The following is a 144,179-nucleotide window of genomic DNA, read 5'->3' as shown; positions in this document are numbered from 1 at the left end:
TAGCTCCTCTTGTTATAAAACCTCCTGTATGTTACTGTCACTATTACAAAAAATTAGCAATGCAGACACTTCCCATCTCCCCAGTTACCTCCAGACACCCATCATCCCCCCTTCCCCTTTTCTCTGGAGACACCTGTAGCACCAAAAGTTTATAGACTATAACTAACCTTAAGCTACTATGCGCTCATCAGTTCCTCACTCTTCTGCTCTGGGTATCTTCTACTAGAGTCCCAGCTTTGTAAAACAGACAGCGCTGTGGTGTCACTGATGTTTAGAGGTGCGGGAATCCCCGGGCATCTCATCACTGCAACTGCATTGCAGTCAATGGCTGTATAGTCCCAGCTAACTCTCTTGCAGCAGCTGCAGGGACCATCTAGGGTTCTCACCACCTACTGTACATCACTGTGTTGGGTCAGTCTGACATGGCCCCATTAGGCACAGGGCATTCAATCATTCAGGGCACTCAGAGGATAGAGTAGTACGGCTGCCTATCATCACAGGATGAGGAAAATACAGAGTGTGCAGTGCCTGCAAGTAGCAAACAAAAAGTCACAGAAATGACTGGTTAGGCACTGGCACCGGTGCCCCCCTCTCCTGCATCAGTGTAGCAGGGGAAGGTAGCATGGAGCAAAGACCAGGGGGCGTTATGGAGCAGAGTAGAGGCAGCAGTAGGGATGGCTATCGGTATGTCTTCCATCAATGGTTGCCATTGATGGATAACTAGGGAGGAACCATTGATAGTATGAAAGCAAGCAATGTCATACCATCAATAGTTTCTACAATTAAATGCTTGCCGAATCCTCTGTATTTCTCAACCAGGATACAGAGACCATGCCCGAAAGGCCCCACCTTGCCCGACTTTGAATAAGACAGTGAGCGGGGCTGCAGTGCTGATTGACATCTGAGTCTGTCCTGTCAGCACACACAGCTAGAGGAGGGCAGGTGAGGGAGGCAGTGGCAGGCAAGCGGCGGGCCCACCCATCCTGACAGCACTTATTACAACACTTAAGGTGCCCACACACTAGGCAATATTTTACACGATCAGCCCAATTCCAATGCATGGGGATGACAGATCGTGTAAAATATGTCCTAATCATGAGTCTCTACTCATGATTACGATGCCAATGCGCGTACCTGCTGGTCGTACATCGCATCTTCAGATCTTGCCTGCTGCAGGCAAGATCTGAAAATCTCAGTCATGATGCACTGGAATATTATAGGATGCTCGATAGATCGTAGGTCAATTTGGATAGTTTTTAACACCAAATCGTGCCCACGACTGCAGGGGGATAAATCGGACACAATATCGGATTGTGACCTGAATGCCTAGTGAGTGGGCACCTTTACTGTAGGCTTTTGGAAATACAGTGCGCTGCGCAGAGGACTGGGAACCAGCTCAGCAGCACTGGGCTACTACTGGCTGACTGACAGCCTTGTAGCCCTGCACAGCAGCTGCAGCACTCTGTCTTGTCAGCCCACCTCTTGAGCTGCCTGTGGGATGCAGGGAATTGTTAGCCTCAGGATAATGGAAAACTTGGTATGACAGCCCATTAGGCTAGAGCTAAAGTGGAGCTTAGTCAGTTAAAATGTGCTGATTATTGTGGGCAGGACAATCCATGCTGCACCAGCTAGCTGATGTAATTGGCAATTGGACTATGTTAGGTTAGGTGAGTTGATATACTTAATGCACCCATGAGTTGCTGTTCATCACATACTTCACAGGATACATCCCAAACAGCTTTATCTCCCAATCATTCTAACTGATCCAAACTATTTCACAGAACCCCTGAAGATGGTTTGTGGAATCCTAAGATTCCAGGAAGCCTGGTTCGGAATCACTGCAATTGCAGTTCAATTGGCTGATGCAGAATGAGTAGTACACCAGTTTGGGGATGCAGTCATAATGCCGGGAGGACGGGATGTACGGGATATACCGACGCCCGAATCCTGATGCACGGCAATATGCTGACGCAGATATCCCGAAGGTTAACAGGATACCGATGTCGGCAGCCCGAACCTCTGGAATTCTGATTGTCTGGACGGGTAAGTAACTGGCTCTCTCCCCGGGGAAGGGGGGGGGTTAGGTTTGCCTTCATAACTTACATGAATACATAACTTACATGAATACGGCCTGTGAAAGCTCACAAAGAGGTGAGCTCACATCTGATACTATTGTTGCATTTCGTCTGCAGAGATGGAGCAGTGGAGGGAAGGTGTATACAAATGCAGAGATGGAGCAGTAAGGGCATGTTTGGCCAAATCCTGCTCATACAGACCTTTCAGTTGCCACAATTCCACAATGTGGTTAATTGATAAAATGTTTCTCCTGGCGGCTCTGCAAATGCTGTCCTGCACCCGTTTATACTGTAATTGGCTGTGGTGACAGGAAGTCGCTCTTTACTTTCCTCCCAACCCGCAACATAAATCTATTTAAATGCTTATCTTTAAATACATCTTCATAATAGAAATAGAATCTGTGGAATCTGTATACTTTAATCTTTTCTCAGTAGTGATGGGAACTTTAGATAAGAAGGCCTAGTATGTCCATTACACATATCAGGAACAGAGTTTGCCTGTGACGAATACAGCACCGTCGCAAATGGCCTAAATTAGCACAAAAGGCAAATCCAGCTCTGATAATCTTTATAATTATGATACACACTTTGGATATATAATTTGTTCATGAAGCAAGAGAAAAGCAAAACCACTTGTAGGGTAATTAAAGTCCATGGTGAAATCTGTCTGTTTTGAAGACAGCAAGTACTACAATATAGGACACAGTTCCATGAAGAGACATCAGAAAAACAAGTGGTGACTAAGAACCTCCACAAGCTGAAGTCTAATTAATAACATTATTTTGGCTGCTTTATCCATTGCATGTTGCTATTAACTTTATAAGTATATATGTGGGATAATTATATTTGTGCCAAAGTTGCATTATTATATAAGTAGTTAGCATTAAGCTATAACATTATTAGGGGTGTGCACCGGCCACTTTTCGTGTTTTGTGTTTTGGTTTTGGATCTGGATCTTTATTCGTGTTTTGGATCTGGATTGGTTTTGCCAAAACCACCCCTCCGTGTTTTGGGTTCTGGGTTTTGTGTTTTGGATCTGTATTTTTTTGAAAAAAAGCATAAAAACAGCTAAAATCACAGAATTTGTAGATTTTTCTGCTCCTATGCTATTATTAACCTCAATAACCTTAATTTCCACTCATTTCCAGTCTATTCTGAACACCTCACACCTCACAATAGTGTTTTTATGTCCAAAAGGTTGCACCGAGGTAGCTGGATGACTATGCTAAGCGACACGAGTGGGCGGCACAAACACGTAACCCATCTAGGAGTGATACTGCAGTGGCAGACAGGATGGCAGTTTGAAAAACTAGGCCCCAAACTGTACATAATGCAAAGAAAAAAAAGAGGTGCAAGATGGAATTGTCCTTGGGCCCTCCCACCCACCCTTATGTTGTATAAACAGGACATGCACACTTTAACAAACCAAACACTGCAGTAGCAGACAGGATGGCAGTTTGAAAAGCTAGGCCCCAAACAGTACATAATGCCCTCCCACCCACCCTTATGTTGTATAAACAGGACATGCACACTTTAACAAACCAAACATTTCAGCGCCAGGGTCTGCCACACGACTGTGGCTGAAATGATTGGTTCGTTTGGGCCCCCACAAAACAAGCTGGCAATTAATCTGTCCATGCACAAACTGGCTCTACGGAGGCAAGATGTCGTCCTCATCCTCCTCATCCACCGATTCCTCACCCTCTTCAGTGTTGTGTACATCCTCATCCTCACAGAGTATTAACTCGTCCCCACTGGAATCCACCACCACAGGTCCCTCTGTACGTTCTGGAGGCTGGTCTCCCTGGAAGAGTTGATAATTCATTTTTATGAACATCATCTTCTCCACATTTTGTGGAAGCAACCTCCTACGCCTTTTGCTGACAAGGTTCCCGGCTGCACTAAACACTCTTTCGGAGTACACACTGGAGGGGGGGGCAACTCAGGTAAAATAGAGCCAGTTTGTACAGGGGCCTCCAAATTGCCTCTTTTTCCTGCCAGTACAGGTATGGACTGTCTGACATGCCTACTTGGATGCTGTCACCGATTTAATCCTCCACCATTCTGTCAATGGTGACAGTATCATATGCAGTGACAGTAGACATGTCAGAAATTGTTGCCAGGTCCTTCAGTCCGGACCAGATGTCCGAACTTGGTCCTGCCTGCCCTGCATCACCGCCAGCGGGTTGCTTAGGATACCTACGTTTTTTCCTGGCAGCCCCAGTTGCGGGAGAAAATGAAGAAGGAGCTGTTGACGTGTCACGTTCCGCTTCAGCTGACAGTGTGTTCACCAGCAGGTCTTTGCACCTCTGCAGGCTTGTGTCGGCCGGAAAGAAAGACACCACATAGGCTTTAAACCTAGGATCGAGCACGGTGGCCAAAATGTAGTGGTCTGATTTCAACAGATTGACCACCCTGGAATCCTGGCAAAGCGAATGAAGGGCTTCATCCACAAGTCCCACATGCCGAGCGGAATCGCTCCGTCTTAGCTCCTCCTTCACTTTCTCCAGCTGCTTCTGCAAAAGCCTGATGAGGGGAATGACCTGACTCAAGCTGGCAGTGTCTGAACTGACTTCACGTGTGGCAAGTTCGAAGGGCTGGAGAACCTTGCACAACACGGAAATCATTCTCCACTGCGCTTGAGTCAGGTGCATACCCACTCCTTTGCCTATGTCATAGGTGGATGTATAGGCTTGAATGGCCTTTTGCTGCTCCTCCATCCTCTGAAGCATATAGAGGGTTGAGTTCCACCGCGTCACAACCTATTGCTTCAGGTGTTGGTGGGGCAGGTTCAAAAGTGTTTGCATGCAGTCGCTGAATGGCAAAAGTGGGCAGAAATTTTTTCGAGCCACCCAAAGCGTCTTCTGCATGCCCCTGTCACTTTTCAGAAAATTCTTCACCACCAAGTTTATTGTGTGAGCAAAACATGGGACGTGCTGGAATTTGCCCAGATGTAATGCCCGCACAATATTGGTGGCGTTGTCAGATATCACTAATCCCCAGGAGAGTCTAAGTGGGGTAAGCTACTGGGCGATGATTTCCCTCAGTTTCTCTAAGAGGTTGTTGGCGGTGTGCCTCTTACTGAAACCGGTGATACACAGCATAGCCTGCCTTGGAACGAGCTGGCGTTTCTGAGATGCTGCTACTGGTGACGCTGCTGCTGTTGCTGCGTAAGATGATACATCTACCCAGTGGGCTGTCACAGTCATATAGTCTTTAGTCTGCCCTGTTCCACTTGTCCACATGTCCGTGGTTAAGTGGACATTGGGTACAACGGCATTTTTCAGGACACTGAGGACACTTTTTCTGACGTTTCTGTACAGTCTCGGTATCGCCTGCCTAGTGAAGTGGAATCTAGATTTGGAACCGGGGACACACTACCTCCATCAATTGTCTAAATCCCACTGCACTAATGGCGTATACCGGACGCACGTCTAACACCAACATAGCAGTCAAGGCCTCAGTTATACATTTTGCTTCAGGATGACTGCTGTCGTACTTCATCCTCCTCGCTAAGGACTGTTGGAGGGTCAATTGTTTAGTAAAAGTAGTGGTGTTCCTACTTCCTCTCTGGGATTATGAACGACTCCCAGCAGCAGCAACAGCAGCAGCGGCAGCAGGAGGCGTAGCAATGCAGGATCCTCTGGAGGAATCCCGGATAGGGGAGTCAGTCATGCCAGTGACATGGCCTGCAGGACTACTTCCGATCCTGACTAAGGAGGAAATTGACGAGGAGGGAGTTGACAGTGTGGTTTGCAGGCGCTTGGATACAACAGGACAACAGGATTTAGGTGTCCCTGGACTGCTTACGGTCTTAGCCAAAGTTTCTGAACTTGACAGTAACTTTTTATGAACGCGCTGCAGGTGCCGTATAAGGGAGGATGTTCCTAGGTGGTTAACGTCCCTACCACTACTTATTCCACCTTTACATATGGTACATATGGCAAGACAGTTGTTGTCCGGATTTGGATAGAAATATTGCCAGACCAAAGAGGTGGAATGTTTGGTCTTCTGCCCAGGCATGTCCGTGATGGGCTTTTTCATCCCACAGACAACAACTGTCTCCCCCGGAGCCTGAATTAAACAAACCACATCACCATCAGAATCCTCCTCTCCAACTTCCTCCTCAGCGCCAGCTACACCAGTATCCTCATCCTGTTGTACTTCAACAGTGACATCTTCAATTTGCATATCAGCAAGTGGACTGTGGGTGCTCCTTTCAGCACTTGCAGGGGGCGTGCAAATGGTGGAAAGAGCCACCTCTTCCCGTCCAGTGCTGGGAAGGTCAGGCATCGCAACCACCACCACATTTGGACTCTCCTTGGGGATTTGTGATATCTTCTTAGAACGCACAGTTCTTCGCTGTGCTTTTGCCAGCTTAACTCATTTGATTTTTTTAGTGGGAGGAGGGCTTCCATCGTCATGTGAAGCTGAACCACTAGTCATGAACATAGGGAAAGACCTTAGCCATTCCTTGCCACTCCGTGTCGTAAATGGCATATTGGCAAGTTTATGTTTCTCTTCAGATGATTTAAATGTTTTTTTCAAGGTCATTTTCCTGAACTTTGTCATTTGGGATTGTATGTGCCCTCTACTATGACATTGGGCATCGGCCTTGGCAGACGACGTTGATGGCATGTTATCGTCTATGTCATGACTAGTGGCAGCAGCTTCAGCACTAGGAGGAAGTGGTTCTTGATCTTTCCCTATTTTATTTTTATCGGAGAAAGTTTGGTCCTCCATTTATGTTATATTGATATATACGTGCGGCTAAGGCGCACACAAATACAGAAAATATTTTTTTATTTTTGTTGGAGACTAGTGCACTTTGTGGGTTACACCACCCTTTAAGAAATCAGCCAGCCAGCCCTTTACTTATGGGACACAGGCGCACGCTTGGCGCTGCTCCTTTGTTTGATGCACGTGCAGCCACAGTGCACACAATTCACAAACACAGAATTTTTTTTTTTATTTTGTTTGGACTGCCCTTTGGGGGTTACAGCAGCCTTTAGTGGTCAATCCAGCTGGCCTTTTACTTATGGGACACCGGCGCACGCTTGGCGCTGCTCCTTCGTTGATGCACGTGCAGCCACAGTGCACACAATTCACAAACACAGAAAAATATATTTTTTTATTTTGTTTGGAGTGCCCTTTGGGGGTTACAGCACCCTTTAACGGACAAGCCAGATGGTCTTTTACTTATGGGACATCGGCGCACGCTTGGCGCTGCTCCTTCGTTGATGCACGTGCAGCCACAGTGCACACAATTCACAAACACAGAAAAATATATTTTTTTATTTTGTTTGGAGTGCCCTTTTGGGGTTACAGCACCCTTTAATGGACAAGCCAGCCGGCCTTTTACTTATGGGACACAGGCGCACGCTTGGTGCTGCTCCTTCGTTGATGCACGTGCAGCTACTGTGCACACAATTCACAAACACAGAAAAATATATTTTTTTATTTTGTTTGGAGTGCCCTTTGGAGGTTACAGTACCCTTTAATGGACAAGCCAGCCGGCCTTTTACTTATGGGACACAGGCGCACGCTTGGCACTACTTTGTTGATGCACGTGCGGCTACTGCGCACACAATTCACAAACAGAAAATATTTTTTTATTTTGTTTGGAGTGTACTTTGGGGGTTACAGCACCCTTTAACGGACAAGCCAGCCGGCCCTTTACTTATGACACAGGCGCATGCTTGGCACTACTTTGTTGATGCACGTGCGGCTACTGCGCACACAATTCACAAACACAGAAAATATTTTTTCATTTTGTTTGGAGTATACTTTGGGGGTTACAGCACCCTTTAACGGACAAGCCATCCGGCCCTTTACTTATGACACAGGCGCACGCTTGGCACTACTTTGTTGATGCACGTGCGGCTACTGCGCACACAATTCACAAACAAAAAAATATATTTTTTTATTTTGTTTGGAGTGCCCTTTGGGGGTTACAGCACCCTTTAACAGACAAGCCAACCGGCCTTTTACTTATGGGACACTGGCGCACGCTTGGCACTACTTTGTTGATGCACGTGCGGCTACTGCGCACACAATTCACAAACACAGAAAATATTTTTTTATTTTGTTTGGAGTGTACTTTGGGGGTTACAGCACCCCTTAACGGACAAGCCAGCCGGCCCTTTACTTATGACACAGGTGCACGCTTGGCACTACTTTGTTGATGCACGTGCGGCTACTGCGTACACAATTCACAAACACAGAAAATATTTTTTTATTTTGTTTGGAGTGTACTTTGGGGGTTACAGCACCCTTTAATGGACAAGCCAGCTGGCCCTTTACTTATGACACAGGCGCACGCTTGGCACTACTTTGTTGATGCACGTGCGGGTACTGCGCACACAATTCACAAACAAAAAAATATATTTTTTTATTTTGTTTGGAGTGCCCTTTGGGGGTTACAGCACCCTTTAATGGACAAGCCAACCGGCCTTTTACTTATGGGACACAGGCGCACGCTTGGCACTACTTTGTTGATGCAAGTGCGGCTACTGCGCACACAATTCACAAACACAAAAAAATATATTTTTTATTTTGTTTGGAGTGCCCTTTTGGGGGTTACAGCACCCTTTAGCTGTCAATCCAGCCGGCCCTTTATTTATGGGACACAGGCGCACGCTTGGCACTACTTTGTTGATGCACGTGCGGCTACTGCGCACACAATTCACAAACAGAAAATATTTTTTTATTTTGTTTGGAGTGTACTTTGGGGGTTACAGCACCCTTTAACGGACCAGCCAGCCGGCCCTTTACTTATGACACAGGCGAACGCTTGGCACTACTTTGTTGATGCACGTGCGGCTACTGCGCACACAATTCACAAACACAGAAAATATTTTTTTATTTTCTTTGGAGTGTACTTTGGGGGTTACAGCACCCTTTAGCGGTCAATCCAGCCGTCCCTTTACTTATGACACAGGCGCACGCTTGGCACTACTTTGTTGATGCACGTGCGGCTACTGCGCACACAATTCACAACCAAAAAAATATATTTTTTTATTTTGTTTGGAGTGCCCTTTGGGGGTTACAGCACCCTTTAACAGACAAGCCAACCGGCCTTTTACTTATGGGACACAGGTGCACGCTTGGCACTACTTTGTTGATGCAAGTGCGGCTACTGCGCACACAATTCACAAACACAGAAAATATTTTTTATTTTGTTTGGAGTGTACTTTGGGGGTTACAGCACCCTTTAACGAACAAGCCAGCCGGCCTTTTACTTATGACACAGGCGCACGCTTGGCACTACTTTGTTGATGCACATGCAGCTACTGCGCACACAATTCACAAACACAGAAAATATTTTTTTATTTTCTTTGGAGTGTACTTTGGGGGTTACAGAACCCTTTAACGGACAAGCCAGCCGGCCTTTTACTTATGACACAGGCGCACGCTTGGCACTACTTTGTTGATGCACGTGCGGCTACTGCGTACACAATTCACAAACACAGAAAATATTTTTTTATTTTGTTTGGAGTGTACTTTGGGGGTTACAGCACCCTTTAACAGACAAGCCAGCCGGCCTTTTACTTATGGGACACAGGCGCACGCTTGGCGCTGCTCCTTTGTTGATGCACTTGCAGCCACAGTGCACACTATTCACAAACACAGAAAAAATATTTTTTTTTTTAGCACTTGGGGAGAGCACCCCTGACGGACCGAGCACCCCCTGGACAACACTACAGCACCCCTTTAGGACTGGGACACTGCACAGGACTTTGGAGTGGACACAGCCCCTATGGACAACTGACTGCACAACACAGTCCAGCCTGCCCCTTTGGACTTTGAAGTAGTGGACACAGCCGCTATGGACAACAGCAGCACAGCACAGCACAACACTACACTGCACTACACTACACTACACTACAACACTACACTACACTACACTACACAGCCCAGCCAGCCCTAACTCCCACCCTCCCTCTTCACTGTTCACAGCCGAGTGAGAAAATGGCACCGACGCGGGTACCTTATATAGGGTCCAAAACCCGCGAGACCCGGAAGGCGGGATGATGACGTTTTGCCTCGATTTCAGATTCGAGTCAGGCGGGAGAAGTCGAGCCTGACTCATATCGGCCTCGGATCGGGGGGGCTCGGGGGGGTTCGGATTTCAGAAATCCGAACCCGCTCACCCCTAATCATTATATTACACAAGTAGTTAGCAATAAACTTTAACATTATATTATACAAGTAGTTAGCAATAAGCTATAACATTATATTATACAAGTAGTTAGCAATAAGCTATAACATTATATCATACAAGTAGTTAACAATAAGCTATAACATTATATTATACAAGTAGTTAGCAATAAGCTTTAACATTATATTATACAAGTAGTTAACAATAAGCTTTAACATTATATTATACAAGTAGTTAGCAATAAGCTATAACATTATATTATACAAGTAGTTAGCATTAAGCTATAACATTATATCATACAAGTAGTTAACAATAAGCTATAACATTATATTATACAAGTAGTTAGCAATAAGCTATAACATTATATTATACAAGTAGTTAGCAATAAGCTATAACATTATATCATACAAGTAGTTAACAATAAGCTATAACATTATATTATACAAGTAGTTAGCAATAAGCTATAACATTATATTATACAAGTAGTTAGCAATAAGCTATAACATTATATTATACAAGTAGTTAGCATTAAGCTATAACATTATATCATACAAGTAGTTAACAATAAGCTATAACATTATATTATACAAGTAGTTAGCAATAAGCTATAACATTATATTATACAAGTAGTTAGCAATAAGCTATAACATTATATTATACAAGTAGTTAGCATTAAGCTATAACATTATATCATACAAGTAGTTAACAATAAGCTTTAACATTATATTATACAAGTAGTTAGCAATAAGCTATAACATTATATTATACAAGTAGTTAGCAATAAGCTTTAACATTATATTATACAAGTAGTTAGCATTAAGCTATAACATTATATTATACAAGTAGTTAACAATAAGCTATAACATTATATTATACAAGTAGTTAGCATTAAGCTATAACATTATATTATACAAGTAGTTAGCAATAAGCTTTAATATTATATTATACAAGTAGTTACTGTAGCAATACGATATAACATTATATTATACAAGTAGTTAGCATTAAGCTATAACATTATATCATACAAGTAGTTAACAATAAGCTTTAACATTATATTATACAAGTAGTTAGCAATAAGCTATAACATTATATTATACAAGTAGTTAGCAATAAGCTTTAACATTATATTATACAAGTAGTTAGCAATAAGCTTTAACATTATATTATACAAGTAGTTAGCATTAAGCTATAACATTATATTATACAAGTAGTTAACAATAAGCTATAACATTATATTATACAAGTAGTTAGCATTAAGCTATAACATTATATTATACAAGTAGTTAGCAATAAGCTTTAATATTATATTATACAAGTAGTTACTGTAGCAATACGATATAACATTATATTATACAAGTACTGTAGTTAGCATTAAGCTTTAACATTATATTATATAAGTAGTTAGCAATAAGCTATAACATTATATTATACAAGTAGTTAGCATTAAGCTATAACATTATATCATACAAGTAGTTAGAATTAAGCTACAACATTATATTATACAAGTAGTTAGCATTAGGCTATAACATTATATTATACAAGTAGTTAGCAATAAGCTATAACATTATATTATACAAGTAGTTATCAATAAGCTATAACATTATATGGGTCTCTCAGTAAAGATGACGATAAATGAGTCAGGCGTATGACTTATATGTAAACCCTGCATCTCCTTCCCCCCACACACACACCCCAGCCGCGACCACGTGTTTATACATTGGGCCTAATTCAGATTTGTACACAAAAAGGGTCTTGTGAGATCGCTCGCAGTGGCCCATTTGTGACGCTGACCGTTTTTCAAAACGGGGGCATGTCATCCCCATTTTAGTGGGCGTGCCGAGGCCAGGGTCTGTGTCTTCTGACGCAGATTTCCTGTTCCCAATTGAACAGTTCAGGCAGTTATTCTGAGTAACCTGAAGCTTACTCAGATGGCTGTGACCATTGCGACAAATGGTCTCCATGGTGATCCGATGCTGCGTCTTCAGATGCAGCACTTGTACAGTATCTGTGATGCTGGCTGGATGCCTCAGATGCCTCGGGCTGCATTAACATATTTTAGCTTATAGCGCACAGCTCTGAATTGGGCCCATTGTCCAGTGCAGTCACTCCCCATCCTCCTGCCCTGAAGGGAAACTTTATTGGCAATACCAAAAAATGTACCCACCTAGGCCTTTGAGATCCTCTCTATCCCATCATTCTCTGTACTCAGTTGCAGATGATAATGTATGGGTTACACCTAAAACATCATCACCTGCAACTGTGATCATCTCAAGATTGCAATTAATGTGACTCCATTACATTTACAGTTATTGGTCAACATATGATGTCAGGTAGTGGTGTGGGAGGGGTAGGGAAAATGAAAAGGGGATGCAGTCAGGAAGCCGACAGTAAAATCCCGACTGCCGGCTACCCGACTGTCCCGGCAGGGGTCTAACGACAGGCGTCGAGATTTCAACGCCTATCATTTTACCTACTCCGGGAGTGCGACACCCGGCATACCAATCGAAGGTAAGCCGGGCGCGGACAGCCATGGGGGGTTAGGTTAGGGGCTCCAGCGGGGGACTTAGGGTTAGGCACCCCCCCTGGGAGACTTAGGTTTAGGCTGTGGGGAAGGGGGGTTAGGTTTAGGCACTTACAGGGGGGTTAGGGTTAGGCACTTGGGGGGAGGTTAGGGTTAGGCACCCCTAAGGGAGGGTTAGGGATAGGGAGGGGGGTTAGGTTAGTAAATAGTTAACATACTTAACTGTTGGGATCTTCACTAACGGTCTTCCAGCGTCAGCATTTGAACCGGCGGACATGCGTCCGGCAGTATTTCACACCGTTTTCCATGAAAAGTTATATCAGGAACCACCAGGTATCTTCCCTAATGAGTCCCTCCATAATCCTCTTTCCTATGAGGACAGCTGATGTGAGCAGTGTTGGTCGGCATCGCCAATATCTCCTGATTTCTAACCTTGTTAGATAGGGGTGATATTCCTTAAACAGGAGAAATAGCTATGGCCCATTTTTGCAAGATTTAAGGACAGAATTACATAGAAAAATAGGCACTTTAAATGTTGTTATCTGTGCAGAACTTATGGTGCTACATAAATGTTAATAGCAATAAGGACAACCACAATCTATAAAAGTACCTTTAAAACATTTACAGATTTGAGCTTTGTATGAGCTGTACAAATACATATTTCAAGTATTTGGGATGCAGAATAAAATGTCATTGTTATCTGTACACAAAATAAGCTATTGCAACATAAATTTGCTTTTTACATGCTTATGTCTTATCTGTTTTTATGTAAAACAAAATAATTCAATAAAAGATTTGGAATGTTCACAAAACACTTGAAATTAAAAAAATGATGGGTGTTAAATGTCAAGGTTTTGCATGTATTCTAAAATCAGTTCTCATTATACAGATTATATGAATTAATTTAACATTTCAATACGTCCATGTTCTCAAATCTTAGTTTCCATGGTAACAATATTGTACCTCGTTTACCTGTCCATGCAGCTATCATTGAAATGAAGGACTTTTTATGACATTTTTATAACATTTTTTGGGGGGGAAATTTTATAAGCAGGGATTAAAAGGCAGAATCCACCAAAATTGTCAAGAACTATAAATTGCCCATTTGTTGGTCTAACCTTCAGTAAAATGTGCCATGCCTCACTGAAGAGCGGATTAAAAGAAATTTTCCTATTTTATTTTGTGTTTCCTGAGTATATACTATGGATTTCTGAATTTTGTTTATGTACTGTATGTTTTTAATGTATGTATAAAGTACAAATCATGTATTTAATCAATGATGAAGCTCTTCAGAGAATCTAAAGGGCGAATTTACTGAATGGCCAGTTTGAAAAACTGCAGGATTTTATGTGCTTTAAGGGCGATGTTGAATTCTGCTGATCAACTAAGGGCCACCTGATTCAGAGATGGATGCTAATGGGGATATGCAAATGCTAATCTCAGCCTTCTGTTTGTCCTGGACGGTGCGATGGAGTGTATGAGCACTAAGACACTTACTTTCAGGCTCCGAGATCTGTGCAATTGCCAGGAAGTTTGTATACACTCCAACATGGAAGCAACATCGGTCGCACCATTTGTGGTAGCCTAGGGCCTTCTGTAACCACTCTCCTCAAATTCAACTCAACATGGCCTCTGAAGCTGTGGATTTGCGATTGGGAACACAGCAGGGTTCCCAGACACGCCTGTGACACTGCCAAAACACACCCATGAAAAGGTGCCTTTTTGCGATCACTTTAGGCCCCCTTCTTGTCTCCACCCTGAAATGGGCAGGGATCGCAAACTCTTGTTCACGCAGAAGCAAAAAATCACTGAAATGCGTTCATTGTCGACATTGCATCCATCTCTGAATCAGGCCTAAGTTCGAAACTGCTAGAAAACCCCCATTTAGATTGAAAATCAATGTCCTAAATCAATTTTTTAAATATAAGCCACCAGAATTAATAAGGGTGGGGCTGCAACACTGCTGCAAGAATGCTGCTGGTGGGACTTTTTGTCTAACAAGCTAGACAAATCCCTTGTACAGCCTCTATGCAGCAATGTTCTTTGTTCTTTTATTTAAAATTATAATTAAGAAATAAAATGATGCTAGGTACCCCCAAAACATGTGTAGACCAGCACTAGCGCTTGAAGCCTAGCCTGGTAGTAGCAAAATTGGAAGAATGAAAAGTTTTTAGAAAGCAGTGCGCTCCTGCACTTTCTCCTCACTGTACATACATGCTGGGCACTAGGACCTAGAGTCTGCAGGGAGGTCCATCCTCCAACATAATGTGCTCCTGCCAGTGGCTTCATGAAGGGGATGCGGGCCGTACCTGGGTGTCCCCCTCGGAGGGGGTGACACCAGAATGCCAGCTCCTTTGCAGTAGGGGTGTGCACCGGCCACTTTTCGTGTTTTGTGTTTTGGTTTTGGATCTGGATCTTTCTTTGTGTTTTGGATCTGGACTGGTTTTGCCAAAACCACCCTTCCGTGTTTTGGGTTCTGGGTTTTGTGTTTTGGATCTGTATTTTTTTGAAAAAAGCATAAAAACTGCTAAAATCACAGAATTTGTGGGTTTTTCTGCACCTATGCTATTATTAACCTCAATAACCTTAATTTCCACTCATTTCCAGTCTATTCTGAACACCTCACACCTCATAATAGTGTTTTTATGTCCAAAAGGTTACACCGAGGTAGCTGGATGACTATGCTAAGCGACACGAGTGGGCGGCACAAACACGTGGCCCATCTAGGAGTGACACTGCTGTGGCAGACAGGATGGCAGTGTGAAAAACTAGGCCCCAAACAGTACATAATGCAAAGAAAAAAAAGAGGTGCAAGATGGAATTGTCCTTGGGCCCTTCCACCCACCCTTATATTGTAAGCTTTCCCCACTAGACATCTAAGATATGTCCACACCTGCTCATTAGTCCTTACAGGGCTTTTAACATTTTATATATGTTTTTATATTAGGGGTGTGCACAGGCCACTTTTCGTGTTTTGTGTTTTGGTTTTGGATCTGGATCTTTCTTCGTGTTTTGGATCTGGATTGGTTTTGGAAAAAAGCATAAACACAGCTAATATCACAGAATTTGTGTTTTTAACCTCAATAACACAAACACCTGACACTGCAGTAGCAGACAGGATGGCAGTTTGAAAAGCTAGGCCCCAAACAGTACATAATGCCCTCCCACCCACCCTTATGTTGTATAAACAGGACATGCACACTTTAACAAACCAAACATTTCAGCGCCAGGGTCTGCCACACGACTGTGGCTGAAATGATTGGTTCGTTTGGGCCCCCACAAAACAAGCTGGCAATTAATCTGTCCCACCACAAACTGGCTCTACGGAGGCAAGATGTCGTCCTCATCCTTCTCATCCACCGATTCCTCACCCTCTTCAGTGTTGTGTACATCCTCATCCTCACAGAGTATTAATTTGTCCCCGCTGGAATTCACCACCACAGGTCCCTCTGTACATTCTGGAGGCTGGTCTCCCTGGAAGAGTTGATAATTCATTTTTATGAACATCATCTTCTCCACATTTTGTGGAAGCAACCTCCTACCCCTTTCGCTGACAAGGTTCCCGGCTGCACTAAACACTCTTTCAGAATACACACTGGAGGGGGGGAAACTCAGGTAAAATAGAGCCAGTTTGTACAGGGGCCTCCAAATTGCCTCTTTTTCCTGCCAGTACAGGTACGGACTGTCTGACATGCCTACTTGGATGCTGTCACCGATGTAATCCTCCACCATTCTGTCAATGGTGACAGTATCATATGCAGTGACAGTAGACTTGTCAGAAATTGTTGCCAGGTCCTTCTGTCCGGACCACATGTCCAAACTTGGTCCTGCCTGCCCTGCATCACCGCCAGTGGGTTGCTTAGGATACCTAAGTTTTTTTCCTGGCAGCCCCAGTTGCGGGAGAAAATGAAGAAGGAGCTGTTGACGTGTCACGTTCCACTTCAGCTGATAGTGTTTTAACCAGCAGGTCTTTGCACCTCTGCAGGCTTGTGTCGGCTGGAAAGAGAGACACCACATAGGCTTTAAACCTAGGATCGAGCACGGTGTCCAAAATGTAGTGGTCTGATTTCAACAGATTGACCACCCTGGAATCCTGGCAAAGCGAATGAAGGGCTTCATCCACAAGTCCCACATGCCGAGCAGAATCTTTCCGTCTTAGCTCCTCCTTCACTTTGTCTAGCTGCTTCTGCAAAAGCCTGATAAGGGGAATGACCTGACTCAAGCTGGCAGTGTCTGAACTGACTTCACGTGTGGCAAGTTCGAAGGGCTGGAGAACCTTGCACAACACGGAAATCATTCTCCACTGCACTTGAGTCAGGTGCCTACCCCCCTTTGCCTATGTCATAGGTGAATGTATAGGCTTGAATGGCCTTTTGCTGCTCCTCCATCCTCTGAAGCATATAGAGGGTTGAGTTCCACCGCGTCACAACCTCGTGCTTCAGGTGATGGTGGAGCAGGTTCAAAAGTGTTTGCCGGCACTCCAGTCTTTGGCCCGCAGTCGCTGAATGGCGAAAGTGGCCAGAAATTTTTCGGGCCACTCAAAACGTCTTCTGCATGCCCCTGTCACTTTTCAGAAAATTCTGCACCACCAAGTTTATTGTGTGAGCAAAACATGGGACGTGCTGGAATTTGCCCAGATGTAATGCCCGCACAATATTGGTGGCGTTGTCAGATATCACAAATCCCCAGAAGAGTCTAAGTGGGGTAAGCCACTGGGCGATGATTTCCCTCAGTTTCTCTAAGAGGTTGTCGGCGGTGTGCCTCTTACTGAAACCAGTGATACACAGCGTAGCCTGCCTTGGAACGAGCTAACGTTTCTGAGATGCTGCTACTGGTGATGCTGCTGTTGTTGCTGCATAAGGTGATACATCTACCCAGTGGGCTATCACCATCATATAGTCCTTAGTCTGCCCTGTTCCACTTGTCCACATGTCCGTGGTTAAGTGGACATTGGGTACAACCACATTTTTCGGACACTGAGGACACTTTTTCTGACGTTTCTGTGCAGTCTCGGTATCGCCTGCCTAGTGAAGTGGAATCTAGATAGGATTTGGAACAGGGGACACACTACCTCCATCAATTGTCTAAATCCCACTGCACTAATGGCGGATACCGGATGCACGTCTAACACCAACATAGCAGTCAAGGCCTCAGTTATACGTTTTGCTTTAGGATGACTGCTGTCATACTTCATCCTCCTCGCTAAGGACTGTTGGAGGGTCAATTGTTTAGTAAAAGTAGTGGTGTTCCTACTTCCTCTCTGGGATGATGAACGACTCCCAGCAGCAGCAACAGCAGCAGCGGCAGCAGTAGGCGTAGCAATGCAGGATCCTCTGCAGGAATCCCGGAGAGGAGAGTCAGTCATGCCAGTGACATGGCCTGCAGGACTACTTCCGATCATGACTAAGGAGGAAATTGATGAGGAGGGAGTTGACGGTGTGGTTTGCAGGCGCTTGGATACAACAGGACAACAGGATTTAGGTGTCCCTGGACTGCTTACGGTCTTAGTCAAAGTTTCTGAACTTGACAGTAACTTTTTATGAACGCGCTGCAGGTGCCGTATAAGCGAGGATGTCCTAGGTGGTTAATGTCCCTACCCCTACTTATATCACCTTTACATATGGTACATATGGCAAGACAGTTGTTGTCCGGATTTGGATAGAAATATTGCCAGACCAGAGAGGTGGAATGTTTGGTCTTCTGCCCAGGCATGACCGTGATGGGCTTTTTCATCCCACGGACAACAACTGTCTCCCCCAGAGCCTGATTTAAACAAACCACATCACCATCAGAATCCTCCTCGCCAACTTCCTCCTCAGCGCCAGCTACACCAGTATCCTCATCCGGTTGTACTTCAACAGTGACGTCTTCAATTTGCATATCAGCAAGTGGACTGTGGGTGCTCCTTTCAGCACTTGCAGGGGGCATGCAAATGGTGGAAAGAGACACCTCTTCCCGTCCAGTGCTGGGAAGGTCAAGCATCGCAACCGCCACCACACATGGACTCTCCTTGGGGATTTGCGATATCTTCTTAGAACGCACAGTTCTTCGCTGTGCTTTTGCCAGCTTAACTCGTTTGATTTTTTTAGTGGGAGGAGGGCTTCCATCGTCATGTGAAGCTGAACCACTAGTCATGAACATAGGGAAAGACCTTAGCCGTTCCTTGCCACTCTGTGTCGTAAATGGCATATTGGCAAGTTTATGTTTCTCCTCAGATGATTTAAATGTTTTTTTAAGGTAATTTTCCTGAACTTTGTCATTTGGGATTGTATGTGCCCTCTACTATGACAATGGGCATCAGCCTTGGCAGATGACGTTGATGGCATGTTATCGTCTATATCATGACTAGTGGCAGCAGCTTCAGCACTAGGAGGAAATGGTTCTTGATCTTTCCCTATTTTATTTTTATCGGAGAGAGTTTGGTCCTCCATTTATGTTATATTGATATATACGTGCGGCTAAGGCGCACACAAACACAGAAAATAATTTTTTATTTTTGTTGGAGACTAGTGCACCTTGTGGGTTACACCACCCTTTAAGAAATGAGCCAGCCGGCTCTTTACTTATGGGACACAGGCGCATGCTTGGCACTGCTCCTTTGTTGATGCACGTGCAGCTACAGTGCACACAGGGCCTGATTCAGAGCCAGACGCTCTGACCAGCTCGCTCTGAATCAGGGCCCTCCTACCTAAAATTGGAGTGGCCTCCTGGCTGCTCGCATAGCTGTGGGTAACCACCCACAGCTTATGCGAGCGGCCACAAAGATGGTCGCGATGGTCAAGACTATCGCGACTATCGGGCTTGCGACGAGATCCTGTGGTAGGGTCTCGCTGCCGCAAGCCCAGGAGTGCTTTTGGCTCTATCAGAGCCAAAAGCACTCCCACTGACATCACTATTGAAGTCAGTGGGGCACGACCCAGATGGTAGGCGTTCCCATGGGAACGCCTCCGTCTGGGCAGCAATGCCCCGGCACGCCCACCAAAGGGGGCGTGCTGTCACTCACCATCGACAGCATGCCCCCTTTGATGCGAGACCCATAGCGACGGCTGGCCGTCGCTATGCGAGTCTCGCGCATGTGCACGACGGAGCTCCCTCCGTCATGCGCATGCGCACTAGGGCACCATTGAACCACTTGCGAGCGCTCAGCGCTCGCGAGCGGGTCTGAATCAGGCCCACAATTCACAAAGACAGAAAAAAAGAAGAATTTTTTATTCTTTGTGGAGCGCACTTTGAGGGTTACACCACCCTTTAACAGACAGATGCACGCTTGGCGCTGCTGCTTTGAGGATGCACGTACAGTGCAGACAATTCACAAACACAGAAGAAAATGTTTTATTTTTGTTGGAGTGCACTTTGGGGGTTACACCACCTTTTAACAGATAGACGCATGCTTGGCGCTGCCGCTTTGAGGATGCACGTACAGTGCACACAATTCACAAACACAGAAGAAAATGTTTTATTTTTGTTGGAGTGCACTTTGGGGGTTACACCACCCTTTAACAGACAGACGCACGCTTGTCACTACTGCTTTGAGGATGCAGGTGCAGCTACAGCCCACACAATTCACAAAGACAGAAAAAAAAGGAGAATTTTTTATTTTTTGTGGAGTGCACTTTGAGGGTTACACCACCCATTAACGGACAAGCCAGCCAGCCCTTTACTTATGGGACACAGGCATACGCTTGGCGCTGCTCCTTTGTTGATGCACATGCAGCCACAGTGCACACAATTCACAAACACAGAAAATATTTTTTTATTTGGTTTGGAGTGCACTTTGAGGGTTACAGCACCTTTTAACGGTCAAGCCAGCCAGCCCTTTACTTATGACACAGGCGCACGCTTGGCACTACTTTGTTGATGCACGTGCGGCTACTGCGCACACAATTCACAAACACAGAAAAAATATTAATTTTTTTGCACTTGGGGGAGCACCCCAGATGGACAGAGCACTCCCTGGACAACACTACAGCACTCCTTTAGGACTGGGACACTGCACAGGACTTTGGAGTGGACACAGCCCCTATGGACAACTGACTGCACAACACAGTACAGCCAGCCCCTATGGACTTTGGAGGAGTGGACACAGCCCCTATGGACAACAGCAGCACAGCACAACACAGCCAGCCCCTATGGACTTTGGAGGAGTGGACGCAGCTCCTATGGACAACAGCAGCACAGCACAACACAGCCAGCCCCTATGGACTTTGGAGGAGTGGAGACAGCCCCTATGGACAACAGCAGCACAGCGCAGCACAGCACAACACTACACTGCACTACACTACACTACACAGCCCAGCCAGCCCTAACTCCCACCCTCCCTCTTCACTGTCCACAGCCGAGTGAGAAAATGGTGCTGACGCGGGTACCTTATATAGAATCCGAGACCCGGGAGGCAGGATGATGACGTTTTGCCTCGATTTCAGATCTGAGTCAGGCGGGAAAAGTCGAGCCTGACTCGGATTGGCCTCGAATCGGGGGGGCTCAGATTTCAGAAATCCAAACCCTTTGCAGTGACAGGAGCTGAGTGCTGCAGTGTGACATTCTCCTGCAGCACCTGGCTTCTGTCAGACAGGAGCCGACAGGGTTATTGGGATCCCCTGCAAGACCATGCCCCTTTATTTAGGTCACATCCCTTTTTCAGCTAGGCACACCGGGAGTATCCAGAGTGTGCACCAGGTGTCACCAGACCTGGTACATGTTACTGCAGCCATCTTAGTACTGTGTGTGAGTGACATAGTGTGGAGACAGAAGTATCCTGCTTAAATCCATGGGGCAAATTTATTAAGATTTGTGTTGGTCTCGATTTGATTAGTTTTTAAACATGGATAGGTACGATCAAAATAGGGAGTTTAAAAAGAGAATCGTGAATTTACCTAGCTCCCGTGTTTGTCATGATCGTGTTTTCCGATGGTGTATTTGATCTTTCCTGCCCATATTTAATCCCTGTGTTTACTACTCGTGTTTCCCTCCTGAACAAGCAGCCTGCACATACTGTATCAGTGAGATATGTGAAGGCTACTTGTGTGTTTTTATTGTGAATAAGGGATAATTAAAAAAAAATGACATAGGGTCTTCTGTAAAAAGAGTATCCAGCCCCGGGCACCCCAGCCATTCCTGGTTCCTAAAAATATGAAGAAAAAAATATGTAGGGTTCCCCTGTATTTTAGGAACCAGCACTGGGCTTCTGAGCCAGTCCTAGTTTTAAAAACAGTGGAAAATAATTGCGTAGGGTTCCTGCTATTTTTAAAACCAGCACCGGGCTCAAATTTGGCCAGAGTGTAATGCCACAGCCAGGGGACCCTTTCACCAGGTCTTCCTGGTCAAAGCATTTTCACCCCAAGCCAGTCAATCCAAGCAGGGAATCTCAGTGGTGGTGGGGATGCCCCCAATAAAAGGGTGTATTCTCATCTATTTGTATTTTCAGCTGCATTTTAACTGTGATTTCACCCCAAAGATACAGGAAATACTCCCAATTTTGCAATAGTAAATTCCTGTGTTTGAAAACTTACTCAACACTCTCGTACAGCCACACTTGGACCAACATGATTCTTAGTAAATTTACCACCATGTGAGAGACTCCAGTGTATACCTGCATAAACCTTATCCTGCACCCTGCACCACTACCTGAAAACAGCATATACTTACCAGATGGTGAGCTGTATATGACCCTGTTCTGTTCTAGCTTTGCTCCATTACCAGTGTACATGTAACAGTGTGTACCGATGCATAACTCCACTGGTTAAGTAACTGGGCTGTTCATAGTTTGAGTCGTCTGCTGGTGTGTGCTTATATAACTCTGCAGTATCAACACCTGCACACACATAACTTCCAACAAAATGTGAGGTCCCATCCCAAAATGCTGCAATCAGCACGAGGGCTTTACTAGCCAAGGTGACACACTGTGTGGGGTCCCCTCAACATAGTTCCAACCAGCCCTGGGTCTCAAAGTCCTTCATCTTATAGCAATTATGCCTGATCCACCTAAATTGCCCTCCCGGGATGTTTTTTAACCAGGACTGTTGATGATTGCTTGTGGCATCTAAATAACTATTACAATCTGTGGGTTTTATGTAGTTTTTGTTCTATTTTCCCTTTGTCTATAAAAATTGTCAGGTCCAAGAAATTTATGCTACTACTGCTGATCTCAATGGTAAGCTCCAAACTATCTGTGTTATCATTAATCTGTTGTATGAAGGATTGTAGCTCTTTTTGGGCACCTTTCCAGATAATGATTATATCGTCTATATATCTTGCCCATAGTTTTAGGTTCCTATCGTATTTGTTATTGCTCCATATATGCTCTTTCTCCCATTGTGTCAGGAAAAGATTGGCATATGCCGATGCAAATTTGGATCCCATCGCTGTCCCCTTGCATTGCAAAAAAACCCTAAAAATAACTATGGGTTAAAATAAAGCTAATAGCCTCCATAAGAAAATCAATCTGTTCTTGTTCCAAGTTTGAATCTTTCTCCATCTTCGTTCTTACATTTCTACATCCGTTCATATTGCCAATGCATGTATTTAATAACTTAATGTCGCACGTGGCTAGAAGGAAATCTTCCCATTTGATGTTTTTGAGCATTTTCAAAATATGCATTGTGTCCCTTATGTAACCAGATTGCTTTACTATGACTGGTTGTAAACATGTATCAACATACCCCGATAAGTTAGATGGTCTTCCTGGGGGATTATGTATGTCCTTATGTATTTTGGGCAGGTGGTAGTAGAATGGGATGATTGGGTACCCTTGTTGTAGATAGTTGAATTCTTGTTTAATAAGGATTCCTTTCTCCAGGCATTCTTTAAGCAATAAGGTTAGTTCTTTCATGTGATCTTTTGTCAGATAATTTTTCAGTACTACAGAAGTGGTTTCATCCTGTAATTGTTTGTGGGCTTCCTCATCATATAGTGTCCTGTCCATGATGACGATTCCTCCACCTTTTTTGGCCGGTTTGATCACTATTTCCTTATTGTTCTTCAGAGATTTCAGGGTTGCTTGTTCTTTTTTCGTTATATTCCATTTATTCTTTTCTATCTTTCCGTTCATTCTCTCTAAGTCTTTTTCCACTAGTTTCAGAAATTGTTTGATTTGTGGTCCCTCTAGGCCTTGCTGGTAGAATGATGATCTCTCTCATAATTCTGTGTGGATAGATTTTTCTTTTATTTTGTTTTTTGTTATTGGTAGGATATCTTTTCCTTTATCTTTTTTCTTGAAAAATGTTTTGAGTGTTAATTTTCTTATGAATTTGTGGAGGTCAATGAATGTGTTAAATCTCTCAATCTGATTGCTGGGGCAAATTTGAGACCTTTTCTCAGAAGTTCTGTTTCTGCTTCATTAAGCTCATATTTGCTTATGTTGAATATGCCTTCTGGTGTCTTTTCTTTTTTTGTTGCTGTTCCTTTTGTTTAATTCCTCCACGCTCCCCTCGCTTGTAGTGGAACTTCTTGTTCTCATTTTTCTCTTCCCTTTGTCTCCTATGTTGTGTCTTCATTTTGGAATGGTGCCTGTGTGCAAAGGTAGGTCGTTCTTGCTGTAAATCATTTCTAAAAAAGCATCCATATAATCATCAGCATCCTCTCCTTCATCCTCCAGACCTCCATGGAGATTCAAGATGTTTTCTTTGTTGTTAATCTATTCATCAATAAACGAGCTGAGATATTCAGTTCTTCTTCGTGGTCTCTTTTTCCATGGTTAAAACTATCAATGAGGTCTTGTTTTTTAGGGTATTCAGTTTCCTTAATAGTTCTCCCGTTGTCGTTCTTATCTCTTGTAGTTCTGTCTTTCCTTACTTTCTCTACTGCTCTGGAGTTCACCTGTTTTTCTCTCTTGAGGGTTATACACAGTTATACCTCTTGTCCCTCTCCATTGTTCTTTCTTTTTTTTCTCCTTATACATATTTAATTTATTATTATTATTTTTTTTTAATCCAAATTAGCATATCATGATATCATGTTTTTAACATATATTTAATATTAATGCCTATATAGTCCCTACACTTGTGATATATGTTTGTAATTGTATTGTCCTACATGTACAACACTTTGCTGTAAGGGTGGAAAACTAAGCTACACAGTGGCTTCATTTGGGCAGAAGTGACAGTGCCCATAGACCCAGTAGTCCTCCCTTATGCATTGCCCCCAGAAGTAGTCCCCCCTATACACTGCCCCCAGTAGTAGCCCACCCCTATTCAGTGCCACCAGTAGTTGTCCTATGCATTGCCCCCAGTGTCCCCATGAAGCGCCCCCCCCCTATGCAGTGCCCCTTACACACACAGGTATAAAAAAAAAAAACACAACTTACCTGAATCCTTGATCCTGACGCGACCGCCGCTGTCTGCTCCGGCTCCTCTTCTCCTGCAGTATGGGAAAGACGTCAGCATCATGATGTCACTCCCATCATCACCCGGAGGGAGCCGGAAGATGGAGCTCATAAGTGAGCTCCAGCCGGCTCCCTCCATTGAAGCAGCAGCCAATGAGAGTCTGTGTGACTCTCATCGGCTGCTGTAACATACACACAGCTGCCGGCGGCGGCTGTATGTTTGTCACTGTGTAGTGTCGCTGCGCTCACTGCACGGTCTACACTACACTAGCGGTGGGGACACTAGCAGCGGGTGAAGCCACTGGCTGCACCGCTGCTAGTGGGGGCCCCTCTGTGTGTGGGGGCCCAGGGATGACCGCCCATGTCGCCCCCCCCCCTTAATCTGGCTCTGGCCCTATTCATGTAACTCCACACTATGGGTTCTGTTTTGGATAGCAGGTCAGCAGTGTAACATAATCATATATGGGAGAGTTTCTAAATCTCCGCTATTATAGTCCAGGTTTTAAGGATTTTCATGCTTAAGTCCAGATGGTAAAACCAAATTGACTGATGTACTAATTAAGTCACATGTGCTCAACCATGGATATCCTTAAAATCTGGACTGTAATGGAGTTTGGGAAACTGATATATTGAACAATTATAGAGCTGACACAGACCAATTAACCTCCTACCATACTGCAATATAATTAGCATAATGTTACTACTATGAGGCAAGATAACACAATACTACTGCATCAGTGTTAATCTATAATTCTACAAGCAAATATATTTCTAATGATAAAAGCTGCATTAGCAAATACTGTAGTTCAGAATATATTAATATCTTTCAGTTTTGGAAAGCTCAGCAAGACTGGAAGCTGATTCACACTTATGCCATTTATATAGCTAGACTTAAAGTGCAAAATTTACTAAGCGGCGGGTACTAAACCCCCGGCGGTTTGACGGCGGTTTCTAAACCCCAGGGGTTTGGTGGTGTTTTGGCGGCGGTTTCTAAATGACAGCCCTGTTCTATTCTATTCTAAAATTTGTTTTGCTGGCGGTTTTGCAGTGGTTTTGGCCTTAGTAAATCTGCGGAATGCAAAACCGCCGCAAAACCTCCACCAAACCGCCGGGGTTTAGAACCTGCCGCTTAGAAAATTTTGCCCACAGAGTCAAAACAATAGTATACAGAGCATATTAACACAATCTCAGTGGTGCCACAAGCAATTTCAGAAAATTTAATTTGTCCTATTTTGCCTTATCTGTAAAGCAAACTATTTTAAACACCTATGTCTTGTAGGTGAGATGTGTTTTGTGTATACAATGCCAAATTTCAAACTGGGATGCTATTAAATACCTTTACAACTGAGTAAGACAGGTAGCTGGCAAATCCATTCAAATTCAAGAATTGTGTCTTTTTAAAAAAATCCATCTATTGTTAGTAATTGTGAAAATGACAAGATTATTCAAGCAACTACGCAGAATATTTTAAGTTTTTTTGTAAAAAGCAAGTCTTGAATGTGTTTAATTGATTTGAAGATGCAGCTGTGTTAGGAACAATTGGTATGCAGAGGAAATTAGGTGGTTCTCTATCTTTTTTAACACACAATAGTCCCTATAAGACAAGTGTCTACAACCAGCAATTTCTAGCACAAAAGTTCTCTTTAATTGGTAATTCCAGAATTGCTTGTTACACTGTTTCACTTTTAATATTCGACCAAAAGGGACTCTTTTGAGTTTCAAGTGATAATTATGTTGTACAAGCGCTTGTAATTTATATGCAAATTGAATTATGTTTGAATTATATTTCAGCTATGGTGGAAAAAACTAATTTCAATAGATTATTAGACGGCAAAGAAAGAAGGTTTGAATGAAAATATGTATTAGTCTTTCCTATTATTTTTATAGAAATTAACTTATATAATTGTAATTACTTCTCAGTCAAAACAAGCAGAATTAGTTTTATTCAGATAACCGCAACGCACATGGTTTGAGCTGTAAAATATTTCTCTAGTGTATTGTATCTTTTTCTACGTAATGATAAAAAGGTTAACTTCATCCTGGAGTAACTGACTCCATATTTATATGTAGTGTAGCTGGATAATTGTTAAATGTTACATTACAAAGTTAATGTGGTTGTAATGCTGCATAATTAAATGAAATGAAAGCAGATTGACACCAGTTAGTTAACATCACAAGATGCTAATTCTGAAATAGCGTTTTATTGTACAAGAGGGATCTTTTGTTTTTAGAATGATATACTGTAGTAGTACATGTTGCAGGTTTGGGTGAAATGGAATACATGAATTGTAATACAGGATTGCAGGATGTCTTTAGAAACAGTGCAAATTATTTAATTATACGCAGGCAGGCCTAGATACTATATACCCCTACCCTCACTTAACTACATTGTTCCCTCACCACTGTACACTGTGAAGGCTCTCAACTTGCACATTCTTCAGCTCCCTGGGTCCACAAGGCTGCCCTTCTCTGGCGATGTTCCGCCCACGCTTTCTTACCTTGTGTGGAGTGTTGGAAGGGTGGCATCTGCACCAGCAAGAGAGTTGTGTTGTATTAGGCTGTTACATATTAGATTAGCAGTCGGTTACAGCAAGGAAGCTGTAACTGGTTCAGCCCAGAGAGCAAGGCGAGGGGGCAAAACAGTTGCTTTCTCAGTGGCACCTGTCTCCAGCTTGTGGGGTGCCTGCCTGCGTCCAGAGGCCAGAAGCTGGTGCCAGTTCCCTGCTCTGTAGGAGTGATGCTATAAAATCAAGATTCAGAATCAGGGCTGATGCAGAGCTAGATGCCCTTTTTTGTACTGCGCAATATCTAAAGGTGGGTGCACATTAGGCGACCCCCGGATGCAAAACCCGATGGTGCCGATGAGTGACATATCAGGCCGCCAATATGTCGTTCACCGGCACCATTGAGCTTGCCAGCGTCGACACCTGGCTCGCTTCGCCGTCCATACATGCTGGGAGGCGGGGCCTCAATGTGCCAAATATGTCGGGCCAACCCGTGGGATCGGATGACATATCGTCTAGTGTGTACCCGGCATTACTCTTCAATCCATATGTAAATTCAGTTGCATTCTGTGCCTATGACTCCTTATGCTTAAAGAATGCTATAAATGTTATTATCCAAGTGTGGGACAAGTAGAGCAAGGAGTGTTCATGCAAAGGCAGCTTATATAGGCCAACACGAATATGCACCAGTCAGAGGGCATACTTGTTGGGGCTCGAACTCTAGAGCAAAATATGCACTTATGATTATGATGATGATAACCATCGGCAGCTGCTCCTGATTGTCTGAGTGTGTATTGAATCCTCCTACTGAATTTACTATCATTAGCACTTTTATTTTGTATCCAAATTTAATTGTATTTTCCATCTTAAATGTAACTTTAATATTTATTAATGACTGTCCAGAAACAGACTGTGTAATATACTTTACGCTTCATTAAAGCACTATATTGTGCACAATTTGGGTACTGCAACTTGAGCTTTTACTACAAACACTGACATCTCCTTGTGTAAATATACAATTTTTATCTACTATGGTAAAACTGTCACCTACTCTATGCTACTCCTGTGCAGACAGCCATTTACCAAATAGAGGAGGTCATTTACAAGACTCACAAGATGACCACCACAAATTGTCCTGATGTTTTACCCACCATACAGATGTTTCCTCACTTACTGGTTGTCCATGAGCTTATGGCACAATACACCCAGCATGACTGACACTCTCTGAGGGGTGCAGGGTACCATACTTTTCTTTCATTTATACATCTTAATCGCTTCCCAGTACAACGAAAAGCTGCTCACAGTGCACCAGAGTCCCAGGACTGCGACTTCAATGGCACAGGAATTGGTTTTACACTAGGGATGTGCAGGCTCGGATAGGTTTGAGTTTGCACGCCGAGTTCAATCCGAACTCGGTGTGCAAACTCGAACATATCCGAGCCTGCACATCCCTATTTTACACACGTACTAAAGTCACAGATAAAGCACAATGGAACTTGGGTGAGATAGTAGAGTGCTCAGCGGGCAAATGTATTTAGCCTCCAAAAGCCTCACATACATCACAATAAATCAGAGGAAAACCTTCTACCCATCACTACAAATTATTCTGCTGATTGGTATATTTCCCAGGGGATCCATATTGTCCAAGTACAGCCTAGAGGTATTCATCATTAGGCATTCTTCCATTAATAACACCTTATTTATTACCTTTCAACTGGATGGAATTGGTCCTTACCTTACTCACCTCTGTGCACTTTTTTAATAGTTCTGTGAGGCTCACCATCAGGAGATTAGAGGGGCTACATGTGTATGAGGCATATACAAGTCAGGGTGGGAGTCCTCCTTCCACCGATGATCCTGACCCAGGCCTCCCATGGGGCAGAGACATGCTGCCTAGATGGCGTGCCAATGACCCCTGCAGCATTTAAAAAGCACACTGATATTTGCAACAGGGCATGGCAACACCCACACACACTTGACCACACCCCCAAAGTACCAGCCTCCATCAGCCTTCTCAGTTCACTAATTAAATATCCCATTTGTATGGCACAGTGTCATGAAGACATAAGAAGAAAACTACTCTTTTACCGAGTGATGCGCACAATATTCTTGGTGAGCAGAGGACAATTCAAGTTCTTAAAAATCAGGAAATAGAGCATAAGACCTAGGTCGCCCTGGGTAGAGCTTTAGTTGCTTATCACTTTGTTTTACATTTTATGTTTTTATGACTGTATGATAGGGTATATATATTATTTGCATGTAAGAATAATAATGTTTTTATTCAAGATAGATTTAGTTGTATATTCAATTGAGTTTTTCTCCTACTTTAAAGAAAAATAAACAGTTCAGATTCCATTGGAAAAGTAACAGTAATAAGATTGTAAATGAGTAATGACTTGCATGGGGAAACACAGCAAGCCTCTTCACTGACAAAGGGCCTGATTCAGACCCGTTCGCTATCTGCGTACGCTCGCTGGATGCGTATGCAAATTTGTCAAAGTGACGCCACTGGAAGCGATCGCTCGCCAAGGCATAAGCACGCCCACCATGTCTTAGCGAGCGGCCACTTTGTGTATGCGTACGTCCAATCGCACAGGCAGAGCCACCCACCAGCAACACTTCATCTCCAGGAAGTGTATTAAAACATTGGTACTTCGAGCACCATCGGATGCGAACACAGTGCTTGAGGTAGCTTTACCCTACCGCAAGCATTGCGAGGAAATCAGTCTAAAAAAAGGCACGTGACGTGTACTATGACACTGCCTGTTAATTATGCACGCCTCTAAAACGCCGTTGAAACACTCAGGCATGCCTGTGTTCTATTCTCCAACCCCCCGCTATTAGTGTCCTGCCCCTGTAACCACCCACAAATGGCCTCTCCTGTCACTCATTACCCCGGGCTGCCATTGCTGGGCGAGTGAGAGGGATGTGATCGCAGTGTGTAGTTCGCGCACGAGCAGAACGAAGCGTGTGCATGCACGTACGCAGAACATCAGGCCGCTTGCGAGCGCACAGCACAAGCGGCTCTGAATCAGGCCCAAAGATCACTTATTTTGCTGGAAAAATGGGTTTTCTAATGTTAGTAAAATGACCCCTACGTCTGAATTATGTGCGTTTGGCACTCATTAAACTATACAAAAAATGCAAAAATTACAGCTTGTTCCCTGATTATAATTAGAACACCTTTATTTTTGTTGCCAGAGAAACTGTCATTTTAAATATAGACTGTAGTTAAACAAAGAAAAACATAAGATCATCAATATATTTGCATAGGCACAAATACTGCCAACAAAGTACTGATATTCATCCGTTTACTACTTAAATCTTTGCTGAATATTCATTAGTAAAAGACAAATAAAAGTTGCTAATTAGACTTTCCAAAAGTAATTGTAAAAAAAAAATCGATATGTGCACAAAAATGACCCTTCCGATGTAACTCTTGGAGGCTGTCCATGGCTGTGAGCGCGGTCTGAATACCAACTGTTGTATTGACAGGAAAAGGCTCACAAAAACAAAAACGCTCCACATTTTTTCATTCTAATTTCTGTTATATTGTCTGCTTAATTAACTTGGATTGTATAGTATATGGTCGGGGGTGCCGAGAGGGGGGGGGGGGCGGGTACTGATTACCCAGGCCTGGGCATGACAGGTGGCCCGGGACGCAGCACACCACTAGCCTTTTTTCCTTTTTTTTAAATTACGCCAATGTTTACTACACCTCCGCGGGCAGCTGCTGGCTGGAGGCAGTCGGAAGGGGGGCTCTCGGTCAAAGCAATGAGGTGACCGCACAGTTAGTGTCCAGCATTTTGCACTGCAGACACTGGACTGCAGCCGACGAGTACCACACCGCAGCGGAGCCAATAGTCTTGCGAGATGATGACATCATCATCTCGCAAGATTCTCTCTCTCTCTCTCTCTCTTCAGCAGGCCACGTGTGATGGATGGGAACTGGGAGGGACATCAGAAAGTCAGCCTGGGTGACCATTGGCGGGTACAGTGAGGCAGTACGAACTCTCTGTATGACTGATAGAAGAGCCAAGCGCACGGCACCACTGACCTCTGTGTTCCTGTAACTGTGAGTCTGTGTGAAAGACTAGGATGTCTCTGACACTGTGGTGCTGCTGACAGCTGTACATTTGCAATTTCTGTAAAGTTAATGTAACAATATAATGCACTTGCAATCATTAGTATATATATTATGTTTTTGTTTTTATTTTTTTGTTTTTATATTTTCCATATATATATATATATATATATATATATACTCCAAAAGAGAACATAGGAACTCAAGACACATCGTAAATGCAAAAAGCAAGGTGTATTGAAAACAACGTTTCGGGGCACCAGCCCCTTCGTCAGGACACACTGTAGAGAAAATAAACAAACAGTGTACACTTACCCACATAAATACCCACCAGCACTCAGGTCAGCCAGCCACCGCCACGCGCCGCCTGCAGCCCACGCCGATCACAGCCACTTCCAGGTTCCGCCTACCATTGTCACATGACCACCGTTCAGCTTGCGGCTCAAGCACACATCCGGCTTGCGGTCCAACACCAAGTGACACGTCCGTCATGAGGGGCAGTCAGCAGCAGTGGGCAGCAGCACAGCTAACAGGTGCAAGCACTCAAGTCAGCCATCCACCGCCACACGCCGCCAGCGGCCCACGCCGATCACAGCCACTTCCGGGTTCCGCCTACCATAGTCACCTAGCAACCGCTCAGCTTGCAGCTCAAGCATACATCCGGCTTGCGGTCCAACACGAAGTGATGTGTCCGTCATGAGGAGCAGTCAACAACAACGGGCAGCAGCACAGCTAACAGGTGCCTGCAAACAAAATAATATTAATGTAAACAACAAAATATATAAACATACAATACAAAAATAAAGATTATAGAAAACAAAAAACATTACTTATACAAGAAAAAACATTACATATACAAGAAAAAATTATGTTAGAACAAAAAGAATTACATTAGGCTGTTCCAATTAATTTTTTAATTGGTTAAATTCTTATGAACTCTACCAGGTGCTGCAGTAAATTGAGTAACTGCATTGTCAAGTAATCGATTGAAAGTTCTAAGTGATGAATTATTAGATACAGGGTCAAACTTGATGAAGAACTTTTCCTCAAAAATTGATCCACCACAGATGTGCAATTAATAAAGCTATACATTTCATAGGTTTTAGTCTCAGAGTTAGTTGCAATATAGGTTGTTTTATTCATTGTATGATTACAGGTCAGACACCTATTTCCACAACATTTGAAAAAAACCTTTTTTAGCCAGGATATATTATTGGTTCTTTCTTTTTGGATGTCTATAGGTTTTAAAAAACTTGGCGCTAATAATTTTTTTTTAAGTGATCTATTTTTCTTAAAGATAAAAATAGGTATTTCTGGAATCAAATCACTTAATATGTGATCTTGTCGTAAGATATTGTAATTTTTCCATACGATATTCTTAATTTCAAAGAAATGATTATTATAAGTGGAAATAAATGCTACTTCCCTTTCTCCAAGTTTGTCTTTGGTGTTTTATTTTTTGTTGTTATTAGTTTTTGTTCTAGAAGACCCTTCCTATTTATGGTTTTGACTTATTCAAATGCTTTTCTTCTGTTTTTATATATCTGTAAGGGTGTGACTACCCCTTTATTTGTAGCTACTTAAAAACCAGCACATCTCAGCGCCCACTTTATATCACTTGGTAATTGCATTACTACAGTAACACATAGTCCATTGTGGGCAGCAGTGATGAGCTGTTTTTCAAATTTTGAAGAAAGACTTGAGAGGAGGCAGACCTATTTGTCTAAATGGGACCTACCTATAGGAGAGAATAGAAATGAAATGACCTGTGAGCTAAAGGAGGAGTTCTATAAATTAGAGGACTTATTAAAATCTGAATTAAAACACTGGTTAGATAGTACAAATTTACAAAAATATTTAGACAAAAAGATTATCCCTAGAGGCTTAAGATTACTCAAACCCTCAATTTTTCAGAATGATAACAAGTACCAGAAAGAATGGGAAAGCATCCTAGACAAATGCTTCCTGGCACTAATAGAACTAGTGATTACTTATAGATCTAATAAGGTATAAACACTAGAAAAGGAGATTGAGGTATTAAAAACTAAATTAGAACCTTGGAGCCACACAAGAGAATTTAAGGAAAGAGATCAATTGGTTACGGATAGGGTTACTAGATTAGAACAAACACTAATTGACACAAAATGCAAAAATGCAAAAAATTCCAATGCGATATGGGTGACTATAGAGATGGGAAGGTTAGAACCTATAGAAACAAGAGCAATACTAAACCATCTAATTATATAAGAAAATAATGAAATTGGGAACAGGAAAATCGAGAATTTCAGTATCAAACTCATTCTCTTAGACCAAAATTCCATCCAATTGATAGGAGGCATCATGCGAGGAGACAGAGAGTCCTCTCTGATCATCCCACACCAACATTCCTCAGGAATGAATCTAGAAGGGAAAAGGGAAAAGAGAACTGATGAATATGAAAGGGAAATATATAGAGAAACCAGACTGAGTGCAAGACCGAAAATAAAACCCTCCATAAATGAAAAATCTGGAACCAGCCCTTCAAAGGTTTTTTTAGAACAGCGAATAAAGAGAAACCACAGAGACCAGGTAACATCCATAACCTGGCCATCAGGGACCCCCAAAAGAAGAAGGGATCTAAGAGGAAAAGGTGGTAGAAAACAGAGGTATCTAAAAATGAAACAAGGAGAGAAGGTTGACCTTTCGAATGCCATCTTTAATTTATCAACTAAACATCTGTCTAAAAATGAAGTTTCACTGTTAAGCAAAGGCCTAAAGTTTTCTCCATCCGCAACACCCAATATATTCGACCAATTCGTCGAATTTAATCGTTTTGTAAGGAAATTATGTAGAAAAAAGTATTTTGCTAAACAACATCTAATCAAAAAGGTAGATGAAGCTTCACCAATAATATTGGATCAGAGCGATGTTCCAGCTATTAATGCCCTTAATGAATTATGGGAGGAAAATAACCATGAATCAATAGGCGAGACACAAAAACTCTTTCACATAAACAAACATGATGGGAAATTTAGACTGAAGTCTGAATATTACCCCATAAAATCTAAAGGCACAAACATAGAACATTTCGATAAAACAACCTTAGATGATTTCCAGAAAATGTGTATGAAAATTGATACTCATCGATCTCAGAAAAAAAAAAACAATCTTAAGAAATGGGAAAGGAAAGCAATTAAAATTCTTATGAAAGACACCTCCATAATTATAAAGGAGGCTGATAAGGGGGGGTGCTCGTTATACAAGACAGAAGTGAACACATTAAGGAAGCCAGAAGGCACCTGGAAGATATCTTGTTTTATGAGAAACTACCCAGTGACCATACTAATCAATTTTCACTACCCTACTTGAGAGAGCCATGAGTGATGGAGTCATTTCCAAGGAGGAGCTTCAATTTATTTTTCCCACTCACCCCTCACTCCCTATTTATTATCATTTGCCCAAAATACACAAATATCTCACTTCATTCCCTGGGCGACCTATTATTTGGGGTATTAATTCTTTGTCTTCCAATTTATAATTTTATGTGGATTCTTTTTTACAGTCACAGGTGTGCACTTTGAAATCACACATTAAAGATACTACTCACTTTTTACAATTAATTCAAGATATTGAATGGAAGAAGTCCTTTGGTTTCCTAACCATAGATGTACAGAGTTTGTACTCAAATATCCCCCATGAGTTGGGAATAATGGCCATTTCCACCAGATTAAATAATAATAATGATCTTACAGGAAGTACATAGGACATTCATCCTACAATCCACTAAATATATTCTAGATCACAATTATTTTCTATTTCTTGACACATTTTATTTACAGGTGATGGGCATGGCCATGGGGACTAGGTTTGTGCCGAGTTATGCCAATCTCTACATGGGAGAGGTGGAGGAACATCTAGTGTGGAATGGTGACTTTTGCGCGAACTTGGTCCTCTATGGCCATTATATTGATGATTTATTTTTTATTTGGGATGGGGATCACCAATCTGCACTTGAATTTGTTGACTTTCTCAATCTTAATCAGTAGAATCTTAAATTCACTCACATGTTTCATGAAAACCGAACCAACTTCCTGGATCTGACCCTTGAAGTCAAAAATGGTAAAATTCATATGTCCAACTACTCTAAAGAGGTAGGCAGAGATGCCTATTTACACTATACCAGTGCACATTATCCTCCGTGGAAGAGGAATATCCCTAAGGGCCAACTACTCCGTCTGAGACGCAATTGCTCAGAAACTGAGATTTTTGAAAAACAGGCTAATGATATGATGAACTCTTTCCAAAAGCGAGGATATCCCGATAATATCATAAAGAAAGCATTTGAAGAAGTCAAAACCATAAATAGGAAGGGTCTTCGAGAACAAAAACTAATAACAACAAAAAAACAAAACACCAAAGACAAACTTGGAGAAAGGGAAGTACCATTTATTTCCACTTATAATAATAATTTCTTTGAAATTAAGAATATCGTATGGAAAAATTATAATATCTTACTACAAGATCACATATTAAGTGATTTGATTCCAGAAATACCTATTTTTATCTTTAAGAAAAATAGATCACTAAAAACCATATTAGCACCAAGTTTTTTAAAACCTATAGACATCCAAAAATAAAGAACCAATAGTATATCCTGGCTACAACCAAAACCAAAAGGTTTTTTCAAATGTGGCGGAAATAGATGTCGGACCTGTAATCATACAATGAATAAAACAACCTCTATTGCAACTAACTCTGAGACTAAAACCTATGAAATTAATAGCTTTATTAATTGCAAGACGAGATTTGTTATATATATATATATATATATATATATATGCTTGCATGTGACTGTAACCTTAAATACATCGGTAGAACTACTAGAATGCTTAGAACTAGATTCCTAGAACACCATAGAAATATCAGTAAGGTACAGTCGCACAGTGTGTCAAGACATTTCTATGACCACCATAATGAACACCCTAGTAGCTTAAACTAGTAGGAATCGAGTATATCCCACTCACAAAAAGAGGAGGATACAGATATAGGAATCTGTGTAAACAAGAAGTGTTCTGGATGTATCAAATGAATTCTATGTATCCAGAAAGACTCAATGAAGCAGTGGAACTAAATATGGTTATCTAGATAGCAGACATCTTAGGTTCACTCACATATAGAGACTGGTTCCCTATAGACTATTAACTTCACTGACCCTCTATGGTTCCCTATTCTTGTATATTTTTTTCCCTATTGTATTTTTCCTTATTGATTTTTCTTGTATTTTTTTTCTTTTTATTTCTTATATGGAACATATTACTACAATCTTATCCACATCTATTTAAACCACATACAAATTATCCTTAGTCTTGTCACTATCTTCAACTCTGAGAAATATCACTGTAGGTTTTAATAATTAATAATATATATATAGAGTAGATGGTGTGAATTACTATTGATGTGACTAGAAGTGGATGTAGTCAAGTTAGACATATTTATGTTTATATATATGTAATTCTGTGAAAATGAATATAAGATACTGTCATCTCCTTGACGGCGAAAATGCAAGTAGATCTAATGATTGGACGATCTTTACATAGAAAGCTAAATGTCTTAACTCCCAAAATGTGCACTACATTTCCCATAATCCATAGTCCCAACATCAAGCCAATTAGGGATAAGTATGATGAACCCATGTGACCAGAACTCCAGGATGTGTTCCCTTGACTACCTATACACAGAGTTGAATGAAACGAATTGCGCTCATGTGATTGGCAACACCTGGTCACATGGGCATGTTAAGGTGAATGGGATCACATGTTATTGACATGTGTTCGCGTACCAGTTAACTCTAGGATGCGTTCCCTTGACTACCTATACACAGAGGTGAATGAAATGAATTGCGCTCATGTGATCAGCAACATCTGGTCACATGGGCACTGTAAGGTGAACGGGATGACGTGTTTTTGACATGTGTTCGCGCACCAATGAATACGGGATATTGTCTTCTAGGATTATAAAGTATGACATATAGCCCATCCCGGAGTCACGTGACTTATTCAGTACATCACGTGACTGGTAAGAGACCTACGGAAAAATATGGTAAATATTACCCTAATGTTTCAAAATTTTCTCTTATTAATGAATACATTTAGATATACACTTAGGTCTGTCTCCTAAGTACTTTTAATGTGTTTTTATTATTACATAAGTACATTTGATGGATGATTGTTTACATGTGTTAATGAGCAACACTAATCAGAGGGTATTTAAAAACCCCCAAGGAGACTCTACTACCACCTTTGAAAAAGCTACCACTTGTAGACAGCGAAATGCATCAGGTGACCCAGCCTTTGCCCTCAAGCAACTTTGGAACTTGTCTCATACAAGCCTGGACCAACTTCCTGGACTCTTAATTTGGATCTACCAACTTTGGGACTCTCTTTCCTTGTTCCTGCACTGGACTTGTGCACCGTGTCATCTGAGGATTCCAAGCACTGCATGAGGACACTATGCTATACGGAGCATTCCTCTATTGGTAAACAGGACTTGGTAATTATACATACCCATTGGAACATTCCATTATCTAAATGAGAGCGGAGCTCTCTGCAATTTGACTAATGTTCATGTACATTTGGGAGTATTTATAGGAACAGGCTCTAATATCACGAGGGAGAGGCATTAGTTTGCTCATATTGTTTTTATGCAATTGTTGAATATTTTATGCATTTACCAATGTATTATTTATTATTAAATATACTTATTCTGAATATTGAATATTGGTTATTATCATCCATTACAGCGCTACATTGTTTTTCTTCTCAGATGTTTATGCTTACTACAGTCCATTAAATATTGTAAAGCTTCCTGTTAGCTTTAAGGGTTGGGTATGGGATGCCAGCGCTTGGGATCTCGGTGGTCAGAATCCTGATGCCGGCATCTCGACAGGGTTAGGATACCAACACCTGTCAGTCAGTATCCTAACCCTCCCCCTCTTCCTAACCCGCCCTTCCTGGTGCCTAAACCTAACCTCCCCTTCCCCACACCTTAAACCTAACCCTCTCCCTAGTGCCTGACCCTAACCCCTAAACCTAGCCATCCCCCTGACGCCGCTACTTACCTTCAGGATGCTGGTGGTCATGATGCCGGCACCAGGATTCTGACAGGTGTCAGGTTTCCGGCGCCGTCATTCTTAGCGCAGGAATCCTCTTGGTTGGTATTATGACTGCATCCCAGTTTTAATGATGTACAGTATTTACAGGCCCTGTCCTCCCAGGTATCAAGGTGAGAACTTCATTTCAGGCAACACCATAACTAAGGGCTCATCTCACCTGTTAGGGGGAAATTTACTAAGCATCAGGTTTGAAATACTGGCAATTTTACTACAGAAATCAGACTTTAGGATTGATAGAACGTAAAAAGAAAAACAGATGTATATATGGTGCACATGCAAAATAATAAAATATAACTTTTATTTACTCAAATTAAAATACATTCAGGGATTTAAAATAGCAAAATATTAAGATACAGTAGTCGTATTATAGAAAGTGCTAAAAAGGTTACACATGTGTAAATAAAAATTCTATCTGCCTGTATTGTGTCTTCTTATTTCAAATACAAGTATTGTGTCCTTAAATCATGAAGATCTTATTGTAGTAAGTTCAAAGTGGATTAAGAGCAATTTATTATAATAATTTTGTGCATACAAGTCAGTTGGTTGTTCGTATTATATTGAGCAGGACGTATTAATAATTCTAGAACGTGAAAAGACCATTGATGTTTTTACCATTACGAGTATAGAAAAAAATAGATGGTTGTGATGAACAAGATAGATAAAAAAAACATGCTGTTTGAGCTATCTGCCCTATCAGAAGGAAAGAAATTACAATATACTTATAATGAGTGAATTATTTTGTATTGAATAGGGAGGCAGGTAACATTGATATTTCTCTTATGGGAGAAACACTATTTATTAATTTGAAAATTATTGTTTAGTTGTATTAAGAGAGTAATATAATTTATTCATTATAAAAAGTGAAAATATTAATTAATTGATAATTGCTGTTTTTAATGTGTACCATTTATTATTTTATAGCTGTATAAATGGTACTCACATCATAAAATAAGAAATGTTGCTCCATTACAAAAACATTTATAAATACCAATTAACAATTAATTTTGTCCCTTTAATATAATTAAAAAATAATAATGCTTTCTTAATAATATGAAACAATAATTTCCCATAATCTATTAATAATATATTATTTCCCTCATAAGAGAATTATAAATGTTACAGTAAATGTCTACTTATTCAATACTTAATGATTGCCTTCATTAAGGGGCTCATGCATCAAGGATATATTTAAATGAAAACAGCACTTTACACATTTGTGCCAATTTATTTTTCATAATATGCATTAAAGTGTTTATGCATTAATTATAGCAAATACATTCCACACACAGTTTTAAACTTTATATAAGCAAACAATGCAATTGAATTTTTTTTCAAATGAATCAACTCACAAAAGTATTTTCATATTCTTGAATTTGAATATACTTGAATTTGTTCTCCACATTCTTTGATGGTGAGTTATATACATTTTCAAAAAAACACATGGGGGAAACCTATTTTGACTCATCTCTCCCTGAGTCTCTGTGTTTCTCATCCTATCCCAGCACAAATCTTGATGGCACCAGAAGACTGAATAGATTTTCTCCACTTGTCAAAACATCTGATAATATAAAAATCTAAACACTATCCTCATTACCAACTTCAATGTCCATTGTAACATGATACCTTGATATCTTTAATTTATTATTTTTCATATCCAGGTGCATCAATAAAATGAATTACATTTGTTTCCCAAATAACCATATAAAATTTAAGTTTGAAGTACAAGTCAGTCCATTTTCATGCAGTTTGTTTATTATTGGCTGCAGTTGGTGCTGTAAAATAATAAATAAAATCGTTTTGTTTATTACATTTTAATCAACATTGCTCCAGATAGTTTTCATGGTCTTGTGCTGAGGCCATTTTTTTTTTATTTCTACTTAATGCAGGAACATACACTTTTTGAATTGTAACTTTCATGCATTCAGGTGAAGAGGCCTGTATTATCACGATTATATGTGATTAAAAGTGACCATTTTCATATGAAACATGCAATTATTAATTAATCTTACCCTATAAGTGTATTGTGATTCCTCTCCCTCTGTTTGGCCATATAGATGCAATGGTTTTACCGCAATTTTATGGGTGTTTTTCATGTTATTTTGACCAAAATTGCCATAGAACTGCTGCAAATCTACTGCAAAACCTTTATAAAACAGATGGACATTGACTGGGACTTACAGTACAAACTCTATCAAAAATCAGTATGATTGCGATGAGCAAATTGACCATTTCTCCACCTTTGCCATTAGGAATCGGTATGATTTACAGCCGGATGCTTGTCCGGCGGTTGGAATCCCGACAGCGGGTGCCCGACATGGGTGAAAATCCCGATTGTCCCCAGGTAAGTATTCACTAACCTAACCTCCCCCCCTAACCCTCCTTAGGGGTGCCTAACCCTAACCTTCCCCCCAGTGCCTACTAACCCTAATCCCCCCTCTAAATACCTAAACCTAACCCCCCCTTCCCCACCGCCTAAACCTAAGTCCCTCAGGGGGGTGCCTAACCCTAAGTCCCCTCTGGGGATGCCTATCCATAACCCTCCCTTGCCCTAGCCTAACCCTAACCTCCCGGGGGGTGCCTAACCCTAACCTCCCAGGTGGTGCCTAACCCTAAGTCCCCCACGGGAGTCCTAAACCCAACCCCACCCCCCCGCGGCTGTCCGTGCTCGGCGCCCTGCATCACTTCAATCGGGATGCCGGGCACCGGTCTCCCGGAATCAGTAAAATGACAGGCATCTAGATTTAGATGCCTGTCATTTAACCCTCACCGGAATAAAGCAGTCCTGAAGCCGGCTGTCGGGATTACGTCCGCCGGCTTCCCGACTGCATACCTTACATGGTGTAGTTAATGATATAATGGCAGGTATTCAGTCGGGAAGCCAGCGGATGTAATTCCGATGGCTGATTTGTCCTACGGAAAATCATACCGATTGTATGTAGTCGGGAAGCCAGCAGATGTAATCCCGATGGCCGGCTTCCCAACTGCTTTATCCCGGCAAGTGTTAAATGACAGGCGTCTAAATCTAGACACCTGTCATTTTACCGATGCCGGGAGACCGGCGCCCGGCATCCCGATCGAAGTGATGCCGGGCGCCGAGCGTGGTCAGCTGCTGGGGGGGACGGTTAGGTTTAGGGCTTCCGGGGGGCACTTTGGGTTAGGCACCCCCCTGGAGGTTAGGGTAAGGCTAGGGGGAGGGAGGGTTAGGGTTAGGCACACCCGGGGGGGACTTTAGGTTTAGGTGATGGGGAAGGGGGGGTTAGGTTTAGGCACTTAGAGAGGGGATTAGGGTTAGGCAATGGGGGGAAGGTTAGGGTTAGGCACCCCTAAAGAGGGTTAGGGTTAGGGTTAGGGGGGGAGGTTAGGTTAGTGAATACTTACCTGGGGACAATCAGGATTTTCACCCATGTTGGGCAGCCACTGTCGATTGTATGCCGTCGGGAAGCCGGCGGACGGAATCCCAAACGGCTGGCTTCCTGACTGCTTTATCCCAGCAAGGGTTAAATGACAGGTGTCTAAATCTAGACACCTGTCATTTTACCAATGCCGGGAGACCGGAACCGGCATCCCGATCGAAGTGATGCCGGGCACCGAGCGTGGACAGCCGCAGGGGGGAGAGGGTTAGGTTTAGGGCTCCCGAGGGGGACTTAGGGTTAGGCACCCCCCCGGAGGTTAGGGTTAGGCTAGGGGGAGGGAGGGTTAGGGTTAGGCACCCCCGGGGTGGACTTAGGGTTAGGCACCCCCCCGGGGGACTCAGGTTTAAGCGGCGGGGAAGGGGGGTTTAGGGTTATGCACTTAGAGGGGGGATTAGGGTAAGGCACTGGGGGGAAGGTTAGGGATAGGCACCGCTAAGGAGGGTTATGGGGGGAGGATAGGTTGGGATTTTCACCCATGTCGGGCAGCCACTGTCGGGATTCCAACCATAAATCATACCGATTCCCTCTCTAATAACTGATTGCAGGAAGAAGCACAGTTGCAGAGAAAGGAAAGTTTCTCCTTGTAATGTCCCTACTCTTTAACGGTGACTTATGTCATCTGGTTTTTATGCAATTAGTTGTTACTCTTTGAAGCAAGGCATCACTTGTCTGAGAATTCTTGGGGACTGAGATAGACCTTTATTTATGGTATCTCTTATCAAGGCTTAAGATACAGTATTGAAATTTACCTGAGTGTAATAGCATTAAACTAGGGGCTCTGTGTTGGGTCTTTAATGCTATGGAGAGAACCAAAGTCCTTCTAAAGGTGACCATCAAAGGTTGTGACTACATTACATACCGGAACTCTGCTATATAAAGAATATTGTGGGTTTCCCAGTGTGGGGACGTCTACCAAAGTACTCACCTTAATAAGGTACATTATTTAGTAAAATAATTTTTTTCAAGTGGAAAACCTCTCATATGCATTTAAATGTTATGGGGCTCAACATAGGTTGTTTCTGAAAATAAATCAATAATAAGTGACAGGGCTACCCAAGTTAGTTGCTTGTTACCTGACTTTACATAGATTTTTTTTCTACCACATCTAGTGAAATCTACTGTTTTCCATTTTAGTAAATATTTTCTGCAAGTAATACTGGGATGATTCTCCATGTGATGGTTGTAAAGGAAACAACCTAGGATGCCATAAAATCTATATAAAGATGTGCTTAATTTATTAAGGAAATTCTCTTGATAGGTAGTGGAAACACCTTTAACAAATGAACTGAAAGACATACAGATGTGTCCCTTAATATAAACAGACAGAAGTTAAAGAGGAGCTAATGTTTTACTGAAGATTAAGAGCATGGGCATGCCAGGTGGGCTTATCAGCCATCACTTTCAATTTCTATGTAAATGTATATTTCGACTTAAGGAGGTAGCAATTATAAAAGTTAGAGAAATGGGTTGTATTTCTTCCAGCAAGACGCGTACCACGCTGTGCTCTAGAGCATTTCATTTCATTTCACTGTGAATTTCCCGCTATCTATTTTCTAAGTTATAGAAGATTCCAAACCCATCAAAATATGTCAGAGAAGGTCAGGAGGGAAATGGAAGGTGCTTAGCATACAAAGAGGGCCGAGTGGACAGACCTGTGAGCTACAGTAACTTGTGTACACATGTTATAAAATATGTCAGTATGTGAAATGTGTCCTTTTGAAGGCTCTCTCAGTGTGACTTGTCATAAGCACGATCGTAAAAATCTAAGGGGGAGATTTATCAAAGCTTGAAGAGAGATAAAGTGGAGAGAAATAAAGTGCCATCCAATCAGTTCCTGACAATGACAGGAGCTGATTGGTTTGTACTTTATCTTTCCCCACATTATTTCTCTCCAAGCTTGGATAAATCTCCCCCCAAGTTTTTACTTTGTGTTTTAGCCGCTAACAATTAATAATTAAATGAGCTTAAACTCTCAAGATAACAATAAAGGACAATTCCATTCCTCAATATAATTTTCTGGCAACTCTCCCTTGCCCATAGGACCAATTTTGTTTTAGTGAGTGACGTATCTCATAGGTTATGATACTGCCTGGTCAGCTGATGGGAGTCTTTAGTGAGTAGCAGGTACTATACCCCCTCCCCCGCACTGGAGAGGAGAGCAAACAGAACAGAGAATATATTACAGAAAAGAAAGAAGAAATTACATTAACTATGATCTAAGCAAGTTCATATACAGTATTTATATATTACAATGATTCTAGGTAGATTATTATTTTTATAAAATCACCCCATGGTAGAACTACTGTGGATGTCTCATCACTGCGTTTCATCTATTAATATCACAGTGAAGACAACACAGGCTCCACATACATAATAGAAGAATGGTGGCAGAGGGAGGATGGACTGCATTGTTGGCTCCGCCCAGAAAGCCCAGAAAGCATAGGGCCAAAGACGTAGTGTTTTTCCCTGAAAAATACCCTTTCAGAGATCACTATAGTGCCAGCACTGCATCCCTGCTTTCTGCCATTTTCACATCTTCTGTTGCCCGACTGAAGTGATCACTTGTTCCTTGACAGCATTTAAAGTGGAAGAAGTGGTGCAGTGTTGGTAAGCAGCAGTAGCACCCATATAGCAGTTGAGAGATTATTGGTCGACTGCGAATGCGTCACAATCACACTGCACATGCACCAAGGTACCTTTGCGATGATGCTCGCAGTTAGGATCACTTTGCAAAGCCAGGGACCATTTTGGGGAGGTAATGGAGAGTGGTGGTAAAAAACGCAGACGTGTTCCGGCCATTTTCAGAGCACACCGTATTCAGACAAAGTGCATTAGCGCATGCAGGGAGAGGAGTGGCTTCTGAGTACCTAGAAACCCCCCCCGACAGACCGATATCCTGCTACACTGGCTGCAGTGGGGGTGGAGCCAATATAGCAAGCCCGTCCCCAATATATCCACAAATTGCTGCATTAAGTTGCGAGGGGGAGGGTCCTGATGATGTGAGGTGCCATCCTCATTAGCAACAAAGTGTAAGTATGTATATGTAAAGTTCTAGTGTATATATATATATGTGTTAGTATGTGTATGAATTTGTTAGTCTGTAAGTATGTGTTCATGTGTGTATATGTGTATGTATATGTTTGTGTGTATATATGTGTATGTATGTATTAGTGTGTGTATATATGTGCATGAATGTGTTAGTCTGTATGTATGGGTTTGTGTGAATATATATGTGTTATTGTGTATATGTATTAGTGTGTGTATACCGTATATGTGTATGGTAGTGTGTATATTTCCAATTGTAAAGCGCAACGGAATATGCTGCGCTATAAAAGAAACTGTTAATAAATAAATAAATATATGTGTATGTAAAATATGTGTTAGCGTGTGTATACTGTATTTATGTTAGTGTGTATGTTTTATATAATACATATATCCTAGCAAGAAACAGCGGCCGTGGTCATTTTGATATTTCACTTATCATATTAAAACCACATCGGAAGTCTCCGACTGCCACTGTTTCTTGCTAAGATATCGATTACACTTTCAGAGGGCACTGGAGCACAGATCATCATTTAAGCGGAGTAGCGGTATGTTTGGCTCATATATATATATATATATATGTCTGGCAATATCCCAGCACTGGCCCTTGTAGAAATATTAAATAGCATTGGTGCCTTCCTAAGAGCAAGGTTGCTCCAATGCATAGCCCAAAGAGAAACTGGCGACACTCGGCGTCTTATAAAAAGGGTTATTTAATCCAACGGCGTTTCGGGCAAGGATACCTTGATAACAGGCGTATGCCCGAAATGCTGTTGAACGAAATAACCTTTTTTTATAAACCGTTAGTGGCACCAGTTTTCTTTGGTCTCTCTCTCTCTCTCTCTCTCTCTCTCTCTCTCTATATATTTATAAATATAATCATAAAAAATTAATGCTTGCGTCCTTCTTCTTTTCCACCTTCAAGGTGCTCACTCATAAGGCTAATAAAAATGATGTAGCCATCGATAAAGATCCAAATCAAGAGGGCACACTTTTCAAAACAATATTTGAAAAAACGATTTATTTTAATATTTTTAAAGGCTAGACATCTTCATCACCACCCAGTGTAAAATAAGTTTAACTCCTGGCACATGTTGGTATTGTGCCAATAAGACAGCACCAATGCAGATAAATAATCCTCCAGCAAAATAACATGGTGTTGACACCATATGTTAACTAAACAGCCAATGCATTAGTATGCAATCCATAGTTCTTATTCAGTCAGTCACTTATACTTATTCAGTCTGCCGACCTGGGTCCCCTTGGTATTGGGCCGTTAGAGACAAGCAGCACATCAGCTCCACATTCAGCATCTGAAGTAAACTAAAAGTTACTTAACCCAAAGGCATCCTATATGTGCTCCACGAGGCAATCAAAAACACACCTGTGTGTATTCATCGAGCACCCAGTGTGCGTTCCAGTCAAACTGCGCCAGAGATCCCGCATTCCGGGTACCTAAAATGATGTCATGCACTTCATCAGAGCGTTCTATTGGTGCCACTTCCGGGACTGCTGTTCAATCCGCGCATGCGCACACGCCAGAGCTCAATGTGCCAACCTGACACATGCAGATGAGTACACAGTTCCGTACTGGCTGCATTTCAAACAGTCAACAGGAGTACCACAGGTCAAAAGTTTTAAGCTTGAAGGATTGCCATATCCTAGAACACATATCCTTGGGGAAAGCCAATTGTCAATTGTGTGGTCACATACCAAGGGCACCCCAGCTGGTTGAGTGCCGTGGATTAAGTCTGTTGCTAGGTAGTTTTATATTGTTACAGTATGTTTTTGCTACTGATGACTTTTAGCCTATAGCAATGTTGCTAGGTATGGTTTAAATGGGTATATAAATATGGGGTTTACCCAGCAGTCTCCCCCTTTTTTTTCCAATTTGGAAGGCTGAGTACTCTGTGTCATTCTGAGCTTACCTCAGAATAGTTTATACTTTGAAGTGTTGTATTTGTCATAAAAACCTAATTTTTATCTTTTGTTCTATATTTTGCTGGTGTTTCCTATCACTTTCTGTTTCTTTATTCCTTTTCTTGCCTCAAAATTCTCTGTCTCTTCCACCCCTTTTTCCCTGCATCCTTTTTCACCCCCTTTTTTAATTTTTCTTTGCTTTGTTTCCCCCCTTCCACCCCTGTTTTGTCTTCTGCTGCTTTAATCCCCCCTCACAATGCCCCATTCTAAAATACCTGCACCCCCATCCCGCCATTTGGCCAAAGCTTGAGGAGACAGGGTCAGCGTGTAGAGCTGGCCTAATCCTCCAAGCAGCCAGTGTGTCAGGGGTCTGCGGCTCCTGTGGGCCACCACCTCTCCTGTCCTCTGTCTGCTGAGCTGCAGGCTGCCATACGATATTGTGGCCCGCGGTCCCTCATGGGTCATGTGACTCCGGCCCAGAGCCCATGTCCTTAGCTCCTCCGGCTGTGAGTGGGGACCAGCAGCTCCCTGCGGATGAAGTTAGCATCCACCATTATGCCCCCTACTCCTCCTGTTCCACAGATGGTGACCACCATTTTAGAGTCGGCTTCTGCCATTTAGAATCAGAATGTTAGTTAGGCACAGCAGCAATGAACAGGTGCCAATGACATCTGCAGTGGTCCAGCCTGCGCTGGATCAGGGGTCCAGCAGCAGGGAATAGGACCCTGCTCCATATGGTGTTGGTGAGTATGTGCACTTAATGGATGAATTGTTGTCATCTGTATCTTCTTCTTATAGTGACAGCAGCTCTTCATGTGCAAAGGTTAAGTGAGAAGCAGACTAAGGGCATTAATATTAGCAGAAGTTTATGAAAAAGTCAAACAAAATTTGCAAAGGGATAAGGTGTATTGTGCTAGCACACCATTTATAAGAGATTTGAGAAAAAAGGGCAGGTAAAAAAATTGTAGGGGTAAATATGTAGGTATTTTTGTTCTAAAGGAGGAGGCAAAGAAAGATTTCTGTAAGTCTAAGAAGCTGGGTGGTATTGGGGAGAAGGTATTTAGGTGTTCTAATAATTGGTTGAAAGGTATCTTAGTTTTTACTGCATGTTATCTACCTAGAAATGCACCTTGAGGAACATCAAAATGTTATAAAATATATTTATTTGATACATGACATGTCCAAAGGTCATGTTTGGAGGGATTATGACAAAAAGTTTAGTCGCAAACAGGAAGGTAGAAAGATTATTCCTCTTGGGCTGAAGGACGTAGAAATATGTTTATAGGAAACTCAGCAGGCCAAGGTTACACAAGAGGGGGTACTAGGCAGGAGAAAAGCGAGAGTCTAAGAGTGAGGATTAATAAAGCTAACTCACTGAATAACTTAAAAGAGCTTGAAAAATGGTTTGGTTGGTATCCTTTGTGGGATGAGGCCCAATTTCTTTTAGAGGGTTTTACAGTTGGTTTTTGTTATTTACCGATCAGTGATTCATTAAAGGTTGTGTCAGCCAGGACCCTCCGTTCAGCTAGGGAGTTTCCTGAAATTGTTACAGAAGGTAGCAGCTGAGGTTAGTTTAGGACTCATGTGCGGCCTTTTGCTGCAGCCCCCCCTTCCAGATTTGTTTCCCCACTGGGTATCGTACCTAAAAAAGTGCACGGTAAATATAGATAAATACAGCATCTTTCTTACCCGCACAGGCATTGGTAAATTATGCTATCTCAGAATTTTTCTGCAGCGTCCGTTATCAATCCTTTGACGATACATTGGACCTGGTGCGAGGATTCGGTAAGGAAGCATTAATGGCAAAGATGGATATCGAAACAACCTTTCAACTCCTATCTTTGAACCCGGAATCCATTGAATACATGTTTTAAATTGCATGGGCAGTCTTAAGTAGATAAATGCTTGCCCATAGGTTGCTCTATTTCATGTGGCTATTTCGAAAAATGTAGTTCCTTTTTACATTGGTGCATCCAGGCTGGCACTAGTCATGCTGGTATAACGCATTATTTGGATGACTTTTAGTTTATAGGCCCTGCGGATCATAGTGTTTGTGTGAAAATCCTATTTTCAGCTCAATCATTGTTCATAATTTAGGAGTGCCTGTTGCGCAGGACAAAATGGAAGGTACAGATGAAGTTCAGAAGCTTTAGGACTTGATTCAGTTCTGTTTGGCTTCAGGGAAAGTTAGGTTGTGGGTTATCCAATCTCTACTAGGTTCTTTTAATTTCGCCTGTCACATTAATCCGATAAAGCAAGATTTTTTACGTAAATTGGAATGTTCTACAGCCGAATTTAATAAACCCCATTACCATGTGCATCTGTCCAAAGAGATCTCTAAATTTGGGCATCATTTCTAAAGAATTTTAATATAGAGAGGATTTGGCTTACCAAGCCAATGCCGAATGCAACATTATAGCTGTTTACGAATACGGTTTTGGACCTATTTTGACAGGGATTTGTGTGTGGGATCATTGCCGATTGGGTGGCGATAACCTCCTATTGTTGGAAATATTTCCAATAATAGTGGCACTTGAATTATAGGTTGACAAATTGTCTAATCAGAATATTATAATCTGGTGCGGTAATTTGGGTGTTATACACACAATTAACAATCACCGTTCCTCCTCCCCTGGCTTTTGAGGTATTTAGTTTTAAAGTGTTTAGAGACAAATATATGTTTTAAAGCTAAACATGTGCCGGGGGTTGATGCTTTGCCGCGTTTTAATTTTGCAAAATTCCGTGCTCTAGCTCCCAAAACTAATTCAGAAGGATTCATTTGTCCTTCTTATGCCTGGCATATTATTTATCAGGCACAGAAGATCTTGCACAGAAATCATTGGCCCCGGCGAGGCTGAGAGTTTATACTGCAGCTTGGTATAACTGGGAATAATTTTTAGCTTGTTTTAATCAGGAGGGTAAGTTACTGGATCAATGTTTGTTGGATTTTGTTTGGGGGCATTATGAATGCGGCAGATCCAAGGCTCCTATGTCAGCAACCTTTGCAGGCATATCCTTCTTTTCCAAATTGTATAGTCGCTATGATCACACAAAATTGATTGTTCTCACAAGGCCCTCAAGGGATGGGCTAAGGAATCATATTCCAGCCTGGACTACAGGAAACTAGTAGATCTAAAGCTGTTGCAAGACCTTTTTTCTGTAATATACAGTGTTGCCTCCTCTGATTATGAAACCCAACTTTTTACAGTGGCTTTTTCATTTGCATTTTTTGGGGCTTTTCAGGTGAACGAGTATGTGGCTGCCAATATGGGGTCAGCATCAATGGGTTTGCTTGCACAATATGTCCTCATTAGAGAGAGTGAGGTCTTTATATGAAAGCCAGTGTTCTATAACGGACCAGTTAGAAAAGGGGCAGTGGTGTGAGTGGAGGGTCCAATGCAATTGAACAAAATCTTCTCAGTTAAGATATCCTCTGTTTATTCTACCTTGAAGCCTCAGGGTAGCAGCCATTGGGTAGTTCATGCAGATTCTCCCCCAATAAATAAGTTCCAGTTCGCAGCAGTCTTTAAGCGTTGTTTGGTCCACTTAGGTTTAAAGGTTGAAGATTATGGCAATCTTTCTTTTAGAATATGTGCTGCTACATGAGCTGTGGCTGCTGATCTCTCTACATTAGACATTCAGAGGGTTGGTAGATGGAAGTCATCGGCATATAAGGATATATTCACTGCAATAAGCTTTAGTTTTACACTTCCTGTGTTAACCCAAAAACGTTGTATACCTGACAGTTTTTTAATGATTAGCATTCAAAAACTGAGGGTGTCAACGGATTTTTAATTTTTCCTCCAAGTGGGCCTTCTATCACAAATCTTTTCTCCTTCACTTGGGTTGTGTTTTCTTTCCACCCCTTATAGTGGCTACTTTTTTCTTACCCCTATTCCTGTTATGGTTGACTTTAGGGTTTACCTGCTGTTATAGCTCAAGATTTTTTCAACAAGAATAGTGTGGTCTGTGGGCCCGGCAACAACGGATCAAAATAATATTGATTGATATTGAAATTACAATCAAGCTTTCTTAAATTGTTTCCAAAAGATAGAAAAAATTAATCAACTCAACGAAACAAAGCTTTACATTAAAGACTCTATAGAGAAAATATTGTATTAATGTAATGTACCCATTAAAAACTGAAAGTACATAAACTATATACATCAGATTTACATTACAGTTTGTGTCTTAAAGCTGATATTCTGTCAGCTGTCAGTTTGTTAAAAAAAATGTTGGTGCAACCTATTGATAAAATTAAAATCGTATTAGGAGATCATTTTCGAGGGGGGCCCTGAGATTTCTTCTGCCTAGAGGCCTCCACAGGGTTTAATCCGGCGCTGCGGATATCGTTCTTTTGAGGAACGGGTAGCCGGCTGTGCGGCGGTATGCTCTGAGATAGTGCCACGTGTGGTGTGGTGAGGGCCCAGGTACAATGTGACTATGAATAAAGTCTGAAAGAAAATGTGGTGGCAGGCTTGGTTCTTTAGTTACCCTAGCAGTGGCAGAAAGGCGCCGCAGATCAGCGGCCACATGTGGTGCAAGAGGTCACTGTGGGGCACTTACACCTTTGAAGTAAGGCCAGGGGTCCTACTTCACGCTTCTTTGCATGGGTTCTGTTTGTGCCTGTGCAAGGGGAGGTGGGTCCTTTGCAGCACAGTTGCATCTTCGGGAGGGGTGTTTTAGTCGTCACTTACCTTGTGTATGTTTAATTTGGCTGGAGCTGATCCTGTAGCGTTCTTCTTTGCCACCTCTCGGAAATATAATTTGGTCATAATTAATAAAAACTGTGACTTTTAATCCAAGCAGTTGTTATCTGTGTGGTTATTTCTTTTAGAGTTACAGTATAAGGGTTATTCTCTCTAATGGTTAATTCCAATAATGATTGGATGCCTTAAATATATATGTGTGTTTAAAAAATATATGTGTAAGGGAAACCCCCCCTAGAAAATCCTACGTTTGCCCCTGAAGCGGTTCCGACGTATCAGTTCAGGCGACCAATCTGCATGACCATTAGGCTACTCAGATGATCGATTATCGAATTATCTTTATCGGCGGCTGTGTATTTGTACACACTTGCTTTGACCAGCAAAGCCGTCGGTGGGCGTCTCAATACATTTCCAGCCTGCTACAGCATTAGCATATTTTCGCACAGCAGCAGCTGTATGCGGGATAGCAGCTGCGAATACATTAGTGTACATCTCTGAATCAGGCCCAGAGTCACACATACAAAGTTGTAGAGAGGCAAATACAAATGAAGGGAGCAGATGAATAGAGAGACACGAGACGAGATGTGGCAGAATGATGCTTACTTTGGGACAATGGATGAAGTAGGATGGGAGTAAACTGTACTTGTTCTTTTCTCGATCCTTGCAGAAATGACCATTACCCATCCAAGTAAGGGGTGAGTACAATGGGAAGTGGAAAACTCTCAATTACAGAAAGTTCATGGTTATACTAGATAATTCAGTGGAGATCTTGGTGTCTTCCACTGAAGAAAAACTACTTTAATGGAGGAGGAACAATATTCACTTAAAGGTAACATAGGGTTATTGTGAAGAGCAGAATAAATTGATTCCTTCAATGATTTTATTGTACTATACACCATATATTGTCAGTATCTGGACTCTGGTATATTAAAAAATATATTATTATTGTAATATCAATATCTGGTCTCATCTTATGCTTATTATCAGCAGGAGGAGGAGGAGGGGTGCTGTGCGCCTTATGGCTGAGTGGAGAAGGGGTAGATGAGAGGACTCTTGCCTCTCGAAATGCACAGTGCACTTGTCTGCCCTCCTGACTTATTACACTGGGCCAAGGATTGCACTCCACCTACTGCAAACCGAGTGGACGCTCACTCCCTCTACATTGAAATAGACAGTGGGTGACCAATTGTGCAGAAGAATTGGGGAGGTCCCAGCGGGCATAAGCAAAATATTTATTTTAGTCTGTAAAATGTTATCTTCAATATTTTTGGAAGTGGTACAGTATTGGTGGTGCACCATGTTATAAGCTGTTCACGTACTCTCAAACACGCCTGTTCATCTGTATTAAATATGCAAGAAAATAGCACTTCAAATGCGCAAAATTCGCACATAATATTACCAAGAAAGTAGCATAATATTAGGGGGAAAATAGAATCATATTAGGGGAATCAGTCTGTTTATTAAATAGACACAATTAAACTGATTAGTAAGACTGATTTGTTTTAAGTTTAACCAAGTATACCTGAAACGCTAAAAATTACAAAGAAAAACATTATTTTATTTCAGAACATAAAGTGTTCCTAAATGTTGTAATTACTAATTATTGAATACTAGTGAATCTTTAACATTTAACACTTTTATATACTACTGTAGTTATAGTAGATATAATAGAAATCCTAAAACACAAACATTCTGCCTGTTGAACGCTGGGAAGAAAGTTATTACTATCATTTGTAATGTAATGACATTACATCACTGTCATTTATGTAATAATGCTATAATCATATCACAATTTATTCTTTAGCTGTCTGAGGAACTGGAATACCATTCTGGCAGAATGTTGTACTCATTTCAAGCTAATTCCTAACAACTATATTATACAGTTAGTTGAAATAATTGCAGTATATTACAAAATAATTTTCTTCACTGCTTTCAGGTAAGGGAGTTTTGATTAACACTTTTAAAACATATTTTAATTTAGCACTCAATACATTATAGGACTAGGGGTGAGCGGGTTCGGATTTCTGAAATCTGAACCCCCCCGATCCGAGGCAGATCCGAGTCAGGCTCGAGTTTTCCCGCCTGACTCAGATCTGAAATCGAAGCAAAACGTCATCATCCCGCCTTCCGAGTCTCGCGGGTTTTGGAACCTATATAAGGTACCCGCGTCGGCGCCATTTTCTCACTCGGCTGTGGACAGTGAAGAGGGAGGGTGGGAGTTAGGGCTGGCTGGGCTGTGTAGTGTAGTGTAGTGTAGTGGAGAGTAGTGTTGTGCTGTGCTGTGCTGCGCTGTGCTGCTGTTGTCCACTACTTCAAAGTCCATAGGGGCTGGCTGTGTTGTGCTGTGCTGCGGTTGTTAATAGGGGCTGTGTCCACTACTTCAAAGTCCATAGGGGCTGGCTGGACTGTGTTGTGCAGTCAGTTCTCCATAGGGGATGTGTCCACTCCAAAGTCCCGTGCAGTGTCCCAGTCCTAAAGAGGGTGCTGTAGTGTTGTCCAGGGGGTGCTCTGTCCATCAGGGGTGCTCCCCCCAAGTGCTAAAAAAATAATATTTTTTGTGTGTTTGTGAATTGTGTGCGCAGTAGCCGCACGTGCATCAACAAAGTAGTGCCAAGCGTGCGCCTGTGTCATAAGTAAAGGGCCGGCTGGCTTGACCGTTAAAGGGTGCTGTAACCCCCAAAGTACACTCCAGTCCAAACCAAAAAAAAAATTATTTTCTGTGTTTGTGAATTGTGTGAGCAGTAGCCGCACGTGCATCAACAAAGTAGTGCCAAGCGTGCGCCTGTGTCATAAGTAAAGGGCCAGCTGGCTTGACCGTTAAAGGGTGCTGTAACCCCCAAAGTACACTCCAGTCCAAACCAAAAAAAAAATTATTTTCTGTGTTTGTGAATTGTGTGCGCAGTAGCCACACGTGCATCAACAAAGTAGTGCCAAGCGTGCGCCTGTGTCATAAGTAAAGGGCCGGCTGGCTTGACCGTTAAAGGGTGCTGTAACCCCCAAAGTACACTCCAGTCCAAACCAAAAAAAAATATTTTCTGTGTTTGTGAATTGTGTGCGCAGTAGCCACACGTGCATCAACAAAGTAGTGCCAAGCGTGCGCCTGTGTCATAAGTAAAGGGCCGGCTGGCTTGACTGTTAAAGGGTGCTGTAACCCCCAAAGTACACTCCAGTCCAAACCAAAAAAAAAAATATTTTCTGTGTTTGTGAATTGTGTGCGCAGTAGCCGCACGTGCATCAACAAAGTAGTGCCAAGCGTGCGCCTGTGTCATAAGTAAAGGGCCAGCTGGCTTGACCGTTAAAGGGTGCTGTAACCCCCAAAGTACACTCCAGTCCAAACCAAAAAAAAAATTATTTTCTGTGTTTGTGAATTGTGTGCACAGTAGCCGCACGTGCATCAACAAAGTAGTGCCAAGCGTGCGCCTGTGTCATAAGTAAAGGGCCGGCTGGCTTGACCGTTAAAGGGTGCTGTAACCCCCAAAGTACACTCCAGTTCAAACCAAAAAAATAATATTTTTTGTGTGTTTGTGAATTGTGTGCGCAGTAGCCGCACGTGCATCAACAAAGTAGTGCCAAGCGTGCGCCTGTGTCATAAGTAAAGGGCCGGCTGGCTTGACCGTTAAAGGGTGCTGTAACCCCCAAAGTACACTCCAGTCCAAACCAAAAAAAAAATATTTTCTGTGTTTGTGAATTGTGTGCGCAGTAGCCACACGTGCATCAACAAAGTAGTGCCAAGCGTGCGCCTGTGTCATAAGTAAAGGGCCGGCTGGCTTGACCGTTAAAGGGTGCTGTAACCCCCAAAGTACACTCCAGTCCAAACCAAAAAAAAAATTATTTTCTGTGTTTGTGAATTGTGTGCGCAGTAGCCGCACGTGCATCAACAAAGTAGTGCCAAGCGTGCGCCTGTGTCATAAGTAAAGGGCCGGCTGGCTTGACCGTTAAAGGGTGCTGTAACCCCCAAAGTACACTCCAGTCCAAACCAAAAAAAAAATTATTTTCTGTGTTTGTGAATTGTGTGCACAGTAGCCGCACGTGCATCAACAAAGTAGTGCCAAGCGTGCGCCTGTGTCATAAGTAAAGGGCCGGCTGGCTTGACCGTTAAAGGGTGCTGTAACCCCCAAAGTACACTCCAGTTCAAACCAAAAAAATAATATTTTTTGTGTGTTTGTGAATTGTGTGCGCAGTAGCCGCACGTGCATCAACAAAGTAGTGCCAAGCGTGCGCCTGTGTCATAAGTAAAGGGCCGGCTGGCTTGACCATTAAAGGGTGCTGTAACCCCCAAAGTACACTCCAGTCCAAACCAAAAAGAAAATTATTTTCTGTGTTTGTGAATTGAGTGCGCAGTAGCCGCACGTGCATCAACAAAGGAGCAGCGCCAAGCGTGCGCCTGTGTCCCATAAGTAAAGAGCCGGCTGGCTCATTTCTTAAAGGCTGGTGTAACCCACAAAGTGCACTACTCTCCAGCAAAAATAAAGAAATATTTTATGTGTTTAGCCGCACATATATATCAAATCGATATAACATAAATGGAGGACCAAACTTTCTCCGATAAAAATAAAATAGAGAAAGATCAAGAACCACTTCCTCCTAGTGCTGAAGCTGCTGCCACTAGTCATGACATAGACGATAACATGCCATCAACGTCGTCTGCCAAGGCCGATGCCAAATGTCATAATAGAGGGCACATACAATCCCAAATGACAAAGTTCAGGAAAATGACCTTGAAAAAAACATTTAAATCAGCTGAAGAGAAACGTAAACTTGCCAATATGCCATTTACGACACGGAGTGGCAAGGAACGGCTAAGGTCGATCCCTAGTATGTTCATGACTAGTGGTTCAGCTTCACATGACGATGGAAGCCCTCCTCCCACTAAAAAAATCAAAAGAGTTAAGCTGGCAAAAGCACAGCGAAGAACTGTGCTTTCTAAGAAGATATCACAAATCCCCAAGGAGAGTCCAATTGTGGTGGTGGTTGCGATGCCTGACCTTCCCAGCACTGGACGGGAAGAGGTGGCTCTTTCCACCATTTGCACGCCCCCTGCAAGTGCTGAAAGGCGCACCCACAGTCCACTTGCTGATATGCAAATTGAAGATGTCACTGTTGAAGTACAACAGGATGAGGATACTGGTGTAGCTGGCGCTGAGGAGGAAGTTGGCGAGGAGGATTCTGATGGTGATGTGGTTTGTTTAAATCAGGCTCCGGGGGAGACAGTTGTTGTCCGTGGGATGAAAAAGCCCATCACGGTCATGCCTGGGCAGAAGACCAAACATTCCACCTCTTTGGTCTGGCAATATTTCTATCCAAATCTGGACAACAACTGTCTTGCCATATGTACCTTATGTAAAGGTGGAATAAGTAGGGGTAGGGACGTTAACCACCTAGGAACATCCTCCCTTATACGGCACCTGCAGCGCATTCATAATAAGTTACTGTCAAGTTCAGAAACTTTGGCTAAGACCGTAAGCAGTCCAGGGACACCTAAATCCCGTTGTCCTGTTGTATCCAAGCGCCTGCAAACCACACCGTCAACTCCCTCCCCGTCAATTTCCTCCTTAGTCAGGATCGGAAGTAGTCCTGCAGGCCATGTCACTGGCATGACTGACTCTCCTATCCCGGATTCCTCCGGAGGATCCTGCATTGCTACGCCTCCTGCTGCCGCTGCTGCTGTTGCTGCTGCTGGGAGTTGTTCATCATCCCAGAGAGGAAGTAGGAACACCACTACTTTTACTAAACAATTGACCCTCCAACAGTCCTTAGCGAGGAGGATGAAGTACGACAGCAGTCATCCTGAAGCAAAACGTATAACTGAGGCCTTGACTGCTATGTTGGTGTTAGACGTGCATCCGGTATCCGCCATTAGTGCAGTGGGATTTAGACAATTGATGGAGGTGGTGTGTCCCCGGTTCCAAATCCCGTCTAGATTCCACTTCACTAGGCAGGCGATACCGAGACTGTACAGAAACGTCAGAAAAAGTGTCCTCAGTGTCCTGAAAAATGCCATTGTACCCAATGTCCACTTAACCACGGACATGTGGACAAGTGGAACAGGGCAGACTAAGGACTATATGACTGTGACAGCCCACTGGGTAGATGTATCACCTTACGCAGCAACAGCAGCAGCGTCACCAGTCGCAGCATCTCAGAAACGCCAGCTCGTTCCAAGGCAGGCTACGCTGTGTATCACCAGTTTCAGTAAGAGGCACACCGCCGACAACCTCTTTGCCAGGATTCCAGGGTGGTCAATCTGTTGAAATCAGACCACTACATTTTGGCCACCGTGCTCAATCCTAGGTTTAAAGCCTATGTGGTGTCTCTCTTTCCAGCCGACACAAGCCTGCAGAGGTGCAAAGACCTGCTGGTGAACACACTGTCAGCTGAAGCGGAACGTGACACGTCAACAGCTCCTTCTTCATTTTCTCCCGCAACTGGGGCTGCCAGGAAAAAACTTAGGTATCCTAAGCAACCCGCTGGCGGTGATGCAGGGCAGGCAGGACCAAGTTTGGACATCTGGTCCGGACTGAAGGACCTGGCAACAATTTCTGACATGTCTAATGTCACTGCATATGATACTGTCACCATTGACAGAATGGTGGAGGATTACATCGGTGACAGCATCCAAGTAGGCATGTCAGACAGTCCATACCTGTACTGGCAGGAAAAACAGGCAATTTGGAGGCCCCTGTACAAACTGGCTCTATTTTACCTGAGTTGCCCCCCCTCCAGTGTGTACTCCGAAAGAGTGTTTAGTGCAGCCAGGAACCTTGTCAGCGAAAGGCGTAGGAGGTTGCTTCCACAGAATGTGGAGAAGATGATGTTCATCAAAATGAATTATCAGCTCTTCCAGGGAGACCAGCCTCCAGAAGGTACAGAGGGACCTGTGGTGGTGGATTCAAGTGGGGATGAGTTAATACTTTGTGAGGATGAGGATGTACACACTGAAGAGGGTGAGGAATCGGTGGATGAGGAGGATGAGGATGACATCTTGCCTCCGTAGAGCCAGTTTGTGCAGGGACACATAAATTGCCAGCTTGTTTTGTGGGGGCCCAAACGAACCAATCACTTCAGCCACAGTTGTGTGGCAGACCCTGGCGCTGAAATGATTGGTTTGTTAAAGTGTGCATGTCCTGTTTATACAACATAAGGGTGGGTGGGAGGGCACAAGGACAATTCCATCTTGCACCTCTTTTTTTCTTTGCATTATGTACAGTTTGGGGCCTAGTTTTTCAAACTGCCATCCTGTCTGCCACTGCAGTATCACGCCTAGATGGGTCACGTGTTTGTGCCGCCCACTCGTGTCGCTTAGCATAGTCATCCAGCTACCTCGGTGCAACCTTTTGGACATAAAAACACTATTGTGAGGTGTGAGGTGTTCAGAATAGACTGGAAATGAGTGGAAATTAAGGTTATTGAGGTTAATAATAGCATAGGAGCAGAAAAACCTACAAATTCTGTGATTTTAGCTGTTTTTATGCTTTTTTTAAAAAAAATACAGATCCAAAACACAAAACCCAGAACCCAAAACACGGAAGGGTGGTTTTGGCAAAACCAATCCAGATCCAAAACACGAAGAAAGATCCAGATCCAAAACCAAAACACAAAACACGAAAAGTGGCCGGTGCACACCCCTATATAGGACAAGTGTAACCTCAATTCCAAAATCAAGTAAAGATATAATGAGCAACAATGACCCTTTAAAATTTAAATATCAAACTTTCCCTGAAATGGATGGTAACAGTTTTTATATAAAAACTAGCTGTTGACCGCAGCTTCACCCACAATGAAATCACCAAAATTTTTTTTATTTGAGGTGTTATAGTTGTATTGCTTTCCATAGGGGCCCTGTCACGAAAGTGTCCCACGTGACCAGTTGCACTATATACCCACCACTCACACCAATGTCACTGTGTGCCCAGTGCACAGACTGCTATTGATGATGTCAATAAAATGTGTTTTTTGTTATTGCTCAGCTTTAACTTGACAGATCGAGATGAAACAAAGTGCAGGTTATTTCTAGGAAACAGAAGGTGTGGTGGACCACGCTTGCCGTACTCTGGAGGGTTTGGTGGTGTAAAAGGAGGGGAGGGGTCAGTGTGGGGAGAGTTGGCTTGGGGGATTGGGGAGTGGGGTTGGGGAAACGGGTTGGGGATGGAAAAGAGGTGATGTGTGATGGATGGTTGTGTGTATGTGGGGGGGAGAGGTGGGGGACAGAGTGCTGCACTGTCCACAGAAGTACCCAATCTTGCGTAGAATTAGAATGAAAGGGGATAGGTGGTGATTATGATGTGAGTGGGCTTTTGGGTATCCTACTGCCCATGTGTTGGGTGGGGGGGTGATGCGATTGTAGTATATATGGATGGTGGGTGATTGGACTGGTGGGTATGATGTTATGGTCATGTGTTGGTGTGCAAATGGAAGGTAGCTAGACATTCAGTCACATAGAAGGGTGTATATGGAATGTGGCTAGGTATTGGGTACTGAGCTGTTTGCTAGGCAGATGGTGGTTGGGGGGAGGGGTGGTGTGGGGTTGGAGGTTCTCCTGTCAGTAAATTTGCTTGCTGCTGGGTATTAATGTTCTTGCAGACATGAGGTAGTGTGTACGGGAGAGCTAAACTTGGCGATTATAGACTTGATTTCGTTATCTATATTTAGTCCTTTTGGTGTGAGCATTTGAAGATTGATGATCTATCTTAGTTCTTCCTTATTCAGAATTTTGGTGTGGTCTCCCCCTCTCCAATTTTTCTCTATGTGTTTAATCCCTATGAAATATATTCTAAGGGGTAAATTTACTAAGGATCGTGTTTGGGCGACATTATACTCGAACAGATTCCCACAAACACACGTGAGTTTTCCCAAACCAAACTCGCAAATTTACCAAGAAGTGAGTTTTACAAATTCGTGTTTTTCAATGGTGAAAGCAAACGTGTTTTGTCGTGTGAGTTTTAGGCAAAACACATGTGAGAATGGATGTGTTTATAAAACCTGTTTGAGAATGGTTATATTTATAAAACATGTGTGAGAATGGTTGTGTTTATAAAACATGTGTGAGAATGGATGTGTTTATAAAACACGTGTGAGAATGGTTGGTTGTGTTTATAAAACTTGTTTGAGAATGGTTATGTTTATAAACATGTGTGAGAATGGATGTGTTTATAAAACATGTGTGAGAATGGATGTGTTTGTAAAACAAGTGTGAGAATGGATGTGTTTATAAACCACGTGTGAGAATGGTTGTGTTTATAAAACCTGTTTGAGAATGGGTATGTTTATAAAACTTGTGGGAGAATGGTTGTTTATAAAACCTGTTTGAGAAGGAACTGGTATGAAATACCGCCGGCCGCATGGTTCGATTCCCGTCAGCGGTAGCCCGACAGGAGCAGAGTGCGACGCAGCGGAAGCCCGACAGCACTGGAATCCCGATTGTGGGTAGGTAAGTATCTGCTAACCTAACCTAACCCCCCTAACCCTAACCCTCCTTAGGGGTGCCTAACCCTAACTTCCCCCCCAAATGCCTAACCCTAATCCCCCCTCTAAGTGCCTAACCCTAACCACCCCCTTCCCCGCTGCCTAAACCTAAGTCCCCCGGGGGGTGCCTAACCCTAAGTCCCCCCCCGGGGGTGCCTAACCCTAACCCTCCCTCCCCCTAGCCTAACCCTAACTCTCCCGGGGGGTTGCCTAACCCTAAGTCCCCCCGGGAGCCCTAAACCTAAGCCTCCCCCCCGCGGCTGTCCGCTCGCGGAGCCCGGCATCACTACGATCGTGATGCCGGGCGCCGGTCTCCCGGCGTCGGAGAAATGCGGGTGTCTACATCTAGACGCCCGGCATTTCACCCTTGCCGGGATAAGACAGTCGGGAAGCCGGCTGCCGGTATTTAGGCAGTCGGCTTCCCGATTGCCTCCCGTTTGAGAATGGTTATGTTTATAAAACTTGTGTGAGAATGGATGTGTTTATAAAACATATGTGAGAATGGATGTGTTTATAAAACATGTGTGAGAATGGTTATGTTTATAAAACATGTATGAGAATGGATGTGTTTATAAAACATATGTGAGAATGGATGTGTTTATAAAACATGTGTGAGAATGGTTATGTTTATAAAACATGTGTGAGAATGGATGTGTTTATAAAACACGTGTGAGAATGGTTGTGTTTATAAAACATGTGTGAGAATGGATGTGTTTATAAAACGTGTGAGAATGGTTGTGTTTATAAAACACAGGAGAATGCATGCATCATCCTATAAACATGTTCTGATTGAAGCTGTCACATCATATCCACACTGTCTAAGTATATAAAAACACCACAAACAGCCCAACTTTTTGAGAGTTTTGTTGGTTGGATGTTGCAAAGGGACAGTGAGTGTGTTTAGTGGTGTAGGAGAGTTTTTGGCTACTGGAATAGATTGCTGCTTGGAATGTGGAAATTTTTTTGTGCTTATTTATTGTCTTGTCATATATCTGTTTGTCACATTTTTCTATTTTTCTTGATTGTGTTTTTTTATGTTGTCCTGGCAGTATGTTTTGTGTGTTTGGCATGTGTGTGGGTAGTAGGAGAGGAGGTTTGTGTTTGTTTGTCTTTTTTTTTCTGTGTGTTTTGCGTTTGTATAGGGATGGGGAAAGGAATATGTCCAGAGCAGAGGAGAGGCAGGGAGAGAGTGAGGTGGAGGTGGTTGCATCTCAAGAGGCCCTATAGAGCAGTACATGCAACAGTGATGAGGCGCCCAGGCAGAGGGGCAAGACCAAGATGGGGCGCAATGTGAATTTTTCTGTGGAGTAGAACATGGTCCTTGTGCAGGAGGTCATGTAATCCCACGACGTGCTGTTTGGACGAAAGGCTGCCAGCAGATTGACCCGCGTCAAGAATGCCATATCACTCAAGACATTAGGTATGCCCCTCAATGCTAAAAAAAAATCTGCCCTGACTGCATTCCACTGTGACTCCTGGCTAAGGAAGCGGATGCAGGTATCCATTAGTGGCTGAAATGCCGCCATTACCAGAGTTACTGTATGTACCATGAGAATGTTGACTGGGATATCACGAGAACTCTACTGGTCACAGACTGAAAATTACCAGTAGCCAGAGACAGAGTGGGAACGTGCATCGGCCAATGCGTTCAGGTTCAAACATAATCCAAAAAAATGTGCCCTGAGCAGTCTTTGTGATACCTGCATTGCCTTAATTTCTGCTCAGTTTATTTCTCCTTGGTCCTTCCAGCCTGGTGGTAGAGCCTTTAAATCCCAGCCACATGCATTGAATACCAATGGTAGTATATATTGCCATTTTTGCTTCAGGCAAATCAATGCAGCTGATTTAGCACCTTTAATAGGCGTCATCATTGTTTTCCCACTAATTGCAACTTTAAACTACTGTGAACACAAGCAAACACAGCCAAACCTCACACAAACACTCACCTCAGGAGGTCATCTATTTGCAAAGTCTATTTTGTTGAGAGTTTGGTAATATCTCATGCGAGTTTCAAAACTCGATTTTTGGTAAATTTGCGTGTTGTATTACTTTCTATTAGGGGTGTGCACAGGCCACTTTTCGTGTTTTGTGTTTTGGTTTTGGATCTGGATCTTTCTTCGTGTTTTGGATCTGGATTGGTTTTGCCAAAACCACCCTTCCGTGTTTTGGGTTTTGTGTTTTGGATCAGTATTATTTTGGAAAAAAGCATAAACACAGCTAAAATCACAGAATTTGTGGGTTTTTTGGTTCCTATGCTATTATTAACCTCAATAACATTAATTTCCACTCATTTCCAGTCTATTCTGAACACCTCACAATATTGTTTTTAGGCCAAAAGGTTGCACTGAGGTAGCTGGATGACTATGCTAAGCGACACAAGTGGGCGGCACAAACACCTGACACTGCAGTAGAAGACAGGATGGCAGTTTGAAAAGCTAGGCCCCAAACAGTACATAATGCAAAGAAAAAAAGAGGTGCAAGATGGAATTATCCTTGGGCCCTCCCACCCACCCTTATGTTGTATAAACAGGACATGCACACTTTAACAAACCAATAATTTCAGCGCCAGGGTCTACCACATGACTGTGGCTGAAATTATTGGTTCGTTTGGGCCCCCACAAAACAAGCTGCCAATGAATCTATCCCTACACAAACTGGCTCTACGGAGGCAAGATGCCGTCCTCATCCTCCTCATCCACCAATTCCTCACCCTCTTCAGTGTTGTGTACATCCTCATAGAGTATTAATTCATCCCCGCTGGAATCCACCACCACAGGTCCTTCTGTACTTTCTGGAAGCTGGTCAACCTGGAAGAATTGATAATTAATTTTGATGAACATCATCTTCTCCACATTTTGTGGAAGCAAAGTTCTACGACTTTCGCTGACAAGGTTCCTGGCTGCACTAAAAACTCTTTCGGAGTACACACTGGAGGGGGGGCAACTTAGGTAAAATAGAGCCAGTTTGTACAGGGGCCTCCAAATTGCCTCTTTTTCCTGCCAGTACAGGTACGGACTATCTGACATGCCTACTTGGATGCTGTCACTGACGTAATCCTCCACAATTCTGTCATATGCAGTGACAGTAGACATGTCAGAAATTGTTGGCAGGTCCATCAGTCCAGACCAGATGTCCAAACTTGGTCCTGCCTGCCCTGCATCACCACCAGCAGGTTGCTTAAAATATCTAAATTGTTTCCTGGCAGCCCCAGTTGCAGGAGAAATTGAAGAAGGAACTGTTGATGTGTCGCATTCCGCTTCAGCTGACAGTGTTTTCACCAGCAGGTCTTTGCACCTCTGCAGGCTTGTGTCTGCTGGAAAGAGAGACACCGTCGCCACACTTGGACTCTCCTTGGGGATTTGTGATATCTTCTTAGGATGCACAGTTCTTTGCTGTGCTTTTGCCAGCTTAACTTGTTTCATTTTTCTAGTGGGGGGAGGACTTCCATCGTCATGTGAAGCTGAACCACTAGTCATGAACATAAGGAAGGACCTTAGCCGTTCCTTGCCACTCCATGTCATAAATGGTATATTGGCAAGTTTACGTTTCTCCTCAAATGATTTAAATTTATTTTTTAAGAACGTTATTTTTTAAGGACATTTTCCTGAACGTTGGCATATGGGATTTTATATGCCCTCTACTATGACATTGGGCATCGGCCTTGGCAGACAATGTTGATGACTAGTGGCAGCAGCTTCAGCACTCGGAGGAAGTGTTTCTTGATCTTTCCCAATTTTATTTTTATCGGACAAATTTTTGTCCTCCATTTATGTGATATTGATACGTGCGGCTAAGGTGCACACAAACACATAATTTTTTTTTCCATATATTTTTCTCGCACTTTGGGTGTTATACCACCCTTCAACAGATGAGCCAGCCGGCCCTTGACTTATGACACAGGCGCACGCTTGGCGCTGCTACTTTGTTGATGCACGTGCGGCTAAGGCGCACACAAGTCACAAACACAGAAATTTTTTTTATTTTTATTTTTTTACGGCATTTTGGAGGTTATACCACCCTTCAACAGATGAGCCAGCCGGCCCTTGACTTATGACACAGGCGCAAGCTTAGCGCTGCTACTTTGTTGATGCACGTGCAGCTAAGGTGCGCCGCACACAAGTCACAAACACAGAAAAATATTTTTTTTTTTTCCAGCACTTTGGGGGTTACACCACACTTCAACAGACGAGCCAGCCAGCCCTTGACTTATGACACAGGCGCATGCTTGGCGCTGCTACTTTGTTGATGCACGTGCGGCTAAGGTGCACGCAAGTCACACAGAAAAAGATTTTTTTTTTTCGGAGCACTTTGGGGCTTCACCACCCTTCAACAGACCAGCCGGCCCTTGACTTATGACACAGGTGAACGCTTGGCGCTGCTACTTTGTTGATGCACGTGCGGCTCATGTGCACCACACAAACAGAAAAAAAAAACATTTTTGCACTTGGGGGGAGCACCCCTGATGGACAGAGCACCCCCTGGACAACACTACAGCACCCCTTTAGGACTACAACCTTTATGGGACAACAGCATTGCACAACACAGCCCAGCCAGCCCCTATGGACTTTGGACACTGCCCCTATGGATAACAGCAGCATCAGCACAGCAAACCCCCACACTCCCTCTTCACTGTCCACAGCCGGAGTGAAAAATGGCGCAGACGCGGGGACCTTTTATAGAATCCAAAACCTGTGAGAATCCAACAGCGGGATGATGACGTTTTGCCTCGATTTCAGATCCGAGCCAGGCGGGAAAACCAGAGCCGGACTCAGGAGGGTTCGGATTTCAGAAATCCAAACCCGCTCATCCCTACTTTCTATGGAAAGTACTTGCGAGTTTGGGCGATGGTGTATTTGGTCGTGTTTTGTAAACTCATGTGAGTTTTGATGTCTGTTTCCTGGAGAGTTCACATGTGTTTGCCCTTAGTAAATTTGCGATAATGAAAAACAGGCAAAACTCACATGAGATTGTAAACTCGCCCAAACACAATACTTAGTAAATTTACCCCTAGGAGTTTCCACTACAAAATGATGCAGTTTTCACAAAAATTGGTTCAGTGGCTTTTGCGCCAACTTGGAACAAACACAACATTCTTATTATAAAGGCACGGTCGTGCCCTTTTATTAAGGCTAAATTGAATAAACTGAATTTACCCATAGAGAATTCTGGAGAGGGGACATGGTGTTTAAGAGGCTACACCTCAAAAGCTATTGGACATACTGAGCTGAAATTTGGCATGGATGGGTAAAGCTGTTGCTTGGTGCTGCATGCCAAATTTCAGAGCAGAAAAATAAAAAATTAGTAATTGGGAGTTATCCAAATTTCCAACTGTCAGTTTTTTCTGCCACTTTCAGTTAGGACCACTGTTCTGCTGTAGTCTATAGGGGATTTTGTTTTATTAGGTAGCTCTTTTTCCAGTGCTTTTGGGGTTCAGGCAATTGAGAAAGTTACAGTTTTTAAACTATTACCTCACAAATGCCCCATTATATAGTTAGGGAGCTTCAACTTGTTGCAAAGTCTAAGTAGGTGCCTCCAGCAGGGGGTGTACTGTGGCTTCACTTGGGTGCACAATTATGGCTATCCTTTGCGGGCGTTAGTGGCGGAGGGAACCTGTGAAGGTAACGGGCATTAGCAGCAGCTGGACCCGGCAAAGGTAGCGGGCATTAGTGGTGGCAGGGATCCAGCTTAGGTGCGGGCATTAGCGGCAGCAGCAGGACCCGTTAGTGGTGCGGATGTTGGCAGAGGGACCCGATGGTGGTGTTGTGTTGGCAGCAGGCCTGGATCCGAGAGGATCCAGTCCCTGCCAGCAGTGGCGTAACTAGGGTATTTGGAGCACAGGGCAAATTTGAAAAGGGAGCCCCCCCCAACATCCCGAGATGTGGGGAAAATGGGCGTGGTCACTTAAAAATGGGGCGTGTCAACATGACACACCCCTTTATTTTCATGCTGAACATTCCTATCCATATGCACCTTAACCCCAGTAGTACCCCTTATACAGTACCCCCAGTATGCAGTTGTGGTCCCTCTTATGCAGGCCCATAGTAGTGCCCCTTATACAGTATCCCCAGTAGTGGTCCCCCTTATACAGCCCCCAAATAGTTCCCCTTACTCAGTACCCCCAGTAGTGGCCTCCCCAAATGCAGTGCCCCACGTAGTGTTCCCCCTTATGCAGTGCCCCCAGTAGCAGTCCCCACAATGCAGTGCGCCCAGTAGCGGTATCCTTATGCAGTGCCCTTTATATGGTGCCCCCAGTAGTAGTCCCCCCCTATGCAGTGCCCTTTATATAGTGCCCCCAGCAGTAGTCCCCCCCACATGCAGTTTTCCCAGTAGTGGTCCCCTTATGCAGGCACCCTGTAGTGATCCCCCATATCCAGTGCCCCCTGTAGTGGCCCTTCCTATTATTGCCCCCAGTAGTGGTCCCCCGAGTGCAGTGCCTCTAGTAGTAGGCCCCTTTTATAATGCCCCCAGTGGTAGTTCCTCCCCAAGTAGTAGTCCCCAGTAGAGTAGCCCCCCCAGTAGAGGTCCTCCCAATGGCACCCCCAGTAGTAGCCACCCCTCCCCAGTAGAGGTCCCCCCAGTAGTAGCCACCCCCCTTCCCCGTTGTGCAGATAGGTTAAAAAAAAAAATATATATATATATATACATAAAAATATACTTACCTGAATCTCTGCTCCTGCTCGCAACGCCGCTCCCGCCCGGGCTGGCGCGCTCAGCATTATGGGACAGACGTCATGACGTTATGACGTCAGTCCCATTACCCACTGCAGGAGCCGGACAGAAGTCCGGCTCTTGCAGTGGGTGCTGCAGCAGTCAATGAGAGTCTATCTGACTCTCATTGGCTGCTGTTTAACACACGCATCGCCGCCAGCGCTGGCGGCGATGCGTGTGTTATGCACAGCCTGAGCCCGCCTCATAGCGCTATTGGGCAAGCGCTCACGGGGAGGGAACGGGCTCAGGTATGAAGCACAGGACCGGCGCCGGTCCAACGGCACCCAGGGCACGCACCCCGCTCGCCCTGCCCTAGTTACGCCACTGCCTGCCAGTCAATCTGCAGAATTCGGCAGCAATGCCCATTTCAAAAATGTCATCTCAGCGCCATTTTTGAAATTCAAAGATAGCTGCCACGAGCCAATTACATCTTGCGAAGTTATCACAAAGATCGGCAGCAGTGCCCATTTAAAAAATGGCGCCATCTTATTGTAGCCTGCTATGGGGACAGTCATTTTCTGTCAGCACCTTGTGCAGCCGCAGCCTGTCAATCTTTCACTTGTTGTACAGGAACAAGTACACAGAGCGGCGGGGGAGGGAGCAGGAGGATCCGAGCCATTAATGGCACCTAGCTCGCACCCGATGGTTTTGGTTCTGGATTAATCTTCGTGTATTGAATTTGCAAAACCACCCTCAAGTGTTTTGGTTTTGGTTCTGTTTTTTTTTTTTAATTGATAAAGTTTTTTGAAACAGCTAAATCTGAATTCCGAACCATGGTAAGATCAGAACCGTGACTTGGATTTGTCCGGATTTATGAAATTAGTGTTTATTCATATTTCTGGTGAACTGAACCGCACATCTCTACTCAAAATAATAGTTGTATAACTCTGGTTTACAGCACAGGTTCACAAACTCAATCCTCAGGACCCCAAACAGTGCATGTTTTCCATGTCTCCTCACAGAATCATAAGTGAAATAATTAGCTCCACCTGTGGATATTTTAAAATATGTCAGTGAGTAATGGCTACACCATACTTGCCTACTTTTGAAAACTAGTTTCAGGGAGATTTTAGAATGTGGTATGTGGTGCGCTGTTAACGGGGCATGTCATGCTCTGCTCAAAGGATGTGTCTAACTCCCCCTGTGGGCGTATCTATTGACACTCAGGGTGTTTCCTGCAGTGAGCCAGGAGTCTCCCGCAGGATAGGTAAGTATGCTCCTTACCGATAGTGCCCAGAAGGCGCACAACCCCCATACCCATACAGTGCTCAGCAAACACCCTCATACCCATAATGTTCAGTATACACCCTCCCATACTTACACTCAGCATACACCACCCATACCCATACAGTAATCACCATGCATCCTTCCATACCAACACAGTGACCAGCATGCACCCCCTCCATACCCACACAGTGCTCAGTATACACACCCCATACCAACACAGTGCCCAGTATATACCCCCACATATACCATACAGTGCTCAGAATACATACCCATACAGTGCCCAGCATGCACACCCCATACCCACACTGACACAGTACCCATCATACAACCCCATACAGTGATCAACATACACCCCTTATACCCACAAACTCAAAGTGCCCAGCATACAGCCCCCTACCCATACAGTACCACCATGCACCCCCCACATACATAGTGCCAGACACACACACATACAGTACAGTAATACATAACTATTCTATACATGTAGCACAGCCACACAGCATCTGTTATGGCCCTGTATCCAGCAGCAGAGAGCAGGGATAACTAGAGGAGAGGGTAAATACTGCCCTCACTGCAGAAGGGTGGCAGCCATGTTGCTGAAGCTCTACAATTCCAGACACCTCTTTCATATGCTCTCCCCCTGGTGGCTGCCGGCTGCAATTACAGCTAGAGAAGTTGCTCTACAATTGCAGACAGCAGAGGAATGCAGGGGATTTCATTAAGTTTCCGGGGCATCGGGAGACTGTGCCTTGATCCTGGAGTCTCCCGCCGGAATCGGGAGGATAGGCTGGTATGGACTACACCTGTGCACATGCTGGGTGACCTGGAAAAAGTGACCTGTGTGGTGTCCTGAGGACTGAGTTTGAGAACCTCTGGTTTACAGGTACTAGATTTCTTCTTGAACTTTAGATTGTGGGTCTGATGACAACAAACAATATACTTATGGGGCAAGGGACAAATGTGAGAACGAATGTACAGCCTGCATGCAACAGTCTGCTAAGTGTAAAACACAGATGCTAGGCTTCAGCATATAACTTTTGCACCTGCCCTCAGCACTTCTTTCAGTTTATTTTAAGACATAGTTTATTGAAGTTACCATAAAATAAAATGTGCATCTCACTCTATGTTTCCACTAGAATTTAGCTGAATAATGAGCCAGTTAAATATCTATCTGTATCCCAGAACTGTGTTTGAGACTATATAAGTAGGAATGGTATTGCTGCAGCTTATTCATATCAAACAGAAAACTCCAGTGAGACATAACTGTTTACAATAAAACAAAACAACTCACCTGCCTAGATTTGTATTTTCTTAATGCTCACAAACTGTACAGAAATGGCGAAAACTAAAATAATAAAAACTGTAAAAATAAACAAGATGCATCCATTAACATAGCACTGAAAGCTATAAAACAGCAAAGTCGCTATTTCTGTGGCGTTGTGGAGGACTGAGAAGACATCATTACCTAGGCATTTCTTTGCAGAAAAGAGTTATTATAAAATATTTTAAATATAACTGGTGCCCCAGGTCTTTATATGATTTAAAATAACATTTTACGGCCTAATTTGGCTATTAGCCCACATTAAATATGTCTGTGGACTGTGTAGCAGGTTATTTTGTGGTTAAACTCATAATAATAATTTGCAAGTATTGCAGCAGCCACAGCAATGCCTGGAGGAAGCCAAGTACTATAGCAAAAGAACAAAAAATTAGAACAATGACACTTTACCACCCATGGTGACAAAACTGTGAACAGCACAGATGTTCCACTACCAAACATGTTTAAATAGAATCTCTTTTATGGTATTAGTGAGCAATCCTTTCAAGCCTGGATAGCTTATTGTGGTTGAGCACAATTAAAAAATGATCATTGGTTTGAAAACATCTGTGGGCATTAAGTAAGTTTTTGTAACTATTCTTTTTTACTCTATAAAAGTGGCTTATGACATGACATGGACATATACAGTCGGGTCCATAAATATTGGGACATTGACAGAATTTTCAGATTTTGGCCTCTATTCACCACCACAATGGTTTTGAAATGAACCAAACAAGATGTGCTTTAACTGCAGACTTTCAGATTTAATTTGAGGGTAATTACATCCAAATCAGGTGAACGGTGTAGGAATTACAACAGTTTCAATATGTGCCTCCCACTTTTTAAGGGGCCAAAAGTAATGGGACTATCAACTCAAAAGCTATTTCATGGACAGGTGTGGGCTATTCCCTCGTTATTTCATTATCAATTAAGCAGGTAAAAGGTCTGGAGTTGATTCTAGGTGTGACATTTGCATTTGGAATCAGTTGCTGTCAACTGTCAATATGAGATCCAAAGAGCTGTCACTATCAGTGAAGCAAGCCATCATTAGGCTGAAAAATCAAAACAAACACATCAGAGAGATAGCAAAAACTTTAGGTGTGGCCAAATCAACTGTTTGGAACATTCTTAAAAAGAAAGAATGCACTGGAGAGCTCAGCAACACCAAAAGACCCAGAAGACCACGGAAAACAACTGTGGTGGATGACAGAAGAATTATTTCCCTGGTGAAGAAAAACCCCTTCACAACAGTTGGCCAAATCAAGAACACTCTCCAGGAGGTAGATGTATATGTGTCAAAGTCAACAATCAAGAGAAGACTTCACAAGAGTGAATATAGAGGGTTCACCACAAGATGCAAACCATTGGTGAGCCACAAAAACAGGAAGACCAGATTAGAGTTTGCCAAACAACATCTAAAAAAGCCATTACAGTTCTGGAACAACATCCTATTGACAGATGAGACAAAGATCAACTTGTACCAGAGTGATGGGAAGAGAAGAGAAGGAAAGGAACTGCTCATGATCCAAAACATACCACCTCATCAGTGAAGCATGGTGGTGGTAGTGTCATGGCGTGGGCATGTATTGCTGCCAATGGAACTGGTTCCCTTGTATTTATTGATGATGTGACTGCTAACAAAAGCAGCAGAATGAATTCTGAAGTGTTTCGGGCAATATTATATGCTCATATTCAGTAAAATGCTTCAGAACTCATTGGACGGCGCTTCACAGTGCAGATGGACAATGACCCGAAGCATACTGCAAAAGCAACCAAAGAGTTTTTTAAGGCTAAAAAGTGGAATGTTATGCAATGGCCAAGTCAATCCCCTGACCTGAATCCGATTGAGCATGCATTTCACCTGATGAAGACAAAACTGAAGGGAAAATGCCCCAAGAACAAGCAGGAACTGAAGACATTTGCAGTAGAGGCCCGGAAGAGCATCACCAGGGATGAAACCCAGCATCTGGTGATGTCTATGCATTCCAGACTTCAGGCTGTAATTGCCTGCAAAGGATTGCAACAAAGTATTAAAAAGTGAAAGTCAGATTTAGGATTGTTTAGTTTGTCCCATTACTTTTGGCCCCTTAAAAAGTGGGAGGCACATATAGAAACCGTTGTAATTCCTACACCGTTCACCTGATTTGGATGTAATTACCCTCAAATTAAATCTGAAAGTCTGCAGTTAAATCACATCTTGTTTGTTTCATTTCAAAGCCATTGTGGTTGTGAATAGAGGACAAAATATGAAAATTCTGTCAATGTCCCAATATTTATGGACCTGAATGTATAATAGTTTCATTATCTCAATCTGACAGGGATAATTTAGCTGAGCCTATATAACAAAATTTTATGCTACAGACTGGAAAAGAATGTGCACTATAATTGATATTATTATGCACATTTATTTATACAGCCGCTGGATACTCGGCAGTGCTTTACCGTTGGGAACAAATCCAGTAAAAATACAAGACTGGGTATTACAGACAGACTAAGATGTGATAAGATAAGTCACACAGCAATGTTGGTTTCGGGGGGTCAACGCTTTTCCGAGAATACAAGGTGAATAAATGTAATTTTTGCATGTACAGGTGTGGTAAATACAATGGAATCGGTATGATTTACCCCTGGCCGGCGATTCAAATCCCGACAGTGGCAGCCCGACAAGGATGAAAATCCCGATCGTCCCAGGTAAGTATTCACTAACCTATTATACCCCCTAACTCTAACCCTCCCTTAGGGGTACCTAACCCTAACCTTCCCCCCCAGTGCCTAACCCTAATCCCCCCTCTAAGTGCCTAAACCTAACCGCCCATCCCCGCTGCCTAAACCCTAAGACCCCCCCGGGGGTGCCTAATCCTAACCCTTCCTCCCCCTAGTCTAACCCTAACCTCTCGGGGGGGTGCCTAACCCTAAGTCCCCCCAGGAGCCCTAAACCTAACCCTCCCCCCCCACGGCTGTCCGCGCCCGGCGCCCGGCATCACTTCGACCGGGATGCCGGGCGCCAGTCTCCCGGCATCGGTAAAATGACAGGCGTCTAGATTTAGACGCTTGTCATTTAACCCTCGCCGGGATTAAGCAGTCAGGAAGCCGGCTGTTGGGATTAGGTCCGCCGGCTTCCCGACTGCATACCAATACAATAGCCTAGGAAGTTTAACAAGATGGCTCCAGAATACGATGACCTTGCCTAAGGTGAATTAATAGTAATCATATCATTAACTATCTTAAACAGATGAATTTCTATGGAGTGTTGGTTCTTCAAATGCTAGCATGCTATAATATTAAACCAAAATTAGCCCACAGCTACCGTCCAGAGGTGTAGGAAGAGCCCTAATACTATCAGCATGGTGTTGGTTTCTCCTAGCGTTGGGCCCTATCCATCTAAGGAATACAGACCCTTGTTGACTGGCACTGTGGCATCAGGGGCAATATAACTCCCAATAGGCTGCGGGGGGGAGGGTTAGGTTTAGGCTACGGGGGGGTTAGGTTTAGTGGTAGGGTTAGGATACTTACCTGCAGGTGTCGGTATCCTAACCCAGTAGGAGTGCCTGTGTCAGGATTCTGACCACCAGGATTCTGAGCGCGTGGCATCCCATACCCTGCCCATTAGAGGTGTGTGGTTTTAACTTTGACAAATCTGACAGAATCGAATTTGGGTTACTGTGTCTGACCAACTAAGCAAAATGTAATTATCCTGAAAATCTTGGCTTTCACTTGTTTGGATGGCATATCAACTGCTCCTTCCTGCTCTCAACTGCCATTTTACATTAGCAAGCATGGGAGGATGGCTAGGTGCATGGATACAGTCCAGCAAATGAGAATGACAGGCAGGGTGAGATAGGTAGAGTGACACACAGAGACAGGTAGTGTCAGACAGAGGCAGAGTGAGACAAGCAAGGTGAGAAAGAGACGTGGTGAGAGAAGCTGAGAAATCAATGTGTTGTGTACTAGACTGATTGCCCAAAAAACAGGCTGCTTGTCTTTATAACTGTTTTATAGTTGATTAATCCACACAAAAACATTTTTTAATTCTCCTAGATTGTTGTGAGAGGGACAGTATCATCACTTTTCTGATAGCACAAGGCTACTGTGGGTGTGTGACTGTATGTCTTGTAACACCTCATCCACATGCATGTGTCATCCAGACTGTGCCCGTGGAGGCTGGGAGCCAATAGCTAACAGCTTCCAGAGTGTTCGGCAACTCTCCAGTGTGACAAGAAAAGAGACAGTCATGCCTCAAAACACCATACAACTGGGGGTGATACTTGAGGCCATGTCCCCTTTTTTGAACGCGCTGAAGATGTCCAGTGATGGGGGGAGATAGGGCGAGTAAGTGCACTTGGTGACACCAACCCTAATGACGCTACTGACAACAAATATATTGCGTAGACATACTCAGGGAATCGCTGTATTTTTTATGATTATTTTGTACACCTTCTTATGCACCATGCTTGGCAGAAAGAGATCTCTGATATACAACTTCTATAGTGTTGAGCTTCCGATTATAACTCTATTCCTATTCTATTAAATATTATTTATTAATTGAGTATTATAAATATGAATATATTAGTATTGTATTCTCACTCTGTTGCACTGCTGTCTGCTGCAGACTAAAGCTGGGTACACACTTCGCAAAAAACTGCAGAACCAATAAACGTTCTGAAAGAATATTGTAGGTTTTGAAATAAATTGTGGGGCAGCAGCCTAAGTGAACCCTGGGTCCACTCACCACTGGGGACCAAAGCAAGGTTTGGGTGTCTCTTTGGGCACCAATACCTGATCAACTGAGCGATTATCAGATTATTGCGCATCCTGTCTACAGGGAGCTATTGTTAGCTCATTCTGGGTCTGGTTAGTACCACTCTCAATGCCAATGTACAGGTAGTTGAGCAATTAATTGCTAGTGGGGAAATACCTAAAAACTTCTAAGGCACATGTGTTACACAGAGTCTACGCACAAAGGCGCAGTTGCAATTGAGATGCACAGTATCAGGAATGTCTTGGAAAAGTGATGGGTATTCCAGGGTGGTGACTGGGAGGTGGCTTGGTGCACGCACGGAGATGGTCCATCTTATGGGTATGTCATGGGAGTGACACGGACGTGTCGGTGGAATCGGTTGCGCACGGCTGTTTCACTGCTCACATAGGTGGACATACCCAGATGGGTATGTCTAGGTGCAAGTTTCGACTGGACTTCCGATGGTGCCTTTAAAGATGCATCAATCAGTGTTTCAGAGCCTACATACCCTCGCAGTGGATATCCTAGTCCTTGCACATTCAGGCTTACGGTTGTACACCAGGGAAGGAATTTGAAGAGGCATTTGCCATATAGTCGCAGACGGTAAAACAATAGATGCAGCTGTGTCTCCATCCACCTCTTAATACACACCTGTGTGCTTTCTTCAAGGGGATATCAGGATATTCAAGCAGGACTAAAATTATGACCTCAAGACCATTGCAGAAGCATATGAAGCCATTTGTCGGTGAATGCTTCTGCATATACACCTATGCAACTATCTGGCCAAGCACACAATATCAACTGATTGACCTGATGATTGCATAGGCATATACCCAGCATAATGTATTGGTTACACTTTGGCACAATGTGCTGCTGAATATTTGTCCATCTCCCTGTAAAGTTAGACACACTTTTAGGGGCTGATTCAGCATAAGACGGAATTGCAAAGTTACCCCCAGGCAGCTTTGCAATTCCATCCTTGCAAATATGCAAATGCAGCAGGAGGTGTATGACACCGGCTGCTGCATTAGTGATTCCAGCACTGCGACTGAGGTCGCAGGGTTGGATCACCATCATGACCATTGGTTTTTGATGGTTGCGATGATGGATGGCGCTGGGCCTCTGGCCAGCTGAGTAGATGTAAGCTAACTCAGGCTGGCTGGCTTGTGAGGCAAGAACACAGTGTCCGTCGACGCAGTCCCTGGCCTTGCCACTCCCAGAAAATGGGGCAAACACCAGCCGCCCCCGCCCCTTAAATGCCTCTGCCTTCCAATCAGACAGGCATCGAAGGGGCTGCTTGCGATTACGCAGAATCCTGCGCACGCTCAGATTCCCAGATAATCGTGTCAACCCCTTAGTCCTCTGAGGCATCTCGCACAAGTACAAAGAGGAGACATGCACATCAAGCAAGCTCCATAGATGGAATCCACTGTGCAAAATAAGTGTAAGGTTTTGAAAAAAAAAATTGAAACACGTCTTGTGTCTCCTGGCACTCATTAGCTTAGTTAGCTTCAGGTAACAATTTGTAACAATCAAGGAATATATCATTATTTTCTGTACGATAATTAACTGCAGGAAGCTATTAATTAGCATTAAGGAGTCTTTAGTATTGCAATATTGTTAGGAAAGTACTTAATTGCCACTAGTAAGGTGTTCAGTGTTAGGAAGTCATTCATTTTCTTTAAGGGGTTGCCATTCACTACCACAGTGAGCAGCAGTATATAAGCTTATTATTTGTTTGCTGGCATTTATGTCACCATGAGGGTTATTGTCACTCATTGATTATTTTCTAACACTGTGGATTTTAGCTTAAAATGCTCAAAATGTCGAAAATTAGCTATAAGTCAGCTTTCACGTGATTTGAAACACATTTATAATACATATCACTTATATATATGGTATATACACACACACACAATTTAAAAACACATTATTGTATGCACGTTACATTTATAAACCATCCATAAATGGCATTATATGAACCTTAGATTGTAAACTCCATTAGGGCAGAGGCAAAAAGGTCGATACTTTTGCAGTTGAGTAATTATCTGTAAACTGCGCTTGCGTCTAAATCGCACCTCTCATGCATCAAGATACATTACCGTAGCCGATCGCTGCGACTACTTACTTGCAGTTTGATTGACAGTCAGGTGGCATTTGGGGGAGGAAACGGGGAGTGGTGACAAAGAGCACAGGTGTGTCGCCAGGCATGTCACATGCTGCGTCTGCGATCCCGTATGCAGTTGACGTGGCTCAGATGCTGCATCTTTGTATGCAGATGCTTGGAATTGTGAAGCTGCAGGTGGGCATCTCAATACACTCATCAGCGTCTACGACATTTGCATATTTTTGCACAGTAGCTGCGTCCAAATTCTCAGCTGCAGTGGCATTAGTGTCCATCTCTGATTCAGGTGCAATGTGTTTGTATAAAGTGATGTAATATATTTTGACACTGTATAAACAGGCACTTATTAAGACTTTGGGGTTGATGCAGACTGAGCGCTATGTCAGCCGGCATGGTGTATTTTACATTTAATTTCCACTGCGCATGCTCATATGGCTAACGCATGCGCCAATGCAGAGTGGCGTACATTATGTACATTATACATCAGCCTTTTCAACTAGAGAGGTGGAACTGGTGTGGGAAAGAGTTTTCCCACACTGGCCGAATACAGTAATGGTGTACTCATGCAAATACGGGCCATGCATACCTGCTGTTACCCATTTATATGCTCAGTAGAAGGTATAACATTTCCTACAGCTCTAAACTGGTGCAAATACTGTACAACATGACGATGATTAACGACAACATGATCTCATCGAGACTCAATGGACGATTTCCAAATCACCGCCACAGCTGACAACTTTGCTTCAATAAGCTCATGCATATAAGCTAATTCAGCGATCGCTTGGTTGTGGTAGTTTCGGCGGCGGCAGAAGCATTCTTAGAGGTATGTATGTTTTTTCCTTTGTATACACACATTTGCACAATCATGTGTCACACTAGCTTCCCTTTGAGTAAGTATTACCTTACACATATGCTCAGTTTTGCTCCTTTGTTATGAAAAATATATATGGGGCTGAATTAACAGAGCATCGATTTTGCAAAACCACCAATTTTTATTGTTTTTTCTTGCGGTTTTGAAAAACCCAAATTTAATGAAGGCAAAACTGCCAACCAACTGCCAGAAAACCTTCAGTTTAGAAGATGCCACTAAACACATTGCCATCTTTATTTTTTTACATCTGAAGAATACAGTAGAAACCATAAAATGTATGAAGTGGCAGTTTTACCACCCACCGCAAAAGCAGTGAAACTATTCAGGTGGTTGTAACAGATGAAAGAACGCAAAAAGAATGCTGTTTAATCTATTTGGCCAATCAGAAGATGATGCATCACTATGTATTCAAAAGGAGAACAAATAATATTAATAATTATCTCATGGGGCAATTTTATTTTATTAAATTACTAATTAATGCTCAGTTTTTTTTTTACTAATTAATGCTCAGTTTTTTTTAGAGGGCAATATTTTTTTATAAATTATATTAAAAGGGCAATAATTGTTAATTGGTGTTAAATAGTGTTTTTATGGTGGGGCAATATTTATTATTTTTTTACGACTAAATAATTGGTGCCCTCAATACAAAACAAGAAATGTTGCCCGATCATAAAAATAAATTTTGAACACAAATTAACAATGACTTTATATTGCCCTTTAAAATAATTGATAAATAATATTGCTTGTTTTGCCAGACAGATGTAACAATATTCATCATAACTAGCCTGATAAGGATAATAATATTGAAAGTACAGTAGCATATATATCCCTTGTAAGGTTTTAGTAGTAAAGGTACACATGCAGGGCTGTGACTAGGGGTGTGTGACTGATGCTGCCATACAGAGCGCAGGACTCTGTGGGTGGCACCGTTGCTACCATATGGCCCTTGCTGCTGGCTAGCAGGGTGCCTGGAATAGCACCCTGCAGCCAGGATCACTGCTGCGGTGCTACTGGAGCATCTTTTAGACACTCCTCCAGACAGGCCCCCTGCAGTCTGTGCGGCTTCATAATGCTCTAGTCCGTGTTGCATTTACAGCCTCGACCCCTTAGCACTTGACGTTATTATGTCACGCGGACACATTTAAGCCCTATTACTGATCTGTACACAAGTGTTTTTTGGGTGTAAATGGGGCAGGTAACCTTGGACAGTATAAAAATAGAAGCAAAATCCCCCAGCAGACTGCAATGGGCCAGCAAAAGCGACTTACATCTGTTATGATAATAGCAATGCAGAGATCTCTGTTACACATATTTGCAAATAGCAAATGTGTCGTGGCTACCAGCCAAGACAAGGCGTCTCTGCTCTGGTGGCCCTACACTACGGGATAATAGCCTTGGACAATATACTGAAGAAGTTACGTGAGGCAATGTTAATATACTGTACACATATATATATGTGTGCTAGTTTAATATAATACCCCTTTTCAACCAAAATTCCGGGTCTGACCCGGAGTTGGAAGAGGCCCTGATTCAGAGCCGGACGCTCTGACAGAGCGCTCGCTCTGAATCAGGGCCGTCCCTGCTCCTTTTTGGAGCAGCCTCCTGGCCGCTTGCATAGCTGTAGGTGACCACCCACAGCTATAGCGAGCGGCCAAAAAGATGGTCGCGATGGTCAAGACCATCTCCCTTATATCATATTGATGTCTTGAATACTTATAAACTTTAGGCAATACCTTCAAGTTAAAACATGATTAAAATAAAAACAGACCTATACTATCAAAACTGATAGAATTAAATGCATAAAAAAGAAACAATTTTTTTTTCATAATTAGGATTTAGAGAGATTAATATGAAAGGGGAAAACCATGTTTTAAGCTTGTAACGGACACAGTGGTGTAGAGGTAGTGTCAAGGTTTATGATGATTAAACTGCGGGATTGTAATCCCGTTAGAGCTACTGTATATGTAAATTCTTTTTTATGCATTTTAATTCTATTAGTTTTGATAGTAGAGGTCTGTTTTTCTTTCTTTTGTACCAAGAGCATACTGTCTCATTAAGAGGGAAAGACAGAGCAAACACCAAACATGTGACTAGTATACAAAGCAGACCCCAATAATGTTGACTATTATATAAATCAGACCCAAATCTTAGTGACTAGTAATGAAGGCAGACCCCCAATGATGGTGGTAGTATACCAAGCAGATCGGAACTCTAGTTTGGTAGTGCCCCCACATACAGGCCCCAGTCCAAACCCTACCATTTAATGTTCCTACCCATCATCTTTCATGCAGCTATGTGCTGGAACACAGTTCTATCACCATACGCTGTTATGGCTGATAGAATACTAGATGCTCTTGCTAGAAACATATCTTCAATATGTATAATTAAGTTACTGCTATAATCATCAGATCTTGGATACTTACATATTTAGCTCACCTGAAGGCGATTGTTTCCCTTAAGGTTCATATTATGCAAATACAGCATTCTAAAATTGTACTATTAGTCTGTGGGCATGCATATGCAGAAGATGTAATATGTCACGGCATTCCATTTTCTAACTGTCTCAAGGGCTTGTCACTCTACTGCTTTATCTTTCATGATATGAAAAGAGCCAATATCCAGTTCTAACATTCTCTCTTAAAACATGTATTTCTAATTTTATTACTTGTTAAGCAACTCATCTAACTGTTCATACTGGTCTAAAGGAATCATGCTGTAAAATGTAATAATTTAATTTAGCATTAGAGAAACATTTTTTGACTCCCACTGAAAAATCAGGGATATCAGGTCAATCAAACTGAATTAAAGAGAAAAGAAAATGTCTAATCTATAAGCATCACATATCTACAGTTTGATAACAAGCGATTAATGCCCCTCTGACACACATTCTTCTTGGATATGTCTAGGTGAAAACATCTGTGGGTGCTGTGACTGTGTACATATGAAGCAGTGATAGGCCCTTTCTCTGGCTTATATCAGCTTCTCCCAATCTACCAAGAGGTAAATCAGGTAAAAATCACTGATTCCTCCTGCGGTATCTCTCTTCTTGCCTCTTAATGTGTTCTTCTTATACCAATATGGAAATAGCAGACAATGGTGGTTGATATTTGCAGAAATAGGGAGAGACTTTACTTGATGCCTGTAGAGCCTACTATTATGCATATGTGTGGCTGCTCGCCATACATGTGCTATTTACTGTAACTTCTTGCTTGCAGCACTGGCAATACTGTTCCATGGCACTTATGAGCCAGGGCACGGTAAATTGTAGCCAGACCTATATCTGGCGGTTCAAATTCCGTCGCCACAAGCCCAGCACCAGTGAAGATCCCGACTGTACTAAAGGTAATTACTAACTGAGCTAACCCCCCCTAACCCCACCTAACACCTCCCTCCCTAGTGCCTAACCCTAACCCCCTCTAAGTGCCTAAACCTAACCACCCCTTCCCCGCTGCCTAACCCTAACCCTCCTGGGGCGGTGCCTATCCCTAACCTCCCCGTGGGGGTGCCTAACCCTAACCCCCCTTCCCCTAGCCTAACTTTAAACCTCCAGGGGGAGGGGTGCCTAACCCTAACTCCCCCCCAGGAGCTCCTAACCTAACCCTCCCCCTTGCAGCTGTCCGCGCCCGGCGCCCACCTTACCGTTGATCGGTGTGCTGGTCGTCGGGCTCCTGGCATAGGTAAAATGGCAGGCATCGGGATCTCGATGCCTGTCATTAGACCCCTGCCAGGATTAGACAGTCGAGAAGCCAGCGGTCAGCATTTCAACCGTCGGCATTTCTGACTGCATCCCCATTTATGTATTGCTGCAGTATGCAGCAATACAAAATCATTGTTACTCAAGTTCTTAGTGACTATTAGCAGTTTCAGTAGCAGTGCAGACTACTGTGATCTCAAGTTTGCACTGCATTTGCTACTTATTACTTTAAAACAGTACTGCAGCATTGCCTGCCTGATCTAACTTTAGATTTTATCTTTAACATGTTATACCCCCAAGTTGCTAGCATTTCTTCACGCTACTATTCATTCCTATTACCAGCTGAGTTTTCCACATCTCTATTTACTACCAGGACTGCTACATTTGAATGGTATGGATTTAATAACTTTGGGACATTATAACGCACTTTAGACCAAATATATTAAGGTCTTTTGAATTTATGCCAGAGTTCCACTTAAGGGACTGCAGAAATCTATCAATAATTTCTTATGCACCCACATTTTTATCCATGTTTTGAAATTTTTGCTTATTTTAATAAATTCACAGATTTATCATTATGTGCAGTATTTCTTATACAACCAGTATCCTTGCGCTGTTCTTCACCATAATTTGTTTCCTACACTGCTGCAAAACACAAGCCTGAGTCTTTGCTGTCACTGCGCAGCTGTGGAAAGTTGAAGCCACGGTGAAAGGACCCGCTTGTGGAGTGAGGTAAGTATAATTTGGGTGAACAGTGTGCTGTATGGGACACCCCACCCAGGGGCCAGTGAGCACTGCATACCCTGAACCCATTATAAATACGCCTATGGGCTAAATTTAGTGAGAGCTACTCGAGGACATTTAGATAGGTTTATGGGCTATGCATACATAGAGCTCCATCTGTTTGCAGCAAGATCTCTTGCACCAAAGATGAGTTGTTGTGAGAGCACGCTGATAATGATGATGGCTAGAAATCCAAGCATATGGACATGGCCAGTGCATAGGTGCTTATAACTCAGCATCCAGGCAAAGTTCCACATATGTAAGGCACAGTCTCATACTGTAGCAGTATAAAAGAATATACAGTAACACATCTATGAAACATGGTGGCACAGCAGTGGCAGACAGGATAACAATTTAATAAACTATATGACCATATAGAATGTTTTTATTAATCAAGAACTAATAGCCTAAAAGTAATAGACTAATAGAAAATTCAAAATACAGTAAATTACCAAATCACAGGCCTCATGCCAATAAAAATTGATGAAATTCGAAAGTGATATTTAATTTTTTAGTTAATAGCAAACTTATCCAACCAGCAAATCACAGGCCTCAGGCCAATAGAAATTGATAATTGTAGAAAGTAGAAACTGACAATTAATGAATAAGTTAATAACAAACTTCTCTAACCAGCAAATCACAGGTCCAATCAAATCAAAGATAGTCTCATTACCAGAGGGCGCCTATAATTAATCCCATAAATTTGATTTGTCTTAGATAATCTGCTGACTTCTTTATTTTCCATAATAGTTTATATGTATTCATACTGTTGTTATTCATATTCATTGTCTTCATGCAGTCAAAAGTACAGTAATAATAATATAAGCTGTTTGTAAAACAAACACAATCTTGACAAAGCCTATAATGAAAGGTGGTGCACGATGGAATTGTCCTTGGCTCCTCCCACCCTTATGTTGTATATTAAAAAGGACTTGCACAATTTAGCAAACAAAGCACTTCAGCAACAGGGACTGCCACTTTTGTGGATGTAGTGCTTGGATTGTTTAGGCCCTCACAAAAGTAAACATCTTGCTGGTTTGGTTAAACCAAGCTACCAATGGCCTTAATGCTAAATCATCAACACAGTTAGAAGATGTCATCAATACCCTCATCATTGTTGTTAATATCATCACAGAATATTAGCTCTTCCCCACTAGAAACCTTTCATTACAGTTTCTGGGCCTGATTCAGCATTGATCGCAACTGCAATCACAGCTGCATAATTGCAATCAATGAATCTGTGAGAATATGCTAATGTCTGCCACAGCTCAGCCAGCATAGAGTTGCCCACTACTGCTTTCTCCCATCCGTAATACCTCACAGTCCTGTGTATCGGGGCCGGCTCGAGGCATGTTCGACCAGTGTGGTCGAACAGGGGTGTCACCCCATAGAGGGCACACCCCTCCCAACATCCCGATTTCAGCAGGACAGTCCCACTTTTTGGGCACTGTCCCGCTGTTCCACCCATGGGCCAAAGTGTCCAGTGGGTGGTCGGGAGTTTGGGCACACCGGAGGTGCCGGACCCCGGAGAAGCTGTATGAATGCTGCGCACATGTGCGCAGCATCCATTCACTGCTGGGAGAGGACTGGGGGAAGCCCAGCTGGTGATGGAGTGCTGGGCTCACCCCCAGCTTGACGTTATATGGAAGGCGTGCCATGCAGGCATACCCCCAAATACCATAATTTAGGGGGTGTGGTCTATGTTAATTAGGCCACATCCCTTTTCCAGTCACACGTGGCTTCACCGAATTCACACAAAATATGCCTACATCTCGGTCAGCACAAGGCGAGCTGGTCCTGCTGCGTATACATCAGTAGCATCAGAAAACATTGGCTCCTCATGCACAACTACAGCAGGTCTGACCATATGCAGAAACTGCAAGTCTCATTGCATGCAGTGAGTACTGAAGCTGCGTAGGCAATCACAGTGGCTAATGTATGCATGCCCATGCAGCAGCGTTCAAATGGACAGGCACGCTTGTGTTTCTCCAACCACTCCCCCATCACCACCCCCAAAACGGTCATGGCCTATCACTCACTCTGCAATGGATTCCACAGTGCATCCATAATCACAGTGTGATCACCGCACACGTGCAGTAGGGTGCACATGCATGCGTGGTACACAACAATCAGCCGATCTGCGTATGTGGTTGCATTTGCGATCCATGCTGAAGCAGGCCCTCTGTTTGCTGTAAATGGTGGCAAAGTTCTTCCACATAGAATTTGTAGTTCATTTTAATGAACTTGTTTTTCCTTTTTTTGTGGAAGTAGCCTTCAACATCAATCACTCACAAGGTTCCCGGATGTGCTAAACACTCTTTGAGAGTACACAGTGGAGGGTTGGCAGCTTAAGTACACCATAGCTAGTGTGTACAAGGTGCTCCAAATTATGTACATTATCATTAAAGTAATCCTCCACCATTCTATTAATGCCTATTGTTTAAGATTGAGTCATGGTAGAGTGTCAATATATGTAGGTAATTATTTTAAGTCTGACCAGATGTCATAATCTTTCACACTGGTGCACTGAGTCACCAATGAAGCTCTTGGAATAGGTCAGTTTTATCCTGATAGCAGCATTTGCAGGATAAACTGAAGCAGGAGACATTGTTGTGTAATGTGCCACTTGAGCTACAATTTGCTTGCAAGGAGTTCTTTGAATCTCTTAAGATCTGTGTCAGTTGTAATGAAAGACTTTACATAGGACTTAAACCTAGGATCAAGCATGGTTGCCAAAATGTAGTGATACAATTGTAAGATGTTGCAACCTTTTGGTCCTGGCAAAGCATAAAAAGTACTTCATATACAAGTCCAACATACTTAGCGGAATCACTTCGTTTAATCTAATCCTTCATCTCCTGTAGCTGGTTTTCCAGTAATTAAATTAAGATTAAGACCTGACTCAGGCTGGCAGTGTCTGAACTCCATTCACAGGTTACCATTTCAAATGGTTTTAGTAGCTTGCATAAAACCAAGTGTATTCTCCAGTGTGCTGCAGTAAGCTGGTAACCATTGAGAATGGAGTGTGCTACTGTGCAGACTCCATTTTGGTTCCTGAGTGGAAAGCCTTCCCTCAGGAACCAACATGGAGTCTGTGCAGTAGCACACATTCCCTTACAAAGATGACTGCTAACCTAGTTAGTGCATATGCATGGAGCCATCTTGCCCCTATGTAAGAGACAATGTGACATGGTGGGAGATGGATATCTACTACATAGCTCTAGAGTGACCCAATGTATCACATGCAATAATGCTGTTTCAGCATCCTGCACCACTATCACATATCTGGCTGGTGAGCAGTACATCACCCCAACTCCTCTCAAACTCCACTCCATCTACCAGTGTGCAACAGTGACTATGGCTATACACCACATTCTATGTGAACAAACCACTCCACTGGTTAAGCCACAAGAGCTGTTCATTGTGCAGGGGGCATTCCGCTGGTGTGTACATAACTCTGCCATACCACCTGTACACACATTTCCAACAGATTATAGACCCAGGCACACTAGTATAAAGTATACAGGCCCAAAGTACCAAAACTCCCAGATTACCCAAGAACCAAACAAACACCATGTTAGGCACATGTGCAGTGCAGAGGAAAACACAGAATATTTCCAGTGTAGTATAGCAGCAGTGAAGCTGATTTAAGTACAGAAGCTGCAGAGCTATGCCTGTAAGAAGCATAAATATAGAAGTGACACTAATTATGGGGTTTACCAAGCTAAAAGTTGCAGAAAATTATACAACATGGGAGTTTCTATGGAAATGCAACTGAAGCGTGTTTGTGGAAGGTCATCATAGACCGCAGTGCAGATACAAACCATGATGATGTTGAAAGAGACATGGGTACCATAGGTTTAAGTGCAGAGCAATACATGTATTCTATTATACATTGGAAAATGTCAGCAAAGGACATGTGAGCAGCAATGCAGACAGCGTACCAAGTTAGAGGTCTTATGAGAAGAATAAATTTAAGAAGTGTAATGTATAACACAAAGTTATGTATATACGGCAGTATGAGTGATTACAGTATAATGACAAGTTAATGTCAGTTTCTCAGCAGTTAATGTCTGTTAGAGTGCAAGTAGATGTTGGAGAGATTGATACAACAATGTTGCAGAACTTGATGCCAGAATGACTTCCTAATGAAGTTAACCACATACACAGTCAGAGAAAAGTTACTGCAGTTCCAAGAACACATACCATGTGAGTAAAGTGTTGAGACTACTGCACTGCACACAAAAAGTTAGAAATTTAGAAAATGTAAGTTCAAGTGTTACCACTGTCACAAGATAGGTCACAAAGCATTTGAGTGCAAGCAGAGAAATGTGAATCATATGCAAAGGGAAAAGCAATGATAAAGATCAGCCCTGAGTGTCACAGACAACTACAGAAATGAGTGCTGGTATATTGATTCAGCAATAAGTCACCCATTATTTTAGCAATACGTTTCGCTCTACTCTTACCAATAACTAGAAGTAAACACTCAGAGGCATATATGGATTTAAAGAGGTTGCAGCTGAAATTTATTGAATTGAATTAGAATTGTAATTGAAAGCTCAGTGGCAGCAAAAGCGGTGCTCCTGGGCCACAGCCCTCTAGGAAAACTAACATAAATAAAGAGGGCGGATCCCCGCCCTAGCATAAACTGGCCTGAAATGGTACCACTTCCCTCTAATTGGTACAGCCTTGACCCCTCCTTAAGATGATGGCCTAGTCCTCCCTTTAGGAGAATGACTAACTTGCCACTATCAAGAGGAAAATGCCATTCAGGCACTCTTAACGCCATAATAGCCACCTAGGAGCACTGCTTACCATTAAAAGCTAAGCCAAAATCAGCCGAGCCCCACCACCCTTCAATAGAAATTAGCGCAAGCTTCAAGGACACCGAAAAGGTCCTTAATGAACCATTCCATCCCCATACCCGTGAGGTGCACTCCATCTGGCCTGTAAAAACTCTCCTCTTCAAAACGTTAATGTGGATGCTTAATCACACCCCCCCCCCAGTCTTGGTAACAAACTTGGATACTGCTGCATTGACCTTTCTTCTCAACCTATCTAAGACTACACCCCCATGAGACCCTCTCCAAAACCGTCTTGGCACCATCTCTGACCACACTAAAACCACACTTGGCCACCTCTCCATGATTGTCTGCCAATCGTTTCTAATTGCATGAATGAGCTCAATGCCTTTGCAAGTACCCAGATCGTTACCTCCCAAATGAACCACCACCCAATCTGGGGTCCCAAATCTAGCTTCCGCCGACCATAACTCATTTAAGAGGCCGGACCATCTCATTTCCCCTAAATCCTAACCACTGCACCTTTCCTATACCCAATGATTTACGGGCCTGAAATGCTAAAGGATCCTTGCTAGCCCAGTAAATGTATGAGTGACCTATGAACCACACCTGACAATTAAATAGGGATGTGCAGGCTCGGTTCTACTCTGTTCCGTTCGGTTCTTTTTACCGGATCTTATTGGGTTTCAGCTGTCACGAGTTTTGGATAGCCAATAAGATTCGGTAAAAAGAACCGAACGGAACCGAGTAGAACCGAGCCTGCACATCCCTACAATTAAACATTCCGGGAGTACCTGCAAGAAGGTTTAATCCCAATAGAATCAGTAAACAATATCAAACGACCTAGCCAATGAAAGGAATAACTAGTTGGGTGACCCATCTTGAGGGGGAAAAACAGCAAACCTCTGTGAGGATAAATCTGAAACCCCCCCAAGCTCCATAGCAGTAGCAGGCATAAGGCCTCTGGGTTTTCCAACAAACTCGCTGGGAGCACAGTTAATCATGCAGCTTATCCCCCCGCATATAAGTTTTATACACAGCAGATTTCCATAGACCCAATTGTTTCAAAGAATCTACAGAAGCCCCTGCAGCTGCTGTGCATGTCGCTGCTCCAATTGTAAACGAGTGCGTTCCAAACTGATCTAAAGGCAAGTCTAACGCAATGAAACAATTTTGAAAAACTTTTGCAAACTAAAATTTAGACAGCGGGGTGCGGTCAGCGTGAATTAGCCATTGCACGCCCCTGGAGGGGCGCACGCCGCCAAAGCGCTCAGCCCAACTAACTGGATTCAGGGTGGGATCCTCATGCGCTGGAATAGAAACCCATTTTCCCTTAGCTAACTGGTCCATCTTGGATTGTGTATGCAGACTAAAATCAGGTCCTTTTTAACCACAACATTGCTAAGAAGCAGACCTGCTAATATAGAGGTCTTATTCATCGCCACTAACTCCCCAATTCTAAAAGCACTGAAATAGGCTAACAAAAAAGCTAAACTAAAAAGAATGGCCTCGTGGTGGCCTGACGTGACTCCTGAAACTGCTGTTATAAGCTCCCATAAAAGAGATGGATCGATAGGCCTTCTAACCTGCCAATCTTTCCACGCTGCTGAATAAGTCCTCAGCATACTAGGGTCCAGCGACATCAATGCAAGTCCTTTGATGCCGGCTCGACAATCTGCCAGACATGCAAAGGGCACGATAAGCCAAACATACTAGCGCCTGGGGCGAGAGACTTAAATCTATCCCACTGAAAATGAGACAGAGAGCTCCAGTAGTAGCATGCTCGCGGTTAAACCGTGTCTTATCCACGATTCGGGCCAAGGCTCTGCGCACCATTCGCCTTCCAAGAATGCACCAAATCCTAACGTACCCGACGCATCAGTAAATAACTGAAGCTCGTAATTATCCACCGTTGTTGGAAGTCATATTCTTACCCCGTTAAATTCCCACAGGAAAATAAGCCACACTCGAAGGTCCTCCCGCATGTCTTGGGATATGCAAAGTAAGTGGTGAGATTTTGCCACCCCAGCTGTGGAACGCTCTAAACGACGACAAAAAACCCTGCCCGTAGGTATTACCCTGCAAGCAAAATTCAAAAGGCCTAGAAGAGATTGCATTTGTTTGAGTGAAACCTTTTTCGCCAGCACAAAAACTCCCAAAAGTTCCCTTAACTTCCTAACCTTCTCTAATGGTAACCGGCAGGGACCTAGTACTGTATCGATCTCAATCCCGTGGTAGGATAAATGAGTGGTCGGGCCCTCCATTTTATCCCTAGCTATAGGAACCCCAAGTATGGTAAATAATGCCTGCAATGAAAATAATAATTCCACGCGAACTGCACTTCGCTCTGGGCCTACAAGCAAAAAATCATCCAGGTAGTGTTCGACACCTCTCTGACCCGCACAAAAAAGCACAGGAGATAGAACAGCCCATTGGGAGACATTTGTCGATGTAATATTGCCCTGCCAGTTTAAAACTCATGTATTGAAATGAATCAGGGCGAAGGGGCAGCAGCCTAAAGGCAGATTCAATATCCACCTTGGACAGAAGTGCCCGCTTGCCAAAGCCTTGCACTATCTCGAGGGTTTGTTCAAATGACTGATACCTCACACTGCAATCCTCTGCATCTAAAGCATCATTGACAGACCCACCTTCCGGGTAAGAAAGATGCTGGATTAAACAAAATTTTCCTTGCTCCTTCTTTGGAACCACCACCAATGGTGAGATGCATAGCTTCTGCGTGGGCGGAGAGGAATAGGGCCCGCACATGCGGCCCAACTGTACCTCAGCAGTCACTTTACGCAAGGCTACGTCCGGATGCTCCCTCACAGACTGCAAATTTCTCTTGGAAACCACATAGACTTTGAGAGTTAAAGGTAGGCGAAAACCGTTCCTAAACCCGTCGCTCATAAAAGCCACCTGCACCCTGAGAGGATAGTGGCCTAACTACTTCTCCAACTCAACTAAATTGATAGGTGATACTGCCTTACTCAGGACCACCACGCGGTTCCCCGCGTTGCTACCCTTTACCTGCACCGGCACTTCCCATATGGTGACAATCTTTGGCCAGATGACCGCTACTGCACAACATGCAGATGTGCCTACATCTACACTCTGCACCTTTGCTGCATTGGGCATTTTTGAAAGCATAGCATTTTCCACCACCGACCCCTGCTGGGGTGGATCGCCCCGGAAAAGTATGCTTCCTGGCCGTGTATACCTCCGTGTGCGCTTTATTCTGCTGGGTGACTTCCAGCCAGACTTCAACATCTTTGAAGCCAAATTGGAATACATCCGCACCTTCCTGTTTTTTCCTAAAGGTTTCGTCATAGTGACGCCAGGCATTTCCTTTAGCCGAGTTACTCATGCCATGTACTAACTGCATGTACTTAAATACATTTATGTATTCGCCTGGCTTGGTTTCTAAATAACACGCCGCGAAAATGTACATTCCAGTCAACCAATTTGTATATGACTGTCTAGCCTCCTCGGTGCCTGCCCCCGCTGACTTTGCCTCTAACAATATTAGAAATGAACCTCTATGTACCCCTGCCTGTACCTTCTAAAATCCTTCCTATAAACCTCTAAGGATGACGCTAATTTGCGTATGCAGTCACACCATAAATAAAGACAGGCATAGAACCTGTGGTTCCAAAGCACAAGTGATATTCAGGTAAAAGTTCAGACAGTTACACGCAATTGATCAAGACACAATTTAGGCGCAAAAGTAAATCATACAGACCACAAGTACAGTATACGTACGCAGGCGCTTCTGGACCCAGAGATAGGCTTCAGCAAGAGACCCCTCGTCATTCAGCATTCAGCACAAAGACTCCCAAATAGTGTCCAGGCACCGATACTAATACCCCCCCAGTAAAAAGAAGACAAAAGGTATGTCTGTTGCTGATGTCATTGGTTCTCAGAGGTGAAGCATCTGTTACAGTGCATCTAACAGGCTGGTTTAAACAGACTTTCCCTGCCTCTAACAGCTAGGGGTCTTCCTCCTCACGCCTTCTTCAGCATCCTAACAGTTGAATCTAAAATATACATTTTGGTTGCTTGTAGGTTCTGCGGTCCATAACTCGAGAATGCATAATGCGATCTCCTCACCGATAGCACCGGGAAACTGTGGAAAGAGTATGCATCAGAACAACTCCAAGAATGACGTGTTTATCTTGTATAATTCCTTAGTTAACAAATATCTTTATTTCTTAGCATTTAAACTAACTGAACCTTCTTGAATCATACACTTTAAAGCTTATTGAACCTTATGTATGAATATGAAATGTGTGGGTATTCAGGGTTTGGTATAAAGACATATTTAATGTGTGTATGAAAATGCATTTGTCTCTACCTGAGTGAACATTTTAGCAGTGTGGCATGCTGGGTTAGATAGTTCTACATGTCCTGTCAGCAGGCCCTCCCACCTTTCCTGTGTCATTGCAGGAAGCTTGCTTATTTATTCTAGCCAGACCACCCGTAGAGAACAAACACTATGCAGGAAACTTATCTAGCCAAGCCAGTTGTCACCTGGCCACTTGCTTCATATGATAATGGTCACAGATGCCTTCGCATGATGCTAATGGTATTATTGCCACATGTACTAAAATGTGAGTTTATCTAAAATGGCGCTTAGGCGGCCATTCGCAAAATGGCGTCTTGCGATCGCATTTCAAAAATGGAGTCTTGCGGCCAGTCGCAAGATGGTGTCACTGTGACTGAATTTTAAACTGAACTTGTCTTACTCAATTATTCAACTTCGACACCTGATTCAGTGCTTTTTTATCGTCTGCAGTAATGGCAAACATGTCTACAAATTTGCCTCTTCTAATTCTTTCCCGTACTTTTGACCACAAGCCTCTAAGAATAGCTGTATTTGTGCAATGCACCATGTCCCCAGCTGCGTCTAGCACTTTAGAGGCGGTCACCACTTTAGCTCTCTTTGGGCTACCCTTTTTCCCTTTAAACATCTGCGCCAAGTATTTCATAAATTTACGCGGCCTGCCTGCTGAGCTAGAAGAACTATTGGAAGAATCAGAAGTCGTGGAGGGAGCACTGCGCCGTGGGATAACAGCATGCTCGCCAGTTCCAGCAGAAGACAGTCCAGCCACTGCCAATTGTCCAGATAAGTCCTGTCCCTCGCGGCGTGGTGCGCCCACCACGGCTTGAATCTGCGACACCTCCATGCCGACTGGCACCGATTCGACTTGTATAGACGCGGAAATCACCGGAACAGGAATCTAAGGGCTCAAAATGACAGTGTGAGAAGGAGGTGGAGGTGGGTCGACCACCAGGTGCGGGCCAGAAGGAGTGGGGCGAGGTTGGGATACCTGTGCCATGGGTGGTGGGGGGGTGGAGGGTGGACTGGGCCAGGTGGCATAGGTCAGACCATGGCAGGAAAACCCACGGGGTTGTGGGGGAACTACTGGTAAGGCTGAAAAAATCCTGCAGCCCCCAGTGCTAGGGGGTTGTGTGCGGGCAAACTGGTATTTAAAATATAATGCAGGGGGGCTTGTGACAACATCAAGGGAGCGGGTGCGTAAGGAGAGGCCATTACGGGCAAGTTGTATTGCTGCCCAGTGGCAGTAAAATAAGGAGACCATCCGGTCTGTAGTAAAGAGGGGGGTTCTGGAGCCCCTGTGCGTACGGGCTGCCTGGGTATAAAGAACCCACATGAGAAATGGCTGGAGAGGGAGGAGCTGAATGGGGGTGCTGGGTACCCTGTAATGCGCAGGGGACGGTGACCCCCTGTTGCTAAAAAGGAGGGGGGAACTGAGCCCACTTGCTCCTGTTACATGGGTTGTGGGGGATGGGCTGCTGTGGGGGGGAGAGAGGCGCTGGTGCACTGCGCGACCTGTAAGATGGCTGCCAGGGCCTGGTGGGTGGGGCCAGCGGGCGACAGCGCTGCTGCCGGGACCTGTGTAGCGGCCGGGTGGGAGGCGCCGGAGCTGCCATTGGAACCCCCAGCCAACCATACGGTAAGTGCTGAGGGTGCGGGGGACGGATCGCTAGCGCCAGAACCTCCGGCACTTGCACTAGATGCCCCAGGCATGGCATCGTGGTGCCGCGAGCTGTGCCTGGTTGGAGCTGGGCCACGGTTGAGAGAGGCCTGGCTGCCTCAACCAAGCGGTGGAGGGGGTGCTGATTGGTGGGAATGAGGCATAACTGGGCCGGAAACAACAGTGGAAGACCGGGATAATGAGAAGTGGTGGAATTGGGCATCGGGAGGGGGGAATACTGGTGGACAAAAGGTTAGGGAGGGAGAGAAATGCTGCTAGGAGAAGGGATAGGGAGGGTGAGAAACACTGAAAAGAAAAGGGGTAAGTGGGAAAACAGAGATAAAGAAAAAACTTAAAGAAGAGGAAAGTATACAGAAAGGAGTGTATTCAAATGATGTGGTATTTAGCCAGGCTTGAAATCAAACTGCCAAGAGGAAAATGGCTGCTCAAACTTGGCTTTTTATATGAAATGGGGGAGGCCTTGCCCACCTCTGTGCTATCATAGGCCTATATTTCTAACTGACAGATCCTAGCTATGCCCTCTAAACCCTTAACCCCATAACTACACTATCCAGCAAAACCCATAACAAAACAGGGATGCTTATTTTTCCTCAAACTTAATTTAAGTATTCGGAATCTTTAATATGGCATTTCAGATGCACTGAGGAACGTTTCACAAAAACAAATGTGACCTTATCATTATCAAAATAATTGTCAAAAGTACTTACAACTACTAAAGTTGAAACAATTTAAGCTTGCTTGAAAGTTGAAACAAGAGTTAAATTCCCAGAAATCCAAAATGTGCTTTATGTACCAAAGATGGGAACAAATTTTAAAGCAATCATTATCCTGGAACAGAGAGGTCACAGAATTCACTTCGCTAAAGGAAAGTGCATTGTGAGAAACAGAAGAGGGACCATGATAGCTACAGGCCCAATGTGTCAGCAATTATACGTCATTGATACAAAGCAATGTTATGATGATGACAATTGAGTCAAAGTCACTGGAACTCTGGCATAGAAGCTTTGGTCGCCTTCAATACGAAAGTGTTCAGCAGCTGCAAGATGGCACGGTCACAAGAGGTATGCATTTGCAAGAGCTGCAAAACAAAGTTGTTAGCCATTTCCAAAATCTGCAAATAGAGATACAAAACCACTTGAGATGGTACATTCAGATGTGTGTGGTCCAATAGAAGCAAAGTCTGTGAATGGATACAGATACTGTACTTGTTGTGTCATAGAGGACTTCACAAGAATAACACTAAATTCATAAGACATAAATCTGTAGTAGCTAAAAAGATTGCAGACTGCAAGAGATGTGTAGAGAACCAAACAGGTTACAGACTCAATATCCTGAGATCTGATAATGGTGGAGAATATCTAAATAAAATGGTGGAACAATTCTAACGAAGATACAGCATCCATTGACCATTGCCTATACTCCTGAGCAAAATAGTGTAAGTGTACAAGAAATTGGTACACTAGTGGAGAAAGCAAGATGCATGTTGAATGATGCAGGCCTACACAAGCAATTTTGAGCAGTGTTTATCTCAAGAACTGTTCTCCTACAGTTGCATTAAAAATAATAACACTTATTGAAGAGTAGTCAAAGAGAAAACCAAATGTAAACCATCTCTGAACTTTGGATGTACAGCCTACGTACACATACCAAAGGAAAAAAGATGCAAGCTGGATTTAAAATCATTAAAATGCATCACGCTTTGCTATTGCCATGAAAGTTAAGGCTACAGATTGTGGAATCCAAGTGCCAAAAAGATTGATAAATCCAGAGATGTTATCTTCAAAGAAACAGCACAAATCATGGAAATGCTGGAAGTTGATATGCAGAATGAATACATGTTCACGGACATGAGAGCAGTTGAAAATATATCAAAAGTAGAGGCTACCAGCATGGAAGTTCAATCATAGAAAAGATCTTCTGCAATATCAAATATCGGCAAACCACCTAAAAGGTATGATGAGATGATAATTTGCAAATATAGCATTCAGTGATCCTTTAGATATTCAAAATAACTGGTCTTGTACGGGATGCTGGCACTCGGGATCCCGGCGGTCAGAATCCCGATGCCAGCATCTCAACAGAGTTAGGATTACAACACCTGTTGGTAAGTATCCTAACCCTACCCCTCCCTCCCTAAAAGATATGATGAGATGATAATTTGCGAATATAGCATTCAGTGATCCTTTAGATATTCAAAAGAATGGGTTGGGTACGGGATGTTGGCGCTCGGGATCCCAGCAGTCAGAATCCCAATGCCGGCATCTCGACAGGGTTAGGATGACGACACCTGTTGGTAGGTATCCTAACCTTCCCCCTACCCCTCCCTCCCCGCTGCCTAAACCTAACCCTCCCCCCTACTGGCTAAACATAACCTCCCCTCCAGCAGCCTAAACCTAACGCTCCTCCCTAGTGCCTAACCCTCCCCCTAGTGCCTAACTTTAACCCAAACCCTCTCCCTAACCCCACTACTTACCATCGGGATGCCGGCGGTTGGGATACCAGCATCAGGATTCTGATAGGTGTAAGGATTCCCGTGCCGGCATTCTAAATGCTGGCATCTCGACTGTCAGTGAGTGGATGGAAGTCAGTGATCGATAAAGAGATTAAATAACTTTACGACAATGATACTTGGACTATGGTCCAAAGACCAAGTGATCGCAAGATAGTTAAAAGTATGTAGGAATTCTGTACAAAGATGAATGCAGATGGGAATTTTGCATGCTACAAGGACTGCTTAGTTGAGAAGGGTTGCATCCAAAGATTGGGAATTGACTACAGTGAAATATATTATCCAGTGGCAAAATACGGCACCTTACAACTGGTTATGGCTATATCAGTCCTACAAAATATGTTGCTTCACCAGCTACAGTAGCCTTCAATTTTGCTTTCTTAAATGACAAACTGGCAGAGGAAATATATATGGAGCCACAAGAGCACTATGATAAAAAATTGTTTGGAGAAGCGATAGTTTGCCTTCTATAGAATGCAATATGTGGCCTAAAATGGAATGGTCCATACTGGTGTATTAAGTTGGATGTTCTGTTGAAGGAGATGGGCTTTGAATGATCACAAACAGATAACTTCCTTTACCATAAACAGATACAAAAGAAGCTCTTCATTATAGTCGTGTATGTGGACAAATTGCTATTAGCAGGGCAGGAAGAGGATATAAAAGAGGTGGAGGGGTTAAAGATTGGTGGAAAGATTCAGCATAAAAGATCTGGGTCCAACACATTATCTATTTCATCTAAGAATCAGTCAAAACCTTGCAAAGGGCATCATATCTGTTGACCAACAGGCTTACAAATCAATTAAAGAACTGCGCTGAAATGTGTTTAAGCTGCTCAGTTAAAATTTGCTAACACTAAGTAAAATGAACAAGTACTGCAAGGAAATAAATACATGAGCACAACTGAAAAGAAATAAAATATATATATATAAAAACTTATATAAAATGTTAAAAGCCCTGTAAGGACTAATGAGCAGGTGTGGACATATCTTAGATGTCTAGTGGGGAAAGCTTACCCTGACTGACCTTGTACTGACAGACCACTTCCAGTGACCCTCCAGTCTGACTGTTCCCCTGCTTAGAGTTGGTGTGGCTGGCTGCAGCAGCCGTTGGTGATGTCAGATGGTGTGACATGAGTGACAGCTAAAATGCCGCTGGTGCCCGTTGCTCTACTCTAATTGTTCCAATGTGTTTTGTACCTGCTTTGGTACTTTTTCCAGGAAAATAACCCTTACTGTACTTCCCTCTTCTTCTTCGTATACTAAGGAAACTTTATTAGAAGACAGGAAGTGGAATGGCGGAAAGTGCTTTAAAGGAGCGGTAAGCTCATGCTTCAATACTAATTCCTTTGGTCAAGATTTGCTTTTTAAAAAAATATATATATAAAGTGTAAAAAGGTGAAGTATGTAAGTAATATGGTGAAGTAAAAATGTATAAAACATTTTATGTAAAAAGATTTCCAGTTTGATAGCTTTGTTAAGATCTAGTGGTTTTAAGGTTTTTAGAAAATACATCCATTTTGTTTTATTTAAGCACAGTCACTGTATCTCCTCCTCTCCAGTGTGGCGTGATTTTTGTATGCCTGTACTTATCAATACTGTGGGATCCTCATTATTGTGTTCCAAAAAGTGTTGTTATATGCGGTGAGTGCTCAATCCCTTCTTAATATTGTATAGATGTTCAGCCACCATGCTCTTAACTTTTCTTTTGGTCTGTCCCACATATTGTAAGGCTACAAGGGCACCTCAGGAGGTACATGACACCTTCAGTTTTGCAGGTTATATGGTCTTTAATTCCTGTAATTCTTTTTGGTTTGAGTAAAAATATTCTATTGGTTTGGTGCCAGTTATCTGATTTTTGTATCCCTTGCAACTCTTTTAGAACAAATTTAGTTGTAACCGGGTTGAACAGATCATATAGACTGGGTTCCAGTGGGAGGATCCAAGTCAACAAGAAGTTTTCTGTCCCTAAAGACTATCCCTACCTTTTGCCCAGTGCTGTATCTTAAGCTCCTGCTCTTTGCCTCCACAGCTGGAGCCAATGCAGGTGCACCCGGCCGCGATGGCTGCAGTTGATGACGTCACTCCGTTGTATGGCCACTTCCCATGTGGTGTTCCCAGAAAACACTGCTGGTCTCCAAGGTGTTTCATACCCTTGTGATACATTTTCAATGGATGAATGTATGACCAGAAAGTGGGTGATTTTATACTTAAAATTACTTTTAAAAAAACCTTATTGTTTCTTTTAAAAACTGGAAATGACTAACTGGAATTAACTAAAAAATAGCAGTAAGCTCATGTACAGAAACAGCCTCATTAAAATATTTAAGCTTTATTTAAAAATATTATTGTGTGTGTCAGGAAGGGGGATTTTAATATTAAAAATGTCATGTAAAATAGATTATAAGAAAGCATTCAGTTCAATGTCAATGTTAAGTCCTGATGGTCTCAAGGTTTTCAGGTTATAGATCCACTTTGTTTTATATCTTCTGAGGAGAGTAGCAAGATCTCCTCTCCAATTGGGGGTCACTTTTTTTTATGACAATGAACTTCAATCCTGTTGTTTTTTTCTGCAACTCGGCGAAGTGTTTATGAAACACTATAAGTGCTGCAACTTTTTTTGATGTTATAAATATGTTCAGCCACTCTCGTTTTACTTTTGTTTTAGTCTGACCGACATATTGGAAGCCACATGTGATATGTGTGGTATGGCTGTGTAATTTGTGACTGCGCAGGATGATATGTATTGAGAACTTGTAGCTGCGCAGGTGAGTAGGTGTCTGTTGGCTGTGGGTGCATTGTTTCAAGAGCTTGAATGCTAACAGCCATTAGCTTCTCACTCTGTGTTGCATGCTTCCTGAGGATGTTTTTGTCATGTCATGTCAGTCATTGGGCCGTTCATCCAATATCGAGAGAACGGCCGTTGGATTGTATAGGTGTGTATGCTGTCCCGACACAGGAGCATTAGCTGATAAATGGCTTTTAACGCTTCTGCAATGGTTGGGCTCGGGAGGTCGCATCTTATGTACAGGTTAATATTTATCGGGTCAACCTCCAGATCCCATAGAAGCTCATACACACTGTGCTATGTCTGCACAGTGTGTATGCAGCTGACAGGGGGTCACACTGCTGACAGACTGCATGGCTGATCGGGGCAGTTTTACCTGATTAGCCTGCAATCGTAAAAGTGTACCCAGCATCACTTTGACACAAACAACATCCTCCTGCTGAATTTTATCAACTTGTTCTTTCTCCAACACATTCATCATCAACATCCTCATTAGTGTCAGATACATAATTATCCCCCTCATCCTGTTCACTTCCAAAATAGCATCCTCATCACCATTACTTTTACTACTATGCATTCTCACTTTTGCATAGGGTTCGGAAATGGTGGAAGGAGGCTTTTCTAGGATTACAGTGTCAGAATCAGAAATTCAGACACAGCAACCGTGGGCACCCTTAGACTCTCCTCAGTGATCTGTGAAGACTGTGACACAGTGTGGTCTCCAGTCTTAGTTTTCCACTGATTAGCCTGTTTTATAGGGGACACATCTAGTCTGGGTGAGAAAACAGGTGCATGTATAGTTACTAAGATGCCTGACAGCAGGGGTGTAACTAGACCTATGGGGCCCCCATAGGTCTAGCTATACCCCACACACACACACTACTCACCTCCTGAGTCCAGTGCTCCATCTCTCCTCACTGATGCAGGCTCATCACAGCCACACCTCCTCCCAGCATCAGTAAGGAGAGACATATAAGATGAAGGAAGGGGGAGTTCCATAGTTGCTGCTGGTTAGTCTGACAGAGGTCCAAAGGCTGAAGTGTGACTGTGACTAAGAAGCAGTTTGCAGGAGGGACAAGTGGCTACTTCTTTTCTCTCACAGTGTAATGCCGCTGAGGTGAGGTTATTGCAGGCGGGCCCTGAAGGTGCTGTGATCTGCACCCACTGTAGCGATGCTCCTGCCTGACAGTGTTTGGCCCTGGCATTCACAATACACATTCTAGTGCATGAAAGAGTAGTAGCAGGACCACAAATCACAAAGAAAGCCCGTGATCTGAGCCTTTCCTTGTCATTGTGTTTGGTGTATAGCATGATGCCACTTTTTACATTTTTCAGCAGTAACTTGTCCCTTTATAGTTAGAGGTGATGTTTTCTAAAAAGATTGTCAAACATTGTATAGATTTGGAGTGCACCTTCTTACACCTTCTAACCATTTGACCTTATTTAAAAGCAGGTGTTGAAGAGGTACTATGACTGCCAACACTAGTAGTGGGTTGACCTTGTTCTTTTACAGACTGATTCATATTTGATTTAAACCAGGACAGGAGTAAAGCTACTATACTTGAACTTCTAACTGCCAGCACACCAAGTGAATCTACAATGAGACACAGAAATTAGGTACTCTTACTATTACCATGTAGTTTTATTCAAATACTTGAAAAAATTTTTAATGCCCCCAAAAATATATTTTTCTCAACTTTTATTATTTTGGGGTGCAGCTGGTGGGGCTGCAACATCCAGTAAGTATAGTAATATATTCTGTCTCCCAAAACCTCAAATTATTTAAATTGAATTTCAAAAGACAAGATTTTTTGCCCATATTATTTTTGGGGTGCAGGTGACGAGTATACTACCATTCCCAGTAAGTACAGTAATATACGCTGCCTCTCCAAAATGGAGCAGGTTCTAAACCCCGGCGGTTTGGTGGTGGTTTGGCAGCGGTTTTGCTATCCGCAGATTTACTAAGGCAAAACACCAGGGCTGGCTCCAGGGTTGGAGCACCCTGTGCCGGATCTCTCTAGTGCGCCCCTACACTTGGCGCAGCTGCGAGCGTGGTTGAAAATGGGTGTGTGGCCTAATTACCATAGGCCACGCCTCCTATGTGATGTTATTTGGAGGTGTGCCATGCGTCAGGCTGTGGGGGCCTCAGTAGCTGGGCTTCCTCCAGCCCTCTCCTGTCACTGAATGGATGCAGCGCGCATGCGCTCAGCATCCATTCAGACTCCAGGGTCCGTCACCACCACACAGCTGCGGCAGTGGGGGTCCCCAACCTTCTGATTTGACCACCTGCAGGCCACTTTGGGATGTTGGGGAGGGGTGTGCACTCTATGGGCGCCACCCCTGTTCGACCGCACTGGTCGAACACCCCTAGAGCCAGCCCTGCCAAAACCACTGCAAAACCGCCATCAAAACACATTTTAGAATAGAATAGAACAGAGCTAGTAGCTAAAATTACTAGTCAGCGGTTTTGGTGTCATTTAGAAACCACCAAGGTTTAGAACCCACCGCTTAGTAAATTTTGCCAAAACTCTTGAAGTATGATTTAAACTGAGGGCCTGATTCAGCAAGGAACGCAAATGAGAGAACACACACACTTGGCCAATGTTTTTGCACTGCCCATGTGTATGCATCACACTGTGCGTGGGCGAACTAGCCAATGTAATCAGGTTAGGGTACACAGACTACACGCAGTGTGTACGCAGACCCTACAGATATTGATTTACAGGTAGTGCCGTTTGTAGGTGGTGATGAGGGGTGGCAGTGCGAACACAGGCATGCCTGTGCGTTTGGACACCGTTATAGGGGCGTGCATAATTAAGGCAGTGCAGAGCAATACGCAGCCAGACGATTGGATGGGGAAGGTGAGGGTGAGGGCTGCAGGTTGGGCCCTGCATTGCGGGCAATTCTGGGGGCTCTTCTCCATCTCCGCTGTTGGACTAAAATAAAAAAAAGGATAACATTTTAGTTTAGTTTGCACTTTCTGCTACACAATACACTTTACACATTCTGGACAATAGGGACAACATACATGAGTGTTTGTTTACATTTAGGAAAAGAATTGGAAAAGGTACAGACATTTTTAAGGGTCCTCTAATTTGATCATTTATACAAACGCATACTTACGTCGGCTTATTAGCGCCCGCAAATTGGCCGAAAGGACTAGCAAATCCGACCACCGCCTCTCAAGTTGTGCAATATTGCGGCGAAAACCCGCACGCCGAAGGGCACTCCTCACCTCCGCATAGGCTGCACGCTTTAAGCGGTTGGTAATGGGAGGCTGTGCGTTGGTTAGGTGCCTGTCCAGGATATTGACCAGGATGCTCAATTCACGACGGGTAAAGGCCGCGGCTCTCATGATGGCAATGGCAGTTTTTACAGAAAACATGAAATATACATGGGGTAAAAGAAATATGATTGGCTAAAATATTTACTCAGTTTCATAAAATAAAAAACTATTGGACAATCCATTAACTATGTGACAACAAAAAAAAGGACAGATTTGATTGGTTAAAACACGCACTGTACAATTGCAAACCTAAGAGTGCAAATGATCCTAACGCAAATTGCAAATGCATTTTTAAAGTTAACACAAATATCAAAAGTACATTCAAAGATAATAAACATTACTTTGTATTCGAAACAAACTGAATACACGAGAACGGGGAAACCAAAAAAAGAAAAAGTGATCAATAAAGTTTATTGACAAAATAAAAAAAGCTGGTTAAAAAGAACAGCAAGGGTTAAACACTCTTAATTAGATAATTGACAACAAGCTAATAACAAGCTGTTCGATAGTCCATGTAAACATGACATGTGACCATCAATACAACACATACGGCCGCAACCATCACAACATAATTAGCATACAGCGACTGACAGCGCCTGACTACGATTGTCTCGATCGTTCGATCATATCAGTTGGTAGCTAGAGGAGGTGCAGTGCTAATGAATGGGCGCCACTTTGTTTACGATCGACCAGCCGTACGATCGCTTCCATTTTGGATTTTGCAGTTGTAGCCCGTACGACCGTGCGGCCGCTACGACCGCCTCTGAATGAGGTCCAATATCCCTTCATTGGATGCCCCATTTCTTTGTGTCGCATTGACTCTCATGTTACCAATTTCCTTAGGGAAATTCATTAGGCTAACTTAACTATAGTTTATTTGTAAAGCTGGGCATACACGATGCAATTATTGGCCCGTTCCGCTGTTTATGGTGGATTGGGATGATAATTGCATAGTAAATGTCCGCCGCCAATAAGTGATAGGATGTTTATGCATGAAAAATACTCCAACATGCCCAAATTGCCCGATCATCGGATCGACCGCATCTGGCTGTGCATGCGCTGCTGTGGTTGACCGCCCAACAATTGCCCAGATACTGTGGCCATACATTGTGACATACCTCATAGTGTATGGCTACAATATTTCCTGGGTGTCAGGTTGTCAGATAAAATGTCTGTCAGTCTGACATACATTTTATCTGACAGTGTATGCCCAGCCTTCTCTCCAAGATAGAAATATAATCATTGAGTTCCCTAATATAACTACATTTCATGCTAGGTTTAGGCACCCTGGGAGGGTGAGAGTTAAGCTAGGGGACGGGGGGTTAGGCTTAGGCACCACTGGGGGGAGGTAAGCATTAGGCACCCCTCCCAGGAGGGTTAGGTTTTGGTTTGCAGGGAGGGGGGTTAGGGTTAGGTACCACGGGGGGGGGAAACTTAGGGTTAGGCACCACCCCCGGAGTTTTAGGATTAGGCACCCCCAAGGGAGGGTTAGGGTTAGGGGGGGAGAGGGGAGAGTTAACTATACTTACCAGCCGGTGTCAGGATTTTATGCTGTTGGGCTTCCAGTGTCAGGATTTCATACCCAACCCATTAAAAGCAGTGACATGCGGTGAGGTACATGGCTGGGGAGGCACTGGCTAGTATCAGAGCAAGATTTACAGATACATATATGAACCCGAGGGATCATGTGGGCATTATACAAAGGTGCAGCAGTATATAGTGCTGGAAATTTGGTGTGTTTTGATCAGGGATGTGCAGAAAAGGTAGACAGGGGAGGCAGTGCCTCACCTCCCATATTATTATTATTATTATTATCCTTTATTTATATGGCGCCACAAGGGTTCCGCAGCGCCTTACAAAGGGCAGAGGACCCTGCTCTTGAGATGGGGTGGACAGAGGGTTAGGATGACAGATGGGTTCTTTCCTACATTTTCTATTTTACAGTTTGTGAGGAAGTCATTTGGAATCCAGAGTTTTGACTATAAATAAAAGAATAAAAGAAAATATTTATAACATTTTCTTTCAATTTTCTTATAATTTTTATAGTAAAAAATGTGAAGTATGACAAGAAAGGCTCTGTCTCACCTGCCTCACCTCACCACACATCACTGGTTAAAAGTAATACATGCATAAAGAAGAAGAACTCTTGGAACCTTGTCTATTTTTCCAATAGAGCTTTCTCTCTTGCCCTGCTGGTTGCAGTACACCCCTTAATGCTGATGCACATTACCTACAAAGGACAAAGTGAATGATGTACTGAAATGCAGGCTCATAGAAGAAGGCTTAGAAATCACAACAGAGAGTGGCTTTTCCAACATTTTATATTATTTTCAGGAAGCGCTTTGTCACTAAGCTGGAATCTGTGGGGAACAAGAAACTGTGTTCTTGTACAATGATACAGAAAGCACATTTAGATCTGGGTTGCATCCAAGTTTCATAAAAATCTGAACTCAAAGTCAGAAAAAAGAAAATGTGTTTTTATTAGATTGGCTCAGTGCAATGAAATGTTACTAATCATTTTTAGAAGCCTAAAAGCATTATATACAGTATACTGTTAACAACAATATATACACTCTAACAGAAACAATGGCCTCTAATATTGACACACTAGCCGTATTTTGCCTTCAGTTTATTGCATGTAGTATTTATGTTTTATGACCGTTTTACAAAGTTCAGACAGAGAGATTTGTAATATTGTCACTGTGGGTTCAGCGCTTGCTAAAATTAACATTCATATTTTTCCTGTTTACGCTACAATCAATCATACAGCCAAGAAAGTATCATAAATTAATCTACAACATTATAGTCAATGTCATTTTCTTTGTAAAAGCTGAGGAGCAGATTTTTAATGTATTTATTTGGAATAATTTACAACATTTGCAATTTATAAGGGACATCTTCAGCCATTTTGAATTGTTTTTCTCACTATCAGAAGACAAAATCACAGAATGAGCAGCCTCATTAGCACAGCTACACTAAAATGTTTTTAGTTCACAACTAGTTGCACGGTATAGCTCTATTTAATAAAGGTTATAATGTTACTTTATTTTGTAATTGGACAAGCCAATATGACAGGACTCCAGTATTTCATTCTAAATGTTCAACTTCTGGCCCATAAAAGTGTAGTATCTGGAATTGGAATTTTAAATTTTGTTCCCCTACTCAGTGACACCTTTCTACTCCCACTTCATTCAAATGTGCAAGTCAATTACTTTTTCTTTTTTTTAGTTAAACTTTTTTGATTTTCTGAACTATAAACTTGCTGACATAAACACTTTTACCTAAACAATCAAAAGCTCAAGTTTCTTTAGCTTCAGTTTACCATTAAAATCTATAGACTCACTAACCTCTCTAGACAGATGGACATTTCCCTATTTGAATCCCCCTGCTGCAGACGTGCTGATCTTAACAACCAAAAATAACATTCAAAAACAATCATGTTGATGCTTTTTTTCAATCCCGATCATGGGCGTTGGAATGATTTTATGTTGGGAAGGGCAACATAAAATAGTTTCCAACGCCCCTCCACCCACCACCCCCTCCTTCCCCCTCCCTTCCCTCTCTCTTACCCGTTGTTGGTCGTGCAGGGACTGGAGTGGCAGCCGCGGACGGGGCGGGTGGTTGTGTTTTATAGCAATAGGTTGCACAGCCCCTGCAGTGCACGGAGGAGGGGAAGTAATGTGCTGTCTTTTAACTTAAAGGTTTTCCATCCCCTCCCACAGCCTAACCCTATCCGCCCCCTCCCGCAGTCTAACCCTAACTGTCCCCTCCCGCAGCATAAACCTAACCCTCCCCCTAGTGCCTAACTCTAACCCTAACATTAACCCTAATACTCACCGCCAGGATCTGTTGGGATTGTGATAGTCAAGATCCTGGCTACTGTACATCCCATCAGAAATGTACAGATGGCCAATCTGCAGTGCACTTAGAGGAAGCATTGTCCCTAACCTCAGAGACCTAGGGGGTCTATTTACTAAGCACTGTTAGGAGACAGAGGGCTTGATTCAGACCTGGTCACAATCGCTGAGCGCTCGCAACCGGGTCGATGTTTGCCCACTGGGCATGCGCACGACGGAGCCGGCTCCATCGTGCACATGCGCAAGAGCCGGCTACCGATGGGTGCTCCGTCGCTCTGGGTCTCACACCAAAGAGGGCAAACTGTCGATGGTGATTGACAGCTCGCCCCATTTGGTAGGCGGGCAGAGGGGGGGCTTGCCAAATGGAGGCATTCCCGAAGGAACGCCTGCCGTTTGGGGGCGGCCCCACTGACATCACTGACATCTATTAGAGCCGAAGCTCTCTGGGGCTTGCGGCCACGAGACCCTACCAAAAGGGTCTCATCGCAAGCCCGATGGTCGCGATGGTCTTGACCATCGCGACCATCAACCTGGCCGGTCGCAATAGCTGTGGGTGATCACCCACAGCTATGCGAGCGGCCAGGAGGCTGAACAAAAAAAAAAAAACGTACTGATTCAGAGCGAGCGCTCGTTCAGAGCGTCCGTCTCTGAATCAGGCCCAGAGTGAACAGTGATAAGGTACCAGCCAATCAGCTCCCAACTGTCATGTTTCAAACACAGCCTGTGAGATGGCAGTTAGGAGTGGATTAGCACTTTTCACTCTGTCTCCTAACACTGCTTAGTAAATAGACCCCCAAACCTTTAGAGATTTGTAACGCTTCACATTGAAAATGCTTTATCTCACTATGGGGCCTATTCATCAACACTAAAATGACGTTTTTAAGGACATTTTTATTAATTAATGTTATTTTAGTATTCATGAACACACTTAGCACAGGAGATATCACTGATATCTCCTGGTTAAGTCCCCCTGCGTTCATTTCCACACTCCCCATACATTAGTATGGGGATATAGAGATTATGGTATTCATCAAGGGCCTGATTCAGACCCACTCGCGAGCGGCTGTCCGCTCGCAAGTGGGTCGATGGTGTGCACTGCGCATGCGCACGGCAGAGGGAGCTCCGTCATGCGCATGCGCGAGACGCGACGAGCGAAGGACTTTCCTTCGCTCGTTGTGTCTGATCAAAGGGGGCGTGCTGTCGATGTTGATTGACAGCACGCCCCCTTTGGTGGGCGTGCCTGCCAGACAGAGGCGTTCCCAAGGGAACGCCTACCATCAGAAGCCGGCCCCATTGACATCACTAGTGATGTCAGTGGGAGTGATTTTGGCTCTGATAGAGCCAAAATCACTCCGGGCCTTGCGGTTGAGAAACTCAACCGCAGGCTTCGGCTCGCAGTGGCGATGGTCAAGACCATCGCGACCATCATCCTGCACGCTCCTATATGCTGTGGGTGGTGACCCACAGCTATACGAGCGTCCAGGAGGACGCTCCATAATTATGGAGGTGGGCCCTGATTCAGAGCGAGCGCTCTGGTCAGAGCGTCCGGCTCTGAATCAGGGCCCAAATTCCATAAATTATGTATTTTCGGAATTTGATGGAGTTACTATTCGCCACTGTGAGGTGGCGAATAGCAGGTGACACTTACCTGCTTCCAGCTGGTGAGGTCCCCCGGTGTCTTCCTCCGGCGCTCTGGCCCGTCCTCTGGCTCCTGGGGCTGTGCAGACACGTGTTCTCCCACCAGAACACAATAAAGTTTAGAAAAAAAAATGTTTTGTTTTATTTTCTAAACTGTACTGTGGGCTGCTGGGAGAACATGTGACAGTACAGCCACCGAAGCTGGAGGCGCTGGAGGGGGCAGGTAAGTGCGGGGACGGGGGGGGGAGGTGAGAGGGGGTGGGGGAAGGGGGTTGGGGGGACACAAACTTACCGCCACTGTAGGCAGTGCTGCGCATGCGCTGGGCTTGCGAATGTAACGGCGCATGCGCAGCACGGATTCCAGCTGCGGTAAGTTAGTGTAGATAGAGATAACTATTTCCCGAAAAGCTGTCATCGCAAAAATGACAGCTTTTCTAAATAGATAGTTATGGGGAGGAGGAATGATGAATTCCTCCGGTAATTAGGTAGAACTCCGTGTGAGTTCTAAACCTAATTACCTCCACAGAGTTTTAAGGTATGATGAATAGGCCCCTATATTATACATTTGGGATCAGAGATTTCATATTGTACTAATACAGTAAATGTATGTTACTTTAAATGCAAGTCAATCTTATAGGAAGAAGCAGAAGGAAAACACCTCTTTATAGTGTTGAAAATCTTCATTAGATTTTTTTGCCAGGGGACTTTTATTGGCCTTGCCCATTCACAATGAAAATGTACAAAAATGTACAAAACTGAGGTTAATCACAGTTCATCAGAAGAATATTATTAGTATTGGTAAGAGCCTTTGGTATAATCCACCTTGCCTCATAATGCATTATTTACAGAGTGATGATTGTGATAGGATTCTCTTCTCATATTTATCCCACTCGGGATGTTTTCCTTATTACTAAAATGCTGCATGTAATAGTGGGAGCCATTTCTGAGATGACAGACTTGTTTGTCACTGCACACAGCTTTTCTTTAAACAAACAGAGCATATAGTTATCCTGTCTCTGCTACCCATCCTCTAAATTGTTATCTTCCATTTAATTACATACATTATTTGCCATTTAAATGGTAGGAAATATTCTAATTACATAGTAATATTGTCATACATGCTTGTAGGGAAAAATATAATCTGAAGTGTGTGACACTGTTTTATGCTTCATTGCAAAACTATGTTGTTAAGAAAATATGTTATGCTGGGTGAGCATCCCCTTTGCTGCTATTATGTTAATGACACCTTGCTCCCACCAAAATGGAAATTTTCCCATACCTCCCAACAGTTCCGTTTTTTGGGGCCTGTCCCACCATCTTTCTTACGTGTGGGCCGCAGTGTCCTGCTGGGTGGGACAGTTCAGAGGGAGCACTCCAGATCTCAGTACTGCTCTGCATAGCAGCAGAGTAGCTTGTGGATAGATTCTGTGTGCATGCCCCATCTTTGGGTGCATGCAGAGTCCCAAATTCAAGCGCAGAATGTTGGGAGGTATTGTATGCACTAAGGGGCGCATGTAGCATTGAACACAAGTACAAAAAAAGAACAAAATACACTTTGTACATGAGCAGTAAACAGAGTTTGTATTTGTCTCTGTCTTCTTAACATGTAGAGAGGCAGAATGACAATGAGAAGGGGTGGGCTGGCGAAGCCAACGTTCAGTAACAGTGTTTGCTCACTCCTTACATAGTATATAATTATGGAAGCAGACACATATACGTCTCCTAAAATGAGTGCCGTTGAGGATGCAAGATCTATCCTGATGATGATCACAAGAAACAAAAGTGCCAGCATGCTCTGGCATCCAGATTACAGATGAATTAAATTTTCCCAAAATAGTATTCTCTCATGCACTGTCACTCTGAGCTGCCAACAGTGGTGGACTTTCACCTAGGGGCTGCAGCTCCTCCAGTAATATGTGCCACTGTAGTGACTGCACTGGCTATACTGTTATAGCAGTGAGTGGCTTCTGGTGGAAGGCGCTGCTCTGCCTTTCGGGCAGCCATACACGGCTCCTAGGGACTGTAGCCGATGCAGTCCCTAGAAGCCGGTGTTAAGGGATTCTCTGCATGCGCCGATCCCGGCATCTGCCAGATCCATAGGGTAGGCACCAGGAACCAGCCAGCCAAACCAGCAATGGCAGCCCCCTCATGCAAGAGGAAAGGAGCTGCTGCTGCTGGCTGCCACCACTCCCTATCACCTAGGTCTAGTTTTGTAGTTCCCTGATTAGAAAAACACAAATAACTATACCTCAACATACTTCAATATGCAAGAAAAAAAGGCAGAATTCTATATGTAAATTAAATGCACAAGACTCAGTTTACACATTTTTGCAGTTATATGATAAGCCACTCGCTTCGTTAATGCACTTATGCAAAGAGTAGTCCCAACTCTAGGCAATAAGAGCCACTATATTGGATCATAAATTTTTTAATTCTGAACTAACTTACCTGGAGGTACCCAAAAACTCTAGAAAAAGACACTACAAGGACCAATACTACCTGCCAGCTAATGATCCCAAGTATGCCTCTCAAAACAGTGATATACAAAGTACAAGTTGCTCAATCAATTTATAAGTTTAAAGCAGGTGCTTGTAACAAAGGGGTTTACCTAGACATAAACACACATACACACACACACTCTCACAAAAAGCAACATACTTCTATAAACCATCAGCCAATGTCTCCTAAGTGTGAAGATAGCTTTTTCAAAAACAGGACTGAGCTAGCTGACATCTCCTTGTCAAGCAGGTAGATTGCCATCTTTCCCATCTGACATCCTTTCACTGAGGTGCATATTCAATTAAGTGCAGGATTTTGCCAGCAAAAAACTTCTGCGGACCTCGCAAATAATATTTGGAATACTGGGTGTATGCGTGCTCCCGTTACCTGTGGTATCCAATAAAGAAAATTGGTCTTGGGGTTTTATGTGGGGGGAGGAAAAAAAGATGCAGCACCGGGCACTTAACAATATGTTCTGGTCGCTCCTGGGTCTCTCACCCTCCCTGTCAGCTCCCCCTTCTGCCAATCAAGTTGCGGAGAAGAATGCCGGGAGGGGGCTTACGGGAGGTGTAGTTTCTGTAGGGATAGTGTAGGTTTAGTGGCGGTAGTGTAGTGTAGGTAGGTGTGTGCGGGGAGGGGGTGCAGGGTTAGCGGCGGAAGTGCAGTGTAGCATAGAGTGTGCAGGGAGGGGGTTCAGGCTTAGTGGTGGTAGTGTAGTACAGTGTAGTGTAATGTTTGTGGAGATGGGGTGCAGGGTTAGGGGTAGTGGGGTGCAGAGTTATGAGTAGTACCTGTCCTATTCCTGGCCTGTCCTTGGAAGCTGTCTGTGATACTGAAGAGATGGAGGAGGAGGACAGCACTGCAGAAGGTGAGTAATTAAGGACTAATTAAGTTAAATTGAAACTTTCTATTGTTTAATTAGTCATTAGGGTGGTGTCCAAATGGTTTCAGAGCTAGTGCCAACAATATTTCCTTAAAATATGGATTTTAGGAAAACTTGGACCTGCTCTGGAGGTGCTTAAAAAAAATTAGCTCTCAAAAAATACATTAAAATCTTGCATCCTATTGAATACCAAAAATCTTGCACTTGTGGGTCCCTTTTCCACTGAGCCACGACCCGGGTTATTGCGGAAGTGGAAAAGAGGTATAAGAATGCAATTTATCCACATAGCTCAGACAACCTCCATCTCTTGAAGTGATAAATATATATCAGCGCAGCACTATAAAAATATATATCAGCGCAGCACTATAAAAACGTATTAGCAATATATGATGGACAGTTTAAGGTAATAAAAATATATATTTATTGAAAACCACAATTATACACATGTAAAAATATCTCTGTGTGCGACAATTTAATCAATAAATTTATAATAAAATGTATTATAAAATTATCAAGACACTAGTCTGTTTCCTGTATGAGTTAATAATACTAAATTAGGATTCTGGGCCTAATTCAGATTTGGGAATAGAGTAACAAAGAGCAAGTAACTGTGCATCTATGGAAAACCAGGCTGCATTGCAAGTGGGGCAGATTTAAAATGTGCAGAGAGATTTAGATTTGAGAGGTGTGTGTCCAAACTGACATCTAAATTGTATAAATAAAGCTGTGCAGTATTTGTGGGCTACATGCAAAAGCAGCCAGTATTTGTGGTACCCAGGGTTATGGGAGTACCAATTATGATTGCCAATTGTGATAGGAAAGCTTAATATGTTCATAAAATAGTTATGTTGATTATATATGTATTTGATAGTCTCCTGTGGACTATATCTTATAATAGACTGTTGCCTGGCACTAATATATATCTGCCTTATGTGGGGCAGAGAAGGCACCCTGTGTTCCCCCATGGCGGTGGTCTATCCCACCCAACCAGGATTACCAGCAGTGATGGGGCACGAGCTGAGGACTCCCCTATTGAATTGTGGAGGGGATCCCTGCAGCTGGGAGGAGGAAAGGCTGGCTGCCTTTGGAGGCATAGCCTGCAGCACGCAACCCCAGTGGAAAGGGAGCCGGCACATGCTGAGGTACCCGGAGGGAGATGGTAAGAAGGACTGTCTTGGTGACCGTTAGTGGAGTCCTGAGGCAGCAGTAACAAGGGTCAAACCTGCCCTGCGGCTTACCTGAGAGACTGCGGCGAGAGAAGTCCCCTGGCTGTCAGGGATCCTGAGACTTCTGCAGTGCATCAGAGGAGAGCTGTTCCGGAGGAGGGCAGGAGGTGGAGTGGCCTGTTGAACATCAGGGAGAGGCAGGCTGTGGGCGGAGAGGCTACACTTGCACATGCAGCTATATCAATAAGGCAGCAAGAAATCCTCCCTCTGGCTAGCAAGCAGTGACAGTGTAGCTGCCCTTGCAGTTCAGGCAGCCAGTTAAGAAAATGGCTAACATTTATTAAGGAGTGCCAGGGCTCAGCTCTCCCAACTTACCTGCAGTCACTGCCCTGATGCCTATTGGCTTGTCCTATATTTGTGTAGTTAAAGCTGGCAGACTCTGCAAGTTTATTCGTAGACCAGCAGTAAGCAATTCACTTGGAGTAAATGATAACCCTCACCTGTGAAGGGAGTGTAACCTCCTTGAACATAGCAAGATAGTATCAAAGCAGTTTATTTGGATTCAGCAACATAGCCCTCCCTCCTATTCTGCAAAGTCATTAGCAACAGTATCAACAGACCAGAGCATGATTATAATTACCAACTTTATTAACCTTGCAAAGCAGAATCAATTTGTGCTCCATTAACTAAGCCAGTAGTGAAGAGAGACAGGAAAGTGCAGCGGAGATACAGGCCCTGATTCAGAGCCGGTCGCTCTGACAGATCTTGGTGGTAGTAGCAAATATTCAAACGAGAACTTTGAAGGCCGAAGTGGAGACAGGTTACATGTGAACAGAAGTTGAACATGGGTCAGTCGGTCCTAAGCTCTGAATCAGGGCCGGTCTTTGAATCAGCTATAGCGAGTGGCCATGATGATGGTCGCGATGGTCAAGACCATCATGACCATCGGGCTTGCGATGATACCCTTGTGGTAGGGTCTCGTGGCCACAAGCCCCAGAGAGCTTTCGGCTCTAACAGAGCCGAAAGCTCTCCCACTGACATCACTTGTGATGTCAGTGGGGCCGCCCCCAGATGGTAGGCGTTCTCATGAGAATGCCTCCATCTGGGCAGCCACCCCCCCGGCCCGCCCACCAAAGGAGGCTTGCTGTCACTCAACATCGACAGCACGCCCCCTTTGGTGTGAGACCCGGAGCGACGGATTGCACATCGCTATCCGGGTCTCACGCATGCGCACGACGGAGCCGGCTCCGTCGTGTGCGCATGTGCTCTGGGCCACCATCAACCCGGTTGCAAGTGCACAGCGCTTGCGACTGGGTCTGAATCAGGCCCACTAACAGGATTTAATAGGTTTATTAACTTAAGCCATCTGGATCTCTTAGGAGAGTATAGACTCCACATAACCACGATTGTGCACCACCGATACAATAAAAGCTGGCCAGCAATATATGAACTCTAGAGATATTGTACCTGTTTTGTTTATTTAAAATAAGTTACAGGATAATATTGTGTTGTTTATAAATTTCTTCGCTGTTAACACTAATTCACGTTTTAGGAATTGTGGGCCTGATTCAGAGCCGGACACAAAACTGTGTTCGCCGTAGTAGGTACGACCATCAAAATGTCAAATCAAGTGCTCACACGTATGGTCGCTCGTAGCGAGTCTTCCGCCCCATATTTCCCTACCCCTCCTCTAGCTAACGAGCGTCCGAAATAGCGAGCGCTCTACTCATTTTTAGTTGTTGTGTTCGCTCGCACAAGTACTACCGGAAGTAGGCCTGTCATTTGTCCATTGCCTTGTTTCTCGTTCGGCAAACATCCGTGAATCGATTGGTGCCAATCATTACCTTAATTTACTTAATTGTTGGTTGAATGTTTTCAATCTTGTTTGTTTTTTGAATGTCAATAAACTTTATAGTTTGTTTTGTGTACAATTTGTTCCGTAGAATCCGTCCGCTATTAAGGGCAAACTTGTTGTTTCTTTTAATTCCAAAGACTGTTTATTTGTTTGTTTGTTTTTTATTTGGTTTATAATATAAAAATTATTTTTTTTTTGTTCGGATTGTTGCTAATGCACCAAAATGCATCAAGCCAATCCTAAGTCACAATATATTTTTATGGGTTGTTCACATGTCTCACACATTAACCAATAGGATTGTTCATGTTAATTCTGAAAGTACATTAGCCAATCAAAATTTAGGGGTCCCTGTAATAAAACTGATGTGTGTAAAAAAAAAACCATTGCCATCATGAGAGCCAGTGCTTTTACACGGCGTGAGCTGCTGGTGCTCACCAAAATCATGGATAGCCAGATAACGGATAGGCCGCCCCCTGTCACCAACATCCTAAAGCGACGGTGTATGCGGAGGTGTGGCAGAGGCTGCATACTTTGGGGTATCGCCGGACCATCGGACAATTGGAGTGCCGTTGGTCTGATTTGCGGCGCAGGTCCCCGCACCTGCTTGCGCATCTTCGGATGTGGATCCATAGGTGTAAGTGGATATTTGAATATTTAAATATCTATGTCAATCTTATTTTTATTTTTGTCTTTGCTAATGTAAATTTGTATTAATGCGTGTGCATGTGTGCAGTATGTGTTTTTCTTTTGCTAAATGAGACCTTGTTAATGTAAATGTATTGTTTTTGTTTTTTTTTGGTTAATGTTTTACATTTCAAATTTTTTTGGAAATACATATTTGGTAATATTCCAAACTATACATCATTTAGGTCAGGAGCGGAGGCAGAGACGTCGTCGGAGGCCTGCCTGACCCCTCTCCCCAACTCCCACCATGTCCTCCCCTGCCCACTCCTCCCAAATTTCTCCACCCTCCCCTGACCTGGACATCCCTCTTTCAAATCACTCTCCTAGACCCCAATCCCAAATTTCCCCTACCTCCCCTGTCCTCCCCATCCACATTTCCACACCCTCCCCTGATCCACCCACTCTTTATTCAACTCCCTCCACTTTATCCCCATCTCAAATAACCCCACCTTATTCCTCCATCCATTGGCTGACATCGTCTGACGAGGAGGATCTGGCCCAACCTGTCCCTGAAGCTGCAGGTAATTTGTTTTACATGTGTGCAAGTAATTTGTGAAATGGTGCCCTATATGCATACACTGTGGTATCCTGGAATACAATCTAAGGTCATTACCAATTTGAACAATTATGTGTTTTTTTTTGGGACATTCATCACATGTTTTTTTTTATTTGGTTTAAATGTAAAATTTAAGGTACATTTTTAACATTACAATGTCTTCCATTTTTTTGGGTGTTCTACATTCTTCTATACCAAATTATTTTTTTCATGACCACATATGCCACAGCCCAATACTAGTTTCTTGCGGCTTTTTTTAATTTGTTGTATTATATCAAAATACAAATTGTGTAAGGATTATTTCAGATGCCAAAGTGATTGTTCAACCCACTATTCTCATGTTGTTGTTTTTTTGTTTTTTGGGGGGGCCAATTGGTAATTTAGGAGATTTCTTTTAACCACTATATTTTGTTCACAAATTTTGCATGGTGTGTTAATTATTTTTCTTGGTAAATCATACTGTCCTTTTTTTGTTTAAAAAAAAATATTAATACACAGATTTCTCTTTCAACAGAGCCAAGAATGTGGGACCATGTTATTTTGGCTGAACTCCACAATATGCATGGCCATTTGATCCACATTCTTGTGGCCATGGACCATTTGGTGCCCTTATTGTGCCATTAATATTGTTTTTTTGTTGATTTTGTTATTAAAAATTTTTACATTTCAAAAATCTAATTTATTGCCTCAAACATTAGCTACCAAGGACAATCAATTTGTTTGCATGTGTTAAATGTTTTTTGCTTCATTTGTTTTGTGTTTTTGCTTATGAAAATGCAAACAATGTTCCAGACAAAAAAGTTTGACAATTTTAGGCTCCAAAATTTAAAAAAAAATTTGAAAAAATTATATAACATAAAGTCTGAGTGGATTTCCAGAAATTGGAGACATAACTTAAATTTTCTAATCTTTGGTAAATTGACATTAACTCCATAATGGTTCGCTAGAATACCCTTATGTAGTTAATGCATTTTTTTCCTAAAAAAAATTGCAAAACCAAAAATGGAAAAGAAAGCAGAAAAAAGTTTGTCAAAACTATGCAAAAATATTGTTAATTTTTGGTAACAAAAATTGAAAAACCAAAAAAAAACAACACTTTACACTTGGAAACAAATTTCAAAGGTACTGTCCATTTGTTAAAGGTTTTTGATGTATTTTAACCTTTAAAAAAAAACAATAAAGTTTTACAAATTTTATTACACATAATCACAAAAAAACAAGAAATATACACACAACAGTACAAATCACAAAATCAAGAACTGGTTGAAGATGTTGCATGCCAACATGTCCAAATTCAGGATAAAAACACATTTGTCCAGGGTTAAGTTCATTTTTGAGTCATTATTGTCACAGTCGTTCAATTTCAGGGAGTAAGCAGGTTGTTGTTTTGTTTGGGAAAAAACAAGAAAAGAAGCATTTTACAATTCAAAACATAGGATAGTTAACACACATAATTTACCTTCTGCCCAATGTAAACAAATTTTAAAAAAAGGAAAATAAAATTCCTGAAAAAATGAGAAACTACCTCATCACGTATGGCCCCCACTGACACTCTCCTCCGACCAATTTCGGGGGGGCCATCCTCAGGCAAGGCATCCTCTGGCTGCATTGGGACACAACTCCTTATGGCGATGTTGTGAAATATCCCACACAGGACCACAATTTTCGAAACCATAGCCGGCAAATACATGAGGTCGCCATCAGAGCGGTGGAGGCATTGAAATCGGCCTTTTAAAAGGCCAATGCAATGGTCTACCACCTGCCTGGTGGCAGTGAGTGCAGAATTATATTGACTTTGTGGCCCTGGTGTAGGAACCAAATAAGAAGTGAGCAGCCAGGGCATGCAAGGGTAACCACTGTCTCCTGTGAAAAAAAAAATTCAGTACCATTTCTAAGTCAACAGTGTTTGTTTGAAAAATTAAGGGTACCACTTACCCAGAAGCCACGCATCACCAGCTTGTAGGTTGTTTAATTTGTGCCAAAGCCCTGATTGCCGGATGACAAATGAATCATGTGCACTTCCTGGAAATTTGGCATTCAGGGACAGGATCTGGAGAGAGGCATCACATACCACCATTACATTCATTGAATGGAAATGTTTTCGGTTCCTAAATATTGCCTCCAGCACTGCTGGAGGCTGAAGTAGTATGTGAGTGCCGTCCACAGCCCCTATGATGTGTGGGAAGCCTGCAATTTCAAAAAATTTCTGGTTAACCACATTAAGGGGCCCAATATCCAATGGCATATTAATAAAATGATGGAGGTGCTTAAATAGGGCATCCATTACCGCCCTCCGGATCCTTGAAAAGGAGGATTGGGAAAGTCCCGCAATGATGCCAATTGTGGTCTGGAAGGATCCTGAGGCGCAAAAAATGTAACACCGACATTAACTGCGTAAGTGGCGCTATTGCTGTTGGATTGTTAATTTGCCTTTCAAGATCACTCTCTACTAATGAAAGAGTTTCTAGGATGATTTGGGGTGGTAGGCGATAATGCCTTAAGACCACATCATCAGGCATTCCAAAAAGGGTGACACATGTTCTAAATATCTGGGGCCTTGCACACCTACAAGGCCTATGCCTAGGAGGATGTTCAGGTTGGTCGGGGTCGTGGACCATCGCCACTATAATTCGCCCAACATCAATCTGAAATGTTAGACAATGTAGTTATTTTTTAAAAATTTAACAATGTGAGAATATACTTATCTTTTTTACACATTAAGAAGACTCTTACAGGGTTAGGCAATGACATCTTGAAGTAAACCTACGAATTAGATTTTCAATATAAATAATGTAAAAATTTACACAAAATAAAGACAGGCTAAGGCTAAAATATAAAGAATGCATGCACTACACAGATGATGTTGTTATTCTAGGATTGTACATGAAAATTGTAATGTACGCTTAAGCCTCAGACAGGAGATTAACAAAATCTAAGCAATACAGGTTACAAAATAACGCTTAATGGTACGCTTAAGCCACAGACAGGAGATGAATAAAATCTAGGCAATACAGGTTACAAAATAACGCTTAATGGTACGCTTAAGCCACAGACAGGAGATGAACAAAATCTACGCAATACAGGTTACAAAATAACGCTTAATGGTATGCTTAAGCCACAGACAGGAGATGAACAAAATCTACACAATACAGGTTACAAAATAACGCTTAATGGTACGCTTAAGCCACAGACAGGAGATGAACAAAATATACGCAATACAGGTTACAAAATAACGCTTAATGGTATGCTTAAGCCACAGACAGGAGATTAACAAAATCTACGCAATACAGTTTACAAAATAACGCTTAATGGTACGCTTAAGCCACAGACAGGAGATGAACAAAATATACGCAATACATTTCGAATTTATCATGAAAAAAAACCATTTCCCCGAAAAAAATGTTTTTACGTACACCTATCTGCATAGTGTGACCCCTTAAATAAACATGAAAAATTTATAAAAATAACAGGGTCTAATGTATGACAAAAAACACTTACCGCACAAAGATGATAATACCAAAATAAATGAGATCCACAACACCAAACATAGAAAAAAAAACCTAAACAAAAGCAAAGTAAACACGTATTAACATTAAAAATGCTAAAAATATTTTCTAGTTATAATAGACCAAAAATTCGATCACAAAAACTTACCTCAACAAAAAAAAAAATTGTGAAAGAAAAGATACGCAAAAATGCGAAAGAAAATAAACAAACAACAGAAAACTCGCCAAAAAACCACCAAACTCTCTGCAAACAACCACTACTCCGACTAACTCTCAAACGATAACCACTACAAACAACCCACCCCAAAACAAGGCCACAAAATAGCCTTAAATAGACCGAACTTTCCCGCTCAAATCAATGACGCACAATAGATGCGCCCGTATAATGCACACGCATCTATAAAAACGTCACGAGAGCCCACAATGGGTCTGCTGAATTCAAGGGTTTAATCATGTCCACTGAACAGCAGCAAAGCCAAAATCCAGGACCTCACAGTAAGTAGCTCCAAAATTAAAGTTACCACCAAAAAAAAAAAAAAGTTTTTTTTTCCAAATTTTTTGTAAGGTGTTGAGACTGAGAATGAGGAGGCTGCAGGGCCTAGTACCCAGGCCAGGGCCAAATGCAAAAGGCAGCTGCAATTCACAAGAAAGGAGATGGAGGCTTTGGTGCAAAAGTGTATTGATAACCTGGCGCAAGCACCCCGAAATATGGGTGCAACCCAGAGATGGAAACTGTGCGAGGAAATAGCCAGTGCTGTCAATGGGTTTGGTGACTTTGTCCGTTCAACCAAAGAGATCAAACGCCGGTACGTAAATGCTGTAACCGATTTTCAAATTTTTATTAAATTATGAACAAATCTAACCATACATTTTTAAACAACAGATGGAGCGACTTCAAATATCGGTTAAAGCAAAAATTGGCAGATAGGGCTAGGCATGCAGGGGGTGGTGGGCCAACCCCTGTGTCATTGGAGTTAACAGATTTGGAGGAGCTGGCACAGAGGTGTGTGCAGGAAGAGGAGGTGTTTGGCGTGTCCAACATGGACACAGACATGCCAGACTTTGCGGCTCCACATGTTGCCGCAGGTAATTTAGTAAAAAATTATTGAAAAACTTGTTTAAGTAAATTTACAAATGTACTAAGATTTGTATTATCTATCTTTTGCACACAGGCACAGAAGAGGATGAGTCTGCACCAGAACTGAGTTGTGGCCGCAGTAGATCTGCTGCCTCCGCAGGGGAGGAAGCAGTATATCCAGCTGGGGACCCTGTGGCAGACAGTCTAGGGCCTTCCCTCTCGCAGGCAGTGGCCCTTCTCTCAGATCTCAATGAAAAAACGGATAAGAACACTGAGATTCTGATGAGGATGGACGCCAATCTGCTACGGGTGGTGGATGCCCTGGAAGAAAATGCTGCGGCCAATGTCAGAATAGCTAATGCCCTAGAGCAGCTCATCCGCCTGCGCATGTTGGAGCCAGCCTCCCTTCCTGCCGGAACATCAGGGCCCTCCACCTCTGGCGCAACATCAGCCATCCCTCCAAATGTGCCTAGCCCTATGCCTAGGCCAGAGGAAACAACATCTACCTCTGGCCAGGCTAGGCACATGACCAGACAGACAAAGTCATGCTCCCTCCAACATTAAGCCAAGCGGGGGAAAAGGCATTCACAGCACTGGCTAATTCCACAAAATTCCATCTCTGTGTTTGCCCCATATTTTTGCACCCCAAAACCTCCCTCTCCTTTCTTGTGAATTGTTTTTTTTATTTAATTGCTTTGTATTTTTCCAAATGTAGAAAATTGCATTTTTTGCGGAACAAAAAGCCAAACAAAAAAAAAACATAAAAAAAATTGATTTTAATTTTTGAAAAAAATAAAACCAAAAATCAAAAACTGTGTGTCAATTTCATTATCAACTGGCTAAAAGGGACTGGAACAAACATACTTAAATACATAACAAAGGTCATCAACTACAAATTACATAGGTCACTTCCTGTTCGCTGTGTATACGAGCTAAAGAAAAATGACCGCAAAGATACGGCCGCACTTGCGCAATGATAATCGGACGCATGCGTGGTTTAAAACAATCGAATGCGTACGAGCGAACGGCTGCTTGTGTCAGGCTCTGAATCAGGCCCTGTGTTCGGGGAAACCGTGATTGAGCAGAGTTCCAGTATAATAAAAATTGCATTGTACTGTGTATACTTACTTACCTGAAAAGGGATCTGTGTATCCTATTGTTCAAAAATATTGCTATTTGTTGCAATGCCTATAACAGTAGCATAACAACTGATAAGGTAAATAAATAGCAATTGTGTTGTCACTCTGGGTGTGATTTAGTGTGTTAAGAGTTGATTTTCCCTTTTCCCTGTTGGGAAGTCATGCAGCTGAGGAGAATACCTCGAGTGTGACCAACTTCATCTGTGGTAAGGAATCTGAACTTCATAACACTAACCTACCCACGTTAACAGGGTAACAGACTGAACACTTTAGTAGGGTGTTACATATTTACCTCACATGCAAACAAATGTATGCAATTGCCCCCCTTGCATTGCATCATGATTTATCCAGGTACATAGTTACTTGCTATATTTTACTCTATTCTCAAAGCTGAAGCAGGCCCTCTCTCCATTAGTATATCCATAATAGGTCATTATTAGCAGCAAGGTTTTAACAGCACGTGAATAGATTAATCCAGGCAATCCTTTAGCAACCAAATTGCAGATGCTGCAGAAATCCTTCTCAGTGGAGAATATATAAGTCCAACACTTGTCCAGATAAGCATAGGTCAGGAGTTCAGGTACAATAGCACTTTTCCACCTGGACTTCTATCCTATGCTTATATCATACTTGCCTACCCTCCCGATTTGGTCAAGAGCCTCCCGAAAATCGTGTGTCACTCCCGGCTTCCCGGGAAGACAGGTATGAATACCTATAAGTGACTATTTAGCGCTGCAAGTCGCATAAGAAAGAATTGCTTTCCAGTACAATCGTGTGGTTCCAAAGCACAAAAAGTTATTTATGTAAAAAGGGGTAACACGATGTAAGATTTAACAATAAGAGTAAAAAGCAATGAAAATAGTAACAGCCGATACATACACGTGCGCACTGGTCCCAGTATACAGTCATCATTCCAGACATCTGTGGTCGCAAGAAGATACCCGTACACTGAGGTTAGCACACAGCTTATATACCTTACAGGTTTCAGAGTTAACAAAGAGACAAATTGACAGGTTCTTATTGGTTCTTGCTTCTGGTCAATCTGGTCATTGGTCAGTTCAAACGGTGTCATCAGGGGTATGTCTCAATCCTCCAATGGTCACATTGTGTAGTTTCCCGCCAAACAATTGGTTAAAACTGGCTACAACATTGCATACTAGTAATAACATTCTAAACAATAACTCCCTATTATCCATAACTAGTGGACGCATGATGCGACTTCTTTGCAGATAGAAATGGATGTCTGCAAATAAACAGGGATTTAGTATGATACCAAACATGACATGTCCACTATATTCTGAACCTTAGATCTCATTTAAGTACATCTTACATCATAATTATTAGATAACAATACCCTTAATAACTCTGGTTATTAACTATAGTGTGTGGGAACCATTCTATATGTATGCGTTTGCATATGTGCATCTGTGTATTGAAATAGCAAATATGTGTCAGTAAGTATGTGGCTATATACAGATGAGCGTCCATGTGTAAGTATATGCATACGCATATGAGCATCCGTGTGTATATATGTATATATATGTGTGCGTTATGTGCATCAGCGTATGTGTGTTGTGAATACGCAGTTTAGTGCATCGGATTGCACCGACGCAAAGTAGCATCCTAGTAATACATCATCAGACCTAGACTATATCGTCAGATAATAATTGTAACGTGATCATATCCAATTATTTGACTTTGACAGTCCACCCTTTCATAGCAAACATAAACTATCACATTCTATTCTTAACCTACTTAGTCACGCATAATAAATTATTATCTAATGTTCTATATGGTATGACACAATTCAGTAATTGAACCGTCAATAATGCGCTTCAGGAAAGGGTAAAACAACCCTTATACGCACTCAGTGGATCTATAGGGGACCACTGGTAAGATGTGGGACCTCATCGAACCTATAAAGGAAGTTTGGGGGAATTGAGACTACATTATCTAGGATGTTTAATGGAAAATGTACAATATTTTATCATACATGACCAAGCCTATTCACATGTTATTATCTGATGGTACATTCAATTTCAGGATTGTAATGTAGTTCTTCAACCTTAGTACCTATACCACCACCACTCACCACCATCATGATATCATTTTCACGATTTACCTTGGTGGTACATTTTCCATACTTCAATACAGTAGGAACACATCTGACACATAAACCAATTACTAAGATGACAACAAGTATAAGAATAAGAAGCCTACCTACACTAGCAATCATCTCCTGTACCCACTCTCCCAGATTGGAGAACCATTTTACAGGATTTAGCCATGAGAACCATTCCTATACCTTTACCTCAGTCTCGTACAAGGAAGTATTATGGTCCTTCCAAAATTCCCACTTCAATTTTAGGATTTCATCCATTCTCCGATCAATCACCTCTTTGGGGTCATTAGTATTATTGGTGATGTACGTGCAACACTTGACACCAAATTGGGTGGTCAAAGTCACACAATATCCACCAGTAATAGCTGTCAGGTAGTTTAACACTAGCCTATGTTGTATCAATTCCTTTTTATAAGCCTGTAGCTCCTTACCCGTATACCTGAAAGTGTCATCATACATCTCGGTGATGTTGTCTATTAATTTAGCCAGGTCTTGGATGTATCTAAAATTTAAAGTTCCCCAAGAGATCCTGGTGGGATCTAATGCTGCCAAAATTTGGAAACCAGTTGTTTTACTAATCAACTGCGTGGCTATATGTTCTTCACCAGGAATCATATTTCTCTTGTCACAATGTTCATACTGTGTGTGTATGTATGGAGGTGGTGTGGTTTTATGGATACCAATCATTTCATGTGTAAGGGTCATGATTTCTGGTAGTACCCTTCCAAGATAACATAAACCTTCAGAGCTCGGAGAGAGCCACCTGTACGCTTTCCTTCCCCATATAAAATACACATCATCTGGGAGAACGTAAGGAACAGAATGCATCATTATCATTGAACACATTTTTCTTACAAAGAATCCTGCTCCCATTTCCCCCATTTGACTGGTACACGTTTCAGGTTGTATAATATTTGCACAGTACCCTAATGATACTTTGCCAACCATTACTGTATCGTATCTATGTGTGTACCTATACCAGAAGTATCTCTCATTTGCAATAATTCTGCATACAAGTTTAGAATCGATAGGCTCATTATCAGCTTGGTATGAATAGGTCATGGTCTGATTGTTCCAGGTCACCTCCCAATTTCCTAGGTTTCTGAAATTTGTGATATTTAAGCATATCAGGGATCTATCTACCTGGTACTGGTGGAGCTTGAGACTTTTGGATCTAGATATATTATATTTCTTGTTCACCGGTCTACCCCCATGTAATTCAAGTACCTCTGCTAACTTTAATGGGTATGGCACTAATCCTGAATTACTCTGTCCTTGAGGTACTTGTGAACACACCCAACATTCAGTCTGGTTTAAGACCTTACCTACTAAGGAATGGTAATCCTCTAAAGGATGCACGCCCAAATACAGATTACTCTTGGACTGGCATCGTTGGATGCATTTCTCATCAACTAGGGATCCACAGTACTCACAAATACAGTATTCCTCAGACAATAACCCCTCACACCATCTCCGAGATTCATGGCTAACAGATCTCTTAATCCCTGAACTGAGTTTGACCATAGGTTGCTCTGATTGTTCTATTGCTCTCTCCTGCTCTGATTGTTCTATTGCTCTCTCCTCCGACTCCACTCTATCGACATCACTATTGGCCTCCCTCTCCGTCATCTGTCCTCCATCACAGAAATTAGGAAATCCTGAAACAAAAAAGAATGAGAAGAACCCTGGAACAAGAAGAAGACACAAAAACAGATCGCCACTCCATTACTGGAATAGTAATAAAAGTCTTTAGTTCTCCCGGAACAAGCTCACAATCGTCAGGTTCACGTTGTCTGTCTTGACTTCGCCTTGTACCTCCTTTGGGTGGTTGACATTTCTGCAGTGAATGGAATGGACCCAGGTATCCCTTTTGGCTACCTTCAACGATGTGGTACTTGTCATCATCACCTGGTAAGGACCTTCCCACCGGTCTGTCAAACAACCTGAGTGTAAGAAATTTCGGATCATAACATATTCTCCAGGTTCAACATCATGACAGTTTGCTTCTGGCATATCAGGTAACAAAATTTTCAATTTCTGTTGCTGCTGTTTCAACTGTCTACTCATTTTTGTAAGATATCGCACAGTAACCTCATTATTACTCTTCAAATCATCCTGTGGACTTATAATCAAATGAGGTTGCCTTCCAAACAGTATCTCAAAGGGGCAAAGGGGGACAGATTAAGAGGAGGTCTGGGAGTAGTTCTGATGCTTTGGAGGATGAGCAGTAAGGCTTCTGGCCATCCTAATCCAGTTTCAGCCATGATTTTACTCAGTTTATTCTTAATAGTACCCTTCAGTCTCTCCACCTTCGCACTGGCTTGCGGTCGGTAGGGGGTGTGAAGTCCACTATTAATTCCCATTAGCTTACACATGTTCTAAAAAACATCACCAGTGAAATGAGTACCCCTATCACTTTCTATGATTCTAGGGATACTGTATTTGCATACAAACTCCTGAACAATCTTCTTAGCAGTAAAAACAGCAGTATTAGTGGCAGCTGGATATGCCTCTACCCAATTAGAAAATACATCAGTACAAACTAATACATACTTGAGATTCCTGCTGGGTGGTAATTGAATGAAGTCAATTTGTATTACCTGAAAAGGACCATCTCTCGGAGGGATATGGGATGGATCGTTTGGTATTGTCTTCCCGACATTTTTCTTCAAACAAGTCAGACAGGACATTGCTTTCTTTCCAGCTTAAGAAAAGCCTGGTACACACCAATATGCTCTTACCAACTTGCACATACCTTCTTTTCCCAGGTGAGTCAGACCATGCGCTGCCTCAGCCAAGCTTGGGTAGTATGCCCTGGGAGCAACATGCCTACCTTGTCCATCTCTCCAGAGTCCAGAGGACTCCTGACCACATCCCTTTGTGGTCAGGAGTCCTCTGGACTGCAGACCGCCTTTTCCTGTAGGGAACACAAATCTTGCATTTCAATAAATTTATGTGAGTCTATTGTCTGGAAGACCATCAATTTGTTAGTTGTTATGTTTATGCATAACCCTGCTGCCCATTTGGCAGCTTCATCTGCTCTGTTATTGCCCATCAACACTGGGTCTTCTTCATATGTGTGGGCTTTGCATTGATGACAGCTACTGCCCTTGGTAATTCAATTGCTGTCAGAAGTCCTTTTATGTGCTGTGAATGTGCTACTGGTGTGCATGCTGCTGTCATAAAGTTCCTAAGATGCCAAAGAGCCCCAAAATCATGTACTACCCTGAAGGCGTACCTGGAATCCGTGTATATGTTAGCTGATTTACCTTCTGCCAACTCACACGCTCTCCTTAATGCCACCAGTTCAGCCAACTGGGCTGAGTGAGGTGGACCGAGTGGTTCAGCTTCTACAACATCGTCGTCATTTACAACAGCATAACCTGTGCATAATTCTCCTGTGTCTGTCTATGACAACTCCCATCCATGTAAAACATCAAATCTACATCTTCTAATGGTGTGTCACGTATGTCTGGTCTTGCAGTAAAGGTCTGATTCAAATATTGCAAACAATCATGTGTATCAGCATACCTGCAAAACTCACCTTCAACCTGAAACTCCCCTCCTTCCACCCTTTGTGCATCTTGGGGAAAATATGGTAAGTACGTAGCTGGATTTAACATATTGCACCTTTTAATGGTAATATTTGCAGGTGCCATCAGAGCTAGTTCCCATTTTGTGAACCTTGCTGAAGAGACATGTCTGATTTGGGCAGAATTTGAAAAAGCAGATACTGCATGCGGTGTATAGACAGTTGTGTCATGCCCTAATACTACGTCCTCGCTCTTATTTACCAGAAGAGCAGTTGCAGCTACACTTCTTAAACACGTAGGGAGTGATCTTGCCACAGTGTCCAATTGTGCACTATAGTGTGCTACAGGTCTACTAGCATCACCATGTTTCTGTGTGAGGACACCTGCTGCGCAGCCATCAGCTTCCGTACAATATAACTCAAAGGGTTTTTTCATAATCTGGTATTCCCAGGGCAGGTGCTTTTGCCAGACTATCCTTAAGGTTAAGGAAAGCCCGCTCTGTCTCCTCAGTGTATATGACACGGTCGGGTTTTGAGGATGAAACTAAGTCCTGCAATGGTAATGCCAAAATAGAAAAACCTGGGATCCACGTCTTGCAGTATCCACACATTCCCAAGAAGGTACGGATTTGCTGCTGGTTTTGCCGCAGTGTCATGGTCTGTATGGCCTGAATTCTGTCCATTGTAAAGTGTCTTAACCCCTGGGTTAGACAGTGTCCCAAGTATTTGACGTTAGTTTGGCTTGGCTGTAATTTGTCCTTTGCAACCTTATGCCCTGTTTATGAGAGACGAAGCAACAACAGTTTAGTATCATTTAAACATGACATAAACGAATCAGAGCACAACAAGAAATCATCTACATATTTAATGAGGACAGACCCATTGCTTGTTTGAAAAGATTGCAAACAGTCATGTAAGGCCTGAGAGAAAATACTGGGGTTATCTATGAAACCCTGGGGCAATCGTGTCCATGTGTATTGTACCCCTCTGTAGGAAAATGCAAATAGATATTGACAGTCAGGGTGAAGAGGAACAGAGAAGAACAGAAATGACAGGTATGACCTGACCCCTAGCACTGACTATCACCTTCCAGCAGAGCGTTTGCTGTCACTATGTGAGCGGGTAACTGTTGGAAATTCCCTGAATCTTGCGAGTGCCCTCTCTGAGTGTATCTATGTGTTCCCTTCTTAGATGGCCCGCAATTCCTCAATCTACAATCCCTTCTTATGTGTCCCTCTTTGTTGCAATAATAACACCTTCATGGTTTATGTGTATTGTAAGTTTGTGTCCGTGTATATGCTTCCTGTAGAACCTGAATGCTTGCTGCCATTAACTTCTCACTCTGTGCAACATCTAATATATTAACAGCATGTGCAATGTCAGAAATTACAGTAGGTTCATCATCTACAATAACATTTTCCTTGAGGGGACTTAAATCAGGATATAAGTTACTTATTACAATTTTTTTATTTCTGTTATCGGCTGTACTTTCACCTGCGGCCGCATATAGCGGTGGAAGTGTGCATGCGCTATCTTCTTTATGCATGATAAGGCTACCTTGTATCATGGGTACGCTACCTGGCGGCCTGCTGCTTTGTGGCATGAGTCCACTGCTTTGTGGCGTGCTACTTTGCCACGTGTGTATGCTATTTTGTGGCACGCAATTTTGCAGCGTGCTATTTTGCCACGAGTTCCCCTCGTGCAGCCACAACTTTAAACAATCATTATACTTTACTCTTTTCTTCAAGATTTGACTAAACATATGTTGTCTCTAACATTACTCAGTACCTCCGAATCGAAACTACCAACTTTGGGAAAGGGTTTCATACGTCCTTTGGTCATCTTGACCCATATGTCACAGTACGCTGTAGCATACTCACCATACTTCACATTCATTATATATATTCATTATATACTCAGCCCATCCATGAGCAGCTCTCCCTCGACCATCCCTAGCTACTGTTTAGCACCCATCTGGGACAACGCTTTCACTTCTTTCACTAGGAATTTGGACGGTGGATGAATTAAACAAGATGCGTCCACTCACTTCCACCCGTTATGCACCGCCGACCGCTAAGCGTTTTTTCCATAAGCGCGCACAATGAGGAAACAGAAAATAGCCTATGCAATTATTCTGCTTTCCGGACAAATTATACCAAGCTTTGTCTGACCGTTTCCTACTTTGAGTTACTCTCCATCTTACCCTTGCCAGGGATTTCCTCCACCACAACCAATTCACAATAACGGTTCACACAACCGTGCGGTCTGATCGCATTGTCCAGAGACACTACCCTATCAATGGACTTTGTGATTACAATTGGAAGTCAACCGAGAAACAACCTCCAGTTTCTCGCCCAGTATACCTGCTATGTATACCTACTCGGTAGTAGTTGTGCCTCGTCAGGCACCTACCGGGTCTCTCCTGTCTCGCTCTAACATTGCCAAAACCTTTTCTATTATTCACATCACAAGCATACGTTCACATTCATATACCTTTGTTTTCTGGTCAGAAAAATGCTTTCCCTCCATGACAATATCTATTCAGAGGTTTTAACAAGCGATACAAGACTATCTATCAAAATGATTGCTTAAACATGTGGCAGTACTACAGGGAAGACGCATACGCATTTTGCAAATCACCTATTGCAGCGCAAAAGTGACAATAAAAGAAACTGACTTTTTTCTCTTGTTCCTGGATTCTAATCAGTGCTCCTTAGAAAACAGATATTCGGTTTCACAACATAAAGTGCTAAACAGGCTTTAAACAGATTGGTTCTTACCCGTATATGACACGTCCACCCTTTATTGAGGAGTCAAAATCCGTAAGCTATGCGTGATCTCCGGTAACGTGATATCAGTCGTGAGCCCCCATCTATGAATACCCATAAGTCGCTATTTAGCATTGCAAGTTGCTTAAGAAAGCATCGCTTTCCAGTCCAATAATGTGGTTCCAAAGCACAAAAAGTTATTTATGTAAAAAGGGGTAACACGATGTAAGATTTAACAATTAGAGTAAAAGCAATGAAAATAGTAACAGCTGATACATGCGCGTGCACACTGGTCCCAGTATACAGTCATCAATCCAGACGTCTATGGTCGCAAGAAGATACCTGTACATTGAGGTCAGCACACAACTTATATACCTTACAGATTTCAGAGTTGACAAATTGACAGGTTCTTATTGGTTCTTGCTTCTGGTCAATCTGGTCATTGGTCAGTTCATACGGTATCATCAGGGGTATGTCTCAATCCTCCAATGGTCACATTGTGTAGTTTCCTGCCAAACAATTGGTTAAAACTGGCTACAACATTGCTTACTAGTAATAACATTCTAAACAATAACTCCCTATTATCCATAACTAGTGGACGCATGATGCAACTTCTTTGCCGATAGAAACGGATGTCTGCAAATAAACAGGGATTTAGTATGATACCAAACATGACATGTCCACTATATTCTGAACCTTAGATCTCAATTAAGTACATATGACATCATAATTATTAGATAACAATACCCTTAATAACTCTGGTTATTAACTATAGTGTGTGGGAACCATTCTATATGTATGCGTTCGCATATGTGCGTCTGTGTATTGATATAGCAAATATGTGTCAGTAAGTATGTGACTATACACAGATGAGCATCTATGTGTAAGTATATGCATACGCATATGAGCATCCGTGTGTATATATGTATATATATGTGTGCGTTATGTGCATCAGTGTATGTGTGCTGTGAATACGCAGTTTAGCACATCGGATTGCACCGACACAAAGTAGCGTCCTAGTAATACATCATCTGACCATAGACGACTATATCATCAGATAATAATTGTAACGCGATCATATCCAATTATTTGACTTTGACACAGTCAAGCTTCCCGCAAGCTGCCGACCCCTCCTGCCACCCCCCGCAATGACTGAGAATACCTGGCAGCAGGGGGGCCTGTGACGCATCATTATGGCCGCCACCCCCTGTTTCACAATGCTGCGAATATCGACTTTGTGTAGCGGGGTGGGGCCAAAATTATGCGTGTGTGTGGCCACGCCCCCGCTCCGCCCACAACAGCAGGCCATGCACCTGATTTTGCCGATCTGGCTGCCCCCTCCCGGAAGGGGCAGCCAGAATGTCGGCATGTCTGGCTTATGTGGACAAATGTTGATCTCAGATACTCTCCATTGACAAAGGTTTCTGCAGGATTCTGATACCTTGTGGATTATTCCTACAACTCGCCTACATCTGCAATTTGGTTGCTAAAGGTATTACAATGGGTATAAAGAAGGAAAAGTACAGATGTGTCTTCATACATCTAAGGGCAGGGCCGGACTGGCCATCGGGCACTTCTGGCAAATGCCAGAAGGGCCGATGGTCAAATGGGCCGGTCCGGTCGAGCGCACGCTTACCCGGCACTGCAGAACCACCTCCTGGGCGGTGCCATGTTTGTTTACTATGTGCCGCGGCCGTAATGATGTCATGACGCGGCCGCATCATGACGTCATCACGTGGCTGGCGGCTGTGTGTGAGTATTACATTGGGGCATTTGCAATCTAGGCGGGCGAGCGGGCGGCAGCACGCTATTCAGACAGCTCCTGTGAGCTGGAAAGATGCTGGCCAACCTGATGTTATGTGCGGCCGCGTCATGACGTAGTGACGTCTTTACGCGGCCGCATAATGATGTCATGATGCGGCCAGGTATGAGGACGTGCGGCGGGGTGGGGTCCCTTGGGTAATCTGGCTGGACGCCATTCTAACAGCTCCTGTGATTATGAAGATGAAAAGCCTACTGCGGGCGAGGACGGATTTTGAGCAAAGCCTACTTCAGAGACACCTGATGGATGGACACCTGTTGGATGCTATCTGCACACGCCGACGCCGTACAGTACATGTAATGTACCAGTAATTTTAAAATATTAACCAGATCTGGTGTTATGTCTTAACAACACTGGAACTTGTTCATTTATATTTGCTCATTATACCTGATTGTGTTATTATTTCAATTCACTTGTTTTAGATCCTTGCTCTTATTTCTTTCTTCTCTCATGTACATTTCAAGCAGATATACCTGCACTCATATTTATATAAATTAACCAATTTTTATAGTGAATATAGATTTGCTGGCCAAGAGGGTGGTCTCTGCAGGGGTACAATATGTTCTCATCTTCTATGAGAGAAGCTGGGAGGGTAGGGGTTGTTTCTGGTTGCTGCTGGCTGGGCATACAAATATGCATTATCTTGACAATGCAAGATTATTTATTTATTTTATTTTATTTATTAATGGTTTCTTATATAGCGCAGCAAATTCCGTTGCGCTTTACAATTTGAATCAACATTAACATTATGCTGCATTGTAAAAGACATGCATACATACATAAGGGTAAGAGGGCCCTGCTCACAAGCTTACAATCTATAGGAAGGAATGGGTATGTAATGCCAGCTGTCGGAATGCCTCCTGTCAAAATACTGACAGCGGCATCCCGATGGTTGGTATCCCAACAGGGGTCGGGTAAGTATACTTACCCTTCTCCCCCCAAAACCTCCCTTCTTGTACCCTAACCCTCCCCACCCCACACCCTAACCGCCCCCGTTAGTGCCTAAACCTAAGTTTCCCCCCTTTCTTGCCTAAACCTAACCCTCCCCCATTAGTACCTAACCCCCCAGAGGTGCCTAAACCTAACCACCTCCCTCCTCTAGTGCCTAAACATAACCTCCCCCTCCCCGCACACTAATCCTAACTCTCCCCGGTGCCTAACCCTACGCCTAGTGCCTAACCCTAACTCCTCACCCTAACCCCCCCCCCAACTGGCGATACTTACCTTCTTGATGCTAGCGGTGGGGATACTGCTGTTGGGATTAAGGCACCGGTATTTAGACTGTCGGCATCCCACACGCCAGGATGCCAACTACATCCCATAGGGATCATTGTGCCTTTTACCCAATGCAGGGAAATGGCAGAGATAATCCCATTTGAATTTATATATCTGATTTATTTATTTTCTTTACATAACCGCTACATAATGGGGGTAAGGTGCAATCAGGGAGATTTCTACTGCTTCAGGTAGTCTCCCTGACATGGAGAGCTGACAAGTATGGGGGTAATGTGATGAAGGGGCACTACTATGTGGCATAATTTGAATTGGGGGTACTATTGTGTGATCAGGCCCCTTCGCAATGAGACCAAACCAGATTTTTTTGGCTCGGCTAAGGCACGCACTCTCCATGCACCACTGTCTCTCCCTACATAAATTGTGAATGGGGACACCTATGCTCTTTATGTACACAAAGCACCAGAATATGGAGTTACGGCTCTGCTTTGGTGTGTACAGATGTGTCCTCCTCTGTGTTCAGCATTCCTTTTCTAAACAATTCCTACAGTGATAACCATCTAATCCTCAACAACTGCTAAGATAGGGCTTGGTCAATTTGGAAAATGCATTCCCTTGTGTTTGTGTGACTTACACCAGTGGTTCTCAAACTCGGTACTCAGGACCCAACACAGTTGGTGTTTTCCAGGTCACCCAGCAGGTGCACAGCTGTATTCATTACTCACTGACACATTTTAAAAGATCCACAGGTGGAGCTAATTATTTCACTTGTGATTCTGTAAGGAGACCTGGAAAACATGCACTGTTTGGGGTCCTGAGGACCGAGTTTGAGAACCTGTGACTTACACCAATGAAGTGCCAGTTTACCTAACAGAACCAACTAAATGTCTGACTATGGGACATGTTTGAATCCCCTGCAGGGTGAGCTCTCCGCTCTGTATGTGTATTTTAATAGAGATTGATGTACATAGCGTTCCCGCTAGGCTGTTTCAGCTGGGCACCGCGCTCTGCCCTATTTCTGAAGGGCAGAAAGCACCCTGCCCTCCAGCACAGCTACCCACTGAAACAGCCTGCGGGTTCTGTCCACTGCGGCCCACAGGTGGGGAAAATGGCAGAGCAGCAGTCACCTCTGCTGAATACAGGTAGATGCCGGGCGCATCCATTCACAGTGACTGCTGCACTTGGGGACTGTCCGTAAGTGCCTGGTACGCCCCCAAGAGTGACTAACAGGGGACGCATTATAAAGACATGCCCCCTTTTCATTGGCCATGTCCCCTTTACAGGCACGCCTTCGGCGCGCGCAAAAGTGCCCTAGCTCTAGGTTTGGCGCCCTACCTGCCGCCAGACCTAGAGTGAACACTATGTACACTTGTATGTTCTAATATTAATTATATTTGTAATGGCATAAGCTAAGTGGGAGGAGTCAGGAGTAGTAAGGGGAGGAGTCTATATCAGGAGCCAGATTCTGACGTGAGGTGGGCCTGTGTGATTTAAATGCCAGGGCCTATTTTTAGTCCCAGTCCGGCCCTGCCTAAGGGTATATTTACTAAAGTGAGATTTTTTAGAAGTTGAGATGTTACCCATAGCAACCAATCAGATTCTAGCTATTATCTTCTAGAATGTGTTATGCTGACCGACAGACATTTTATCTAGCAGCCTGCCAGCCCGCAGATGTTGCTGGTTTACACTGTGAGATTTCTCTCCCAGTGTATTAGCCCGACATCCGCGCTCCGCCTCTGGGGGAGGAGACATTTCCCTGTTCCTTCCGTAGGAAGGAACACAGGAAATGTCTGTCTGTCGGCCGAGGCTGGGCATACACTGCCAGTTTACCGGTAAATATCGCATCAGATGGGCGTGCTGGACAATCCGGCATGCTCGACCGAGCAATATTTAACCCTTGGTCGCCCCCCCACACGCTACAATTCTACTTAACATTTAACTAAAGCTGGCCATACACGCTACAATTATCGGGGCGATCCCCCTGATATCGGCGGATCGCCCCGATAATTGTAGCGTGTATGGCCAGCTTTAGTTAAATGTTAAGTAAAATCTGATTGGTTGCTAACTTGCTATGGGCAACATCTCCACTTCTGAAAACTCTCACTTTAGTAAATACAATTCATAGACTCAATACCCTATAAGATACCTGACTCGACTGAGCTGCTCCAAGAAGTGTAGCGTACCACCTTTTCATTACATTTTTCAACTTATTTGCCTTGCAGACACAGTGAAGCACCATTCATATTGTACTACAGAGGCTGTCTGCAAATTTAACCACATAGGAATTAGTTTTAAACACATACAAAGAAGAAGTACAATGGAACTTTCGAAAAAGCCGCAGCCGCTGCACTTCTTATACAGATTTAGAAACATTAGCACACAGATGTACAAATGTCAAATTGATCAGTAGAATCTAGAAAAGAGGCTTTATCTTTTCCAGTTTTATTTGCGAATAAGATGCACATTTTCAGCGAAAATGTGCATCTTAAAAGACATTGGGCAAGTCTCCTGGGACCTAGAGCGCCGAGAGGGGTTGTTTGGTGTGGCTGAAGCCACATAAGGACTCGTCTGTCAATAGACTGCAGTTCAGAGCATAAACTAACAGTGGCTAAACTGAGTAGTGACAATAATCAGATGTGGAAGATAAAGATTGAGACACTACCATCCAGAGATTACTTGTGGGAGGTTACTACTACAGACAGATCAGTGGTTATCCTAAAAATATGAAAAGTAATACATGCAGGAGCAACAATAAGGGTATTCATTTAAGATGTCCAGACAATTCAGAAAAAAAGATAAGACTATCAAACACAGCATTACAGAAACTGCATGACAGTTTAAATAAAAATATGTTTCTAATGAGAAAACAACATAAAGTAATGCTTAGAAAAGGAATTTACATGAAGGAACATATAAATGGAAAGCTAGATGCAGTGGTGCAACTTCAATCCATGGATATAAGGTATAACCATGTGGTAGCCATACTTCTGTGCAATGTACCTGATGTGGAAAATGATGTGTGTGCAGATGTTGATATTGCAGAGTTGTACAGGCACACACTAGCTGATGGACTTAAACTACAGTATGAACAGCCCAGTTACTTAACCAGTGGTGTTGGTTTATAAATAGATAGCTGGCATTCACTGTTATATGCACCCTGGTGGATGGAATGGAGCTTTATGAGAGTGGGGTTCTTTACAGCTAACCAGTAGGTGGGTGTATGCTGCTTGTGGATATCAGTGCAGGGGTCCTGGAACAGCTTTAAATGCAGGTATTAACCAGGTCTCTCATAGGAGCTAAGTAGGAAATGACTGTCTCACACTATGTCACTCTGTCGCTCAGTAGTGACTATGGTGGCCATCTTGTGACATGGCCATGAAGCCTCCCTAGAGAACAGGAAGGCTGGAGTCTGCAGAGTAGCGCACTCCTCTTTCAGCTTTCAGTTTTTTGTGAAAACCAGACTTAAAGCTGAACACCAGCACAAAAAGGGTCCACATATAAGAATAAAGCAGTGTCCACTGATGTCACACCAACTAATGCATCACAAATCAATGGAGTGGAATTTTTTAAGCAGAAGGTCATCTGTCCCACTTCAGGTGCACAGACACAATAATTGTATCACTAGTGGCACATACACCTGCTCTGCATACAAATCTGCAAAATAAGGACCTGAAAATACCATCAGATTCCTGACCAATTACGAGGTGCAATTGGCTCACAAAACCTAAAGCCACAAGAGTAACAATTCCTAAAATAAGCAAGACAGAGGCCCTGATTCAGAGCCGCTTGCTCTGAATCAGGGTGGACACTTTTTTTTAATAAACCAGCCTCCTGGTCGCTCGCTAAGCTGTGGGTGGCAACCCACAGCTTTTGCGAGCAGCCAGGTGATGGTCACGATGGTCGTGACCATCGCGCTTGCGATGACACCCTTGTGGTAGGGTATCGTCTGCCGCAAGCCCCAGTGAGCTTCCAGCTCCTATAGAGCCAGAAGCTCACTACTCACATCACTAGTGATGTCAGTAGGGCCGCCCTCAAAACGCCAGCCACCCCCCCTCTCCGCCTACAAAACGGGGCGAGCTGTCGATCAACATCGACAGCCGCCCCGTTTGTAGCGAGCCCCAGAGCGAGTGAATTACTCTCTCACTCCGGGGCTTGCGCACGCACATTATGCTCGCCGTGCATGCACAATGCTCCACCATCGACCCGCTTGTGAGCGCATAGTGCTTGCGAGCGGGTCTGAATCAGGCCCAGAGTTTCAAGACCATTTGATCTCATCCACAGTGATTTGTAGCTGTGATGAAATTACCCACATCAACAGTCAACAGATACATAGTGAACTTAACAAACACATATTCAATATATACAGTCATTAATAGTATCTAATGAATAACAAAGATGCATTTTTGGACTATCTGAAAATGACAAGTAACAGCAAAATACACTCATAATTCAAAGTGATATTGAAGGTGGTTTTACAGGACATCAAATTGAATACAACACAGCATAGAGCATCAAAAGACAATTCAATATACACCAATGGGATAGGTGAAGGTAAGAACAGAACCCTGCCTGAAATGATCAGCTGAAGGTACTGGGTGAAGCAACAATAACAGCTACTTACTTCCAAAAAAATTGTTCTCCAGAATGGTGGAGAAATCTGTATGTGGACTTTGGCATTGTGAAAAACCTAGTGTAAAACACATCAGAGTTTTTGGGTGCAAGGCATTTGCTTATCTTCACAAAGAAAAATTCTGCAAGCTACAAAACCAATCAATGGAAGGAATTTGTTGTAGACCTAAAGGATGATGCACATACCTAGCTAGATTTCTTTATGGAGATCAAATCCAACACTAAAAAGAACAGCAATATATTTTCTGAACAAACTATTGAGTTCAGTGTAGATTCAGGTAGCATTGATGAGAGCAAGGGTCAAACAGAGAGTATAATGTAATGCTGCATACACACGTAAAGATTTTCTGTCCAACCATCCAACTAGTTGATTGGTTGGAATGAAAATCTGGTAAGGTATGAAAGCAAATGACAATCAGCAATTTGCTCTGCATGTGACTCTCAGCAGCCTATTTTGCACCTTCCCATGGTACTTAAGGGTGTTCAGCGCACCCTCTAGTTGCCAGTGCAACATGTTCTCAGCCTTGCTGTGTGAGAGGTCTCTGTACTCTCTAGCCTTGGTATATTGCAGTCTCAGCAATGTCTCGTTTGCTCCCTGTCAGCATTCCAGGCAGTTCCCAGGATTCCTGTACCAGCTATACCCCATGTGTCACCGTCCACTTGTTACTGACCAGCAGCACGCACTCAGAACCCATTGCAGTTTACAGACCTCTGATCCTCAGCATACCTCTATTGGAATTTCTTCTCTGTTAATTTATTACCGAGCACCTGTTTCTCTGCCTCACATCAATTGGATTAATTCATTACCAGACACCTGCTTCTCTGCTTCACATCTATTGGACTTGTTTTATTATCAGACACTTGTTTTGCAGTTCCACAACAATTGGACTTTTATTCTCTGCCAGACATTTATCCTCAGTTTATCCATGGACTTTTGTTACAGTATTTATATATTTGTTTAATTCCATGAATCCAAATACTCCCATTAAACCAGCTGCCTTTCAGTTTAACAAGACCGTTCCTGCTTCGACTCCTGATTCCATCCTGGGTCCAAACCCCCCAGGTCCTGACAGACCTCTGTTTATACATAAAGAGACTATCTACTTAGAGACTGTACAAAGAAGGACAACTAAAATGGTGCATGGCCTACATCCCAAAACTTACCAGGAAAGACTAAGAAATCTCAATATGTATAGTCTGGATTAGTAGAGAAGGGAAAGGGGGGACATGATAGAAACTTTCAAATATTCATGGGTTTTAACAAGGTGCAGGAGGGAGACATTCTTCAAAAGAAGAGAAGTACTAAAACACCAGGACATGCACTGAAACTGGAGGGGGGTAGATTCAAAGTAAATTTGAGGAAAAATTACTTCACAGAAAGGGTAGTAGATAAGTGGAATAGCCTCCCATCGGAGGTGGTAGAGGCTAAGACAGTAGAACAATTTAAACATGCTTGGGATAGGCATAATAATACCCTTACAATGAACTAATAATCACATAGGGTTGAGGTTACCAAAAGGTAAACAAGGGCAGACTAGATGGGCCAAGTGGTTCTTATTTGCCATCAAAGTCTATGTTTCTATGTTACTTATTCATGTAAATAAACTTCTAGTCTGTTTTCAGCAAGAAAGGGATGAAATTTAAATACTACAAGCCCTAAACTAGGATTTAGAGATAAAAGACTTCAGAAACATAACACAGTACCTGGGTATTCATATTGAGAGGGGAGAAGATGGACATTTTCTTATTTCCAAAACACAAAATAACACAAAATAAAAGAGATCATGGGCATTTTAAAATGAAGGTGCAAAACAAATAAACTTACAACACAAGGAACTTATTACCAAGCTTTTGTTTACTAACTAACAGCAGTAAAAAAACATTGCTCTACATTACGTCAGCATTGCGAGACTTATGTAGAAGAGACTTAAAGCCAAATGAATGGATATGAATGCGTTAGAAAGTGTTATATGCTATTTAAAGGGAACCATGAACTTTTACCTAAGACTCCCAACAATTGAGAAATGAAACCTGACTGGTTACATTGATGCAAACTGGACTGGAGACTCTACTGATAGAAGTAGTTCTATTTACATGTAGGGGACCTGTCAGTTAGACTAGCATAAAGCAGTCATCTGTAACACTTTCTTCAATGGCAGAATATGTTGAAAGTCATGAGATGATAAGTTATAAGTGTGAGACAGCAGGCAGAAGCGACACAAATCTTCATGTAAATCCTACATGCTTTAAAGTTTTCTGGGCACATTACATTTTATCCCACAATCTCCTCCAACATGCTTAATGCTTGAACAAAGAAGCATATTTTGGGAAAACCTGTGAGGTGGTAAAGAGGCTTAATTCCCTTTGGAAACTTTAAAAATTAATAATCAGCCCATAATTTGACCTTGCAAAATTTTCATTGTGGACTTCCTAGAATCAATCCAAAGTAAAAATCTAATATATTGTACAGTGCTTTATGTGTTTTTTAATGTTCATCGATGTCAATTTTGGGCACTATACTTCTTAATAACAGTTAGAAATATTATTGTTAATTAACACATTTTTTTATTTGGAAATCACTGATGAATATTTTTTCTAAATCTGACCAAACCTTGTTTTTATATTAAGTATGGGCTGTACTTCCAAGCATGGAAATGGAATGGGAAGTACAGTATGGAATAAAGATATGTCAATCCTACAAGTAGGTTTATTTTAATTTTAGAAATATAACCAAACCATTAAATACAATACTTTTTGCAGCATCTGTTTTCTCTATATAGGTTGAAATGTAGGGAACATAATCATATTTGTCAACTTTATCCCCAAGTATGCTGATGTTTTTTTCTGCCATTTGAAAGAGAAGTGGATTTAAAAAATTATACAAGAACCAAGGCAGGTTACAGTTTAAGGCTTCGGATTTATGCATGCAATTTCCAAATCCAAACAAAGGAAAAAAATATATTGAAGAGTTCAAATAAAGAGAGTCACTAGAATGTAATCTGTAAATAAAGCAGTAAAATAATAGTTTATTCCCACTTGAGATCTTGTAATGTTTTAAGAAGAATTATGTGTGCTACTAAGTGTTCAATAAGTAAGGCAAAATAATTGGGTAGACTAGGCAACCTTGGTGGGTGTCCCTTAAAATGAAGAAAGGGTCCAACAGGTACATTATATGAATTTAGGCTTAACATGATAATATAATGCTTTAATGCCCTTAATAGATTCATTAGGAAGGTCCTAGTACATAAAAAAGTACAGTATTAATTAATTTTACACATTGTATAAGCCCATAAGAACATTTGATTAGTCCTTTTTAGCAACAAACAGCCCAATTTGGCTTTGTGTGAAATGGCATGGCAGGAGGGCAGAGACACAGTTGGTACTGTATGTAGCTAGTAATATATAATCTAATACGTGTTATCAAAAATATTGCTCTATAACTTTTAACATTGTTTGCATCTTTTTCTTTCTTTTAAATAGACTGCAATGGATAAGAAGTCTTAGAACATGTTATATATGTACTGTAGAGAAAATGAATAATGTCTGGGATTGAGATGTATTATTCTCTGTCAATCCATAATAGCTAATTAATTCATCCATATACTGTACATTAGGATTTAAAATCAGTCTAATTTAATTATTTGTGGTTACAGAAATCCAAAGTGAATTTTGCCCAGAGCTGAGATTATTATTGAGCTGTTCTTGAATACAGAGGTGATTTTTAAACTGGTATAATAGTGGGAAGAGTTTACTGGATAATTTTGAATGAGCTTCATCGCACCATAATGTCCAATGGATTCAAGCACCTGGCAAATATACTGCTTAATAAATTTATCACTAGATCTTTAAAATGTGTTCTTTATAATGAACTCATGCATATCCAATATTAATCCAAGGTGGCAATGAGTATAGTATAAATTGCGGGGTGAGTCGCACAGCCTTTATCTGTCAGGACTGCGACTATTTCAGTACATAAAGATAGACTACTTTTGTCAAAGTTCCATTGTGGTCATTGGAGGAGCTATCCTGCTTGCTGGCATGCTTCTCATTCAGGGGATAGAGTGTTAAAGTGATCATCTGTTTCCCAGGTGTCGTCAGGTTGTGGGATTCCTAGATTGCTCATTATTTCAAACCTGATTCCATTTGGGTCACATGTTCTGAAACTTCCTATGGATCACAGACCTCTAGTATAAAGCCTGTTACTAACTGTGTCTCAGTGTCTGTGCAACGTTGCTTTCATGTCTTTTCTTGGACTCCTGCCAGATCCCCGCTGTGCTTGTGGATTCCTGTGGACTTTGTTACATTCCAGATGAACTTCTGATGCCAGTTATCCACTGCACTACAGAGCCCAGCATTCCTATTGTCTAAGTATTGCTGTTTGCTCCATCATTGTGCTTTCATCATTTTGCTGCACTTTACCTGTTGTTTTTCCAATCCTGTGGATATTGAACTCATCCTTGTTACAGTTGTCAACTGCACCATTACAGTGTCATCTCTGCATCATGGGGCTCAACCCCGCTCCGAACCCTAGCTACATTACAGGGCTCAACCCTGCTACAATCTTCTCTGCATCACGGGGCTCAACCCCGCTCCGAAACCTAGCCACACCACAGGGCCCAACCCTGCTGCTATCTTCTTTACATCACGGGGCTCAACCATGCTACAATCTTCTCCACATCATGGGGCTGAACCCTGCAACAATCTTCTCCGCATCACGGGGCTCAACCCCGCTACAATCTTCTCCACATCACAGGGATCAACCCCGCTCTGAACCCTAGGCACACCACAGGGCTCAACTCTGCTATAATCTTCTCTGCATCACGGGGCTCAACCCTGCTCCGTACTCTAGCCACGTTGCAGGGCTCAACCCTGTTCTGGAATCTCATCGCCTTACAGGGTTTAACCCTGCTCCGTCTTCATTATACCACAAGGCTCAAGTTTGCTTCATCTCTCATTGCACTACAGGTCTCAGTTCTGTCCCAGAACTATATTATTCTCCAGGGCTCGCTCTGCTCTGGATTTCCATTACTACAGGGTTCTACCCTGGCCAAGGTCCTCAATGCCATCCTGAGGTATTAACCTCATACGGCTCTGGGTTCCCTACCATGTTAGTTCTTATATGTTAAAGACTGCATATATATTTGGGGATCTCTCTTATACTTATTATTGCATATATGAATCTCTGTGCTGTTTGAGACTTTATATGAGACCTTGCTGATTATAATTCTTTTGTGAATAAATTCTATTTTACTTTTATCCTGTGCTACTGAGTTTCATGGAATGGTCATTCCTAAGACCACCCCAGTTTATTGTGCCTAGTAGGCCTACCTCCCTCCAGAAGTCTCAAGTGTCGGCAGCCGTGACAGTTTGCACAGACCTAAAAATGAATCCGGATCTGGAACAGGCTACTGGGATACAGGTGCTTCAGGGTTTGACCGCCCATTTGGAAGTACAAGAAAATACTCAAGTTCAAGTTTTGCAGTGTTGACAGGATCTTTCCACACATCTTGATAAACTTAAAAGTCCTGTTACAAGTACATCAGGGGTTTCTGTTTCTCATTTACGCCTACCGACTCCCACCTCTTATGATAGTAATCCAAAAACATGTAGAGGATTTCTCAACCAATATGAGATTAATTTTGAATTGTTACCTCAGAGTTTTACCACCCCTCATGTCAAATTGGCTTATATTATGTCATTATTGTCTGGTACTGCTCTTGAGTGGGCCTCTCCTTTATGGGAGAGAAATTATGCCTTATTGTCTAATTATCAAGATTCTGGCCCTCATTCAGAGCCACTCGCTAGCGGCAGTATGCTCGTTCCGAGCGATGTTCGCACATCTGCGCATGCGTACGGTTTTTAGTACGCATGCGCGAACCAGTCAGTGTGGCCTAAAATCGTTGGTACGCAATATAGCGAGGGCCTGCTATTTTGAGTGACAGAATGAGGCGTATGTGGGTGGTAACAGGGGAAGGTGCTTGAAAACGGGGAGTGGAGATCTGAACGCAGGCGTGCTTAAAGGTCAAAACGGGCATTTTAAGGGAGTGCATAATTAATACAGCAGCGTCATTGACCATGTCACTTGGTTTTTTTTAACTCAGAACTGCTCGCAAAATAGCGGTTGAAAACACCAACCACAAGAATAGCGAGCAGTTCATACGCTGTACGATGTACTCGATTAATCTAATAAATAGCGGACATGACGTATGGTGCGTGCGGCCAGGGGGCGTTTTTATCAAATAAACGAGCATATGTTTTGCTCGCTCGTTTAGACTTAGAGGCGTGAACAGACTGCAATTTGCGAACGGATCATTTGAATAGCCACCCCTTGTTTTTGAACGAACGACCGCAAATAGCGAACGGCTCTGAATCAGGCCCTTTGTTTCTACTATTAAAAGGATATTTGACGAACCTGGAAGATCAGTGGCTGCATCTGTGGACATTTTACGAGTAAAGCAGGGAGCATCTCCAGTTTGTCAGTATGTGGTTCATTTTCAAACTATATCCGCAGAACTTAAGTGGAACAATGAGGCATTAAGAGCAGCATATTGGAATGCTCTCTCTGAGAGACTTAAAGATAAGTTGGTGACTCGGGATCTTCCTGAGAGTTTGGATGAGTTAATTTCATTGACTATTAAAATTGATCTGCATATGCGAGAACGAGGGGTTCAGAGGAATCGCACTGAGTGTTCTAAAAATTGTCTTCCCCAGTCTCGCTCTGTTCAAGGTACATCTGATGAGCCTATGCAAATTAATAAAGCCAAATTGTCTGAAGTGGAGAAGCAACATAGAAGTCATTCTAATCTGTGCTTGTATTGTGCATCCTCAGAACATTTTTTGACTAAATTTCCAATAATGCCGGGAAACGGTCGTCCCTAGTTGATGGAGGTGAAGTCAAACTAGGGGTACTCTCTAAAGTTTCCCCCAAAAAAGATTGTTTAATTTCTGTGAGTATTCCTGACTTTGGTTCTTCATGTC

Source organism: Taudactylus pleione, unplaced genomic scaffold (genome assembly GCF_031769625.1).
Source record: "Taudactylus pleione unplaced genomic scaffold, aTauple2 ptg000154l, whole genome shotgun sequence".
NCBI lineage: Eukaryota > Metazoa > Chordata > Amphibia > Anura > Myobatrachidae > Taudactylus > Taudactylus pleione.
Note: the sequence above shows the minus strand (reverse complement) of the source record.